Source organism: Leucoraja erinacea, chromosome 7, assembly GCF_028641065.1.
Source record: "Leucoraja erinacea ecotype New England chromosome 7, Leri_hhj_1, whole genome shotgun sequence".
NCBI lineage: Eukaryota > Metazoa > Chordata > Chondrichthyes > Rajiformes > Rajidae > Leucoraja > Leucoraja erinaceus.
In genome coordinates this window covers 48,900,843-49,024,605 of record NC_073383.1, presented here as the reverse complement: position 1 = coordinate 49,024,605, position 123,763 = coordinate 48,900,843, and the positions used below count along the sequence as shown (strand labels likewise).

Genomic DNA, 123,763 nt, shown 5'->3' with positions numbered 1-123,763 from the left:
TGTAATGGGTACAATGAGGTGCTGGAAAGTTTGGGGCTAGCTCAGGAGCCTGGGGTAAATTACTTCCAGATGGCGCCAGAGATTTAAGAAGTTTGGATTCTGGGATTTGTCTCAGAGACCCGTGCTTATTATAATCTTGAAGAACATGGGAAATATCAACTCATTGCTAGGAAATGGACACATCGCTGTCTGATTGCCCTACATTTTAGAATTTTGGACATTGTCAACCTGCATTTACCTGAATAGTATCTGGTAACTGGATCTGTGCTTTTTCGATCCAATAACTCTCTGTATAAACATTTGTAAAGATTGGACAGTTTATTTTTGTTTGTGGATTTTAAATTTCATTTAGCCGGGTTAATCTGTGGGCATGGGCACACATTGAGCCAAGCATTGGGTTACCGTTGGTATTAGAATTAGTGATTGGAATTGGAATTTGGATTACAATTAGATTGTCAGTTAGATTCAGATTCAGATTCAGATTCAGATTCAATTTTAATTGTCATTGTCAGTGTACAGTACAGAAACAACGAAATGCATTTAGCATCTCCCTTGAAGAGTGACATAGCAAACGATTTGAATAAAAAATAAATAATAAGTGTCCGGGGTGGGGGGGGGGGGGGTGATTGGCAGTCACCGAGGTACGTTGTTTAGTAGAGTGACAGCCGCCGGAAAGAAGCTGTTCCTCGACCTGCTGGTTCGGCAACGGAGAGACCTGTAGCGCCTCCCGGATGGTAGGAGGGTAAACAGTCCATGGTTGGGGTGAGAGCAGTCCTTGGCGATGCTGAGCGCCCTCCGCAGACAGCGCTTGCTTTGGACAGACTCAATGGAGGGGAGCGTGGAACCGGTGATGCGTTGGGCAATTTTCACCACCCTCTGCAGTGCCTTCCGGTCGGAGACAGAGCAGTTGCCATACCATACTGTGATGCAGTTGGTAAGGATGCTCTCGATGGTGCAGCGGTAGAAGTTCACCAGGATCTGAGGAGACAGATGGACCTTCTTCAGTCTCCTCAGGAAGAAGAGACGCTGATGAGCCTTCTTGATCAGAGTAGAGGTATTGTGGGTCCAAGAGAGGTCATCGGAGATGTTGACTCCCAGGAACCTGAAGCTAGAAACACGTTCCACCTCCGTCCCGTTAATGTGGATGGGGGTGTGCGTGCCACCTCTGGACTTCCTGAAGTCTACAATGAGCTCCTTGGTCTTCTTGGAGTTAAGGGCCAGGTTGTTGTCAGCGCACCATGCTGCTAAGTGCTGGACCTCCTCCCTGTAGGCCAGCTCATCGTTGTTGCTGATGAGGCCAATCACCGTTGTATCATCTGCATACTTGATGATGGTGTTAGTACCATGTACAGGTGTGCAGTCATAGGTGAAGAGGGAGTAGAGGAGGGGGCTCAGCACACAGCCCTGAGGAACGCCGGTGTTCAGGGTGAGGGTTGAAGAGGTGTGCTTGTCTAACCTCACAGACTGGGGTCTGTTGGTTAGAAAGTCCAGTATCCAGTTGCAGAGGGAGGGGTCGATGCCCAGGTTACCGAGTTTGGTGATCAGTTTTGATGGAATAATGGTGTTGAATGCTGAGCTGTAATCGATGAACAGCATTCTTACATAAGTGTCTCTGTTGTCAAGGTGGGAGAGGGCGGAGTGAAGTGCCGTTGAGATGGCATCCTCCGTACTCCTGTTCTTGCGGTAGGCAAACTGATAGGGATCCAGTGTGGGGGGTAGGCAGCTTTTGAGGTGTGCCAGGACCAGCCTCTCGAAGCACTTGGTGATGATGGGGGTAAGTGCAACTGGGCGGAAGTCGTTGAGGCTTGCCGCAGTGGAGTGTTTTGGCACTGGCACGATGGAGGTGGCTTTAAGGCAAGTGGGGACAACTGCTTGGGCAAGTGACAGGTTGAAGATGTCAGTCCAGACGTCTGTCAGCTGCGCAGCACAGGCACTGAGCACGCGCCCGGGGATGCCGTCAGGGCCAGCAGCCTTACGTGCATTAGTCCTACTCAGTGCCACGTACACGTCGTAGGGGGTGAGTGTGAGGGGTTGGTGATCGGCAGGTAGCACAGCCTTGATGGCTGTCTCTAGATTGTCCCTGTCGAAGCGGCCATAGAAGTGGTTAAGCTCCTCAAGGAAGGAGGCGTCGCTGGATGTGGGGGTGATGTTGGAGGGTCTGTAGTCCGTGATGGCCTCCAAGATAGGTGAGTTAGGTTTTTGGTTTAAATGAATGTAAGTGTTTCTGACTCAGTGGAGGATTATAGATGGGAATGGTGAGTGGTTGGGTCAGGTCTGGAGCAAGATCAAACTCTGGAATTAGATTAGAATCCAACTGGGATTCAGTGTTGGGATTAGTACTTGAAAAGTTTAGAGTTATAGATTAGAAACAGTATTTATTATTAGAGGTTGGGATTTGATATAGAAATGGGGGATATAGGCGAGTTTGTGCTAAAGTTGAAGTTTCAGTGTAGAGTTATGGTTAATGTTGATGGTTTATTTTAGGCAGCTACAGAAAGGCAGAAATATATTCCACTGCAATAATTAAAAGCTGTTGGGTTGAATTCCTCATGCATTCTGGATTCCTGAGTTGTACTGGAATGTTTGGTCTTAATTTATTTTCCACACTATTAGTCCACCATCAATGTGATGAAAATAGTGAGAGAGTTCACATCATATATTTGACCACAGTGGGCACCTTGACCAAACCTAATTGTCACCTTGGTTGTCCTCCACCAGCGCCTTGCTTCAGAGATCGCTGAAGTATAAGCCAATCATACATATTGTGGATTTCGGCGTCCAGGATCACTCTAAAGTGATTCCACTTCTGTAATTAGTTTAGTTTAGATTTAGTTTAGAAAAACGGTGCAGAAACAGGCCCTTCGGTCCACTGAGTCCGCGCCCACCAGCGATCCCCGCACCCTACAAACCTGTACATCTTTAGAGTGTGGGAGGAAACTGGATCATCCGGGGGAAACCCACGTGGTCCCGGGGAGAACGGACAAACTCCGTATGGACAGTGCCCATCAAAATCGAACCCAGGTCCTGGCGCTGTGAGGCAGTGACTCTACCGTTGTGCCACTGTGCTGTTCACACTTAATGTATGACACATGAAAGTTTAGAGATACTTTAGAATGAGAGTCCAGATAAGTGAAATTCTTGAGAGCTCCAGTTCCTTCCCTGACCACCCACATAATTGAGATTAGAACAAGTATGATCTTCCTGGTTTTTAACCCTAAACTAATACAGCACACTTCCATGAGAAACAAGGCTGAAAACCAACACCAAACCAACAACATTGAAACACTGCCAGAACCTCCAATCTGTACCTTGAAAAGGAGTGCTGTCGTGTCCACTTGCTAAATCTATTACATTTAAGAGACACAAACATCACACAGAAGCTGCACTGAAATCGCCAGATCAAATTGTTCTCCTGCTTCCTGTTTTTACTGGTGCAGCAACTAACAGGAGCTGGAAAAGCATTGAGCTTTCTCTATGGCTTGTAGCATTCTGGATTTTTTCCACTTAGGTCACACAAAACAATAATTTCTGGGCATTGTTCCAGTGTGCTTTCTTACAGACTTGAAGAAAGAATTCAGCAGTTCATTGCACAATACTGGACATTCCTCTCACTTTTTTCATGTCAAAGATCCAGCTTTGGGCACTCCTATGGGCCCCAGATATGCCTACTTTTCTGTTGGTTTACATTGAACACTCGCTCCGTGTTCCAAACATACCCTGGCATCATTCTTCAACTCTTTCTCTGCCTCATCAATGACTGCATCGGTGCTGCCTCTTGTACCCATGCGGAACCTGGTGATTTAATCAACTTTACTACTAACTTTTACCCAGCTCTCCAGTTGACTTGGACTGTATCTGACATCTCTCTCCTCTTTTTCAAAATCTCTGAATCTATCACAGGGGACAGACTATGTACGGACGTCTGCTGCAAATCCACTGACTCCCAAAGTTACCTTGACAACTTCTCCCAAACTGCCTCTTGCAAGGATGCCTCACTTACTCTCAATTTCTCTGCTACATCTACTGCCAAGATAAGGTTTTCCATTCATTGACATCTGAGATGTCCCCTTCTTCATTGAACATGGTTTCCACCCTTCTGTTGTGGATGGATCCCTCTCCTGTGTCTCCTCAGTGTCCTGTAGTTCGGCTCTCACTCCTCCCCCCCAGTCAGAATGATAGATTTCCCCTGTTCCTCACCATTCACCCCACCATCCTCCGCTTCCAATGCAATATTCTCCAACATTTACACCATGTTCAATATGATCTCAGCACCAGTGATTTCTTCCTTTCCCCACCCCCTTACGTTTTCTTCAGGATCACTTAGTCTGCAGCTCCTTGGTTCACTCATCTCCCACCCAACCCGCCATGCCCAGATTCTATCCCTTGCAACCACAGACACCCTGCTCCTGTCCTCTCCTCCATACACAAATCTCCATACACAAATCTCACTTACATCCAGGGGACCCACTGGAACAAAGGGTCACAGTTTAAGGATAAGGGGAAAATCTTTTAGGACCGAGATGAGAAAAACATTTTTCACACAGACAGTGGTGAATCTCTGGAATTCTCTGCCACAGAAGGTAGTTGAGTCCAGTTAATTGGCTATATTTAAGAGGGAGTTAGATGTGGCCCTTTTGGCTAAAGGTATCAGGGGGTATGGAGAGAAGGCAGGTACAGGATACTGAGTTGGATGATCAGCCATGATCATATTGAATGGCGGTGCAGGCGCGAAGGGCCGAATGGCCTACTCCTGCACCTATTTTCTATGTTTCTATCCCAGGAGCCCTTCCAGTGGAGTCCGAGGTTCATATGCATCACTGCATTCAATGCTCCAAATGTGATCTCCTTTACATTGGTGAGACCAAGCACAGGTTAGCCAACAGTTTGGCCGAACACTTGCGATCTGTCCATTAAGGCCTGCCGCATCTTCCTGCTACTAATCATTTTAATTCCCCTTCCCATTGCCACACTGACCTTTCTGTCCTTGGTCTCCTCATGTAGATCACTGCTGTGATGCACATGCAAACATAAGGAACAGCACCTCATACACCACTTGGGTGGCAACAGTATGAGCATTGAATTCTCCAATTCCAAATAATATCCCTCTAACCCCCTCTCCTTCCCATGCCCACCATTATCATAGTGTGCACACATTTCTACCACCATCTCTCATCCTCTCAGACACCCTGCTCCTGCCCTCTCCTCCATACACAAATCTTCCAACACCGAGTCACCTAATGCCCCTTCATCCCTCCTCTTTACCTTCCCTGTTGTTCCCTTCAACCTCAATCCCGCCCTCTGGCCACATTTCGCTCTTCTTATCTGACAGCCTTATGTCTCCTTTTATGATCTTGTCTTTGTCACCTACTCCATCCATCTACGTCAAACCCTGCTCCCCTGTTTCCATCCATCATTTGCCAGGTGTTGCCCTTTCTCCACCTCTCTTTTCAAGCTTTCTCCCCCTTTCTCCATCAGTGTGAAGAAGGGTCCCAACACAAAACATTGTCTGTCCATTCACCCCCACTGATGCTGCCTGACCCATTGAGATCCGCCAGATGTTTGTGTGTTGCCTCCCAATGAGGTGTGAAAGAGGTAAATGGTTCAGGGGTCCGATAGTAAAAGAGAAGCAGCAGTTCTTACATTTGGATGTCTGAGATTTCAAGCTCCTGTATCTTCTCCCAGAATTGAATGGCCAGGATGACGGCATGCTTAATGATACTACCAGCCTTCTTTTCACAATACACCATGAAGATAGATGGATGGAAGAATAGACGAACCTGTAATAAACTGGACTGTGTTCACCACTCTCTGCAGATTCAGAGATCCTGTGCTTCTCTGACTGGTTCAGTAAACACGTGGTTCAGGTTCAGAACGTGTGTGATGGATTGGACTGCATTTATCACTCTGTGCAGGTTCAGGTGGTCAAGTACCGAGCAGTTGCCATACTCGGCCTGACATGCACATCCTGTGAGAATACCTTCTATAGCATCTGTGGATGTTTGAGAGAATCATTGTGGATATGCTAATTCTTCTCCGATGCCTAACAAAGTAAATATGCTGATGCGCTTTCTTCTTCACTGCATCAGTGTGAAGGGGTCAGATCTGAAGAAGGATCTCGACTAGAAACGTCACGCATTCCTTCTCTCCAGAGATGCTGCTTGTCCCGCTGAGTTACTCCAGCTTTTTGTGTCTATCCTCAGTTTATGTAACTGCTGATATAGATGTTTAGGAACTTGTAACTATCAACCATCTCCACAGCAGGTCCAATACTCACTTCCTTAGGCCAACAACCAACTCGTTCACCCGTTGATGTTAAGGGCTAGGTTATTATCCCAGCACCACAACACTGAGTTCTCAATCCCTTTCCTGTACGTTTTCTCATTATTGTTGTAGATTGGGCTAACGACAGTGGTATTAAGTGGTAAAACTGAAAAAGGGTCTTTACCCGAGACGTCGCCTATTCCTTCGCTCCATAGATGCTGCCTCAACCACACTAAGTTTCTCCAGCATTTTTGTCTACTTTAGATTTTTCCAGCATCTGCAGTTCTTTCTTAAACAGTGGCATTATCAGTGAGTTTAAAGATGGAATTGGTGATTTTGAGCACCCCAATCTATTTCAGATTCACTTGTTGAAGAATGAGTCTTGCCTGGAGACGAAGAGAACTCTGGCCCTCTTCTTTAAATAGCTCACCCGGACGGCAGTCAGCAGTCTTATTTTATGTGGCACTGAAGTAGCACAGGTCGAAGTAATGAAGTAGGTTTTGAGAAAGTGTTGCTAAAAGAGAGGGGTAGCTAAAGAAACAGAGAAGTTTAGATAAGGATTGTTTTAGCTTTATAAATTGGAAGCTAAATGCACCATTAAAATGGGGAATGCACAAAAGGTCAAAATTGCAGGATTCGAGACATCTTCGGAACTGGGGAAAGCTTGTAGAGGTTAGCAGAGGTGAGGGCATGCAAAATCTGAAAGCAAGTGTGTGTATCTTAAAATTGGGGATTTGTTGCACTTGAAACCCATAGAGGTTACTAAGCACAGAGACCACATAGCTTTTACATTTATACAAGTTGTAGGTACATCTAATATTACCTTACTTGCTTGATTACAGTTTTGGAAATACTTACAGCATGTAAAATTTCTGAAGGGAACCTGGAAAGGTAAGGTTTGTTTTTCGAAGAGATGGAGTATACCCTTTCGAAAAACAAACATGATTTTTGTGCATTTCCTAGTACCTGTATTGTGAGTTTTACAATAATTCCATTCTTGGAGCAAACATAATAAATCTGAAAGAGTGGTATTTAAAGTGTGGAATAAATTTCAATTCACAATTGATCATTGTACCATTGGACAAATATAGCTGGTAATAGGTTCAGGGGGTCAAAGGCAGGCAAATGGAATAGCTTAGTCGGCATGGATGAGTTGGACTAAAGGGCCACGTTGTGCTGAATGACACTTTGACTTTATAATGTAGGTAGTATTGTCCAAATAAATATCCAGTAAAAAAAATTGGTGTGATAAAAAAAATGGTAGAGCCACCTTCTCGCGACTCTAGCTACCTGACTTCAACTCTAGACTTAGGTGCTGTCTGCGTGGAGTTTTCATGTTCTCTCTATGAGCCGAATTTGGGCCGAAGGACCTGTTTCCACACTGTATAACTCTATGGCCCAAACTTACAAAAATGAAACACTGGGTCTTCCAAAACATCTAAGTATTATTTCAGTAAATAGAGCTCTATTAATTTTTAAGAACAAAATGCAAAACAACTTGGCTGTTCACTCCCTCCAATGATGCTGCCTGAGTTGCAGAGGTCCTCCCTCCAGCACTTTGTATTTTGATCAAGGTTCTAGCTTATGCAGTCTCATGTGTATGCAAAACATCTTGCAATTATGGAACAACCTTAATAAAGTAAAATGACCCAAAGCACTTTGCAGAAGTGAATATCCACTTATTTAACACTGAGTAGATTTTTTTGACAGACAATTAAAAGTTTGATCATAGTCGTAGGTTTTAAAGAACAATCTAAAGAATGAGAATGAAGTAGAAGGATGTCTGAGGGAATTCCGGAGTTCAGAACCTTGGCAGCTGAAGGCAGAGTTCCCAAATTTTGAGTAATCAATGATGTAGCAGCCAGAATTTGAAAAAAAACTCTGAGATCTTGGACGTTCATTTGGTTGAATAAGGACAGAAACAGGCCAAAAAATGTTACCACCACAAAAACAACAAACACTGGCTAAGTTATAACTGGTTCAATGCAGTACTGGTTTCTGAGAAAGTTGGAGTGAATTTTCAGAGCCCAAAGCTCCACTCATGCTGTTCTCTTAAAACAAGCTTCAAGAACATCAACGTGCACAGGCATTAATTAGTATCAACGACCCTCACATGCTCATTATATCTGGAATTACTAATGCCAAGCAAATCCATACACTTCTTCCCTGTTAATAATGCAGATCACATTCCTAAATTAGTTTATAATATGACCAAACTGTGAGTATTAAAATAGTGTGAGATTTATGGTCACAAAGACTGCAAACCCCTTTCGACAAGTGTTTATTTTTAAGAGCAACATTAATCAAGAAAGATGATTTGCCTGATACTGAGGTAGACTGGTCTATGAAAAGCAGGATTGCCAGCAATATATTTTCTCCTGATTTTAAACAAGGAATGTATCATTATCAGTTAACATTCCACTATGGATGGGATATTCTTAGCAGCAGGGAGCCTTTGTACACTGGTTTTGCTCAACTTTGAAGGGATTGTCAGCTACTCAGCCTAGACTGCTCTGTGTTCCATGTATAGGAAAGGACTGCAGTCTACCTGTGTTCTGTGTACTCAGGGTACACATCAATAAAGCTGTGCTGTGTGTGTGGAGCACTATGAGCAGGTGCATGACCCCAAGAATACGTATCCACTGCAAGGCAAACTTATGCAAATTGCACAAGCATGAAAATGATGTGAAGCAAAAAACAAACTGCTGGAAGAAACATAGAAAATAGGTGCAGGAGAAGGCCATTTGGCCCTTCGAGCCAGCACCAATGGTCAACAGATCAAGCAGCATCTGCGGGGGGAAAGGAATTATCAATGTTTCGCGTAGAAACACTGCTTCAGGACTGAGACTGGAGAAGGAAGATAGCAGTATAGTCAAATCAAGTCACATTTATTTATATAGCACATTTAAAAAACAATTCTCATTGGCCAAAGTGCTTTACATTTGTTATAAGAATAGTATAAACAAACAAACTACATACATATATACATATAGCCCTCGCTCAGTGGACGTCAGGAAAGCCTTGGGAGTATAGATAAGATTTTAGTCTTGACTTAAAGGAGTCGATGGAGGGGGCAGTTCTGATGGGAAGGGGGATGCTGTTCCACAGTCTAGGAGCTGCAACCGCAAAGGCGCGGTCATCCGTAAGCTTATGCCTAGACCGCGGGATATTCAGCAGCCCCAAGTCGGCCGATCTGAGGGACCCTGCATCGCCCCAATTTCCCCCTCTTCAATGTGAATGATCTGTCCTCAACAGAGGCTTTATCATTGTACCTCTATGCCCACACCTTATGGAGCTCCATATTGTTGAGCACTTCTTCCTTCACCTTAAGCCTCTTTTCTTAGACAAATAGTCCTCGCCCCCAGACCCTTTTCCCGTCACCAACATTTGTGCTCCTCAACTCCCTCTGCCAGCCATCTTCTCTCTCTTGACCTTTTCATCTCCAACTGCTGCTGTGACATTGACTGCCTTGACTTCTCCACTCCCCTGACCCATTCCAATCTCACCCTCTGAACGTGCAGCCCTCTGCTTATTAAGTACCAATCCCAATGTTGTCATTAAACCTACAGACAAGGGAGATGCCGTTGTAGTCTAGCAGACTGACTACTATTGTGCTGAGACCAGATGTTAGCTTTTAGACACGTCCCCATACCTACTGCATGACCACTGATGAACACGGGGCCACCGCATCGCATGCCAACACTGATCTTATCATGTCTGGTGGTCACCCCTCTGCACCCTCCAATTTTATAGTTCCCCAACTCCACATGGCCTGCTTCTATCTCCTCCACAACATCCACAAGCAGGACTTCCCTGGTAGACCCATTGATTCTGCCTGTTCCTGTACTACCAAATTAATCTCCAAATACCTTCCCTGTTGTCTGACCGGTAAGTTCCTCCAGCAGTTTGTGTCTTGCTCATTATTCTAACATCTGCAGTTCCTTAGGTCTCCTCCTTGATTCTATCTTGCCTGCCATTGTCCAGTCCCTTCCAACCTCCATCCGAGACATCTCACACGCTTTTCACCACTTCGATAACTTGCATTCCTAGGCACCCATTGCCTCATCTTTACCATGGACGTCCATTTCCTCGCCTAATGGAAATGCCCCAGCTATGCCTGTCTTTTTGTTGGTTACGTCGAACACTCCTCCTTACAAATACACCCCAACACCATTCCCATACTCTTTCCCTGCTACATCAATGAATGCATTGGGGCTGCTTCCTGTACCCATGCAGAGTTCATTAATTTCTTCAGCTTTACTATTAACTTCCACCCTGTCCATTCACTTGGACTACTTCTGACAAGTCTCTCCCCTTCCTCGATTCTCTCTGTTCCATCACAGGGGACAGACTGTTGATTGATATCAGTCCAAAGAAGGGTCCAAACTCAAAATGCTACCTGTCCATTTTCTCCACAGAATTTGCCTGATTTGCTGAGCTCCTCCAGCACTTTGTTGTTTTGTTGCTGATGGAGACAGGTGGGGGATAAAGATGGAGATAGAAGTTGGAGATAAATGGTCAGTACGGACACTAAGACAGTCACCACTGGTATCTTATGAGTAAGGAAAGTGATAATGGGAAACATTTAAGGGAGAAATGAAGGACATGTGGATGGAACCAGGTGGAGGAGGTATTCAGGTGGATGAAGAGCATGAGTGGTAGATGGATGGAACCAGGAGGGGGGAAAGCTATAAAAATGGGTGATGGAGGGCTGAATGGGGATTACAGGTAAGGGGACAAAATTGGAAAGACTAGAGATAAATTGGGAGGGGAACAAAGGCAGAATGGGTTACCTGAAGTTGGAAAATTAATTGTTTGAAAATTCAAACATAAAATGGCCTGGTACATATGTAAATAAACTGGAACAAGATTTACATACACCTCACCGATTCTCCATGCATCTTTTGCTCCAATGTAAAACCATTTTTTTTTTTGGCTTTATTACACATTAACTCCTGCCTCTGAGTCAAAGCTGTGAGTTCAAGTCCCAAATTCTGAGACAGAAACATGGTACGGCACCAGAAGAGAGTTACACTGTCAGAGGTCCCACCTTTCGTTCACCATTACCCCAGTGCTATCTGCTCATTCCTGCCACCTTTTCTGACAATGTCATGGTTTAATCATTTCCTCCCTTGTTTTCAAATGCATCCAAAGTATTGACCTATCCCTGCATCAGAGGTCATAGAGAAGGTGCTGAAAAATGTCCCCCCTGAGGTGGAAGATAGTCATAGATTGATACAGTGTGGAAACAGGCCCCTCAGCCCAACAAGCCCACACTGGCCAACATATCCCAGCTACACTAGTCCCACCTGCCTGTGTTTGGTCCATATCCCTCCAAATTTGTCCTATCCATGTACCTGTCTAACTGTTTCTTAAATGTTGGGATAGTCCCGGTCTCCACTACCTACTCTGGCAGCTTGCTCCATACACCCACCACCCTTTGTGTGAAAAGGTTACCCCTTCTTAAATCTTTTCCCCTTCACCTTGAACCTATGTCCTCTGGTCCACGATTCCCCTATTCTAGGCAAGAGATTCTGTGCATCTACCCGATTTATTCCTCTCATAGAAACATAGAAATTAGGTGCAGGAGTAGGCCATTCGGCCCTTCGAGCCTGCACCACCATTCAATATGATCATGGCTGATCATTCAACTCAGTATCCCGTACCTGCCTTCTCTCCATACCCTCTGATCCCCTTAGCTACAAGGGCCACATCTAACTCCCTCTTAAATATAGCCAATGAACTGGCCTCAACTACCCTCTGTGGCAGAGAGTTCCAGAGATTCACCACTCTGTGTGTGAAAAAAGTTGTTCTCATCTCGGTTTTAAAGGATTTCCCCCTTATCCTTAAGCTGTGACCCCTTGTCCTGGACTTCCCCAACATCCTGGCACATCATGATCCTATACACTTCTATAAGATCACCGCTCTTGCTCTTGTGCTCCAAGGAATAGAGACCCAGCATACTCAACCTCTCACTATAGCTCAGACCCTCTCGTCCTGGCAACATCCTCGTAAATCTTCTCTGAACCCTTTCAAGATGGGTGGGGAGCCGAGGCAGAGCTTCCTATGGTCACCACATCCAGCTCTGCTGGAGACATTGTTTTCTCGTTCAAGCGACTATCCACCAGGATTCCTACAAACCATATGTGACATGCAAAGTGGATGTAAAATGTAGTCTTATCTTGTTTGTACAAATTTTGGATCATGGCTCCAGCAATTTGTATCTATCTCTGGTATAAACCAGCATCGGCAGTTCTTTGTTACTACCAATACCAATTTGTTTGACATGGATATGTTTGTATGAAGGGACTATTTCTATGCTGCACTGCTCTCTCTAGCCCTGAGGCAGGGTATCCAAACTTCTTCACCCAGAACGTTGCGAATCTATGGAGTTTAGCTGCCACAGACTGCAATGGAGGCCAATTCACTGGATGTTTTCAAGAGGGAGTTAGATTTAGCTGGGCTAAAGAAATCAAGGGATATGGGGAAAAAGCAGGAACGGGGTACTGATTTTAGATGATCAGCCATGATCATATTGAATGGCATTTTAGATGATCAGCTCGGTGCTGGCTCGAAGAGCCGAAAGGTCTACTCCTGCACCTATTTTTCTATGTTTCTAAATGTGGGCCGTCTCTTTGCCCGCACAAATGAACTCGATCTGCTGAATTCCCCAGATTGTTTCTTGTTGTCGACCCCAGCATCTCCAGTCTCTGGTGTCTCCAGGGTGCTGCGTGGAGGACTGACTGAACAAACTCCACTGCCGAGCACGACACTCTGCACCAAAGATCCTAGAGGAACGTCACGTACTACACGCCAGCCCATTGTATTTCGGAAGAGTGGTCGATCTTGTTCCTCTAGGATCTTTGCTCTGCACTTCCCTGACCCACCGGAGGACGGCGCGCGCTCCAGGCGGTGCTCGGTTTGGGAGCGCGCGTGTCGGCCGCGCGCCGGCGGCGGGAGCGCGCTGTCGTCCGCGCGCAGGAGAAGCTTCGGCTCATTGTGCGGAGACGGAGCTGGCGGGTCGGAGCGAGTCTGGAGGATCCGGCGCATCGTGAGTTCGTGGCCCCGGGAAGGAGAGGAGGGGGAGAGGAGCAAAAAGAGGGGCGATGGGTGGGAAGAGAGGGGATAAGGGGACAAGTGGGAGGATAGAGGGGGGCGATAGTGAGGGAAGAGGGATGAGACGAGAGGAACAAAAGAGGGGGTGAGGAGAGGAGGTGGTTCGGGAGAGCAAGGTGGGTGGGGGGGGGAGAATGGGGCAGAAGGAGGGGAGAGCTGTGGGGAGCAGATGGACAGGGGCTGAGGGAGAGGAGATGGGGCGAGGGAGAGAAGAAGAGGAGATGGGGCGAGGGAGAGAAGAAGAGGAGATGGGGCGAGGGAGAGAAGAAGAGGGGGTAAGGGAGAGGGGATGGGTGAAGGAGGAGATGGAGTTATGGGAGGGAGAGTCCGGTGAGAGGGAGGAGTGGTGCAGTAAAGAATTGGAGACTGGAAGACAGTAGTGGAGGGGCATATGATAGGGGAGTGGATGAGGAGTGGAGAATCACACGGCATGGAAACAGGCCCTCAGCCCAACTTGTCCATGCCGACCAACATGTCCCAACTGCGCTAGTCCTATTTGCCTGCGTTTGATCGATGTCCATCTAAACCTTTCCTATCCATGTACCTGTCTGCATGTCTTTTAATTGTTGTTATAGTATCTTCTTCAACTGCCTCCTCTGACAGCTTGTTCTATATATCCACCACCCTCGGAGTGAAAAGCTGCCCCTCATGTTCATATTAAATCTTGCCTCTCTCACATTAAACTTGTCCTCTTGTTTTTGATTCTCCTACCCTGATCTCCTATAAGATCACCTTTCAGTCTTGGATGCTTGAAGGAATAAGGGGACAAGTGGGAGGAAACCAAGAACCTTTCTCTGGAGCGCAGAAGGTTAAGGGGGGACTTGATAGAGGTCTTTAAAATGATGAAAGGGATAGACCGAGTTGATGTGGACAAGCTTTTCCCTTTGAGAATAGGGAAGATTCAAACAAGAGGACATGACTTCAGAATTAAGGGACAGAAGTTTAGGGGTAATATGAGGGGGAACTTCTTTACTCAGAGAGTGGTAGCGGTGTGGAATGAGCTTCCAGTGGAAGTGGTGGAGGCAGGTTCATTGGTATAATTTAAAAATAAATTGGATAGGCATATGGATGAGAAGGGAATGGAGGGTTATGGTATGAGTGCAGGCAGGTGGGACTAAGGGGGAAAAAAATTTTGTTCGGCACGGACTTGTAGGGCCGTGATGGCCTGTTTCCGTGCTGTAATTGTTATATGGAATATAGCCCTAGCCTGCCCAACCTCTCCCTGTAGCTCAGACCCTCATGTCATGGCAACATCCTCGTAAATCTTTGCACTCTTTCCAGCTTAACAAAATCCTTCCTGTAGCAGGGTGACTTAAACGGAACACAGTGCCCAAAGTGTGGCCTTGCCCATGTCTCGTACAACTGTAACATAACATCCCAACTTTTTTACACAATACCCTAATTGGATGAAGGCTAATGTACCAAAAGTCTTCTTGATCATCCTATCTACCTGTGACACCACTTTCAGGAAACTATTAACCTGCATCCATAGATATCTCTGTTCTACAAACTGCTCAGGGCCCTACCATTCAATGTGAAGGTCCTACCCTGGTTTGATTATCCAATTTGCAACACCTCACGCTTTGCTGCATTAAACTCCATGAGCCATTCCTGATCGGCTTGCCCAGCTGTATTTTTTCATAACTATCTTCACTATATATAATACCTCCCACTTTAGTGTCACTAGCATACTTAGTGGAGGGTGTGTGGGGGAGAGAGTGGTGGGGAGAGCGAGAGAGACGGAGATGTATACCCAGGAGAGTGACTTTAGGCGCAGTCTGGGAGTGATCCGGGATGATTCAGAAGATAAAGAAATTAGCAAGGAGTGCGTGTTGTCAGGTTGCAGTGAGCTTGTACTGTTCAGAGGGAAGGATTCAAATTAGTTTATTAACATATATACATCATAGTTTACATGTAGTGCACAAAATAAACAGTATATGTGGTAATGGTGGCTCCGCTAATAACTACATTGATGAGTGCAAAACAGCAGAGTTGTGCATGATTGTAGTGTCATCTGATTGCAAAAGTAGTGCCCCCCCCCCCCCCCCCCCCCCCCACCCCCCCCCCCCCCCCCCCCCCCCCCCCCCAAAAAAAGTACAATAACAGAATAACTGAACAAAATTGTGTTGAGAGTAAAAGTATGGCAGTACCTCTGGAAAGGGGGTGTGAGAGAGGTAATTGTTTCAGAATATCAATAACAGAGGGGAAGAACTGCTCTTAAGACTGGACATCTGGGCTTTCAAGCTCCTGCATCTTCTCCCAGAAGTTAGAAGAGAGAAATGGGTTTGAGGTTAGTATTGGGGTAAATGTTGTGATTGATGAGGAGGATATTGATGGATGGGGAGTGTAGAAGATGGCAACAGAAGTGAGGATGAGATATGGGCTGAAACAGTGGGAGAGAGCATGGGAATGGCCATTTGAGAGAGCTGATGGTCGGAGATAGAGAGAGGTTTGTCAGAGAATGGAAATGAAAAAGGGCAGTGTCAAGACTTAAGAGAGAGTTAGGCGGGTGGGTGGAAGTCAGGAGAGAAGGTGGGGGATCTGTTTTGTAATGTGCTAGACACAGATTATGTCATTAGGATCTTTCCACCCAGGAGAAGTGTAGGTGCTCCCTGGAGAGAAGGTCAATGTCATGCGTAAATAAGAACTAGCGTATCACTAATACAGCAAACGTCCCTAATGGGCGCAGTCTGTGTGTTCCTTATCTGGTCAATATTTATGTTAGTCTTTCCTTTTTTGTTTAGAGATGCGAGCAATCAAGTAAAATTAGCCAATTTTTAGCAGGTTCATTTATTTTCACTAACATTGGAACAGTATCTGTGTCTAATACAGTGTGATGTTGAAGTAGTTCTGTGTAAATTCAGCATTTTAGTGGCTTACCAGCTTAATGTTACAAATGAATTATTTTACAACTGAGAAGCCCTGGAATTTAGTTTGTCCATACTCAAGTTAGTTGTGATAAATCATTTTTTCATGATCAAATGTGATTGTTAATGCACTGCACTGACACATTTATTCCTGGCCAGGGTGCTGTTCCGATGTGTCTAATTGGCAAATAAATTATAGAGGTTGACAGCCTACGCTGTGCTGAAAGACAGAGCTACCTGCTGCTGTTTACATTTCAATTGTGAAACTTAATTAGTCTGAATTGTTACACCCAATTTACCTTGTTGTATTGCAACACTTTCAATCAATCTTGAGAGCTTAATGTAGATCGGTCACATTTACCGTACATTGACCCTCTACACATTGGGAGTTGGGGTAAACAGTAATAGCAACTGCTTTTGCTACTTCAATACACCCACAACTAAGACTCCACTTATTCCATGGCAGCCCTGGTGTTCCATGCCTTAAACCCCTGTCCCACGGTACAAGTTCATTCCAAGAGTTCTCCCAAGTTTGCCCTGATTCGAACTCGGAGATTTATGGTAATGGCCAATCGTCGGTACTCGGGGTTCTCGTGGACATTTTTCATCATGTTGAAAAATCTTCATGAGTCTTCCTGTGCTTACCTGCCGTTAGCGAATCTTCCAGAGCACCTGCCGTTAGCGCTAAGAGACGCCCCCGAGCTCCGACGTACCCATGCGTACCGACGTACACGTTCGTTCTCCGTGCTTACCACGCTTGATTTTTTTTAAACTTGGGAGAGCTCTTGGAATGAACTCGTACCATGGGACAGGGCTATTAATGTTTTCTTGACCTTCTCTAACTTTGCCGGTGGTCAAGGGATCAAAGTGGTATTTGCAGAATTTTTACTACCTTGACTGACATTCTGAGTAGGGATTGGCAACTGTGGCAGGGTGCGATAAATCACTTTAAACTGTCCAAAGATGATTGGTTTATAGAGCCACAGTTAAACAGCATGAAGGCAGGCCCTTCGTCCCAACTCATCCATGCTGACCAAGTTACTTAACTGAGCTAGTGCCATTTGCATTTGCCTGGCTCAGATCCCTCCAGACCCTTTTCGATCCATGTACTTGTCCGAGTGCCTTTTAAATGTCCTAATTGTTAGTTGGGACACTTTCATTATGTTTGGAGTTTTACAGCAGTTGCCGCATGCTATTGCTGATGTCTATTTTCCCTGGCTAATTTCCAGTAGTGATTTGAATGTTTTGTATGTGTGTTTTGGCATAGAATTTTAACTAAGGGAGCACCTCGATTATGCCTTAAATGCTATGTAAAAGCAGTTTGCAGCTTACAAGGACGAAGCTTGAGAGGTCTTGACATTATTCTTTTTCTGGTTAAAGATAATTCTTCTGATTAACAATTTTACTTATTCTTCCCCCACACCCCCACACTACCGAACCATCCATTTTATTCTACTACCCTAAGTGCAAATGGGCGAAAGAAACAAAGATATTTGGTCTCCATTTTATCTTCAGTCATTGTGGAACTTTTCTGTATTGTTATTCTCCCAGCTGGTGGTTGAAATAACATAACGGAGTTTTCATTTCCTGGGGAAAATTGGTCTGGTACAATTAGAAACAGGAATGTGGGCCTTTCAGGCCTCCGAGTCTGTTCACTGTTCAATCAAGTTCTTGCTGAGCTCTGATGTCGCCCCATGTGCCTGCGGTTGTCCCTCGATGCTTAGTACCTTTAGTCGCCAACTATTTTACCATTCTCATATTTGGAATTATTGCTGTACATAACATTTGGCAAATGCACAATAATATGGTGACACCAAACTTCCACCACATTTTATGTTAACCTTTTCATTCCTGTCTGAATGGATTCTAATGTTACACCATTCCTATTACTAAACTCCCCAACTAGTGTAAATAGCTTAACCCCTTCAATCTTTCTAGTTTCCATTAACATTTCCAAATTTCCATCAAATCACTATTTGACCTTCCAAATCCCACGAAACGTGAGCACAGTTTGTAGTCTCTTTTTGTAATTTAACCATTAGACATGAATATTTATTTATTTTCAGTATATTTGCTGCCTCTGCCAAGGCCAGCATTTATTGAAAAGGAGGTGCGAGTGAGCTGCCTTCTTGAACCTCTGTAGTCATAAGAAGACTCATGAAGATTCAAACAGCTGTATTGCATGGAAACAAACCCTTTGGTCCAACTCATCCATGCCGACCATGTTGCCTAATCAAGTTAGTTCTGCTTGTCCTCACCTGACCCATTTCATTCTAACCTTTTCTTTCCAAGTATTTATTTTCATGTCTTTTAAATGTTATTATTGTGTCCGCTTCAAATGGCAGCTCATTCCCTATACCTACTATTCTCCATGTAGAAAGAATTGTTCCTTTGTTTCCTTTTTAAATCTTTTCCCTCTCACCTTAAACCTGAGACTCCCATCCCTGGGTGGAAATATTCCGACAGTGCTGTTTTGGAGCAAGTTCCAGGTTCAGAACCAACGACGATGAATAGTCAGTGGTATTTTCAAGTGAGGGTTGTGAGTGATTTGGAAGGGAGCCAATAAGTGGTTATGCTCCCTTGTTTCTTGTTGGTGGAGCCAGGGCTTGTGAGGTTCTATCAGAGTAGCCTGGGCGAGTTACAAGCAGCATATTGAGGAGTTGCAGTCTCTGTAAACACAGTGTGGAGAATGAATGTTTGGGGTGGTGGATGGGGTAGTGCAATTATCTTTCACTCTAAAACAGTCGTAACTGAATTATCAGCACAATCCTAACTAGGGTTTTGAATAATAACAAAATATTAAAGTTCCATAGTTTTGGTGAAATCCCTTGAGGTTCAGAAATTAATATAACAGCTAATGCCTAAAATACTCTTCCCTGTTGCTCTACCCCTCTGTCTTGAGCCTGTGTTTCATTAGTGACCATCTCAGGGATAAATCTACTGACAAGTCAGTGAGGCATGATCTGTTTAAGATGGAACCCCAAGGAACTATGCACAATCATATTTTGGCACGTAAATTTGTGCTGTGCTTTTTTTCCCAACCTTGTTTATCTTTGAGGTGTGACACAAATTAAAAATATTCAGGTGTTGATTAACCAGGACTTTTTTGCAACTGTCACATTGCCTCCTTGGTTTTGTAATCTTCTATATGTAAACATTAATGTTTTGATTATTTTCTAAAGCTGTCCATGATATTTTAACAATCAACATGTTTGGGTTCCAAGGTCTCCTTGAATCTTCACCTTTTACCATCTTTATTGTGATTTATAAAATCCATTTGGCCCAAAGTTTAAAATAAACTTGCTGATATTGAAACCCATGAGTTATGGTTTCTCCCTCTCTCTTAAAAATTACTATATCTATGTTTCCTTAGCATTTTATAATTCTAAGAAAATAAATAATCGCAAATCTGACTTTGCACTCTGCCTCTGGTTTAAACCAATACCTAAAGAGTTTACAGCGGCAAGCTGCTGCTTCTGTTCCCAGCTCTAAGTCAGCTTGTTGGCCAGAGGTCTGAGAAGCGATATGTTGAGAGGTTTTGTTCATAACATTGTTGCCATTCATGTCACCCCCTTCCTTGGGTTGAGGAGTTTCGCTGCTGGGCTCAGCCACTCAGTCCAGCAGCAAAAGAACTGTGGACTGTAGTTCTGCATTGCCCGTTCTTCTTGTGTCAGGGATAAAATAAACCACCCTCATTCTGTACCATCTCATGGAATGGATGAGCATCAGATGAGGAAGGTCTCGTCTTGGTTGTGGTGGCCTCAGCAGAATAATGCTCTTGAGAACTGTTGTGTTAGCAGGTCCAGGACTTTCAAGAGGAAGTAGGGGTGAGAATGAAAGCTATCTACTTCTGCTTATTGTGCCGTTCCCTTGCAACATATTGGTTTTGCCTTCCATACAACAATGACAGCAGGGCAGCAACTTTCTGCATCCTATCTTTGGCTGCCTTGGGCGAGTTGGTAAACTGTACCTGTACAGTTCATGTCAGCATGGCTCCAGATACCTTTCTCTGTGAGATCCTGCCTTCCAGTTCTTCTTGGCGGAAACCATGTAATGGATGTATTTACTCCAGTGCCTTGTGACGCCCACCAGGCTCACCCGCTGTCAGGACCATCATCGTTTGCTCATGTATTTTTCCACATGGAGCAGTAAAAGACTGACCAAAGGAAAGGGGGGGGGAGGGGGGGGCTGGGGGGAGAATTAATGGAAGGAGGGGCTGAAGAGATTTGGATCGCAGGGCAAGAGAGGGAATGTAAAGAAAAGAACATGCTTGCTTCTTTAGCTCATCTCAATTCATTTATTTGGCATTTATTGTTTTGCCTTACTTATTAATCAATCATCACCCCTCCTTCCCCTCTACCCTCTACCATCTTTGCTATAGTTTTGGTGTTCCTCAGGGATAGGTGCTGGGGCCACTGCTTTTTATCATCTATATTCAACCTCTTGGCAATATTCTCCGTCATTTTGGAATCAATTGTCACTGCTACGCCGATGATACACAACTTTAACTCTCCACAAAACCAAACACCTCCCTTCCCCCAACTGCCCTCACCACCTGTCTTCAAGCTATCAGCAACTGGATGTCACTCAACCTTCTAAAACTCAATGGAAATAAAACAGAAATCATGCTAATTGGCTCAAAGTCCACACTCTCCAAAACCCACCCGTTCACCATTTCAGTTGATGGCTCACCCATACCCACCTCCTCCCATGCCAAAAGTCTCGGCGTCATTCTGGACAGTACACTTTCCTTTGGCCTCCACATCAACAATGTCACACGCTCTGCATACTTTCATCTCCGCAACATCTCCAGACTCCGCCCCTCCCTCTCCAAAGACAATACAAAAGTCCTCATCCACGCTCTGGTCACATCCCGCATCGATTACTGCAACGCCCTCCTCACTTGCACCTCCAATAAACGTTTTCATTGCCTCCAATGCATTCAGAACTCTGCAGCCCGGATCATCACCCGCACCAGATCATCGGACCACATCACACCCATCCTTACTCAGCTCCACTGGCTCCCTGTGCACCACCAGATTAACTACAAGATTTTACTGCTGACCTTCAAAGCCCTCCACCACCTTGCTCCCCAATACCTCTCTGACCTGCTGCTACCATACACTCCTTCCCGGTCACTTCGTTCCTCCTCAGCTGCAATTTTAACTGTCCCCACATTTAGACTCAGCACCATGGGTGCCAGAGCCTTCAGCTGCTCTGCCCCATGTCTCTGGAACACTCTCCCACCTCCCATCCGTCACCTGGACACTATCGATCAATTCGAATCACAACTCAAAACACACCTGTTTAGATTAGCATACCCGACATAACTTCCACCATGTTCACCCTGATTTTAATGACTTAAAATGTTTTGTGTATTTTTTTTTGTTTTTGTTTTTTTGTTTTTAATCAACTTGATTTTAATATTGATAAACGTATTGTGATTTTATGTCCTGTAAGGTGTCCTTGGTGTCCAGAAAGGCACCAACAAATAAAATGCATTATTATTATTATTATAGTTTTGTAAGGCAGCCAATTTAAATCATGAAATGGTCAATTTGAGGTATGTGTGTGTTTTTCTCTCAGTCCAAACAATCTGGTCTCTGGTTACCTTACACCTCTGTGAGAGTGCACTCAAAGCTCTTGCTTTCAAAACTACAGTAGCTGGGTGAGTAATAGTCAGACGACTTTACAAGAGTTCACTCTTGGACATCTTCCGTTCCTCAGAAGTGAAGGGGAAGCAAATCATCCTCAGCCCTGAGGGACTGCGGTGATGGGATGGGAACTTTCCTGAAGCAGTGATGGGAACTTTCCTCATTTTTACCTCTCTTGTCCAAAGAGCAAAAATCAAAGTGCTGCAGGAACTCGGTTGATCAGGCAGCGTTTGGGGAAGGCATGGACAGGCACTGTTTCAAGTTGGAACCCTTCTAGAGCAAACTTTAGGACTATTCTTTCCAAAACTATGATTTTAAATTATGCTGATCGTGACCATAAATAAATAGGCCATCTGCCAAAATTGTGTATGTTGGATCATGGGATGTACTGTAAAGCTTTGAGCAATGTCCATAGATTCATAGATACATAGACAATGGGTGCAGGAGTAGGCCATTTGGCCCTTCGAACCAGCACATCCATTCAATGTATTCATGGCTGATCATCCACAATCAGTACCCCGTTCCTGCCTTCTCCCCATACTCCTTGATTCCGCTAGCCCCAAGAGCTCTATGTAACTCTCTTTGAATGCATCCAGTGAATTGGCCTCCACTGCCTTCTGAGGCAGAGAATTCCACAAATTCACAACTCTCTGTGTGAAAACGTTTTTCCTCATCTCGGTTCTAATTGGCCGACCCCTTATTCTTAAACTGTGGGCCCTGGTTCTTGACTCCCCCAACGTCAGGAACATGTTTCCTGCGTCTACATCCCCTCTCATGCTACTAAATTCCAGTGAATACAATCCCATTCTTTCATCATATGACAATTAACTTTGTGCACCTATGCTACACTCCCTCAATAGCAAGAATGTCTTTCCTCAAATTAGGAAACCAAAACTGCACACAATACTCCAGGTGTGGTCTCACCAGCGCTTGTTCAACTACAGAAGGACCACTTTGCTCCTATACTCAACTCCTCTTGTTATGAAAGCCACCATGCCATTAGCTTTCTTCACTGCCTGTTGTACCTGGACAAAGCTGCCAAGTAGTATGGATTTTCCGGATTTTGTACAGAAATGCGATAAGAATACGGATGTACGGATTTGCTTTGTAAAATATGGATTTTTTTAAAATCGGTCAATCTCCGCTCTCCTTCACCTGCCGCTCTGCTGCCGAGTAGGACCGGGTCTTGGCGATCTTTCTAAACTGTCTTTCCCTGTCACATATTCCGCCTGGGTTGCTTGCGTCCGGATAGCATGAGCGTTGAATTCTCCCAGTTTTGCTAGCCCTTGCTGTCTCCTCCCCTTCCTTAACCCTCAAGCTGTCTCCTCCCGTCCCCCCGCCCTCGGGCAGCTCCGCCTCCCTTTTTCCTTCCTTCTCTCCCCCCCACCCCCCATCAATCTGAAGAAGGGTTTCGGCCCGAAACGTCTCCTATTTCCTTCCCTCCATAGATGCTGCTGCACCCGCTGAGTTTCTCCAGCATTTTTGTGTACCTTTCCCTGTCACTCACCTTTCTCACGGACTTTCAACCTAATAGTCTCTTCTCTCTGCTTCTGCTTCTCCGTGCTCCGCGTTAGGCCTGCCAGTAAATTCAAATGAGCGTTTCATTTAGCTTGGTATGTTGTAGACTTTAGGTCTCCATTTCCATTTATAAAATACTGTGAGATGATCCAGAGTGTGGTTCATCTGATTATTCTCTATTCACCCATCCACTGATCAGCACTTCATGTGGACAATTGGGTAACCGTAACGCTGAATGTTTTAAATATAGTATTGCCCACGTTGGGACCCAAGATGTGGGCAAGATGTCCAGTGTTATCAAGCCCTAAGAAGAGAGTAATGCATTGAAATAAAATAATTGTTAAATATTAGTATTGAGTGTGGCATATCAGAAACATCACAACGTGGGAGTTTTAAAGAGCTGGTTTTGATGTTCATTAATGTTTTCAAACACTTGCCTTTGTTTTTTGGCTACAGAGTAAACAATTGAGCCTGTTCACTGTTGAATGTTATGCTTTGGGAAACAAGGCAAGTGGCTTGTTCTTTAAAAAAAGTTTTAGCTTGGCTGTTTCTGTTGTAGCTGGCGGTAGAGTTAATGGCCTGTCCCACTTTCACGACCTCTGCCGAGTTTGCCCTTGACATACTCGCAGCATGGTCGTCACGAAGTCGTAGGTAGGTCGTGATGCTAGTCGTAGGTACTCGTGGCATCAAGTAGGTCGGGCCGTTTTTCTAGCCTGATGAAAAATGTCCACAAGTAAAAAAGGTTGTGAATTAGGTCGTGAAAGTGGGACAGGCCCTTTAAACTTTTCAATGTATGTGTTTCATGAGGAAGCTAGCATTTCTAGAATGACCTCAGGATATCCCATAGTGTATTGCAGCTGCAATACCAGCGTTGGTTTCTGTAAGCCACAGGTAATTCTGATTTGGGTTGCTGTTTCAGAGCCAGTGGAATGGAATTACAGCATAGGATCACAGCATTTCCCATAGGTCAGATAATCAAATAGTTAAATAATCTAATATATATCCCTTCATGTATCCCTTCATTATTACCTCCTCTGCAACCACAATGGACCATTGTGGGCTCCACCATTCTTCGGTCATCGGTGCTGGCCCTGATTTGTTCTGAACCTTTTCATACCTCTAGTTTCTCTCTCCCGTGACTCTGTCTGAAGAAGGGTCTTGACCCGAAACGTCACCTATTCCTTTTCTCCAGAGATGCTGCCTGACCTGCTGAGTTACTTCAGCATTTTGTGTCTATCTTCGGTGTAAATCTACAATTCCTTCCTACACTATTGTAGTGATGTGTTTGGTAAGTGATAAATACTGACCATGATACCAGGCAATAACTACCTGCTCTTCAAATAATGCTGTGGTGCTTGTTAAATCTACCCTACATAGTATATTGGGACTGGGTTTAGCATCTCATCTACAAGGATAGGATGAATGGTGCACAGGAATATTAGTCTCCTCCTCTGTTATGCTGTGTGAACTCTCAACTGCAGTCAGTAGCATAGACAAGTTTGATTAACACAGCTTGTAAAAGTAATTGAGATTGTTAGGCAAATATGAAACCAGTATATGTACTGTCAATGCTACCTTGCTATAATTTGAAAATGTGGTGCAGGATAGTTGCGTAATGTGGATGAATATTCTACTGCTCATTAAAGCTGTTATTTGGTGGGGGGGGATTAGTGTTTTTGTGTCTGATGCTCTACCTGATGCTCCACTTCAATTCAAGCCCCGATCACTGTTTACATCAGAACGACCGGTCAGTCGTTGCATGGTAATTGGGCATTTGCATGAAGGGGTGAAGCAAGCCCAGTGTGCACTGTTGTGATAACATGCCCGGCAAATGAAACTCTTGGAAATAATTGGCTCCCTCTGTAATGACACGTTCAGATGTTTGGTTTAACTCCCTACGTCCTGTTCAGCTCACTATTGGCCCACATTGAATGACTCCTTAGCCAACAAATGGATTTTGTCAGCAATCCAGCTGAGTACTGGAAACACATTTTCAAAGTGTTATCCCAGTGTTAGCATTTCATTGGTGAAATCAAATGTACACAGCGCTGATCCTTCCAATGAAGGCTGCGTGGAAACTGTCTGGTTTGACTTCTGTCGTCCAAAAGATTTCTTTCTCCTGTTGATGTTTTCACTTCAGTTCTCTCATTATACTCAAAATATTATGTTTCAATGTTAAAGATAGTGCATAAAGCAACCCTCAGCCGTTGCAATTTAAATTGTGTTTATGCAGTTATTGAATTGATTAGTCAGAGTCGTACAGCAGAGAAATAGGCCCTTCGGCCCACCTCATCCATGCCAACCAAGACATCCCATCTAAGCTTTTCCCACCTGCTTGTGTTTGGCCCATATCCCTTTAAGCATTTCCTGTCCATGTACATGTCCAAATATTTTTAAAATGGTGTTATTGTACCTGCCTTGACTATTTCCTGCGCAGCTCGTTCCATGTATCCACCAGCCTCTGCATGAAAAATGTACCCCTCTCTTTCTTATTGAATCTTGTACCTCTCTTCTTAAACCTATATCCTTGTTTTTTTTATTCCCATACCCTGGGTAAAAGACCCTGTTGCATTCACCCTATTTTCTCCTCATGATTTTATATACCTATTAGACCAAGTGCAGTCCCGTTGGGTCTGTTCCCGCAACGCACGGTTGCGAGGAGAGGGGGCGGCCTGAGGAGTCACACGCACACTAACTAACCCTCTCACACATATACACACACGCACACACACACACACACACACAAAAACACACTAACTACCCCTCACACACATACACACACAAACCACCCCCATTGATATTATATTAAGAAGGGACGGAGGGAGGAGAGGGGTGGGGCCGCCCAGCAGCCGTCGGCCTCAGAGTGAGCCTCATCTCCATGGCCTCGCAACCTCGGTGCTTCAGACCCCGAGTACGGCGGGAGGGGTGGAGGGTGAAGTGGGCGGGCGGGCGTGATCCCAAGTGAGCCTGCGGGCCACCAGCGGGGACGGCGAAAATCAGCGGGGAAACAGCCGATCTGTGGCTTCCACCAGCGTGACAGAGCCGGTGGGGAGGGGGGGGGGGGGAGTGAAGGAGAGCCGGGTGGCAGCTGAGCGCGTGGGCGGCTCAAGGTGAGCGGGCGGTTGGAGCGGGCGGGCGTAGGAGTCCAGATGCGGGAGGCGTGGCACGAGCGTACTTGAAGGGACGGGGGGGGGGGGGGGAGTGGAGGAGAGCTGGGTGGCAGCTGAGCGGGCGGGCGTAGGAGTCCAGATGCGGGAGGCGTGGCGCGAGTGTACTTGAAGGGACGGGGGGAGTGGAGGAGAGCCAGGCTGCCAAATGAAGAGAGAGAGAGAAGCGGCTTGGATTGGTTGGCATGTGGGTATTGTGACGTCAGCAGCTGGTAAGAGCCGTTTAGATCTTAAAAATTTAGTTTTGTTTGAGTTTTGCAACTGAACCATCCTATCAACAACTAGTGAGCAATCCGGAGGAATTTTCTATCTCACTGGAGACCCTAAAACTATCTTTAATCGGACTTCTTGAAGAAGGGCCCCGAAACGTCACCCATTCCTTCTCTCCAGATATGCTACCTGTCCCGCTGAGTTTCTCCAGCATTTTATGTGTACCTCCGATTTAGACCAGCATCTGCAGTTCTTTCCCACGCATCTAATTGGACTTTACTGGACTTTAGCTTGTACTAAACTAGATTCCCGTTATCATGCATCTGTACACTGTGGACGGCTCGATTGTAATCATGAGGTCTTTCCGCTGACTGGTAACTAAAAGCTTTTCACTGTACCTTGGTACACGTGACAGTAAACTAAACAATAAATAATTTCAGTGAGCTCAGTCAGACAATAAACTAAAACTGGCACTTTAGCTGGTATGGCAAGTAGTATGTTATGTCCCTTAATTTTCTGAAGTTGCGTTCGGGTGGGAACTTTATAGTTTCTACTGCTAAGTACTGGCACTGACAAATTAGGAGGTAGAGCGCGGTGGAGAATGGTTTATTCCCCTCGGTAACCATCTTATTGAATGGCAAAGCAGCATCGAGAGGCCAAAAGAGCTCTCATGCTGCTGTTATTTTGCACTGTGTTCTCTATTGTGACCATGGGCTGAATGAAGTCTCGACCTGTGTTGCAGTTGAATTCCAAATAACAGTGGCTGGGGACGGGCGCTCACTCTTGTCCACACAGATTGGATTCGAATCAAATATTCTTACCAGTAAATGTCATTCTGCACCCCTGTCTGCATTCATAAAATGATGGAAATCTAGATTCTTATCTGAAAAATGCACTCGCTGATTAAAATTTAAAATGTACTTGCAAGCTAGGAGCTCCATCGTTGTTAATATTAAATGCTGACTGTTTGATGTATGAAGAAACTGGAATTCGCTTTTCTTTGCTATATTCATCAGGTTCGAGTAGACTTGTTTGTTTTCCTGCACTATCTTGGAACTGATCCAAAAAAATATTCTCCGTGACATATGGTCTGGTTTATGCATGATTGCTTTTATTTCATTATTCTGTAAGCTTAATACGAATGGTGCAAGGACATACAAGATTTTGGGGTGTTCAAGATAAACAGTTAATTATATTTGAATTTTGTCAAATGTTTTTTTTAAATTGAAGGCATTATGAGTGTGTTCCAACTAAATGAGACGGTTAACTTTTGGTGAGTAAAATTCTCTTCACTCTTCATGCCCTTCCAGAGCTGTAGCCCATTAAAACATGCAGATGAAATCCTAGAACCATACAGCATAGAAACGGGCTCTCCTGGCCACCTCGTCTGTGCTGACTGTGATGCTAAACAACGCTATCCCATTCACCTGCATTAGGCTCATACCCCTCCACACCTTTTCCATCTAGGTACTTATCCAAATGCCTTTTTAATATCGTAATTGTATCTGGCTTTATCACCACTTCTGGCAGTTAATTTCTTATACTACCACCCTCTGTGTGAAAAGTACCAGTTTGGTCCCTGTTAAATCTCTCTGCTCTTACATTAAACATATGCTCCTGAGTTCTGGACTCCCTTGCCCAGGGAAAATGATTCTGACTGTTGATCCTCCCTACACCTCTCATAATTTTATAAACCTCTGAGATCACTCTTATTATCACCAAATAAAGTTCATGCTAATTGTGCTAAAGACACTAACAAGGATCTGATTCTTTGTGCTATAAGAACTTTATAATTTAATAAGAAATTATTGCAACCTAATATAACTGCCAAATTGTTGTCCATTAAGTAAAGCATTTTTCCAATATTCAGAGATTATTTTTCACAGGTGGTGGGCTACCCACACACTGAATAAAGTTTTTTTTTATTCAGCTCATTTTGCACCACATTAATCTAGAACAAGTTATCTGGCAATCGTGTTCTTCATGGAAGGATTGATATTCTGTGATATGTGAACACATTTGAGCTGGAGTAGGAAGGGAAAGCGGAAATACTTTATCTGAATTATTTTAGTCAGAGTGCACAGAAACTGTCCCTTTACACCATTCTGTCAATGCTGACCATTAATCTTAGTCCATTTATCAGCACTTGGTCCTTAGCCTTCATAGAATCATAAAGTGAAGCAGCACGGAGATGGGCCCTTTGGCATAACTTGTGCATGTCAATCAAGTTGCCTAACCGAGCTAGTCTCACTAGCCTAGGCCTGGTGAAGACTCAGTCAAGTGGGACTTTCCGATCTGCCAGTATTTGCCAAAATATATTTTAAATGTTGCAATTGTACCGGCCCCCGTTACTTCCTGTGGGAATTCCTTCCACATATGTGCCATTCTTTGTGTGGGAAATGTTGCCCCTCAGGCCTTTAGAAATCTTTTCCCTTTTGCCTTAAACATGTTCTCTAGTTTTACCCTCTGGGGAAAAAAAAACTGACCATTCTCGAATTACGCCCCTTTTACCTTATCGATGATTTTATGGACCTCTTATAAAATAATCCCTCAGGTAAAAACAAAAGACTCAGACAATCCAGCTTCTCCTTATAACTCAGGCACTGTAATTTGGTTTTGCAGCTATTGAACTTGGACAAAATGCAAATGATCAGCATTTAACTCTAAATTTGAATGTTTCTAATATTCTGCATGATTCAATATAATTCTTCTACCGCACCACCATTGTTCTTGTTCATTCTTTGAAGCTTTGCATTTGGCTGGTCCAGGCACCCATCATAGGCTTTATCCACAGCATCTACCTGTATTTATGTAACGTTGTAGACTCCCCAAGCTGGCTCATATGATCAAGGCTTTTCTCTGTACCTGGGTAAAAGAGGAAGGTTTCAAAGTCTCCAAGGGTAGAAAGAGAGGCTGAGAAGAGGGGAGCAATTCTTGATCCGAGTTACTTGGCAACTGATGACACAATGGTTGATTGATTATATTCAAAGGGCCAACAATTAAGCCACATTTGGAATATTGTGTGCAGTCCTGGCCACTGCATAACTGGAAGAATGTGCAGACAATGAGAATGTGCAGGGGAGACAATTAGCTATAAGGAGAGGTTGGTAAATTTGGACTGATTTCCCTGGGACATCAGAGGTTGAGGGGCAACCTGACAGAAGTTATGAGAGGCACAGACAAGGTTGATGGTCAGAGTCTGTTTGCCAGGATGGAAATGTCAAATTCTAGAGGGCATATGTTCAAAGGGAGAGGAGAAAAGTTTAAAGGAGAATTGTTAGGCGAGTTTTTTTGCATAGATGGTGGTATGTATCTGGAATGTACTGTCTGCAGAGGTGGCAAAGCTACAGATAATAGCATATGCACAGGCAGGGAATGGTGGGATATAGATCCTAGGCAGGCAGATGGGATTAATTTGGCGTTATGGTCAACACATGCATCGTGGGCTGAAGGACCTATTTCGGTGCTGTGCTGATCTATGTTTCATATTCTGTATCAGAGCCAAATGATTGAGAACAACTGGATTTAGACAACTTGCCCAAGTAATAAAATTAACAAAACCTGCTCGACACAGCTTTAACAAAGTGAATATCTATGGAGCTGATGCACTACGATGCTGAGAACTATATTCTGCACTCTGTATCTTCATATCTACTCTATCCATTGTACTTGAATTTGACATGATTATATTATATATTATTTGCTCTGATTGGATAGCATACAAAACAAAGCTTTTCATTGTGCCTTGGTACACATGACAATAACAAAACCTAAACCTAAAATGAGTGGAAGAATAATAGATGTGCAAAGAGGTGATTTACCTTTGTGAATGAACATCTTTCTTGCCAGGAGCTCTATCGATCAGAGCTCGAGCTTTACAAAGTGACAGCTGGCTTTGATGGTTTTATTGCTTGCAGAAAGTTTGAAATAGGTTGAGAGTATTGGAACACTCCTGAGCACAATGCAGCCCCCTACAGGCAGACATTTCTGACAGGTGGAATTTAATTGGAATGGAGGCGGTATCACAATTAGCTTTCAAAGAGTCGTTTCTTAAAATAAAGGATTGTAATTTTGAGCAGTGGGTGTTCTATCCCTCAGCTAACTGAACATATCCTTGCTGATGGCTTATCTACCTGGGGACATGAGCATTTGTCAATTACCAGAGACTGGATAGATTTCGACGAGCCCTAGGTATGACTTGCAAGCCACCTGGTTGAATATAAGTAATGGCTCAGTCAATGAATGCATCAATCGAGTAACGCAGGTCAAGATGACATGTTGGAGTCCTTGGGCAAGATTTATTTGGCAATCTGTCAGATATTCACAGGGAAATAAAGTAGATCAGGGCAGTTTTTGAGGTCTTTAGTTTCACACTAAAGAACAGATGCAGGGAATTGGATTTGACAATGAGATTTATGTCTTTGGGTTCACTTGCTGGCTAGAGTGGCTGCAGTAAGTGGTCTTTTGGGAACTCAACAATAGCAGATACAGGAGAGGTGTATTTTGAATCTGGCACTTGAATATTTTGAAAAATTAGCAGTCGATGGATGTTTGACAGGCAAGGGATGGAATGAAAACAGGTTAGCGTTAAATGTAGCCACCAGTTTTTCCCACACTGTAGATCTACCAACCATCGTTACAAGCAGTATAATCTTTCAAGCCCCACATCACAGTCTTTTCCACTGAGCGTGCTATTGCAGATGAAGTACTTCATGCAGAACTATTACTGCACCTACGTTCTGGAAGTTCACAGGCAGTTTTTTTACAACAGCAACAAAAATATTAGAGAATGTCCTTTGCTCAAAAGCGCAAACATTCCAAAGGTCAAAAACTACATTCATGACAGTTGGCCATGGTGGATTATTATTGATAGAAGTAACCGAGCTGCCAAAAGTATTGAAAAGAGTTCACCAAGTCACTGAAGGATTCGTTTTCCATCTAAGTAACATGCATTCTCCAAATGAAGACTGACCTTTGCCCTTACGAGAATCATGCAACCATGTCAGAGCTAACCTACCTTCAATTTTAGTTAATTGATGTGCTATTTTGCACTTGCTTTGATCTCAATGCACCTTTTGAAGATGGACATTGTATCCAATGTTAATTCCAATAATAGTTCACTGTGATCCTTCTACTTAACGTGAGGTTCAAGGTCAATTTCTGGGACGGGGGTGGTGTCACAAAATTAACCACAGGCTCTGCCACTTTTACATTAAAATTCAGTGGTTCGCCCTACCTTTCTTTACCATAATTTACCATAATTACTTCTTTATTCTCCCTTTACTCTTTTGCTGTTAAGATGAGTGATTTATCCTGAGAGTGGGAATGTAAGGGTGCAAATAATCTGTCCAAATTTGGAGCAGTTCCACCAACACCAATGATCGGGAAAGGATGTGGTGTGTTAGACCCATGTGTCAGCTCGGGTAAGGGTAGCCTGCCCTGGAACGAACTCAATTTTGCAAAGGCTGTGGAGAAGTATCAGTCAAGTCTGGAGGTACTATTTCAAGAGCAGTAGATGTGCAAGGGCAGAGTGGAGGCAGTGTTGGTGAAAGTAGGCAGTCTTCATGATTAGGGTCAGAAACTTGCTGTAAAAGGAAGTTGTAAATGGTTGGGTTCAGCCCTGGTCAGTGGTGCGAAGGATGGGTAAACAGCTCGCCGTGTTGAGAACAAGCACGTTTTTAAGGTAGACCAGTCATGAAGTCTGTTTAAAAAAAAGTATCCCGATGTTGAGTTTTTCATCTTTGTGGTTTGAAAATTGGGCTTTTACGGACGCTTAATTTAAAATGTACTCGTGTCACTGTGTGTATCCATCATTGAAATTTATTTAGACTTCTCATTCCTGCCTTTGTCTATGAACTGTACTTATCTGCAATATTTAAAGCTGTGTATACACCTTCAACATTCGGTTTAAATAGTGAGAGCTGTTTTGCTATCCCGATTTCCCCTCCCACTTTCAGCATAAACATTGCACACTGCTTTAATTATCACAGTGCTATTGAATATCATTTTATCATATCTATTATTATGGAGATTAGAGCCTTTTAAGTGCTTGATGACAACTCAGAGTTTACTTGTTTTCTAGGTAACAGAAACTGGAGCCATCAATGTGATGTGTAGTGTTTCACAGAGGGGCACGGATCTGATTACCGCACTGTGCGGCAGTGTGTTTTCTGTTACAGAGCGCACTCTCTCACAGTTACTAATGGTAAAGTGGGAAAGCCACCAAATGTTACAATCTGTGCAGATGGTGAAGGGTACTTTGTTCCCTTTCTACCTGGCTTTTTTTTTAAAGTTAGATCTGATTACTGTATTAGTGTACTGTATATACTGTATTAGGGTGGCACGGTAACACAGCGGTAGAGTTGCTTCCTTACAGCGCCAGACACCTGGGTTTGATCCTGACTACGGGTGCTGTCTGTATGCAGTTTGTGCATTCTCCCCGTGGGTTTTCAACGGGTGTAAACTCCGTACAGACAGCACCTGCAGTCAGGATCGAACCCACATCTCTGGTGCTGTGTGGCAGCAACTCTACTGCTGCGCCACTGTGCCTACCTGGACAATCCTTTTGGACTATCTGGACTATCTCCTCATTTGACAATCCTTTTTCCTTGATGAAACTTCTTAGCCCACTCTAAACATTATTATCTTAATAATAAACATTATTATCTTACAAGTTTAGTGTATTATCGTCACTTGCACCAATGTGCAATGAAAAACTTTGTTTGCATGGTATCCAGTCAAAGAAAGACTATATACATGATTACAATCAAGCTGCCAATAGTGCACCAATAAAGGGTACAACATTTAGTGCAAGATAAAGGCCAATTATGATCGTTCTGTGGTCTCGAATGAGGTAGATGGGTCGTCAGGACTGCACTAACTGGTTAGAGTACCATTCAGTTGTCCAATAACAGTTGAGAAGAAACTGTCCCTGAATTTGGAGGTGTGCATTTTCAAACTTCTGTATTTTCAAACGTCTTGTCTGATGAGAGATGGTAGAAGAGGGAATCACAGAGGTGAGACATCTTTGATAATGCTGGTGGTCTAGCTGTGGCAGTGTGAAGTATAAATGGAGTAGATGGTCTAGGCTACATCCACAACTCTGCAATTTCTTATGATATTGGGTGGAGCTGTTCCCAAACCAGGTTGTGAAGCATCCCGATAAAATGCTTTCTGCGGCACATCTGTAGAAGTTGGTGAGGGGTGTTGGGGACATGCCAAACTTCTTAAGCCTTCCAAGGAAGTAGTTGGTGTGCCTTCTTGGCCATGACTTTGATGTGGCTGGTCCAGAAACAATTGCTGGTGATATTTATTCCCAGGAAGTTCAAACTCTCTACTTTGGTGCCATCAATGTATCCTGGGGTGTGTGCACAGCTACACTTCCTGAAGTCATGCTGTCAATGACATGGTGTTATTGATGAGAATTCTATGAGTCAGGATCTCATTGCAGTGTAACTGAAGTATTATTCCTCTCCCAATTCCTTGAGCTGCTACTAACACAAACCAGATTCCAACCGTGTGATTTTGTAGACACAAAGAAATACAGATGCTGATTCACACCAAAAAGACACAAATTACAGGTGTAACTCAAGCAGATTAGGGAGCATTCTGGAGAACATGGATGGATAACGTTTTGAGTTGATACCCTTCTTCAGACTGATTGTGGTGGGGGGAGAAAGCTGAATAAGAGATGGGGTCAGGACAAAGTCTGGCAAGTGATAGGAGGAGAGGGGTGAGAAGGGTTTTTTTGGCAGATGGGTGAACAGAGATGAAAAAATAAAGTGTGAGATTAGGAGATACAAATAGCAGATGCATCAATTATCAACCCAGAGGAGGGAATATAGGTGCAAGGAGATGCGGTGGAAGGAGTGAGGGGGGTTGCCTGCCTTTTATTTGGCTTTGTCAAACAGTCCTTGTTCCAAACATACAATGGCATCATCCAATTTTTTATCTACTATATTGACAACTGCATCAGAGGTGCCTCCATGTGCAGAACAATGATTTCAATAACTTCCACCCTGCCAGCAAATTGACGAATTATCTCTGACACCTTTATTGATCTACCCTTGTCCCACCATTCCTCTTGCAAAGAGCTATCCCCTACTCTCAATGTCTCTGTCTCCGTCGTATCTACTCCCACGATGAAGCTTTCCATTCTAGTACATCCAAGATATCCTCTTTCATTTGTAAATGTGGTTTTCCCCCATGCTGTCAAAGATGGTTCCCTCACCCACGTTTCCTCTGTGTCCTATAGTTCTACTCTTGTGACGCCACCTCTCAGATAGAACAAGGGTAGAGTTCTCCTGGTCAACGCCTTTCACTGTACCAACCTCTGCATCTAACACATTATTCTCTACTGCCTTGAACGTGATCCCAGCACGAGTCATTCTCCCCAAAATCGCCCCATTCTCCCCAAAATCCACAAACACAACTGCCCTGGCAGACCCATTGTTTCTGCCTACTCCTGTTCCACGGAAATGATTTCCACATACCTCGACTCCATCCTATCCCCCCTGGTCCATCTCTCTCTACCTATGTCCAAGATACCTCACGTGCCCTTCGTCTCTTTAATTACTTCTGCTTTCCGAGCCCCCACTCCCTCATCTTTACTATGGACGTGCAGTCACTCTACACCTCCATCCTCCACCAGGAATGCCTTAAAGCCCTCCGTTTCTTCCTCGACCGCAGAACCATCCAATTTCCGTCTACTAACACTCTACTCTACCTAGCGGAGCTGGTCCTCACCCTCAATAACTTCTCCTTTGATTCCCCCCACTTTCTCCGTCCAAGGCATTGCCATGGGCACCCGTGGGCCCCAGCTATGCGTGCCTCTTTGTAGGTTACGCTGAACGATCCCTGTTCTAGGTGTACACTGGCTCTATCTCTGTTACATTGATATCTGCATCGGTGCTACCTCCTGCGCCCATGCAGAACTCATGGACTTCATAACTCCACCTCCAATTTTTATCCTACACTCAAATATACTTGGACCATCTCCAACACCTCCCTCCCCTTTCTCGATCCCACAGTCTCCATCACAGGAAATAGACTATTGACTGACATCTATTACAAACCCACTGACTCCCACAACTATATTGCCTACACTTCCCACCCTGCTTCCTGCAAAGACTATATTCCCTACTCCCAATTCCTTTGGCTACGCCGCATCTGCGCCCAAGATGAGGTGTTCCATACTAGGACATCCGAGATGTCCTCATTCTTTAGGGAATGGGGGTTCCTCTCTCCCATCATAGACGAGGCCCTCAGTCGTGTCTCCTCGGTACCCCGCAGCACTACCCTTGCTCCCCCTCCCCCTAGTCGCAGTAGAGACAGAAGTGCCCCTAGTCCTTACCTTCCACCCCATCAGCCGACGCATACAACACATAATCCTACGAAATTTCTGCCACCTCCAATGGGATCTCACCACTAGTCACTTTTTCCCATCTCCACCCCTTTCCGCCTTCCACAGAGACCGTTCCCTCTGCAACTCCCTGGTTAACTCATCCTTTCCCACCCAAACCACCCCTACCCTGGTACCTTCCCGTGCAACCGCAGAATAAGCACCACCTATCACTATACCTCCTCCCTCGACTCTGTCCAGGGACCCGGCACTCCTTTCAGGTTAGGCAGAGGTTCACTTGTACCTCATCCAACCTCATCGGCGAGACCAAATGCAGACCGGGCGATCGTTTCACGGAACACCTTCGCTCAGCCCACGTGAACCAACCTGATCTCCTGGTTGCTGGACACTTTAATTCTCCTTCCCATTCCTACACAGACCTCTCTGTCCTTTGACTTCTCCATTGTCTTCTTCAAATCCAGTGTTAAAACACATTTGTACTCCCTGGCTTTTGACCATGCCTGAGACTTTGCTTCTGTTTTTATTGTTTTTAATGTTTCTTTATTTTACATATCTTTTCCTACTATTTTCTTTTGATTGTTATTATTGGTGTGTATTAACTTCTTTTGTCAATGATTAGTGATGTACAGCACTTTGTTGCAACTATGATTGTTTTTAAAGTGCTCTATAGATAAAATTATTATTATTATAATTATTATTGTCAGAGTGAGGCTACATGTAAATTGGTGGAACAGCATCTCATATTTCGCTTGGGCAGCTTGCAGCCCACTGGTATGAATATTGATTTATCTCACATCAGGTAGCCCCGGCATTCTCCCTCTATCCCTCCGCCACCCAAGTTGCACTAACTTTTCATTTTCACCTTACAAACAGCTAACAATGGCCTGTTTCCTTTATCATCGTAACTTTTTTGCATATCTTTCATTCATTTTTCTTTATCTCTCCACATCATCTATATCTCTTGTTTCACTTATCCCTAACCAGTCTGAAGAAGAAGACCCGAAACGTCACTTAGTCCTTCTCTCCAGAGATGCTTCCTGTCCTGCTGAATTACTCCAGCTTTTTGTGGCTACCTTCGATTTAAACCAGCAACTACAGTTCGTTCCCACACATTAAATAAATGAATGAATGAATAAGTTTATTGGCCAAGTATTCACATACAAGGAATTTGCCTTGGTGCTCCACCCGCAAGTGACAACATGACATACAGTGACAGTTAGGAATGACACATAAACCATTTTATCCATTAAACATGTAAAATACCAGAGCTAAAGGAGGCTACATATTTTTTGGTTATTGAGCAGAGCTTGGTTATTGAGTAGAGTTTGGTTATTCGTGGAAAAAAGCTGTCTTTATGTCTGGCCGTGGCAGCTTTGACAGTCCAGAGTCGCCTTCCAGAGGGAAATGATTCAAAGACTTTGTGGCCAGTGTGAGAGGGGTCAGAGATGATCTTACCCGTTAGCTTCCTGGCCCTTGCAGTGTACAGTTCGTCAATGGAGGGAAGGTTGCAGCCAATAACCTTCTCAGCTGATCAAACAATTTGCTGCAGCCTCCGGATGTCGTGCTTGGTGGCTGAGTCAAACCATACCATGATGGAGAAGGTGAGGATAGACTCTTATAATGGCAGTATATAATTGGACCATCATTGCCTGCAGCAGATTGTGCTTCCTTAGCTACCGCAGGATGTACGTCCTCTGTTGTGCCTTTTTGACTGTGGAGTCAATGGTGGCCCCCCCATTTAAGGTCCTTGGAGATGATGGTTCCCAGGAACATAAAAGACTCCACAGGTGTGACTGTGGTGTTGTTGATGGTGAGTGTGGTGAGGGGAGGGGGAGCTCTCCTAAAGTCTACAATTAATTCCACTGTCTTAAGAGCATTGAGCTCTAGGTTGTTGTGATGGCACCAGGACGCCAGCTGTGTCACTTCCTGTCTGTAGGAAGTGACACGGGGTGTTCCAGTTGGCTTCAAGCGGTTAGGATTTGACAACCAAAATTTTTTTTTTGAAACTGTGTGCCATGCAATAATGTTCATATAATCTTTATGTGGATGAGAAAATATGGTTTAATAGTTTGTGTTATAGAGATAGAAACAGTCGGATAATATACTTATACGATTTTGCCATCAATGAAATATATCAGTGTCAGCCACCAGTCATTAGATTGGTGAGGTGGTGGAGAGTTCCTGATTTCTTTCAGAAGGTCTTTTTCTAAAACCTGTAGCTTGTAATGTAGAATTATTGACTGCAGGCCTTGTTCAGTACAGAAGCCAAAGCAGTTTTAGTCCATTCATTAGCTTGGCTGTGGTTACTAATGCCAAAGTGTTTTCTGTTACATCTTCAGTTTGATGAGCTAAGCAAATATTTTATATAAGACCTCGGTTACTAGGTAGTAGTAATAAATAAAAGTCTCATTTCATTTTATATAGCACGTGTCACATTCCATTAGGACCCCCAGTCACATTTGTTTACCATTAGGACTGACTGGTAATGCATGGAATAATTTGCATTTGTCCATAAATTGTGGTACTGTGTTTAGTGGCTAAACTGATGCATTATCATGTGATTTAACTCTTGCAGATGGTCTGATTACAGAAGAAACTATAAGGTTAATGAGGTGGTTGCCAGCCTTTAAAAACTGCTGCCAATGAACAACCCATTTATGTTCACCATTGAGACCTAATCTGAGAGAACTATGGCAGCTCAAAGAATCCGCTCCACCAACACCGGCGGGCTTCCTCGGTGTAAATCCGAAGGCACACTAATCGACGTGAGTGATTGTTTATCTGAACTCAATATCAGTGAATTCAAAGGTGAGTATTTCTATCAATTTATTAAGCAGAACAGAATGAACATGATGCTATGATTTACAGATTTGTGGAGTTATAATCCTTTTATTTGATCTTTGTTCTTTCCTTTGAAAATTTGCCAACTCTCACTCTACATTAAGCAAATCATAAGCAATTCAGCTTGATTCTAAAGGGCTTTCTTTAATCACTGAGAACATGATACCAATTTGCAACAAAGGTAGAAGTATTATATACCATTTTGGTCCATACCTGCATTATCCAATTTCTTAACAAAAGGGCACAAAGTGCTGGGGTAACTCAGCAGGTCAGGCAGCATCTCTAGAGAAATGAATAGGCAACGTTTCAGACTGAGAGGGACACTAGAGGTATGAACAAAATGGGATGGTTGGAGGATTAATGTAAATGTTGGTTATCGGCAGTCTTGGGCTGAAGGGCCTGACTCCTTGCTGTATTGTCGCTATGAGTCTATGACTCCATGAATCAGGGCTGTTAAATGTACACGGAGTTGTGTACGTTTAAAAAAAGACCATTCAAACTAAGTCCTCTCTGGAGAGAAATATGGAAGATGCAGTAAAACATTTTATAGTAGTTGGTGTGTGTAGGGTTTCTGAAAGTAAACACAGAGGAATCTGAAATGGTTTGTAACTTTATTTAAATGCACACCAAATTACCTGCAGGTATTTAAGGACATTCAGCTGAATGTTTAGTTGGATTTGAGTAGTTAAGATGTTTTTTCTGAGTGCTGTGCTAATTTAAGCTGTGGCAGAGTTATAGCCTGTTCTGCCTTGCTCCAACCTGCCAAAAGAATAACAAACTGCAGAGATGAGGAAAACTCGCATTAAGTAAATGGGAAGAATGAATTCCCTGCGGATCTGCTTACGTGCAGAAAGAGCAGCAATTGCTCAAATATCTACTGCAATGGCGCAGTTTGAATGGTCCTTTTTTAAACGTATGTCTTGTGTAGTGTGTAGAGTGGGTCAAAGTTTTATTTAAATCCAAAAAATGTGTGCTATTTTTGGATTAGCTGGTGCTCAGACTCTTGCTAAACAAGTGAATTGTTGACAGACACAGAAAGCTGGAGTAACCTAGCGGGTCAGGCAGCATCTCCAGCAACGCTGCCTGACCCGCTGAGTTACTGCAGCTTTTTGTGTCTCTCTTCGAAGTAAACTAGCATCTGCAGTTCCTTCCTACACAAGTGAATGGTTGATGATGAGTGAATAACTTCCTTCAGCAATACAAAAAAGGTCACCGGTAGGGACAGAAATCTGAAATGAGAAGGTCCTTTGGTTAAAAGTGAATCTTTTTCATTTGAACTTCACTTTCAGTGATTATTCTTTCTGATAGTTTGCTTTTGGCATCGCAGTCTATTTAGATCCTACAGAATGGTTCATTTTTCACTAGGTTAGAATAGATTCCACACTCTTTTAAAATGGCTGACGGTTGGATCATGTGTGATACGGCACCTTTTGCCTCCCTCTGTTGCTGGGATGTGTTCCCAAATCGTGTAGTTCAAAAGTGACATTTAACAGCCTTAGGCAGAGGACCCTTTGAAATGACTGGCAGCCGACTCTCAGAACAGTTGTGACTCCTTTGTGTCTTTGCTGTCATGGATGACAATGCAATCATGGTAACCTTTGCAGGAATGAAGGGACAGCATTAGGCCATTTTGCACTCCAATGTTTTACTGTTCAGCTGGATTAACTCATCCTGACTTCAATGTCCTTAACAGCCTTGCCATAAATAAACTTATTTTCCATGTCCCCCCCACCCCCACCCCACTCCTTGCCAACATTCCAAACTGAACATATAGTTTGTCTCCATTTGACCTGGATCCTCTTAACTGAAATGCTATTAGTGGTTAATCTTCTCTCCAGGTAGGATAAGCTACTCAAAACTTTTCATTAAGAAAATGTGAAACCTCCTGCTGCCTTCTGTTGATCGAGTTTGCAAGGAGAATTTTGATGCCTTTATGCATCTTCCTTTAAAGATAACACAACAGTGAACTGTCCCTTTTTTTAACTGGGTCTTTGGAGAAACGATACAGGCATTGAACAAAACTTGCCTTCTTTGACCTTTGCAGAGTTAGCAGATGTCAAAGGTACTATGGCTCCCACAGAAGTAAGCTTCAGCAAGTAATCACATTTCTTTCTGCGGTAGAAGGAATATATTGGACCCTTTCTCCATATCCTCTGAGAATATTTTTTTGCTGGGCTTTTGAGAATAAAGGACATAGGGACCTACCGATCATTTCACAAACTGCTGTTCACTTAGCAATCTTCTCTCTGATAAATGATAATAGATCATAGCAATCAGTAAACATTATAATCACAAATAACAGAAGAAAGTGGAGTTGAAAATCTGCTCCCTAATTACATTTTCAAGATCTTATCTCAGTAACTACATTAAACTGAAAAATTAGATGTAATGGAGTTTAATTATATCCCACGTTGTTGGATTAAATGAATGAAAGGGTAACATCATGGATGTGGTGATCACATGGTTTCCATTTGCACAAAATTCACTGAAAAAACAAACAAAACATGCACAATTATCAAACAATTTGGAACAAAGTTTGCTTGCAGCATTCAAAGTATACTTGAATATATTCTCTAAGTGCAATGCTTTGGTTCTCCAGGTACTGGCTGAAAGCTTTCTCAATGTATTATTGTCATATGCACATCAATAACTTTGAGAGAATGTATATGCTTGGGATATGTTTATCAATATTCCATTGTATTTAAATGTACTTTACCTCTATGTGCAAGTGTCATTGAATGTTGATGTGTTCCTAATATTAAGACCTAACCTTAATCTTGTCCCATGTAGACTAATACTCTTTCTAAATTTTGCAGTACCGTCTCCCAGTACATTGCGATTGGACACACCTACATCTTTTGGGGATGCACGAGAAGTTGTGGCTATTAAGGATTACTGTCCAACTAATTTTACCACACTCAAATTTAATAAAGGGGATGTTTTATATGTCTTAGACACATCTGGACCTGAGTGGTGGTATGCCCACAACAATACTGAAATGGGATACATTCCTGCTTCCTATGTACAGCCCGTTGGCAGAAGCCCATCTCTCCGAGACAGTGGCATGGTGGATAATATTGGTGACAGTTCTGATGAAGGTGTCAAAGAGATGGATCTACTTGGAGAATGGGGAGATATCTTTGACAAAATGTCTGCAAATACCAAACAGAACAATCCATTCTTGAACGGCTTTGCAACCTCCAACCCATTTCTCAATGGCAATCCACAGAGCCCCAGCTCCAACATTGATCAGGCTCCTAAATCAGAAGTGGACCTACTTTTGTTTGATTCATTTGCACCACTACTGGCCGGTTCCAAAACATTAACAGCAAATGGCGGAACTAATGGCGTTTTTGAGGAAGACCCATTAACTAGTTCAAAGGACGAGTTTGATCCGCTATTGAGTCGGAACAACCCATTCTTCAGAAGCAAGCGATCATACAGTATGTCAGAACTTTCTGGTCTGCAGGCCAGGTCTGCCGCACCTCCCTCGTCTGGCTTCTTCAACAACATGCAGTCTCCAGAGCCGGAACAGTTCAGGAGCCGGGAGGACTTCCGAACAGCATGGCTAAACCATAGGAAACTAGCACGTTCTTGTCACGACCTAGATTCTCTTGGACATAGTCCTGGCTGGGGTCAGACCCAGCCTATAGAGACTAACATAGTTTGTAAGCTGGACAGCAGTGGTGGAGCAGTTCAGCTTCTGGACACCAATATCAGTATTCATGTCCCTGAAGGGCACATTTCTCCAGGTGAAACTCAGCAGATTTCCATGAAGGCTCTGCTGGATCCTCCTATTGAGTTGAACAATGATAAATGTACAACCATCAGTCCTGTGGTTGAGATCAAATTAAGTAACATGGAAGTTAAAACATTCCTCACCTTGGAAATGAAAATTTCTGCCGAGCTAAAAGATAATGTGTTGAGCAAGAACGGTGCCAGCATAACCTGCTTGAGTAGTGACAGTAAAGATGGGCCCTTCTCAACAATGCCTCAGGTGTATCACTATGGTGACACAGTGCAGGTGCAGTTGGACTCTCTGGAGCCTTGCATGTATGTTGTTGTTGTGTCTCAGGCCAAGATACTGCAGTTCCCTGCCACTGTGTGGGAGTGCATTAACAAAAAACTTACCGTTGGGGTTTATGGTCCGAAGCACATCCATCCTTCCTTCAAGACAGTGGTGGCTATGTTTGGGCATGACAGCGCCCCTAAGTCCTTGCTGGTAAATGAAGTGAGTCGAGAGCTTGTGAGCGCTCCACCTGTAGCCCTGCAGTTGTGGGGCAAACACCAATTTGTGCTAACAAAACCCCAGGACCTGAAGATCAGCATACACCCGAACATTTCCAACTACGAGGTCATGTCTTCTGACCAGGTGAAGGTTGTCCGTGGATTCCAGGTGAAATTGGGCAAGGTCAGCCGCCTTATTTTCCCCATTCACTCCCGCGTCCCCGAAGAGCTTTCTGATTTCACGCTGAGGATCCAGGTCAAGGATGATCATGAGACAATAATGACACAGTTCTGTGTGAGGACACCGCAGCCGCCCCCAAAATCGGGAGTGCGAAACAGCGGGCAGAGGAGGTTCCTGAAGAAGAAAGAAGTCAGTAAGATTGTTCTTTCCCCCTTGGCTGTCACGAGTAAATACCCCATATTTCAGGATCGCCAGGTAAACAATCTCAGGTATGGGAAACTGCTGAAGACAGTCATTAGGCAAATGAAAAACTATTACCTGTTGGAGTACAAAAAAGGAGATGTGATCGCATTGCTAAGTGAAGAGAAGATTAAGTTGAAAGGCTATCTCCGCACGAAAGAGTGGTACATTGGGTTCTATCAAGGAAAGATAGGATTGGTGCATGCCAAAAATGTGTTGGTGGTTGGGAAAATTAAGCCCAGCTTCCTTCATGGGCCTGATCTCACTAGCTCTGCACTCTTGGAGCAGATTCTTCGCCCCAGCAAGTTTCTCACTTACATCTACGCTTCAGTAAGGATGACCCTGATGGAGAATATCAGCAGCTGGAGAGCGTTTGCAGACGCGCTGGGTTACAAAAGCTTGCCTCTCGCACACTTCTGCCGGACGGAGATCGACAGTGAGCCTGAACGTGTGGCATCAGTATTGGAAAAACTCAAGGAGGACTGCAATGATGTGGAGAACAAAGAAAAGAAGTCGTTTCAGAAAGAGCTGATGTCTGTAAGTACACAATAATGGATATTATCTCTACAGCATTTTTCGATTGTCCGGTTATTCTCCTTTGCAATAGACCACTGAAAAATCTCCCTTCTATGAAGAATGTTAGTTAAGCCATTCTTCATGATATGACCTGCACAAATTAGTAGGTGACAGGATAATTTGGACCAAATAAACGTGCTTTGCAATGTGCGTTTTAATGATCCCAAGAGTTGAATATGTTTCTTTTCCTATTCAAAATATCCCCAGTGGTTTAGCAGGGTAGTCCGGTAACTTTTAGCTATGAATGAACAACAGCTGTCCTGGGATCGGAAAGGATGGATGAAAGGGCCTAGGTATTTTGCCAAAAGCTTTCTTTCATTCTCTTAAGCTTTTATTTGTGTAATACAGAACAGTTGCCAAGCTAAGGTTATAAGGCTGCAGAACCATGCTTATTTATGTATGGACCACCACTGTAACAATCAATCCATGAAAGTATTTTTCTAATCAGTTTTATTTCTTAATTAACCCAAACAAAAATCCGGCCACAGAAATTGTATCACGGTTAGACCGCTCTTGAGGGCACAGCTTTAAAATGGGCAGAAATCTTGCTTGAATGTTGACATTGACAAAACTTTGGGCGGAGTATTATGTGGATGGTTATCAACACCAGCTGTGATGTGAAGGCTTTAGGAAGGGCTTAGCGAAGGGTTTATCAGAGATATTGCTGAGTTCATTGAGGTTCTGATTGAATCGATGGAGAAAAAAAAAATCCTTCTGTTAATTGCTTCGATTACCAGCAGTCAAAAATAGAAAATTATCGGCAAGAGATCCAGCATTAATCTTTTCACTTTGAGTTCCCCGGATTTAGAACTATCGACCTAAAGAGATGATAGAAGATTATCAAAGATTATAAAAGGTTAAGAAATAGTTTTAAAATATATGTGAGCACTTAAGGGGGGAGGCATGAGCCTGCAGAACTGACAAATGAAAAGCAGTGCTTTGACCTCTCCATTGTTGCCCTTTCAGAAAGTGTGCACAAGCTCAATGGTCCAAGCAACCACACTGTTCAATTGCAAGTATTTTGGTACTCAAAATAACACCGTCGTTTACAACTAAAGTGATATTTGAATACAGTGTTAACAAAAAGGGAGCCATTTCTGATAAAAATTGATCAGTATGTGATGAGTAATACCACTGAACCTAAATATAAAATCTGCTCCTGAAATTCATGACCTTGGCATTTTGAAGTGATGTCAGCCACCCTGCGACTGTGTGGGGTCGCGTGGTTGCAGTTGCTATTGGTGTTGATATTGGTTTGATTGGTTCCGAAGCTGGAGTCCAGCCTCAGGATTGATGTGGTATAAATATCCAGCTCCACATTATTCACAAAGCACCCATTTGTTACGGCACTTTTGACCCCCCCCCCCCAGTATATGTTGGTGTTGATATTGGTTTGCTGGTCAGGAAGCCTAGGTCTAGCCTCAAGATTGATGTGGTATAACTCCATGTTATTCACAAAGCATGCATTTCTTGCAGTGTTCTTGGCCCCTTCAGTATGACTACAGCAGACATGAGACCGCACTTTTGAAGATATCCATTCAGGCATCAAGCCAGATAGTGGGAATATGGTGCCAACCCCTGCTCTTTGCTGCTGTGCCTATTAGATGTGATGAAAGCCGCCACATATGATGGAAAGACCTTGGGTTACGGGAGGTGAGGGCATCTCAAAACATGGGCTGCCAGTCCTCAGCAGAATATGCACCCCTGAGCCCCTTATATTGAGCGTAGATCTCTACACCCTTCACTCCAGACCACCCAACACCAGCGCTCACACCAGGTCTTGGGGGATCATCACATCAAGAGTGGGAGTGGAGTTCAGAAGATCGGACTGGGTTCCCGGCACAGCACACAGCACAACGGGGAAGACGAGGTTTTGCACCAGGTACCTGGCACAGCAGTATATAGCAGCAATGTGTGCAGGGCATCCCACCAGACTCCTAGCACAACAGCGCTATCAATCACAAAAAAACATTGCCTGAGGAACTGGTAGTCTCTGTGGAGGGAAATGGACAGACAACATTTCAGATCGAGACCCTTCGGATTCTGAAGGCGTTAACTTCAGAACTTGTATGGAACAAGCTGCCAGAGGAGGTAGTTGAGGCTGGGACTATCCAAACATTTAAGAAACATGTACATGGATAGGACAGGTTTGGAGGGATATGGACCAAACGCAGGCAGGTGAGACGTGTAGCTGGGCCATGTTGGCCAATGTGGGCAAGTGGCCTAATTCCACACTGTATCACTCTCTGACTTTGGCAAAATTGTTTATTGTTGGTAATTATTTTCTTCTTAATTGAAGATTTATTGTTTTAGTCTGATTAGTCTCTGCACCTCTGTGTATATAATGGTTAGTCTATGCACCTTTGTGATATAATGGAGTTAGTATATGCATCTCTGTGTATATAATGTAATCCTGGCCCTTCTGGTGGCGATGTCATTGGCACACTCGATCCTGAGAGTGCTGAGGGAGATAGCAGTGTATCCATGCAGCTGCTGGTGCGAGAGATGAGTGGTTCTGCATTTCAATACTTCTTAAATCTGACAAAAAAAATGCTGGAGGAACTCAGCAGGTGAACCACAGGGATGGTTGATGGTTTGGGCCGAAACCCTCCTGAAATGTCGATCATCCCTCTACCTCTACAGATGCTGCCTGACCCACTGAATTCCTCCAGCATTGTTTTTTCTTTACTCTATTTTCTAACATCTATTGTGTCTTCTCTTTAAACCTCATGATTAGAGCAGTCTAACTTAGAGATGCAAATGTGTGGAGTCAATCCTCACTAGAAATCACACTGAAAATGTGAGCTCTTCTCAGCAGCTGGTCTGAAGGATAAAAGTGCAGATACTCATGAGCATAGGTGGTGGATAGAAGATCTCCTGCTAAGTCAGCAGTGCTCTTATGATAACAGTGGTGTACAGACAGTAGCAGCAACTGTTGATTCTGCAATCAATCCCTGTGTTTATTCTTTGAGAAATAATGTCCATTCCACTGTCCTACTCTGCTGGTCTCCTGAGGTAATATTTTATACTTGGCACGAGTCATAAAACTTGTGCAACATGAAAGTGCAAACAAATTATTAATATGTGTGACTGTCCACTGTGCCAGATTTAATGATGCATTGATTTGAAGCAGTGTAAATATCATTACTGATTTAAGATGAAGAGATTATCTTTATTAGGTGGCCATTTATCTTTATGGGGTGACAGCTAATACATCCCTACTTTAGATAAGTGCTGTTTCTCATCACACTAGCTCTGTTGCTGATGACCTCTGGTTATCAACCCACCTACCCACTGCATAACACTGCGTTTAGACATAGGCCATTCTCACGAGGCGACTTGACGCAAGAGTTAACAAGAGTTGAACCTCGTGCGATAACCGTACGGCATTCGTGGACCACCGTGGCGCTAACGGCAGGTACTCGTGTAACTTGGTGACTCGGGAGAAAATTCAAGCAAGCTTGAATTTCTCCAAGAGTGACTTGTACACTTGTGGTTGAACATTGAAACATTATATGCACGTAGTGGCCAGTGCGATATCCGTAATAACTCTTGCGTTTACCGTGGGAACTCCTGCGAACGGTGAACCCGGAAGCTGGACAGAGGGGACAAAAGGTGAGTAAAAATTGTCTTCTGTGGGATTGAAGTTAAAAAATAAAGATTTGCATCCGCATATGGACATCAACTTATTCATGAGTTATGTTAAGAAAAGAACTATAATCTTTAAATGGGATTTTACTGAAAGGTCCCACATTTTTATGGTCCGTGAGAAATTTTTCACATGTACTTCTTTGAGAGATACAGCTCGGAGTCCTCGCCGAATAGCGATCGATGCCTTTCTGAAGCAGGGTCTGGAACGCTACCAATCAATGTTCTCCAGAGACCCGTGTAAGGAGTGAACTGCACATGCTGGTTTAAACCGAAGACAGACACAAAAAGCTGGAGTAACTCAGTGAGTCAAGCGGCATCTCTGGAGAAAAATAGGTGATGTTTTGGGACGAGACACATCTTCAGACTCAATTCCGATTAGGATGTCTGAAGAAGGGTTCCGATTCGAATCGCCACCTATTATTTTTCTCCAGAGATGCTGACTTACTCCAGCTTTTTATGTTTTTCTTCCCAAATCTGACTTACCTGCTGAATTACACCAACATTTTGTGTCCTTTTGTGCGTATTAACCAACATCTGCAGTTCTTTTAGACATTACCTAACTTCAGATTTTAGAGATATAGCGCGAAAACAGGCCCTTCGGCCCACCGAGTCCGCGCCAACCACCTATTCTTATACACTCCAGGGACAATTTTACAATGTTACCAAAGCCAATTAACTTACAAACTTGTAATCTCTGGAGTGTGAGAGGAAACCGGTGCACTCGGAGAAAACCCACGCGGTCACAGGGAGAACATACAAACTCCAACCAGACTGCACCCATGGTCAGGATCAAACCCCGGTCTCTGGGGCTGTGAGGCAGGAACTCTACCACTGTGCCGCATGTAGTCAGATTTAACAAATTGCTGGTGTTGCTTCCAAAGACAGAGGCATTGATAATATTAGATCAGAATTGCATCTTTCTGCTAATAGAGTCAATTATTAGTCAATTAATAATAGAATCAATTATTGTTGGTGACATTTCACCTACGAATATCAGACTATTTTTGCAGAGGTAAGGGCCAATTAGGCCTAGCAAAAGGTATGAACAATTTTAAACATTATTTTCCGACTATTTTGTCAAATGCAAATACAGGGAGAATGATCAAAGTGCTCACATGGCTCACTCTGTTAGAAGCGTTCTGAGTTTAAATGTTCCGTGTATTCCTTCTTTTGTATAAATTGTATAAAAGTATAAATTTTTGTGTGGCCAGGGGTGCGATTGAGAACAGCTGGACGTCACGAATAACAGCGTTTCCCTGGCCATATTATGGCCCATTCCCCAACCGTAACATTAATCAAGCTCTGTCTAACTCCGCCTTCACACCATCCCCCTGTGACATGGGTTAGTCATCGCTGGGCGGGCTGTGGGCCGAATGGCCTGCTAACGGGAGCCAGAGACTGACACTGAGATCCATTGTGCAGGAAGGACCTGCGGATGCTGGTTTTTACCGAAAATAGACACAAACGCCACCTCAGATTCAGATTCAACTTTAATTGTCATTGTCAGTGTACAGTACAGAGACAACAAAATGCATTTAGCATCTCCCTGCAAGAGCGACATAGCATATGATTTGAATAAATATTTACATTAGCATATATACAGACATAGTGTTTTTCCTGTGGGAGGAGTGTCCGGGGGGGAGGGTGATTGGCAGTCACCGAGGTACGTTGTTGAGTAGAGTGACAGCCGCTGGGAAGAAGCTGTTCCTGGACCTGCTGGTAACGGAGAGACCTGTAGCGCCTCCCGGATGGTAGGAGGGTAAACAGTCCATGGTTGGGGTGAGAGCAGTCCTTGGCGATGCTGAGCGCCCTCTGCAGACAGCGCTTGCTTTGGACAGACTCAATGGAGGGGAGCGGGGAATCGGTGATGCGTTGGGCAATTTTCACCACCCTCTGCAATGCCTTCCGGTCGGAGACAGAGCAGTTGCCATACCATACTGTGATACAGTTGGTAAGGATGCTCTCGATGGTGCAGCGTAGATGTTCACCAGGATCTGAGGAGACAGATGGACCTTCTTCAGTCTCCTCAGGAAGAAGAGACGCTGGTGAGCGTTCATTTTCTCCAGATATGTTGCCTGACCCATTGAGTTACACCAACATTTTGTGTCTGTGTTCACTATGGACATTGAATTATTTAATTTTAGGTAACTTACACTCTCTCTCTCTCTCTCTCCCCCGCCCACCCCTCTCCCCCCCCCCCCCCCCCCCCCCCCCCCCCCCCCCCCCCCCCCATGCAGTAAATGTTGGTTAACCAGTCCAAGGTTTGCAATGATGGTTCCCTCTTGGGATCACACTATCCCTAGCCAACAATTGGCCTATCAGGGAACCAAATATAGACATAAAGTGCTGGAGTGACTCAGTGGGTCAGGCAGCATCTCTGGAGGAAAGGGTTAGGCGACATTTCGGGTCGGGACCCCTCTTCAAAATACCCTGCTGAGATCATCTGTTGTTGGCCCTGATTTGTCCCGGCCTTTTCTTGCTTCCAGTTCCCCCCTACAATCATTCCGAAGAAGGGTCCCGACCAAAAATGGAATCTATTCCTTTTCTCCAGAGATGCTGCTTGGCCCACTGAGTTACTCCAGCATTTTGTGTTTAACTTGCTGATTCAGACAGTTGTTGATTATCAAGGATTCTGCGCTGACTCTTTACTCTGAAACACACGTTGGAAATTTAAGCTTGGGCGCAACTGGCATCTTCCTGCAGTAAAGTCACAGCATTAGTGCAGTCATGTCTCCAAATGAGCCAATTCAACCAAGGGAGGATATTTAGTGTGTGAAAAAAAAGTGGCATCATTTGTGTCACGTGACACTTCACAGTTCACAATGTTCATTCAAGATTTAACGGGAAAGCTCGGGAGACGGACAAGTCACTCGCACAAATAACAGAAATGCCGAGTACCGTGGGAACTCTTTATCTACTATATAGTGCTAGACCACGACCACTTCACTCTGGTTACATCTTGCGTCAAGTCGCCCCGTGAGAATGGCCTATTAACCTTCTTTGATTTTAAACCCATCTGTCAAATCTCTTTTTAGTTGCCTTTGTGATTCATCTGTGGATCTAAACACACTTCTTCACCTTGCTGTTGGTAAACACAGTGTACATGATAGTGCAGACTTGTAAAATGGGACCACTTAAGGGCCTGTCCCACTTATGCGTCCTTGGCTTGCAAATTACGCGTCCTCGTGGTTGCTTGAGGCGTACGGGCACTGTATGGCCGAGCGGGGCCGTTCACACTTAGAAGCGCGGAGGGGTATGTAGTTGTGTGCAACATTGCGCGGGGCTCCGAAATTCGTGCAGTGAACAAAATCTTTGCGCGCCAACAGCCTGTCGCGGAACTGAGGGCCAAAGTGGGACAGGCCCAAGACCCTGGCGTGACACAACGTCTCACCTTCAATAGCAGCAGAAGCAGGCAAATGATCGCCAAACTCGATCTGGGGCTCACGGCCGTTGCGGTCCGGATCCGCCCCCACTTCTACTCCCAGAGAGGGGCCAAGAAAATTACAGATACACACAAAATGCAGGAGTAACTCAGTGGGACCGGCAGCATCTCGGGAGAGAAGCAATGGGTGATGTTTCGGGTCAAGACCCTTCTTTTCAGACTGAAGAAGAGTCTCGACACGAAACTTCACCCATTCCTTCTCCAGAGATGATGCCGGTCCCGCTGAGTTATTCCAGCTTTGTATCCATCTTCAAATGACGTCACGTGCTCCTGACTGCTGTGCGTACGCATGTAATTACGCCCGACCTTCTCTCGACTGTCTCGGCTCAACGCGACCAAGAGGTTGCATAATTTGCGTGCCAATTACACGTAAGTGGGACAGGCCCTTTAATTGCTGCTCGTTGCAGTTATTAGCTTACCAGCATTAATCTGTTTACAGTGGTTCTACATCAAAATAGCAAATATTGTTGTACAGTACAGTTATGAGCCTCTAAAGATGGAAAGTAAAAACTTGGGTGTGATAAGTCTGAATTTCTTTATTTGCAGCTGTTATCAAACGCTAAATATTAGCATCTGGTAGGTCTTGCTTGTCACTTTTGTGGCATTTTCCAAGCCATCTGAAGCTGTGTGGTTGATGAGACAGCAGCTTCCAAACAGAGAGGTTATGGTACTTCCGAAGTGTGTTTTTATTTACAATTCTGTTGCCAGAAGTTACATGAAAGTAAATACATGCCCTTACTTGTTCCTCGATTGTGGTGACATTGTACCACCATGTGGTGAAGGTTAGTGAGTTGTTTTTTTTGCAAAATTTTACAAAGGAGGTTCACAAAATAAATTGTATGAAAATAAAGGATTTGCAAGGTGCTAACTTTGGCAAATGTTTATTTTAATCTTCCTGGTAATCTTTTTTTTCATCTTAATCAATGATTTATTGTTTTTTTAGCCAAATCAACAGATCAAGCTCTCATCCTGGAGTCAGAGACAGTGGGAGGGTGCTGTGATTTCCTGAGTAGTTTCTAGTGCAGACTTGTAAAATGAGATGACTTCATTGCTGCTCTCTCGGATTGATTTTAAGTGACGATTCCTGCTGAATTGCGGATTTGCTTAGAGAAACAGATGGGCACATCAAAGGAGTTTAAAAATGTCCTGAAACCATCTCAGGTTATGGGGATCTATTAAATTACAGCTGGGTGTATTCATCTCCACAGCTCAATGCTGTGTTTGTAGTCTCTTGACAAGTCAATGTACTGCTGCTACCTGTATGTCAAAGGTGTGATTTAGTACAGTCCCAAAAATCTGCAGTTTCGACGAATGCAAGTATTTAATACTATTAACTGACCTCAGCAGTGCTCTTGCATGCTAGCCCTGTTAAACAAATCATATGAACACCAGTAAAGCCCTCCAGGAGCAGAGCATCGAAAATAAAAACAGGAAATACTGGAAATATTCATAGACCTCGTGAAATCAAGTAGAGCTGACTCATTACTCAAAATCTCATTACTCTAATCTACTGTTACAACAATTCAAGGATAGTTTTTGGTGTGTTGAAAAATATTATCTGTATTTACATGCAAAATATTATCCATGGGTCTCTTTGCTGCCAAATAAATGCACGGATGGAGAGATTAAACTGGAACATTGCATCTATACTGATGTGAAGTGGTTTCAAGTATCTGTAGGCCTGGCACCCTTAACTGGTAAGTAAAAAATATGGCAGACCAAAAACGTGTGATGCCCTTGTTCTGAAACCTAGGCAACTCTGTTCTTGTATTTTATAATCTATGTCGTCTTCACAAATCTTCAAGATCCAGCACGATTCAAAATACTTTTTTTGGGTGAATCGTAAGTCAAGGCACAAAGAGGGGTTGGTTTAGAAACTGCCACTGGATGTTAATAAACGAGTTCAGTTTTCTGACTGTGCATGCCCAGGGCATAGGTCACTCGCGAAAAACATTCTCGGCAGCTGAGCTGCTGCGTGTATATAGACCTGCGATTCATCCATATTCAGGATCGAGCCGGGTCCCTAGTTACGGATGGAGAGATGAAACTGGAACAGATTGAGCCGGGTCCCTCGTGCTGCAAGCGCTGTTGAATTTCTACTGGAGTTAGCAACACTATTTCTCCCTTCTCTACTGGTCCATGCAGAAATCTCAGCAGTGACAATCTAATGAATCACAGTCCGGTCCCCCTCAGCCTGGGTATGGGTTCCATTCTCACTCGGGCTGCCCTCCCGGGTTATACAGGGTTATTATATGGGGGCAAACTGCGCACCCCTCTCCTGCATAACCCCAGGAGGCAGATTTGTGAGCGGAGTCTCACTACCGTCCCTGTCTCCTCCAGTGTGTCCCATCTCTGTCCGGGGGCGGCCGGAGATGTCCGGGGTGACCCTAGACCTATGGGACACCGGCCCGGAGCAGTGGCTGCCCCAGGCTTGGAGAAGCGCTAAATCTAGCTCAACTCTGCTCCAACTCCCGAGGAACCCGTTCCCCGACAGGCCGGGGACCATCAGCTACACCTCTCACCTCAGTGATGTCAGCGAAAACCGAGCACCAGTCATCAACGGGGATACACACAAAATGCTGCAGAAACTCAGCGGGTCAGTCAACATCTCTGGAGAAGGGTCTTGACCCGAAACATCGTCTATTCCTTTTCTCTAAAGATGCTAAAGTTGGAGCAGAGTTGAGCTGGAGTTAGCACTTCTTCTCCGCTCGTCAGTCCAGGGTCACCCCGGACATCTCCAGCCTCCCCCGGACAGGGATGGAACACTCGGGAGGGGACGGGGATGGTCCAGTAGCGATTCAACCGCGCTTGCAGCGCCAGAGACCCGGGTTCGATCCTGACTACAGATGAAATGCAGGACTGTACACATGCAGCAGCTCAGCTGCTGAGAATGTCTCTCTGCCAGTCCAGTCTTTCTCCCTGTCTCACACTCCCATCTGCCCCCTCTCTCTCGCTGTTACATCCCGCTCTCCCGCTACCTAGCAACCGCAGATTAAATATATTTTTACAGATAAATTATGAATAAAGATAAGAAAATGTTTCAAACACAAGTAATATTTTCTTATTCCAGTAGCAAACACATTAAGGATTAAATGAAAATAATAAATTCTTAACTTTTTGAATCTCATAATTGCAGATTAATGAACTGAACTAGAACTGGGACTGTGTAAGTAGTGTGTGAACAGCAGAACAGGAAAGGAAGCTGTTGAGTTGACAGAATTCTATATTAATGAATTGGTAGAATAGTTAACAATTTAGACACAGTTTATATAGCCAGCACTTTGTTCGCTTTTTCTTTATCAAAAATGACCTTTGACAAATTCCATGATTCCTTGCGTTTTTCGGAATACCGAACTCGCTTATTCGAGAGGATGTTTAATTTTAAACTGAAAGCCTTTAAGGATTCCACAATATAGATCAATGAAAAGCCAAAAGCAATAGTTCACACACTTCTGTAAATTGATCAGTTTTGATCAGATTTTCACTTTATCAGAGAGAAAAGCTATTTATGGTTTAGGTAGCAGTGATTGACATGGCTGACGTCTGGCTTGTATTACAGGCATCTGCTCATTTTCCAGACGTGACTTGAAGTTAAAACTGTCAACTTGGAGTTTAAAGCTGATGGTTTAACTCTCCACTCCTGGGAATTGACCACTGATCTGGTTTAACACTCCTGTGCTTTCTTGATGGAGTGTTCCACTGCTGTGTGCACTGTCTGTGGTTTAGCTGCTCTCTCTGCACGCAGAAGGAGATTGTTTTGGGGTTTACCAAAACCAGCTTGTTATTTGTTCAATTATCTGGCAACCATTTACCAACAATAGAATGGTGACCATGCTCCACCAGTATTTAGCTAACTTTAACATACTACGGCACCCTAAAATCATAAAAGACGGAATGCATGTTGCTACTATAACATGCTCTCTGTGTCAGATTTAGCTGTTCTAGAAGCTCATAAATTTGTTCAGCAAATTTAATTCCCATCCATCCTTGCTTCACCCAACAAAACTCTGCTTTTTAATCTCTAGCAGTGAAGATTAAGACAAACTTTGATGCACTCCCTTATGTTATTTTCTAGGACTGACAATGGAACAAAAACAATTATTTATTCTGGAGAAACTTTTGCCTATGATTCAAGCAGCTTGAGCCTTTGTGGCCAGATGATCTGGGGTGACGGAGGATCTGAAGGAAATCCACATTAGGCAGAAAATGGTGTTGGGTAGACTGAGGGACTGAAGGTTGATAAATCCCCAGGGCCTAATGGTCTGCATCCCAGGGTACGTAAGGAAGTGGCTCTAGAAATTGTGGACGCATTGGTTAATTTTCCAATGTTCTATAGATTCAGGATCAGTTCCTGTGGATTGGAGGTTAGCTAATGTTGTCCCACTTTTTAAGAAAGGCGGGAGAGAGAAAACAGGGAATTATAGACCAGTTAGCCTGACATCGGTGGTGGGGAAGATGCTGGAGTCAATCATAAAAGATGAAATAGCTGCACATTTGGATAGCAGTAACAGGATCGGTCAGTCAGCATGGATTTACGAAGGGGAAATCATGCTCGACTAATCTTCTGGAATTTATTGAGGATGTAACTAGGAAAATGGACAAGGGAGAGCCTGTGGATGTAGTGTACCTGGAGTTTCAGAAAGCATTTGATAAGGTCCCACATAAGAGATTAGAGGGCAAAATTAGTGCACATGGTATTGGGGGTAGGCTACTGACATGGATAGAAAATTGGTTGGCAGACAGGAAACAAAGAGTAGGGATTAACGGGTCCCTTTCAGAATGGCAGGCAGTGGGGTACAGCAAGGCTCGGTGCTGGAACCGCAGCTATTTACAATATACATCAATGATTTAGATAAAGGGATTCAAAGCAACATTGGCAAATTTGCAGATGACAAAGCTGTGTGGCAGTGTGAATTGTGAGGAGGATGCTATGAGAATGTACGGTGACTTGGACAGGTTGGGTGAGTGGGCAGATGCAGTTTAATGTGGATAAACGTGAAGTTATCCACTTTGGTAGCAAAAACAGGAATGCAGATTATTATCTAAATGGTGTCAAGTTGGGAAAAGGGGAACAATGGGATCTGGAGGTCTTTGTTCATCAGTCATTGAAAATAAGCATTTGCTGAAGTCTGAAGAAGGGTTTCGGCCCGAAACGTTGCCTATTTCCTTCGCTCCATAGATGCTGCTGCACCCGCTGAGTTTCTCCAGCTTTTTTGTGTACCAATGAAAATAAGCATGCAGGTACAGCAGGTAGTGAAGAAAACAAATGGCAAGTTAGCCTTCATAACAAGAGGAGTTGAGTATAGGAGCAAAGAGATTCTTCTGCAGTTGTACAGGGCCTTAGTGAGACTCCACCTGGAGTACTGTGTGCAGTTATGATCCCCTAATTTGAGGAAGGACATTCTTGCTATTGAGGGAGTGCAGCGTAGGTTAATTCCTGGGATGGCAAGATTGTCATATGCTGATCGAATGGAGTGGCTGGGCTTGCATACTCTGGAATTTAGAAGGATGAGAGGGGATCTTATTGAAACGTATAAGATTATTAAGGGTTTGGACACTCTAGAGACAGGAAACATGTTCCCGATATTGGTGGGAGTCCTGAACCAGGGGCCACAGTTTAAGAATAAGGGGTAAGGTGTTTAGAAAGGAAATGAGGAAACACTTTTTCACACAGAGAGTGTGAGTCTGTGAAGTTATCTGCGTTAGAGGGTAGTGGAGGCCAGTTCACTGGATACTTTCATGAGAGAGCTTGATAGGGTTCTTAAAGATAGAGTAGTCAGGGGAGAAGGCAGGAACGGGGTACTGATTGTGGATGATCAGCCTTGAACATATTGAATGGCCGTGCTTGCCTGCACATATTGTCTATTGTTGTGATGTCTTTATTGCATCCATGCAATCGTTTGTGTCAAGGATCTGGGTCTGGCATGAATACCACAATTCCACATATGCCCGCAGAATAAGGCAAATGTTGTGCTGGGCAATGGGCTTTGTTCCCCAGGGTGGGCAGTAATTATCAGAATTATTTAGCACAGCATCCTGCAGTACCAAAGCTTATAAGGAAACAGTGCCATGAAGCATTTTATGGCTTCTACCCTGCTTGTATTGAGGAAATAGAACATTATGTCATTCACCCCTCTATGTCCACCTTTCCATCAGAGCACTGAGGACAGCCCATTTTACCTCAACTCGACTCTCCTGTCATGACCCCAGATTTCTTAAAGTACAAAATATTTCCCTCTGTCTTCTTCACTAAACTTGGCCCTGAGCTTCCATAGCCCTCCTGTGTTGAGAATGCCAGGTTTCTTTATATTCTGAGTACATATCACCTCACCTCAGTCTTGGATAGTGGGCACTTTAATTTGAAATTGTGATTCGAGGTCCACATCTACCCTGTATACTAATTAGTACATTTCAATAAAACTGCCACTCATTCTTCTATTGCCGAGAGAGTACAAAGTATTCCACACAACAAACATGAATGCCCTAGGAATCCATCTAGTGAAACTTTGCTGAACTCCCTCAATCACTGGCATATCTGTTCTTCATGGACCATAACAAACAATATATCGGGTGTAGTCCTATTTTATTGCAAATATGTCTTTATTCGTGTGCTCAATTCTTATAAGGTTGACGTTCTATTTTGATTCCTCCTAATTACTTGCGATACCTCCATGTTAACTTGTATTGATTCATGTGCAAGGACACCCAGATCTCATTGGACATCTTTGCCTTGCATGCAAAGCACTTCATTATGGTCAGTGGTAGACCTGAGCAGAAGTCATTGAAGCAAGTTACTTTATTTTTCTTGGGATCTGGAATGATTAAGGTTTTCTTGAAGCAAATGCAGGCCATAGACTGTTGTCGTGAGATGTTGAAGACATCAGCAAAGCCTGGCCAGTTGATTCGTGCACAATTTCCAAACCTGTCTAAAACTCCATCTGTATAGGAAGGAACTGCAGATGCTGGTTTACACCAAAGATAGACGCAAAATGCTGGAGTAACTCAGCGAAGGAATGGGTGATGTTTCGGATTGAGACCCTTCTTTAGACAGTCTGAAGACAGGTCACGACACGAAACGTCACCCATTCCTTCACCAGAGGTGCTGCCTGTTCGGCTGAGTTACTCCAGCATTTTATATCTAAAACTCCATCTGGACTGGCCGCTGTCCAAGTGCCGATTGATCTGATTTCTGCCACTGATATGTATATGCCAGCCAGCAAGGGATGGGGTAAACGTGCCTTAGTGGAACTTTATTTGCCTGTTAAAAATAGGCAACAAAGTTCAATGTGCAAGGCTGTCAGGCATGCCAAGAGAGAATTCCAAAACAAGCCAGCGGCTCAATTCAATCAAGTGGATGCCAGGCAACTATGTCAGGGCCTGAATACCTTCACGGGCTACAAGCCAAAATGTCACCCTTCATGGTATTCATGCCCTGCCATAGTCACTAGGCATCCACTTGATTGAATTGAGCCTTTAGCTTGTTTTGGAATTCTTTCTCGGCATCTCTGACAGCCTTGCAGAGATCATACTTGGCTCTGTTTTACAGTGTGGGATCCTCTTCCTTGAAAACTTCAGATCTGGACTTTAACAGAGGGTGAAGCTTCCTGTTCATCCAGGGTTTCTAATTAAGATAGACCTTAATTGTCTTGCGCAGAACACAGTCATCAATTCGTGATGAAATCGGAGATGACTGGCGTCAGGCTGGGTGAAGTGGTCTTGTACACGTTTCAGTCCATTGATTCAAGGTAGTCCTGAAGTAGATCCTTGCCTCCTCAGACCACTGCTGCATTACTCTCTTTGTTGGTGCATCATGCTACGATCTCTATCTGTAAGCTGGCAAAAGCAGCACCAATAGATGAAATGAAGGCAAGGAATAGATTGATAGGTATACTTAGTGGTGTAATTGTGGTCAAGGGTGTTAACCAAAGATCCTAGAGGAGCAAGATAGACCACTCCTCCGAAATCCAATGGACTGACGTGTAGTACGTGACGGAACGTCACGGCCGCCATTTTTTCCGGTATGCCACCCGCTGTGATCCAAAGCAAAGATTATAGAGCTCCGCTATAATCTTTGATCCAAAGCAAAGATACTCGAGTATCTTGTAGCGGGAACAGCCCCCTCCTTTGCGTAGTTTCCCTTGCATTGTATTGTGCAGTTTCCCTTGTATTGCTTTAACACACACTGCACAAAATTAAATTTAACGTATACATATTTCATATATTTATATGAATGTGTGTCTGTGTGTGAGAGGCAAGTTAGAGATAATTAAGTTTATTCTCATGGATCAGAAGCAATTTTGATTTAAATAATCACTATTAATTTATTTGTCTTGTAAGATGATATACATAAACCATAAAGGCAATTATATATATAATTATATAGTAATAATATATATATATGCATATATATAAATACACACATATATATACACATACATATATACACACATACATATATACACATACATACATATGCACACATACAAATACACGCATACATATGGATACGTGTATATGCATACATACACACATATAAACATATATACATACATATATACACACATATACATATACATGCATATATACACATACATGCATATATACACATACATATATATTTATACATATGATCATTTTCCAACGATCAATAGATTTACGATCAGTTCCTGTGGATTGGAGGATAGCTAATGCTATCCCACTTTTCAAGAAAGGAGCGAGAGAGAAAACGGGGAATTACAGACCAGTTAGCCTGACTTTGGTGGTGTGAAAGATGCTGGAGTCAATTATTAAAGATGTAATAATGGGGCATTTGAATAGCAGTAAAAGGATTAGTCCAAGTCAACATGGATTTATGATTTTACAATGCATTTAAGCCTCTCCCATTTTTATGAGATGCATTCCTGGAATATGTAGGAAGTTTATTGTAACCTAGTGCTACATGCCTGAACAATGGATGATATATCACTTAAATGCAATTGTTTTCAGTTGTGTGGAGAGACCTGTATATTGAAGATGCGTTTTGCCTCTAATATGTCAATTTACCTTAAATGTAGAAGAGCTTATTAAAATCTTCTTACAAAGACCATTAAGTATTTTCTTTCTATCCTCTTTTGGACCCAAGGCATAGCAGAGCTGCCAACTCTCACAAAGAGGTAAGGGAGGGAGAGATGGAAGGGAGGGAGAGAGCGAAGGGAAGGGAGGGAGATCGAGAGAAGAGAGGGGGGGAGAGAGAGAGAGAGAGAGATCGAGAGAAGATAGGGAGAGAGAGAGGAGAGAAGAGAGAGGAGAGAGAGATCGAGAGAAGAGAGGGGAGCGAGGGAGAGAGAGAGAGAGATCGAGGGAGAAGGGGACAGGGGAAGGGGGAGGGAGAAGGGGAAAAGGGGGGAGAGGGAGAAGGGGGACAGGGAGAAGGGGGAGAGGGAGAGTGGAACAATAGCACATTATAATGCGCAGCCGTCCCATTCCGACCAAAGATTATAGAGCAGAGCTCTACTAGTATCTTTGATTGCGGCCGCCGCCACCGAACCCCCCGGCCCACCATTGCACCCAAAGATGATAGAGCAGAGTTGTATAATCTTTGATTGCACCCTTCTTCACGGCGGGCTTGTGATCTTTGCTTGTGATGTCTTGACAATTCGAGGGATATAATGGGTAACAGCCGCCCATTCTCGGACTTGAATCTGAGCTCGAAAAATCTCCTGATCACTGGACCTAATGTGTCCCTCGGGCCATGTTGTGGAGACCAATTCCTTACAAGAACAAAACCAAAAACGTACAGAAGTGTTAAAATTGTCTTTATTATTATGTTAAGTAAAGATCTATTAAAAATAAGTCTAACTTTCTAATGTACCGACAAACCCAGTTTCCCAATGGCCGTTGATGGGCGAACAGAAAATAACATTTTCACGACAGAATATCGACTGAAAATAATACAAATATTTTCTCACCTTTCTTTTTTATTGGGGAACCTAAAGAATGACAGGTCGGGTCGTTTAGATTTACGATTAGAATAATTGATAGCAGAGCAGTGAGATGCAATTTAGATAAGGATGTTAAAATGAGTTCTTTTTGCCAGTCTAATTCAAGAAAACTTGATTCATACCCTTGTTGCTGGAATCGATTCTTTATTCTGACAGCGCTGGATAATTCTTTAAACCTTCCAACACAGAGTTAGAAACTCTGGGGCAGGTTGAAAGAACTACAACTTTGGCATAAATGTAACACATTATATAGGTAAAAGACAGGGATAGTACAAAAGGAGTGGCAAACTATTAACCAATCATTATGGTTTACCATACATTTAACATATTTGCATTAACCCAATTTTTTAGGAAAATAATAGATTTAATCGCAGAGCCTAATTTTCAAAATATCATAAATGGGGGGAGATTTTCAATTGTGTTATAGATCCATATTTAGATAAATCAATAAGCTAGGGAAGCGTCTTGTTTTAAAACCAAGACCTGTGAATGTTAATTTTAAATACTTAATAAAAAAATATAACATAGCTGAATCAACTAAATCCTTTCCATTGATTGACAACACGTATAGTCACATGATTTTCCCTTTTCTAGCCCCTTTACAACCTTCATCCCCTCTGTGGTTTCTTCAACCTCTTTGCTCAAAATCACTTTATTTCATTAAAGTAAAACCACAGATATAAAACTAATTCTCACAGAATACTTCTCAGAATATACACATAATATAGCAATCACACAACACATACATACAAAACATATTTTCACTTTTGGAAAAGAAAGTTATTTCTAAAACTTCCGATTTAAACAAAGTCTAATACTCACAATCGTAATTAAACACAATACACTTCACAATTAATTTCCTTACAACCACTTAGTTAAAATACAGTTACTTATGAATTACAAAGATTAAAGATGAGTTTTACCCCATTCTTACAAAGTGGTAAAGACAAAGTTCTAATCACACAATTCCCACCTCCAAGCTCACAAAGGCCATATACTTGTCACACTTGATAAATTATAATTCCTCCTTCCAAGCTCGGGTCTAGTTTCATTCTGAATTACAACCTCCTACTATCAGTGGAGGAAAGGAATGTAAGGTCTCTTTACGACCCCCCCACGAATAGCATTCCACACAGCAAATAGAAGATTACTATATGCAGACCCCAATCGTTTGGCTTAGATTAAAACAGTTACTTTCTCAGTTTTTTATACACATAAGAAATTATCCTTATACAAAGGTCACATAACCATTACCTATGCCTGATCTCTTATCCCAACATAAACACATCTAAACAGCACAAACCATCTCACAGACTAGTATCTACCCTTGGTGCCTACAATCCAACATAGACAATCATAAATTGCCTTAGATGACACAGCCAAACTCTGAGATGTGTCACAAAGGAAGAAGGATGGTGCCCATGTCATGGAGAAAGATCCCATTAACAATCTCTATTATAAACACCAACCTAAACCAACTACACCTTCTCACAGCATGATTATTGCTCCAAAGCAATAAAGAAAGATATGCCTATCCAGATCACCCTTTCCATGTTTATGATAAGCCATCTGTTCTCCTGTGTGTGTTCTTTGTTCTTTATTTCTTTGTGGAGGCATGTATTTCTGAAAGCCCCAACTCCAAACCCTTCTCTTGCAACTTAACACAAGTCAAGTTCCTTAAGAACTTATCATTTGAACAATTTTATAATATATTTCCTCAAGGACGCCATGACAATGTGGGGGAAGCCCAATAAATTGCCTCAAAAAATGGCGTCGACGATCACACACGTCATACTACGCATTTTTCGAGGAGTGGTCTATCTTGCTCCTCTAGGATCTTTGGTGTTAACATGCTGCGTAGCGCACAAGACACACTGAGGGTATTGGGGGAATACATTCCTGAAGTTAGCCTTGATTAACTGCAGTGATGAACTAGGCAGTCACAAGAGTTGATGACCGAGTATAATTCGTCAAGTGTCATCTTGGCATTGGCTTGGATTGTTTTGTAGACCTCCAATACAATGGTGGAATTGAATTTCCTCAGTAGGTAAAAAGGACAGCATTTAATGACCAGATATTCCAGGTCAGGGGAGCAGAATTGAGCCAAGAAAGTCACATCAGTGCAGAGAGAAGCATTGTTTATGAAGCAGATGTTGCCACCTTTCCCTTTGCCTGAAGATTCCACATGGTTCATACGATAGATGGAGAAACCCTCGGGTTGTGTTGCAGGGTCGGGTGAACACAGCAACCTCTTTGAAACAGCAGTCTTGCTCTGAGCTCAGTTTTGTTAAGTTTATTCTGGAGTGATTCCATCTGTTTTATCCTCACCACGAACTTAACATGTCTGATTTATTCAATCTTTCTGCATTCTCCTCACAGCACAATGAATGAATGAATGAATATGTTTATTGTCATTGCACAATACTGTGCAACGAAATTCCATTACATCTCCTCCGGTTAAAAAAATACAAACACGACAACCATTGACACATATGTACACTTATTAGTAAAATAATAAATAAGTATTTAAAAAGAATTTAAAAGAATTTGGCAGCATTTCTTGGAATTACATTTTGCTTCCCCAGTGTTCTCTGTTGGAATTAAGCTCTTTTATCGCACATGGGTAGAAACTATTTTTTAGTCTACTGGTGCGAGCCTTCAGAGACCTGAATCGCCTCCCAGAGGGTAGCAGAGTGAAAAGGTGGTTGGCAGGGTGGGATGTGTCCTGCTTGATATTTGTGGCCCGGCGCAAGCATCAGGCCCTGTATATATCATCCAAGGAGGGCAGTTGAGCGTTTGTAATGCTCTGTGCAGTTTTTATAATTCCCTGCAGCGCCCTCCTCTCAGCCACAGTACAGCTAGCAAACCACACCAGGATTCCATAGGAGAGGATACTTTCCACGGCGCATCGGTAGAAGGACAGCAGCAGCGGCTGTGAGACGTTTGCTCTCCGCAGAGACCTCAGGAAATACAGCCGCTGATGTGACTTCTTCACGAGAGTGACGGTGTTCATTTGCCATTTGAGGTCCTGGGAGATGTTTATTCCCAGGAACTTAAAGCCAGTGACTCTCTCCACCATGTCTCCTTTGATGTATAAGGGAGCAGGTTCCTCTCTCCTCTTCCTCCTGAAGTCGACGACCAGTTCTTTTGTCTTTGATGGGTTGAGTACCAGGTTGTTTTTGGTACACCAGACAGTCAGTTTTTGGACTTCATCCCTGTAGGCAGACTCGTCGTTGTTGTTTATCAGTCCCACCACAGTCGTGTCGTCCGCAAACTTGATGATCCTGTTTGTACTGTGTGTTGGTATACAGTCATAAGTGTATATTGTATACAAGATGGGACTCAGCACACAACCTTGTGGCGCTCCTGTGCCGAGTGTCAGGACTGGGGAGTAATTGGACCCCATCCTGACAGTCTGTGGGCGGTCTGTTAAAAAGTCCTTAATCCATCCGCATGTGTTTGCATTAACACCCAGATCAGACAGTTTGTCCACCATTCTGCTGTGGATGATCGTATTAAATGCAGAACTAAAATCTACAAATAACATCCTCACATATGAGCCAGGACGCTCCAGATGTGTCAGTGCAGAATGTAGAGCTATGTTGATGGCTGCCTGCCACATAACTTTGTACATCTGCAAATGTGGACATATTGCTCTGGATTCCCATATCCATACAATTGTCCAGCATTTAGAGACTTGGCAGCAATCACTGCAACACACCACCTTTACCTTTCATCCTTTACACCTCGGGTGTGCTCCACCTCATCAACTCGTTCACCCTATCCATTCTCCTAGTTACAATCTCAGAAAGTTCTAGCCATCTTTAATAAATACACGTTGACTGCACACTCCTATTAATACATTTTAAGTGCTTTGTTGTCATTTCCTCAGTAATAGATTAGAGCATTTTACCAACTATTCTCAGTGCATTAAGATAACATGCTTATTTGAAATAGTTTGTGGGATATGAATGTCCAGGTGCAAACTTGCAGTATGGAATCATCCTCTGCTGTTTATATGGAAGCACAGAGATGTAATTTTAGTAGGGACCCTTGGCACATAACACAAGTAATTATCCAGCCAATTATTTTAACTATAAGATAACTATATTTATGTTGTACTATTTTCCATGGTAACTTCATTAATTTGAGATAATTAGGACATATGTAATAACTTGAAAGCACAGATGTTTGAGATGACATATTGTTTATAAATCCACTTTCTTTTAAGGTTAACATGACCTTTCAGAAAAACATTCAACCTTCAGACCAAGAAAAGTGTTTGAAACTGAATCTTATTGCCCCATTCCATCATCTGCTTTTGGCAAATCCTAAATATACAAAAGAAGCTAAATCATTGTTGAAGCAATTTTAATGGAAATATTTGCATTTATTTCATTTTGAACTGATCATGAAGTTGACATCTAGATTTACAAACAGGCCAAATTTCACATGGATAAACTTACTGCCATCTATTATTTCCAACATTCTTGACCAAGGATTAAAGTTGAGAAGCAGGCTTTGTGTACTGAATTTCTCTTTACCCCCTGTAAGTTACAATGTACGTTTTGCTGTATAAAGTCAGGTGACTTCTGTCCATATGTAGAAAATAGCCTGAATGTTCTATGCAGGCAGTAAACAGTGAAGAAAGATTTGTATTCTCTGTGTGATCCATAGTAAGGCTTTACGTAAGCAAAGGACCACCAACAGAAAAAGGTCTGCTCCTGTAGTGTTGAGAGTAATGAGCAGTAACATAAATCCAACAGTTTGTGGCATCTAAGATGCAGCCCATTACTTGCATAGTTAATGATGAGCAAGGGAATTAAATTGTTATAAATCCACGCAAAACTATGACCAAATTCAATTGTCACTTCTCTCTACTTTAGTCAACAAAGCAATTTTAATCTACGGTGTGGGGTTTGAAGAGACATTGAACTGGAAAATAAAATAATAATCTTGTCTGGCTGCTCTCATGAATTTTCACTTGAAGTTGTTTTCACTGTGGATGATCCTGTGATCTCGGATAAATGATAAATAATGACTGTTCAACAGAGGGCTATGGTGACTGTGCCTCACATTTCTTTTTTATCTGCTACAACTCGTTCTGTCACCGCAAAACAAAGCATGATTTATTTAACTGCAGGCGTGCTGTTGCAAGTTTATCAATGCTTGTTTTCCTCACAAATGCATTGTTTTGCATTAAAGTTACAGTTCGATCAAATTGACCTTTACGAGGAATCAGATACCAATTCCTGCTGTGGTGAAAATCAAGATAATGAAGGGATTTTATTTCTTATAGTGCCCTCTATAATGTTTGGGACAAAGATCCATCATTGATTTATTTGCCACTGTACTCCACAAGTTGAGATTTGTAATAGAAAAAAATCACATGTCGTTACATTGCACATTGTCAGATTTTAATAAATGCCATTTTTATACATTTTGGTTTCACCATGTAGAAATGACAGCAGTGTTTATACATAGTCTCCCCAATTTCAGGGCACCATAATGATTGGGACACAGCAATTTCATGTAAATGAAAGAAGTCGTGTTTAGTATTTTGTTGCATATCCTTTGCATGCAATGACTGCTTGAAGTCTGCGATTCATGAACATCACCAGTTGCTGGGTGGCTTCTCTGGTGATGTGTTGCCAGGCCTGTATTGCAGCTATCTTTGACTTATGCTTGTTTTGGGGGCTAGTCCTCTTCAGCTTTCTCTTCAGCAAATAAAAAGCATGCTCAATTGGGTTCAGATCGGGTGACTTGGCCTTTCAAGAAACTACCATTTTTTTAACTTTGAAGAACTTTGGTGCTTTAGCTGTATGTTTGGGATCATTGTCTTGCTGTAGAATGAACCATCGGCCAATGAATTTTGCAGTTTTTGAACTTGAGCAGATAGGATGTGTCTATACACTTCAGAATTCATTATGCTACTACCATCGGCAGTTGTATCATCAATGAAGATAAGTGAGCCAGTTCCTTCCGAAGCCATACATGCCCAGGCCAAAACACCCCCACCACCGTGTTTCACAGATGATGTGGTATGCTTTGGATCTTGGACAGTTCCTTCTCTCCTCCATATTTTGTTCTTGCCATCACTCTGATATGTTAATCCTCGTCTCATGTGTCCACAAGACCTTTTTCCAGAACTGTGGTTGCTTTGTTAAGTAATTCTTGGCAAACTAACCTGGCCATCCTATTTTTGCGGCTAACCAGTGGTTTGCATCTTGCGGAGTAACCTCCGTATTTCTGTTCATGAAGTCATCTGCAGACAGTGGCCATTGACAAATCCACACCTGACTCCTGATGAGTGTTTCCTGATGGAGAAAAGTGCGTGACGTGTCAGTCTGAAGAAGGGTCTCGACACGAAACATCACCCATTCCTTCTCTCCAGAGATGTTGCTTGTCCCACTGAGTTACTTCAGCATTTTGTGTCTATCTTCGATTTAAACCAGCATCTGCAGTTCTTTCCTACACAATATCTGTTCAAGCACCTCTTTCTTTCCATGTTAAGCAATTCAACTTCCAGAAACAAACACTGCCTCTCACGCATTTTCCAATGTAGTTATCAAAACTTATTGAGGTTAGCTTAGTCAATGCTCAAAATGCATTGGCAATATTAGTATTTTTAGAATTATTGGCCACGAATTTTGTGACAAACTTTGCTCAAGTTGTAGTATTACGTTTTCTTCCATTAACAGCAGCTCATTCCACTGCTTCACCCAAGTTGTAAAGACAAGGTCAAAACTTTTAGGCTGCTTTCAACAAATTTAAATGAAAGAAACAGCAACACAAAGATTCCCTTTCAAATTATTCAAGACTACATACAATACAACTGAATTATACTCTGTAGAAGAGTAACAGACTCAAATTTATGGAGAATAGACAAGGAATCCAATTTAGTCATGTTACAACTGTATAAGACGTTGGTGAAATTTCGTGCTGCATTACTTAATTATAAATTAAGGAGGATCCTATGTCCAAGCTCAACAGACTTGTTTTAACATGCAACTTCCAGAGCACCACACTCATTCCACATAATAGTAAGATTAAACGAGAATTTACCAGTTTGAAGTTTGATCGTTATGCGGAGTAACGTTGAGGGAATACGTGAAGAACCCCGCCAGGACGCATGCGTGTCATTCTTCAAAGCAGCGGTGTGAAATCACAGATAACTGTAATGACTAAACATAGTAAGATTAGAGAAGAGATACCAGTTGAGTATATGATCGAGGGTGGGAGCGGAGGGCACGTATTCCCTCAACGTTACTCCTCATAAAATAACGATCAAACTTCAAACTGGTAAGTTCTCGTTTAATCTTACTATATTACTTCGGAGTCACGTGAGTGACTACGTCAAGATTTTAAAGTTCTGTGATTTCATGCCGTGGAAACGAGTCCATGCATCACATCTGCCTTGATTATGGGGAGAATAGTGTTAACATCATTAGACATCAATACGATATTGAAAAAACAACGATAGATTTATTAACACAAAATTATAGGGTCTATTTATGGGGTAAAATCATATTACAGAACTTAAAATTGTTTCTGCAAATGTTCCAGGTTCAATTACTGGTTTGTTATAAAATCGTTGGAAAGTTTTCTCTGTTGACCATCCTGCTGTCTTGAGGATTTGGTCCATAGGAACATCCAACTTCATAGCTGCCGATGTAGCTGCAGCCCTGGTGGAGTGAGATTTAAAAATGTTAGTGTCTACTCCAGCCTTTATTAGGACTTGTTTTAGCCATCTCGAGATGGGCTGGACTGTCACTTTTTTGAGTGGCTGTTTGTAGCTGATTAAACGTGCCATTTCTTTGCCTCTGATGATCTTCGTATACTCCATATATAATAGTAAGTGTGTTACAATACAGAGACGATCATCTGTCGGGTAGGCCCTGAATTCTATTTTTAGGCCTGCTGACCCCTGTCTGTTCTGTTTGACTAATTCATTGATGTGAAAAGTTAAATTTCCAGATTAAATGGTCATGTTGTCCAGCCTTAGTTTCTGTAGTGACTGGACCCTTTGTGCCGTGACCAAGGCCATCAGCATGACTGTTTTCATAGTCAGTTTCTGTAGGGACAGAGCTGTAGCTGGAGACCAGTTTCTTAACATGGTCAGTACAATGCTCACATCCCATATTTGGGAGTACCTGGTTCTTGGGGGATTAACATTAAAAATGCCCCTCATGAGTTTGGTTACCAGGGGGTGTGTCCCAACAGAATGCCGCTCTATTCCTTGCCACAGGTATGTTGACAGAGCACTTCTGGCGCAGTTGATGGCACTATAACTTAGCCCCTCATCGTAATGGAGGCTTGCCAGGAATTCCAGAACAGACGGGATGTTCATAGATCTGTGGGTGATGTTATTGTTGTGACAGTACACTTCCTATTTCTTGATGTACACCAAGTACTGTTTTTTGGTGGACTGTCTGGGCCGCTGAAATAATATCCACTGTTCGGTCCGTCAGTCGCAGGTGTAGTAGAGGTGCTTTCAAACTCTACAAATTAATAGGTTTATATAATTATGACATGGGTAACTTCCCCTTGTTATGGGATGAACCAGTAAATTAGGTCTATGATGGATGGTGATGCATGGTTCTAATACCATTTCGAGTATCACTGGGAACCATGGTTGAGTAGGCCAATCGGGTACTATCAAAATACCAGACACAGAGTCTTGCTGTATTTTCCTTAATACCCGACTGATGAGGCAGAAAGGAGGGAATGCATAAATAAACAATTTCCCCCAATGCAGCGAAAATGGATCTGTTGCCGCTGCCCCAGGGTCTGGTTCCCATGAAACATTGTTCGATAACTGGTGATTGAGCCTGGATGCGAATAGATCGATATCTGGTGTTCCATACCGTGCTGTAATTTCAGCAAATACATTTTTATCCAACATCCATTCAGTGTTTTCATTGAATTTGCGTGACCTGGTGTCTGCCACTAAATTTAGTTTACCTGGTAAGTAGGTATTGTGTTGGCCAGATTGTCACATGATGTCGATTTGTTTCCACCCATATGGTTGATGTATGCTACCACAGTGGTGTTGTCAATTTGTAGTCTAACATGCTGGTGATATAACCCAGAACAATATGACTTAAGGCCATGGAATGCACTTAACATTTCCAGGTAGTTTATGCCCAGTGTTTGTAATAATGATGCCTCCTGTGCATTCCATCTCCCTCCACTGCTGGAGATGGAATTGGTAGCACCCCAACCAAGTGCAATGGCATCAGTTTGTAGTACCATAGATGGGTTGCTGATAATGATTGGATTGGAACAATGCCTAATGTTATCTTTCCACCATTTTAGTTCCATTATGGCCTCTGTTGGTAGCTTCATTGGTCTGTCAAAATGACCACCATTAATTTTGAATGCTCGTATTTTAGCCCTCTGTAAATTTCGATAATGTAAAGGTCCGAATTGTGTGGCTGGAAACGCAGCCACTATTTTGCCAATTATTCTTGCTACCAGTCTGATGGATGGTTTAGTGATGTCAATGATTTTGCTGCAAGCCTCTATTAAGGCTGTAACCTTTTCTTTCGGCAAAGTCACTGACATGTGAACTGAGTTAATGGTGAACCCCAGATAATCCATTGTGGTTGAAGGCGTTAATCTTGTTTTTGATAAAGAGTCTCCTTACCTGCTGTTCCTGGCTTTTAAATTCTGCCGCTAAGGGGGAACGTCATTCCCCCTGCTGTGACTCGTTGCAATGCGTGTAGCGATATATGACATGCATGCGTCCTGGCGGGGTTCTTCACGTAGTCACTCACGTGACTCCAAAGTAAAATTACAATTGTATTGCCAGACTCCAACGTGTGGCAGGCAGAAAGCGGTGTCTGAGGCATGTAGATTACTCAAATGCATTTGCCAGAAGCTATTATACGTGCAGCACATAAATGTTGCACGGCGCAAGTGTTGCCGGGAAAGGTTATTGGCTGTAGAGTCAGAAAACGTTTGGAAATAGTACAAAACCTTTGCAGTTTAACATTTAGTCAGTGTGGTGTTACACAGAAAGAGGAAAGGACATCCTTGGAAACACAAGAGACTGTAGATGCTGGAAAATGTAGCAAAAATTAAATTGCTGGAGAAACTCAGCAAGTGAAGCAGCATTCGTGGAGGTTAAATTACCTCTTGGTCAGGACTGTATGAGCAATAATACCTTTCTAGTTCACATCAATGTGTGGTGTGAACTGATCACAGCCTGGGTGCCCACAACTGCAAGGCCTGGTCAAAGTAGTGGTCAGATGTAACAATAGACAATAGGCGCAGGAATATGCCATTTGGCCTTTCGAGCCAGCACCGCCATTCAATGTGATCATGGCTGATCATCCCCAATCAGTACCCCGTTCCTGCCTTCTCCCGATATCCCCTGACTCCTTTATTTTTAAGAGCCCTATCTAGCTCTCGCTTGAAAGCATCCAGAGAACCTGCATCCACCGCCCTCTGAGGCAGAGAATTCCACAGACTCACCACTCTCTGTGAGAAAAAGTGTTTCCTCATCTCCGTTCTAAATGGCTTACTCCTTATTCTTAAACTGTGGGCCCTGGTTCTGGACTCCCCCAACATCGGGAACATGTTTCCTGCTTCTAGTGTGTCCAAGCCCTTAACAATCTTGGACTGCGCTCAATGGACTCAATGTACTCAACACATGGACTGCTCTCAAAGCAAGCAAGTGCAATTAACACGTTTAATATATCTAGAGTGTGTTGAATTAATTGCAATTAATTGATAACCTTGTTCAAAATCTTGGCCCAGAATTTACAGTAGGTAGCAAAGTGATGATGCTGAATCCTGACCTCAAAAGCTGCCCACGAAGATCCAATGTGTAGGACAGAACTGCAGATGCTGGTTTAAACCGAAGATAGACACATAATGCTGGAGTAACACAGAGGGACAGGCTCTGGAGAGAAGGAATGCGTGCCGTTTCGGGTTGAGACCCTTCTTCAGAGAAGATCCAATGGTCTCTGTGCTGAGAACATTGGCTTATCAACATGTATTGTTATCAGAGCTAACTTGTTCTCATCCTAAATCATAACAGTTGCTGTTCGGAAGTGGATTGATAGTCAGGCTGGTTTTCTTGATTAGCACACATCTATAAATACACTGTTGTAGCGAGACCAGGCAGGTTGAGTGAAGTCATTTTTATTAACAAATAAAAACGAAAGAAAACCTTGTGTAATACGCATGCCTGACTGGCTAACACAACTCCTGTTGCTGGAAGGAGCGCTGACGAACTAAGTAAAAATCCCGCGAATGAAACCCCCATGGTCATGTGACCGAGCCGACCAATGACGAAGGTTCTTACCTCCCCAAACCACCACTAGATGCCGCTACAGGAACCCCCCCCCCTCCCCAGAACCAGGGGAAAGGAAACGAGTGGGAGTCTGAATGACACGGCCAGACCGAGTGGAGACAGGAGGAACTGGCACAAACGGCAGTTCAGGGCTAACAGGCGGAACAGGCACAACAGGTGGAACAGGCACAACAGGTGGAACAGGCACAACAGGTGCAACCCGTGAAAGTGGCACGGCCAGCGGATGACCTCTACGCCGGGGTTGAGCCACCACCACCGGGCTATCGACATCCAGATGGGCGGGCTTCAGGCGGGCCACCGAAACAATCTCCTCACGACCGCTGACATCCAACACAAAGGTCGCTACGCCAGGCCGCAACACCCAGAAAGGCCCTTCATAACGCCGCTGCAGCGGAGTGCGGTGCGAGCCCCTGCAAAAGAAAACAAAGAGGCAGTCCTTGAGCACCGGCGGAATATAAACAGGAGCAACCCCATGACGAGAGGTCGGGGCAGGAGCCAGACCACCCAGTTTCTCCAGTATGTGTGCCAGCACAGGTGAAGAGGGTTCCTGTGGCTCGGGCACCCGCTGTGTACACCAGCTCCGCGGAAGACGTGTCCAAATCCGCATTACGGGCTGTGTGGATCCCCAGCAACACCCAAGTCTATCCAATCCGGGCCAGTAAGCCGCCGGGGCCTTCAATGTAGACTTCGGAAGCCGATGGAACCGCTCCACCTGAGTATGGTATGCGGTGGTATGATGTAGCTGCGTTCCGTACAGCTGAGCCATGGCCGACCACAGGGTGGAGGTGAACTGGGCACCCCGGTCGGTGGAGATGTCAGCAGGCACACCAAAACGCGCCACCCAATGGACTGCGAGAGCCCGAGCCCAAGTGGCGGCGGAGGTGTCAGATAACGGAACGGCTTCAGGCCACCTCGTGAAACGGTCCACAATGGTGAGCAGGTGAGTGGCACCTCGAGACGTCGACAGAGGACCCATCAAATCAACATGAATGTGCTCGAACCTGTGAGGGGGAACCACAAAATCCTGGAGCGGCGCACGGACATGCCGCTGGATCTTGGACGTCTGACAAGGAATGCAGGCCCGAGCCCAGGCCGCAACCAGCTTGTGAAGACCATGCCAGACGAACTTGGCCGCCACCAACGCAGAAGTCACCCGGTTGGAAGGGTGGGCCAGATCGTGAATGGAGTCAAACACACCCCGCTGCCAACCTGCAGGGACGATGGGGCACGGCTGCCTGGTGGAGACATTGCACAGGACCATCGCACCTGCAGTGCCGAACGGAACATCGGCCAACAGCAACGCCGACACAGCAATCCTATAGACCGTCATCTCATCGCCATCGCGCTGTGCAGCAGCCAGCCCAGAATAGTCAATGCCCGGGGCCACGGACAGCACGACATGTACAGCAGGACAAGACAAAGCATCTGTTAGCTGGTTCAGTTTGCCCGCCACATGCCGGACATCGGTGGTGTATTCCGAGACAAACGCCAGACAAATGCCGCTGTTGTCGAGCAGACCAGGGGTCGGACACCTTTGTAAATGCAATTGTCAGGGGCTTATGATCGGTGAATGTTGTGAAGAGCCTGCCCTCTCGGAAATACTGGAAATGTCGGACTGCCAAATAAAGAGCTATGAGTTATTGGTCGAAATGGCTGTTATTCCGTTCAGGAGGGCGCAGGTGCCAGCTGAAAAAGGCTAGCGGTATCAGCGACCATCAATAAACTGCTAGAGGACCTCCCCGCCAGCAGTATCCGAAGCATCAACGGTGAGGGCGATCGGAGCAGCAGCCCACGGGACCACTAGCACGGTAGCATTGGCCCGAGCCTCCTTGGCACCATCGAAAGCGGCCACTGTTTCGGCATCCCACACGAGGTTCTGCGGCCTACTGGCCAGGCACTGGAACAAGGGCCACATGATCTGGGCCGCCACTGACACAAAACGATGTTAAAAGTTCACCATCCCTATGAACTCCTGCAACCCCTTGACGGTGAGCGGTGGAGGTAACAGCCAAATTGCTTCTACCTTGCCAGGAAAAGGCTATCGCGGTCGGCCAGAAAGATCGCTCTACGTCCGGGTTCGCGCGATTGCAGCGAATGAGCCCGAAGGTGTGGAGCAGCAGCGCCTTGAGACCGTCATACTTGCCAAAAGCGGGCGGATTCTGAAGTTAAGGCAGCAACCGGGTGGCAGTCTCCTGACTGAGCGCACCCACCACGTAGCATCCGCAACGATCTGGCGGAGTACGAACTGGGCCTCGATGTGCACGAACAACACCTGAGGCTGAACCACCCAGAAAACGGGTAGTTTAAGAGCAACCGCGTTCTGCTGGGTGGGCTGGGTGTCGAGATTCTCAGCGGCGTTCATAGCGAAACTACAAAAAACTTTCAGAGTGGCGGGGTCACTACTGTAGCAAGACGAGGCAGTTGTGAAGTAATTTTTATTAACAAATAAAAACGAATCAAAACCTTATGCAATACGAGTGCCTAACTAGCTGACACAAAACAGCTCCTGTTGCTGAGAAGAGCGCTGACGAACAAACTAAAAAGCCCGCAAACGAACGAACGACCGAGCCGACCAATGACGAGGGTTCTGACCTCCCCAAACCACCACTAGGTGTCGCCTCACTGTAATCATTCTCATTCCATAGATAAAGGTTCTTGTTGATCTGCAAGATCCTATGACTGCTATCCGTCTGGCAGGGGAACCCCATTGCTTCATTCACACTCCCACATCATCCTCGCCACCTGCAGTATTAGGCATCTATGTGTGCAGAAATGTTGGCACATGTTGTCTGCTAAGTCCAGCAGTTTCGATAAACTTGTTACAATCAAGTTAGCTTCAAATTACAAATGTAAGCGAAGCTGATTTCAACTCCAGGCAATCCTGTTTTTTTTATTTTCAAAACATTTGGGCAAGATTGTCATTCAACTTGACACTTTTTCCCTGCTCTGCCTGTCCTGCTGCTTTTCCTCCACTGCCTACCTGTCCTGGTGATTTTCCCCCTCTGCTCTCCTGTTGCCTTCATCTGCTGCAATGAGATCCTGCTGTTTCATCCCTGCCCTTCCTCCTTTAACATGGTTCAGGTTGGAACTGGTGGGGAAGGGAAACTTAAATTGGTTTGACTACACTCTCCGTGTACCAACCTTTTGCACGTTATGCAGAAAATATCTTCTGTGAAAACCATAGCTGGCATTTGTTTTAGGGCTATCTCTATTGATATTGTGCAGGTTCAGTACTTAGGATGATTTGTTTCTTCTTTTTTTTGCATTACACTGTGCCATTTTGTTATTAATCATCCCCATCACCTGAGATGCCTCCTTTCAGGTTTTTACTGATTGCCTATTTGTAGTAATTTCACCTGCAATTTTTTATTTCCTAGTTACTCTGCATCAGTCTAACAATTACGGACCATGCACTATTACCGTAAGCCATCTATATCCAGGAATTGTTATAGGAAGGAACTGCAGATGCTGGTTTAATCCAAAGATAGACACAAAATGCTGGAGTTACTCAGTGGGACAGGCAGCATCTCTGGATTGAAATAATGGGTGGCGTTTCAGGTTGAGAGGGAAGAAGGGCCTTGACCAGAAAAGTAACCCATTCCTTCTATCCAGAGAAGCTGCCCGCCCCACTGAGTTACTCCAGCATTTTGTGTCTATATCCAAGAATTGTTCAAAAAGTGATCAAAAACATTCCTCCCTAGACTTGCAAACATTGCCACAAGCAGCCTGATTTCAGAGGATAAAGTAACCTCTTGTTACAATGCTGTTGTGCATTGGAAGCAGTCATACAGCCAAGACCCAAGTTTTTTCTCTCTCACTAACTTTGAACCTTCAATGTGTTTGGTTATTCAAATCATCCAGCCTGTTTTGGTCAGTACAGACGGTGACCCAACTCTGTGTAGGGACTAACCCTGATTGTCTCTGATCCCTATAGACTGGTAATCTCTACATAGGATGTATCAGTACTCTGAACTGCGAATATTCTGAGTTTACAATTACGTTATCCGAAATATTGAATATTGTTACTTTCAGCATCATTAGACTCCGCCGTGCCATGCTTTGAAACATCGGCCTTTGTTTCAAAAGTGGGAGTTACCCTAGTCATCTACTTGAGAGGCAAGATATGTTTCCTAATTTGCACACTGCGTGTCATTCTGAGTCGTGGGTCCACAGGTGATGACATCCCTCATGAGATCAGCCCCCTGGAGATAATTTCTCATATTCCAGCCTCAGTGAACTCTTCCCTTGGAGAGAAGGGGGAGGAGTAAAATCTTCACTCAACAAACAATGAGCACGGAGCCGCACAGTCCTCTCTTTGTTTGGAATCATTCAGCCATTTCCTGTCATTCTTCTGTAGATTGGCAGCCCGGTTTATACAGGAGAACCGTGTGACCAATGAATAAACACACGGAAATTGGAGGAACAGCACCTCATATTTCGCTTGGGTAGCTTACAACCCAGCAGTATAAACGTTGATTTCTTTCATTTCAAGTAACTACTGCATTCCTCCCCTCCCCCCACTCTAGTCTTCCACTAGAAGGTTCCGCTGGTCATATCCTTGTATCCCTCTTGTTATCACACCTCCCCCCACCAACAATGGGCCATTATGGGCTCCACCCTTCTTGAGGTCATCTGTTGCCAGCTCTGATATGTTCTGGCCTTTTCTTGCCTCTAGTTTATTTACCACCGTCCCATCACCCACCCCACCCTCCCAGAAATAATTTGGGAGATAATGACCTGGTATTCGTATGTGAGGGCATGATCAAGGGGTATGTTTGAGGAGGTGGCTGAGAGCTGGCACTTTTTTTTTTTTTTTAATTTCAAAATAGACTTTATTCATGTAATAAATATATACAATACGTGAACTGTGCAAAAATTTCATCCGACATTTTCGGAGGCTATACAAATTGTTCAATACAGTGTACATTTTTCAAATTTCACAAAAATCTGTCCCCCACCTGCGCCACTCATGTGGCCCTCTGGCGTGGGATACCGTCCCTTATTTTGAGGGGCGTCTCCCCCATACCGTGCCCCACATGCCCAGCAGCAGAAGGACCCTAGACCGTGGCCCTCCCCCACCGAGCCTTGGCGTTGGCTGCGCCGAGCATCAGTGAGTCCCTCAGCACGTACTCCTGCAGTGCAGCGGGCCAGTCGGCAACATTCCCTGACGGACATCTCGCTCTGCTGGGTGGTGAACAACGCTCGGGCAGACCAAAGAGCGTCCTTCACCGAGTTGATGAACTTCCAGCAGCACTAGATGACAGTCTCTGAATGTGTACCTGGGAACAGTCCGTAAATCACAGAGTCCTCTGTGACGGAGCTTTTCGGGATAAAGAGCTGGCACCTGGCCTTTCGCATGGTAGAGGTCAGCCCACCAGACTACGACAGCACCTCCCCTGTCGGCGAGTTTAATAACAATGTTAGGATTGTTCCCAAATGTACGGTCAAGAGGTAGATGTGACCCTTTCCCACCCCTAACCCCACCTATTTTTTTTTTCTTCCTCCCCACTACTTTCCTCCCCATGGATTCACAATCCATAACTTTTCAAACCGGTCCAACACCTGCTATCTTCTCTCTCCCCGTGCCCCCCTTCTACAATTATTTTGAAGAAGGGTCTCAACCAAAATCGTCATCCATGTTCTCCAGAAATGCTGCATGACCTGCTGAGTTACTCCAGCACTTTGTGACCTTCTCTGTATTAACCAACATCGGCAGTTCTTTGTTTTTACATGTTTCTCTACCTTATAATGTTGCAAAATTGTCAGGGAGTATTGCTTATTCATTAACAATCAATACTTATTAAAAAAAAAAAAATTGTATAAAAGATTTTTATTGGTTTTGTTTGCAAAGTTCGATTTGGCCTTAACCTCGTAAATAAAGGGTTGCAGTTAACAGGAGTTCCAGCTTGATGTTTTTTTAAGTTGAGGGTATATTTGGTACATTGGCAGGTAGGTGCAAAACCTACTCTGTGTTACATAATTTGCATGAGTAAAAGAAAAAGACGTAATGACTCAACTAATGAAAACTGGTGCTTGTCAGGTTAATATTTTGTTACATTTTGTGGGCCCGTAAATATGTAATGTAAGTTCCAGTTAGTGACTTGAGTGAGAAATAGATCTCATTGTACAGGTCAGGGGATGGCTTTAGTGGAGGGAAACTGTAGACTACAAGTATTGGGGTGCATGTATGGAACGAACTTACAAGCCACAAATCATCATTTTGACAAAATCACCAACTGCTGATTTTACTTTATCTTGGGCTGCTCCACCTGGTGTTAGATCGAATGACCATTGATAAAGATCTGAATGATTGATAGCTTTAAGAACCTCAGCTGCTCAAGGCTTTGGCTCAAGGGCATTCAGAACAGGGTAGATTTTGATGAGACCTGACATTGCTCTATCAAATAATTACAAGTTTGGGCAGAGTGGCCCTGTTGAAAGATTGTTCTCGGTTAAAAGTCAAGGGATATGGGGAGAAGGCAGGCACGGGTTATTGATAGGGGACGATAAGCCATGATCACAATGAATGGCGTTGCTGACTCGATGGGCCGAATGGCCTCCTCCTGCACCTATTTTCTATGTTTCTAAGGTAAGGGAGCAGAGGGCATGTGTGGACAATATTAACATGGGAAGAAAATGAATTTCCTGGAGAATGAATTGCCGACGTGTAATGGGTGATGACTTTCAATTTGCTTTTGAGACGAAGGTGGGGCAGGGATTACAAGATGTAGATAACAAGTGTTTTTCCATAAATTACATGAGTCATGTAACTACCATCTGACTCATCAATGGAGGGGATGCCTTCCGAGGATTTAATCCCTGATCCTCTCCTTCGCACTCCAGAGCTCAAACACTAGAACCCACTTTAACAGTTGGTTGAAGCAATATGAAAGTGCTGCAGTCTCACAAGGTTACATCAATTGGAGAAATGTTACCAATTGCCCTTTCTGGTCTTTAAAGAGGCCACAAAAGATTCCATGATGATATCTTGTTACTTGTAGAGATGTTCTTGTTACTTTCTCAAGCAATTTTGATAAAACAGCAAAGAACAAGCTGCTACAAGAGCTCAGTGTATCAGGCAGTAATTATGGAGGCAATGTTCCGCATAGGTCCTCAAGTAGCTCGTATTTTTGGTCCAGTTTCCAATGGTATTTTATTGTCACATGCACCTAGGTACAGTGAAAATCCATTTTTTGCAAACAAGTCAGTAAAAATGGCACTGCACATTGGCATAGTGATACATAAGTACAAGAGAGTAATATAGTCGCTACACTGACAGTACACAAGGGTCATCACATTTCCAGCACCATCTTGTACCCTTCAAGTTCTAAGTTGTTGAAAATGTAGATTCCTAACTAAGTCATAAGGGCCCATTCTCCTGGTGGCTGCGCCTGGTTGGAGTTTCAGGGAACGATGTGGCCAAGCAATGTTGTTAATGTCCTTCACCGCTGCTCCTCTGCTCTGTGGCTCTGCCTCTTGGAGCAGTGCCTGAGCCAATCGAGCACCAGACCTTTAGCATGACCAGGAGACATGTTCTCAAACTTCTACAGATTAACACTCCCAGACAAGCTTGATGCCGTCTACGCCCGCTTCGAAAGGGAGAACACTGTTCCAGCGTCTGTGTCTCCATTTAACAAAGCAAACCAGTTGTTCATTCCCTCACCCTGCTGCGTGCCGGAGCTGCATGGTCTCTACATTACTACATTACATTACAACCAGCCACACCTTAGCGTTAATACTCTGTTGGCCATAAGGTCCCTCGGGACGTCTGGAGGTTGTGGAAGGGACTGCGCAGTTGCAAGTATCTTTTATAGACTCGGAGATCTTTCCCTATCTTTCCCAAGGAGATTGAGGGAATGGTTGAAAGTGTTTGAATGATGATTTCTTTGAGCGTGATGAGCCAGAGGAGCCTTTCATCTGTTTGATGATCTGATGAACTCTTCCTTTTGTTTCTAGGCCTTGTTGAAGCTGGACTGCCAGGGTCTGGTTGCCAGGCTTATTCAGGATTTCGTATTGCTCACTACTGCCGTGGAAGTGGCCTCGAGATGGCGTGAGCTAGCTGACAAACTGGCCAGAGTGTCCAAGCAGCAGATGGACGCCTATGAAGCTCCCCACAGGGACAAAAATGGAGTGGTGGAAACTGAGGTGAGGAAATTGAGCTTGACAGTGTTGGAGCAACCAGCACTCACACTGCCTAGAGTTCGACAGCATAGAAATAGGCTCTTTGGCCCATCTCTAGATTCTGTAACACGGCATTGATAGACTCACTTTTTAAAGCCGACTTTGACTTTAGTGTCTGTTGTCTGAGTGCATTTTATCCACTGTATCTTTCTTCCAATCTTACAACTTCATTCATTGTTCCTCTGGTTGATTATTGAATCTGATATGTTTTTCAAGATGTTAAATTGCCAGTATTTTGCCAGTTTGATTTAGTGACACAGTTTATAATTTCTCTACACTGTCGTAACCTATTGATCCTCAAATAACTTTTTTTCTATCTAAACAAGTCCACTAATTTAGCATGGGTTATCTTCTGAAATAGTAGTTCCATGTCAAAGTCTTCCATGTTTCCTTAACGTATGTTTACCGCGTTGTATGCAAACCAAAGCATTTCACTGTACCTTGGTACACGTGACAATAAAGTATCATTGAAAGACTATCCAAGTCTAGGTTTGACAAACACAGATATTAAGAGGCCGTCCCTTTCAATGAGAATTACCATCCAAAGAGTGTCACAGTCAGATTATGAGACCTTCCAGTTGGTGTGTTATGTCATTGTTTAAGACAGGGACAATTTAGTTCATGATGACATTCAAGTCCATTGTTAGACCTCTCCACATTTAGTAGTTTGCTTTGAAATGCAACTGCAAACACCGGTAAATGAAAGTGTCCTAAGTTATGCAGAGTCTAGAGCAAAATAATTCTGTGTCCAACGCAAACCATTCGATTTTAACAAAGGTGGTTATTTGTGAGTTAAAAAATATTAAACTGCAATTGGAGACATTGAAAGTAAAAAAGTGCTCTGAAAAGACGTTGTTCACCAACAGCATTTGCTGTTTCTCTTTGCACGGATGTCAACTGATCTTCCAAGTTACAAAACTGTGGACTGTCTGAAGAAGGGTCTCGACCCGAAACATCACCCATTCCTTCTCTCCAGAGATGTTGCCTGTCCCGTTAAGTTACTCCAGCATTTTGCGTCAACCTTCGATTTAAACCAGCATCTGCAGTTCTTTCCTACACAAAACTAGATGATTGGTGAACAGTCATGTGGTCAGTGTGCAGAACAAGATAAATATAATAAAATAACTTGTGAAAACATTGCCACTATCTCACTGAACTGAACTGAACTTTATTTATAGAGCACTTTAAAAACAACCACTGTTGCAACAAAGTGCTGTACATGACTAATCATAAACATAAAACAAAACAATAAAAACATTAAAAGACAGTAAAAACAATAAAAAAACAATAATAGAAACACTAAAACAAGAGCAAAATCTCATGCAGGGGCGAAAGCCAAGGAATAGAAAAGGGTTTTAAGACTAGCTTTGAAAATGGACAGTGAAGGGGCCTGTCTAATGTGCAAAGTAGAGTGTTCCATAATGTCGGAGCAGCAACAGAGAAGGCTCTATCCCCTCTGAGCTTCCGCTTAGACCTCGGTACCTCCAGGAGCAGCTGATTAGCTGACCTGAGGCACCGAGCAGGATCGTAGGGATGAAGCAGCTCAGATCTTTGGGATGTGGGAGGAAACCAGAGCACCCAGAAGAAATCCAGGCAATCACAGGGGGGAACGTTCAAACTTTATACAGATGACACCCGATGTCAGGATCGAACCTGGGTATCTGGCACTGTGAGACAGCAGCTCTACCATTCTGCCACCCTAATTACTCCTGAGCTTCGTGGACCATTTCAGCAACTTTGTTGCTTGTCTCCCTTATCCTCTCATCAAACTCTGCCAGCTGCTCTTTCTGATTTCAGCCGAGTGTTGAAAGCTGTACTGATCTGCATCACTTCCTCTTTGAATATCCAGATATGTAAGAGGTATATTGCATAGTTTTCCCACCTCAGGGGTGAGTTGTTTGTATGTGTTTGTGTTACAAACAATAGGCAAGGGATTTTAAATGATGCAGACAAAGAATGGGTGATGTGTACTTTTTCTCCAAAGATCATGGATCTCATGCTGGCTACAATTTTAACTAGCGTTGTTTAATGTGCTCGGTCTGCTGCTCTGTCTGATATGTATGCGTTTGACCTTCAACATTAACAATCAGGGTCATTTACTAATCCTGGACAGCTGTTGAATGATTGAACCTGTATAAGACCTGCTACAGATGGTTCTTTGTTGCTGGACTGATTACATGCTCTCTTAGCCTAAAGCCAATGTCTCGGACACAGTGAAAATAAACTGGTATTTCTGTCACGCTATTCACCACAGGTAGAGTCACACAGCACAGAAACAGGCCCTTTGGCCCAACATGTCCATGCCAACCAAAATGTAACATCACAGCTAATCCTATTTGCATTTGGCCCATATTCCTCTAAACCTATCCGAGAAACTGTCCAAATGCCTTTTAAACGTTGTTAATGTACTTGCCTCAACTACTACCTTTGGTGGCTCATTCCATATATCTTCTAACCTTTGTATGGAAAAAGTTACCCCTCAATAGTGAGAATAGTGGACAGGCTTGGATGGAGCGGAAATGGAAAGGATGTTTCCACTAGTGGGAGAGTCCAGGACTTGAGGTCATAGCCTCAGAATTAAAGGACTTTATTTTAGGAAGGAGATGAGGAGAAATCAGAGTGTGGTGAATCTGTGGAATCCTTTGCCATAGAAGGCTGTGGAGGACAAGTCAGTGGATATTTTTAAGGCAGAGATGGATAGATTCTTGATTAGTACCAGTGTCATAGGTTATGGGGAGAAGGCAGGAGAATGAGGTTAGGAGGGAGCTATAGATCAGTCATTATTAAATGGCGGAGTAGACGTGATGGGCCAAATGGCCTAATTCTACTCCTATTCCTTATGACCTCAGTTTCATATTGATTCATTTGCCTCTTGCCTATGCCCTGTAGTTCTTGATTTCTCTACCCTGAGAACAATGCTCACTCCATTCAACCTAGCTATGATTGGATACACCTCTATAAGATTACCCCTTAGCTTCCTGCACTCCATGGAATAAAGTCCTAGCAACATCCTCGTAAATCTTCTCTGTACTCTCTCCTGCTTAAATTCGGTGCAGTATTTTCTTACGGTCAATAGGATGTTTACAATTAACTTGACTTGTGAACTTGCGTAACATTAGCCAAAATTTGTAAGTGGCCTCCTCTGTTTGACCTTTGCATCCTGTCACTGATAAACAGGTTGGTCAATGAGGCAGGAATTCATCAGAGGATACAGGATGCCCCAAAATAACCACTAATCAATGAAATCCTGCTGTGCAGATGTGTAATAGCATACTTACATTGAGCAGAAACAACTTGACGCGGTGATTATTTTGACTATAGTTGTATCTGCACTTGAACCCAAAGCTCAGGATTGGACTTCAAGCTTCTCTGTGTGATATTAGGCAACCTTAGTGCCGATTTAAGGTTATGGGTATTTGGCTGTTGGGAACAGCAATGCCATGAGTATACTCGGGAAATGTTACTGTCAGTTAATGTGGGAAGTGGAGTTTCCCATAATCTTAATTAATTTTTGTTTTAATTGTGAATATCCTGATGACCTCATGAAACTACTGCACCAATAGATATTTCTACGCAAGAAGCATGAGTAGCCCATGTAGTCCCTGTACCTGTTGAATTTGTGTAAAATCTGCTCCAACCTGAACAGAAGAGCACAAGACGTTTTTTATCCCCCAGTTTTAAGTAGCTTGTGTATCTAACAAATTCTTACCCGTTGACTCAATTCATCCATACGTTATGTGTTGGAAGGAACTGCAGATGCTAGTTTAAACCAAAGATAGGCATTAAAAGCTGAAGTAACTCAGCGGATCACTTTCTCTAACTCTCAGATTGAAGAAGGATCTCGACCCTATTCCTTTTCTCCAGAGATGCCTCCTGACCCGCCGAGTTACTCCAGCTTTTTGTGTATATCTTCAATCCATACGTTAGCCTGGTTGCATCTTTCTCCAGGAGGTTTCCAAGCTGCCAATAGAAAGTTAAAAGGTTTGCAAAGGCGATCCAATGGAAATATTCTTTGTCATTTGACGGGTTGCAATGTATTTTTTTTTTAATTTTAAAAGCCCAAATCGAGTGCTGTCATAGAAAATAGCAGAACTAATTGGTTTATTCCCTTCCAGGCTATGTGGAAACCAGCCTATGACTTCCTGCTGACATGGAGCGCACAAATCGGCGACAGCTACAGAGATGTGATTCAAGAGCTGCACATGGGGCTGGATAAAATGAAGCATCCTATCACAAAACGGTGGAAGCATTTGACGGGAACCCTGATCCTGGTCCACGCTCTCGATGTCCTCAGAGCAGCAGCATTCCGTCCCTTGGATCAGGATGATGTTGCCATTTGAACGATACTTTCACCTCTTCAGTGAAGACTCAGTGAGAGCAGAGAGTAGATTTGAGTCAGTCGCCCTAATTTCTATTTAGTGCCAGCTTCAATAAACCATCCTTACAACTTAGGGGGCCTCTGATGTTGCAAAGAACCTCCATTGTCAGTTTTATGGCACTGTACTCAAACCAGTCTGGCTCCTAAGACTTTTTTTAAAGAAAAGAGCCACCTGATATTGGGAGTGAATTCTGATAGCTTGTTTTGCACAAAATCATTTGAATTTTATATAGTGAATGGGTGAATCCACCAGTGAGTTAGTAATACAGCTCCTCTCTGTTAAAAGTGGTTAGGTTCCTATAAGCACTCTTTGTTAAGCAATAATTCATATCTATGAAGGTATAGTAAACTTTTAAACTTTGTGGCAGATACCAGCTACCTTGGATGGTGAGAATAGATCAGAAGCAACGCAATACCCTTATGTAAGGATGAAGGTAACCAAGCTAATGTTGAGGAGCTCAGATAAACATCATTCCTCCAGAAGCCACTGGAGCAGGATGAATGACAGCGAGTGCTCGAGAGATTCCCACCGCCCCCCCGCCCCCGTTTTTATACAGTTTATATTATCTCAAAAACACCTCCCCATTACCCTGATCGAAAAATCATTAAATGTTGCTAGCTTTTATAGATTCACAATCACAATAATACTTTATTAGCCAAGTATGTTTTACAACATACGAAGAATTTAATTTGCCTGGTCAGTCATACAAATAAAAGGCAACGGAACACACAAAACACATTTTAACATAAACATCCATCACAGTGACTCCTCCACATTCCTCACAGTGATGGAAGATGGAAAAAGTTCGATCTCCTCCCTTTGCTCTCCCGCGGTCGGGGGTCTTGATCGGGATGATCGGGTTGACGGGATGATTTTGACTCCCGTAGCCAACCTGAGCTGTATCAGGGGGATGTCAGCTCTCCCGCGCCGGACGATCGAACCCCACGTCGGGGCTGGTTGAACCTCCAGCGACGTTGGGGCTCCCGATATCCACGGCCTCTCCCGAGACTGCGAGCTCCCGCTGTAAAGTCCGCAGGCCGTGGTTGGAGCGATCGACTCCGATGTAAGTCTACGCCCCCCGCGATGGGGCCCAAGGTCAGCTCCATCGATGGTAGGCCACAGAGCGACCGGAGAATGCGATCAGAAAATTAATCGCATCTCTGGCGTGGTAAGAAACTTTTTTTTTAAGTTTCCTCTGACCCCCACATAAAACAAACCGGAGAACATTTACACAGGCTTTTCACACACACTTAATATTAAAAAAAAGACGAAATAACAGACTGTTAGCGGGGCTGCCAATCGTGTGCTGCCCCTGCTGGTGCTTGAAAGCTAGTTTCCTTCATGCTTGAAAGCTTGTTTCCAATTGAGTTCCCTGCCCTTCATTGTTAGAAACGTTTGTTACATAAATGTTCATTAACGGGGAGAGCTGTCGTCAAAATTCTGATTAAATTGCATTAATATTTTTGAATTGAATTTTTAACAATTGTGATAGTGTAAAAAAGGCTTAAATTTCACTGCGTGATTTGCTTTCTACTAAAGAGCACTATTTTACTGGGTACTATTTTTAAATGTGTCAAAGGACTGGGTAATGCTCCAGAATTATTCTTCAGTCCACATCCTAAGAAATTTGTTGAATGTAGTTTTTAAGCTTTGTAAATACAGCAGGAGCCTTAACTACCTCAGGTACATCTAACCTTTTCCAAACCCTCCTTTCATCATGATAGCTCGACCCTTAATTGCTTCCAATGCAACAGAAGCATTTCTCTGTGGTGGGCTGCGACATTCCAAGTGTTTGCCTTAAAACTGTATTTGGAGAGCTGCAAAGGGAAATTGGACATGTCAAGACTTGCTTGCACTTTGATCTGGGAAGCTGGCCCCAGTTACTGCATACTTAAACACTGACAAACCACACTGCAGCAGTTTTTAACAAGCCAAATCCATTCTATAATGCCATCCAGATATTCATCAGTTGCCAATCAAAGGTAGTGATTTTTACACTAAAAAAATGTAGATTGATTGAAGGTGCAGATGATTGGAAAGTGTGGGTGGGGGGGGTTGCAGACAAAGAACTCAGCACGCATGTAGGTTGACCATGTTCTCAGAATGCAGCAGTCCAGGATCAACAGTGGGTGTCCAACCTGTGCACAAACTTCTACTGGTGGAGGATTCCAGCTGAAAGAAACAAAAATATTTTAATTTATCAACTTATTACTGAAAATCATAACCTCAATGGGTTTCCCACTGATCCGTGCCACAGATGACTTGAAATGCATTATTTTCTCGCTCTGTTGTCTGTATGACTGCAGGCTTCGCCTTCCATTGACCACCTAATTTTTGATAAATATATATATTGAAATTTCTGTTTTGGAAGGTGCAGTTGTTTATGACTTTTAGCCATAGGCTGGATGGATAAACAAAGTCACTGATCTCAGTTGATGGAATTATTACCTTGCAATATTCTTAGTGTATAATTGGACCCTTGTGTTTTTTCTCTTCGTTAATTAGTTTGAGTTAATTATTGTAATCATTTTAAGTGAAGTATTAAAGACTGCACTAATTGGTGCCAGTGAAGCTGTCAATAATGCATGATTTAGGGGACACTTAATATTTTTCTCACTTGTTGGTACTAATTCATTCAAAACTCATTTTCCCATTTGTTGGTACTGCTTGTTGATGAGTCTTTTATAGCGTAAATCTATTATTAACAAGGCGATTTGCTTTTCTTGGATAAGGACCAAAGAGGTATCTTGGGTCTTTCGTACAATTTCTCTCCCCAGTTTTCTCTTTAGATATTTGAATTTGCATTTCAATAATCTCAGTCATCAAATATTCATTGTAATACCTCCTTGCCTTTTTATTGTCATGCTATTAGTCACTCAGACGGTGTATATTTCAAAGTTTTACACCTATTGAGAGGATATGCACAAGTGAGTCTTGTTGTGGTTGAGGTGCAGTGCTCAGTCAAGTTGAGTTGGGTGCCGGTGCTGTGGGCAAGTCGTTGTCCTGGCATCACTTGATCTTGACTATTCAGGACTTACTTTGAATAATTTGGCGATGTTGGATTAACTCTTTACCAAGCATGGAGTCCCTTCTCCACAGCAGAACGCTGCGGCATGTCTGTCTCTCAGATAGTTACCAAGTAACATCACTTTATGTGTTATTCAGGTGTAGTCTTTCGTCCAAAAAGCTATTGGTTCATAAACTATCTTAAAACATCCAATCGTTTGGCGGGTTGTAAAATTTTGCTAAAGTCTGTATCTGTTAATCTTCAAGAACTTCAACAAGAGAAAGTTCTTCACTCGTTTTCCTCTTTTCTGTCCTCCTCTCAATTCCCTGACCCTGTCCATAAAATGTCAGTATTTCCCACTCTTTTTCATCCATGCCTTAGCGAGCGATGATCGTTATTCTCAAACCGTGCTTCAGCACCAGACCTGTAGGGTCTTGATAATCTCCAATGCAGAGTTGGAGTTACTCAGGATTGCAATGTTGTCCGTGAAGCCTAGAGTGGTGCAGATAACACTTTGGTTATTCCAACTTCATCTGCACTCCTTTCCCTAAGCTCTGGAGCATGCAGATTGGAGGGTCCATGGCAGTATTGAATAAAATCAGTGACAGGGTTCCCCAGCTTGACGCCACTCGTGATGTTATTAGATTCGGTCTTGTTTTTGCCGACTGCAGCATTTGCATCCTCTGGTGATTTGAGCAGTAAACCTGTGCCCGAAAGAGTCGAAGGCTTTGGCTGGTTCCACAAAGACAATTGTAGGTTCTTTATGATTCTCTTTGGACCCTTTCATGATGTTCTGGAGGATGGTAGTGTTCTTCCTTCAGCCTTGCAATTATACTGACAGTCTTGCTCAGCCTTTTAGCCATGCTTTTGGTAAACCAAAAAGCCTCAACAGCCACGGCCTATGGTGAAGAGCCTTCAATTATCAATGGTTTTTGCCGCTTCCTCGTTCTCCATCTTGGGTGTTAGATGTTTTGAGTGTATCTGGAATGGTTTCCGCCTCAAACCACAGAATAAAGAGATTTGGGAGCAGTGTGTCCCACCAGCCAATCTAGGTCCATCCATTTTATACTATCCAATCCTAGGCGTTTGCCTCTTTGTATCCTTTCAGAGCCTTCATAATTTCCTCCATTTCAATTCTTCAACAAGAACGTTTGTAGGTTAATTGGCTTGGTAAATGTAAAAATTGTCCCTAGTGGGTGTAAGATAGTGTTATTGCGCGGGGATCGCTGATCAGCGAGGACCCGGTTGGCCGAAGGCCCTGTTTCTGCGCTGTATGTCTAAACATCTGTCCTGCCACTATAGATTTGCATTTTGCTGAGGTCCTCTTTGTTAGTGACTGTTGGCTAGAAGCATGTCTTGCATGCTAAGAGGACAATTTGATGCTTCAGATCTTCATTATTTGGAAGGATAGCCTTATTTGGCCTTTGTGATACATGTATTGCGCCTGTTTATATTTGGCCTTTTTTGCGTATCTCCTGTTGTTGTCAGTATCACTTTATGGGTTGCCCTTCCTTCTCTCACAGTTTGCATTCTGAGAGTCACTGCTGGTCCTGAAAAAGGAAGCTAATCAATGTAGTCTTCATTATGTTCTGTAGAAGATCCAATTTTTAAATCTTTTTCTTGGAATCACAGGTTGAGTTTGCTTTCATACACACCCTAATATCTGCAACATCCATTTTTATTTTGGAATGCATAATGGGTTTCCTGGAATTAAATTCAAAATGTATTTATCAGCTGGGCCCCATTCAGCCGAACACCTCCGCTCGGTCCGCAATAACCTAGCTGACCTCCCGGTGGCTCAGCACTTCAACTCCCCCTCCCACTCCGTCTCCGACCTCTCTGTCCTGGGTCTCCTCCATGGCCACAGCGAGCAGCACCGGAAATTGGAGGAACAGCACCTCATATTCCGTTTGGGGAGTCTGCACCCCGGGGGCATGAACATCGACTTCTCCCAATTCTGTTAGTCCTTGCTGTCTCCTCCCCTTCCTCAGCTCCCCTGCTGTCTCCTCCCACCCTCCAGCCTTCCGGCTACTCCTCCTTTTCCCTTTCTTGTCCCCACCCACCCCCACCCCTGATCAGTCTGAAGAAGGGTTTCGGCCCGAAACGTTGCCTATTTCCTTCGCTCCATAGATGCTGCTGCACCCGCTGAGTTTCTCCAGCTTTTCTGTGTAACCACCCATTCAGTCCAAGTTGGCCTTGAAGGCTAATGCATGCGTTGAAATGAATGACTGGCTGTTCCCCTGCATCCATTGTGGGCCATCAGTTCTCTGTGGAACTCTGGAAATGGAAACGTTGATAGCTCCTCAACTGTATTAAGTCTATCGGAATTTGTTGGCTAGTTTCTGAGGCAAAATAAGTTAGATAACAAGTTTTCTTATCTTGAATTGCTGAAGAACTATTGATAGTTGGGAGACTGCTTTCAGTCACTTTGTACATTGATGTAGATTAAATTACTCTCTTGAGCTAATTTGTTTCAGTTGTAGCTTGAACAATTCAAGCTCGTTCAACTTTTTCATGTGGATAAGGTTTAATTTGGCTTGTTGGTTTAGCTTGATTGTCTGAAGACAAAGCATTGATTTGATTAGCTAGGTAAAACAATATTCTCTTTAAAGCGCTGACACCGAATGCTTTGCATCTCAAAGATTGTAGTCAAAACATTTTAAAATTAGTGATTTGTAAAGATAGTATGTATGATGAATATGTTATGATTTATATAAATAGCACACAGCTGTTCATATTACATGATTATGATAGGGAAAGAGGTGATTTGTATCGTCCAACTCCGCTCCCTCCTCTCTGTAATGTACCAAGTGTAGAACCATGCCTTGAATCTGTATCTGTTTGACTGCACAACATTCATTGGTAAAACTCTGCAGTGTTTATCACTCGGTGAAAGTGTTGTATCCTTAAATATGTTCTCTAGCCTTTTAATATATTTGTCCTCTTGTCACTTTATGAAAATTATAAAATCTAGTATCTAAATTTCATACAGGTATTTTGTTCTGATTTTTTTAAACCCTTAATTAGAGTTAGCTGGCTTTGTAATATTTGTAAATATATTGCAAAAGTAGGTATATTTTTAAATACTTAGCATTATCTGTCGTCAAACATGTACATAGTGTTCTTTTGACAGTATTAAATGCCGTAGATGTCTGGCCCATTGACAGCTGCATGTAACTAGTAGGTAAAAAGAGCTTTGAAAGAGGTCAAGCACGCCAGCCAGTTATTAGTGAAAGATTTTTGAATTGAACTATTAGGATGTCCTCCAGGTAACCAGAAATTAACCTAACTGTGTAGTACAGAATTTAGGAATGACCTTGATTCCAGAACAGATGTGTAGTTGTAGAATGCATTGGATGCCTCTCCTCTCCCAATCCTTCCAAATTGTTCTTCTGTGCCCTGTTGTGTGTGAGCTGTTACTCTGATGGTTTTTCCATTGAAATTCACTCACAGGCAGCTTGTAAATGTATGTAAATATATTACCATCATAGCCACTTTTGGTCAATATGTGTGCATTGTTTTGTTCTGTTTTAATACTGCAGATGATGTGCAGTGTTTGAAGTTACATCAGGGTGTGTGTCTATCTCGTGATGACTGTTATGGTGCATTTGGAGTAGAATGTTGTCCAGAAGAATGGCCAGCATTCATTTGTATCAACTCAGTCCTGAATACCATGATCTTGACATGCATTCCCCACTCGTCCACATCAATTGGGTCAGACAAGTTGCGGACCTGAAAACATTCTTTTTTCAACGACATTTGCAGAAGTGCATTCACTTGTTCATCATTTGCTGCAATCTACTGGATGACAACTTAACACTAATGATAGTCTGTAGGTTTGGAACATTTTACACCCAACAACCTACCTTCTCCTGATCACTCGTGAACAGTATTCTTCTTGATGAGAGTGTGCACATGCATTTTGTAGAATGTTGTTTCATTTCATCAACACGATTTAAAGCACTCAGCAATTTCACTGCTATGCTTCACAGGACTGCTTTATTGATCAGTGTGGCAGAGGGTTATGGGGGCAGTCCTTTATGTGCAGGAGAGTTTAAATATGTGTCCATTTTAATTGGCAACCAGTGATCCGATGAGTTGGCTTGTACTTTCATTGCATTCCAGTTTTACTGTCCTAGTTACACCCATTTAATTCAGGCCTATATGCCCGAGATGTATTTAAAACAATTCTCTTTTCTATTTTTACTTAACTCTCACAGATGTCAGTAAGCAAACTTTGTTTGCCATGGGCTCTTGCTCACAAGCTTGCTTCTCACTTGTATCCTGACTCTTTTGAATGCTCGAGCACACACACACAATGTTATGTTAATTGCTATTGCTACTGTTTAACGATGTGGATCGCCTTATTTCTGTGTTTTTTTGTAAACCACTGTGCTTTCCATTGCTCTGTATTTATAAGAAAGTAATTTCTAGTTATATTGACACCTTTTGGCTGATTTTAAACATATAAATTTTTCAATAAAAACTGTTTCTTACTGCATTCCCTGTGCTTCATTGTTGCACACACCACTCATTGGATGTTACTTTTGCCAGGTCTATGAAGTTGGGTTTGTTGCTGCCGCATTCAGGGAAATTGTGAAATTACATTAAAGTAGAAGGTGACGGCACAGTGGCGCAGCGGTAGAGTTGCTGCCTTACAGCGCAAGAGACAAGGGTTCGATTCTGACCTTGAATGCTGTCTGTATGGAGTTTAACGTTCTCTTTAACGTGACCATGTGGGTTTCCCCCAGGTGCTTCAGTTACCTCCTACATTCCAATGACGTACAGGTTGTAGGTTAATTGGCTTTGGTAAAAGTTGTAAATTGACCCTGGTGTGTAAGATAATGGGATGATAACTGGTTAGTGCGCTGTATCTCTAAAGTCTAAAAAGTAGAAATTTGATTTATAATCCAATCTTCATTGTGAAATCTCAGGTAACTTTGCAACAATTATGTATTTAACCAGACATCACATTTACAATAGAGACACGAGAAACTAGTAATTTAGAGTAAAAACAAATTGCTGATGGAACTTGATGACATTGGCAGCATCTTTGGAGGCAGCGGGATTGTTGAAATGTTGGTCAAGACCCTGGATCAGGACTGGATGATTTTGCTTCACTTGCTGAGTTCCTCCATTATTTTGTTTTGTGAATCATATTTGAGAACATTGTGTGATGCAAGACCTTAGAACCATCAAGGAGATTAATATGCTGCGGGAAGGGAGAATGGCAGCCTTTGTCAAGGAACTTTGTCATGGTGTTTTGATTTTCAGAAGCAATGATGCAAAGACTGAATCCTTTTGCCAGAGAAATTTACTGCGGTTTAACGATGATTATATAATTGATTTAATTAATACTACTGATAGAGGAAGATGTCCAAAAGTTAGGAATGCAAAAGTATTAGATTAACATGTTGAAGTATCACTGTACATTTATGTTGCACTAATGCACAAAAATAATAAAGATTCAGCTCCCAAGTCAGTGTAACATCTGACATTTTAATGAAATCTAGAATTGGTTTTGAAAGGGATTGAAAAATATACTCTTATTTATTTCAAGCTAAAAACATTAGTTCCACATTTGAATGCATTAATGTGGTCGGTGCAAAGAATGACCACTAATGTCTCCATTGGATAAGTGGAATTGCTCTTAAGCAGGTCGCCTGACTTTTAGTTGATTAAATTCTTAGATTTGTGAATGTAAGGTAAAAGCCCAATGTTGATACATTGAGCAGAGATGGAGTCATATGGCTATATAGGACAGAAGCATTCCTTTCAGCCTTCTTTGTCCATGCCACCCAAGATGGCATACTATTTTAGTCCCATTTCACCATAGTCCTCTATGTGTTTGAATATCTTTTAAAAATTATAATTGCATCCACTAATATAGCAGGTCATTCCAGAGACAGACTACCCTCAAATAAAAGGTTGCCCCTGAGGTCCCTCTTAAATGAAGAGGGACCTCAAGAAGAGCCTTCAATCCATCAAAATGAAATCAATTTTCATGCTCTTCAACTCACATACTGCCTTAAACTTTCCACCATCAATCGGCAGCTGTGGAGTCCTTGTGACCCAATGCATTTATCATCCTGCCATTTAACATGATAATCCTGATCTGTGATCAGCCTCGTTGTACCCACCTTGACCTCGTATCCTTTAACATCTCAAGTTAACGTAAAACTATCAGTCTCAGTGTTATGCCCCCGTCCCACTTAGGAAACCTGAACGGAAACCTCTGGAGACTTTGAGCCCCACCCAAGGTTTCCGTGCGGTTGCCGGAGGTTGCAGGTGGTTGCCGGAGGTTGCAGGTAGGGAGACTGACAAAAATCTCCGGGAACCGCACGGAAACCTTGGGTGGGGCACGAAGCCTCTAGAGGTTTCCGTTCAGGTTTCCTAAGTGGGACAGGGGCATTAGGAAATCACACTTTACACTTAAGAAATCTATCAAGGGAGTCACAGGAAAGTCAGATGCATTACCCTGCCATTTCCTCAGAGCTGTGATCAATTATCCTTGGACCCAACCCTGCACAATACAAATCTATCTCCACTCCTCGTGTGTTAGCACATTCAAAGGTCTCAATATTTCCAAACCTCACACATTCCTGTCATTGAAGACTCACCCCACCACACCTTTTGGTTTTTGACTTGCAAGTTGCATTATGAAAATCATCACCCTTTCAAAGCCTCAATTCCAGAAAATCAGTGTTTGGCTGATTTTGACTTCAGATAAGAGGCTTTTAGATAGACGTGACCATATGCAGAAATGAAGGGGTATGGATAATGTGCAGCCAGAAGGGATTACCTTAATTTGGTATTGTACTTGGCACGGACATGGTGGGCAGAAGGGCCTATTCTTGTGCTTTACTGTTCAATATGTTCTCCTGAATGTTGATTCAGCCAAGGTAAATTAATTTACATTGAAGGTGAACTCGGATAAATACTATTAAAATAAGTAATCTTATCAATTTTACTTCCAAGAATCAGTTGGCAATTTGGCTACAACCGTGACTAAATTTCAAAAACCTTTATATACACTGAGCTATTGACAAAATCCAAACAAGCCTTTCTTATTTGCTAAAATGCTTTCTCGCCTCACATTGCAAGTTTGGTTATCTTGTGAAGTCATGGAGGATGCATCCCCTTCACGGGATTATCCAATCTGTGTCACCAGCAGAGAGAAAGGTGTAATATCTTATACTATTTCCTACTTTAATGTGTCTAACCACAATATGGAAAGTCTCCAGTGATGTACAAGTGTAAAAAATGCTGCAGAATACCGGTGGAAAGGGCAAAATTCATAGGGTTTGGTCTCTCGGTTGCTAACTATTTTAACTCCCCATCTCATTCCATACCAATATTTCTGTCCTGGGCCTCCTCCATTGCCAGAATGAGGCCATACCCTAACTGGAGGAACAGCACCTCATATTCCACTGAGGTAATATGAACCTTGAATTTTCCAATTTTAGGTAGCTAACCTACAAACAACTTCCCACCATCCTGCCCAACATTTTTACCTTCCCCTCTTCTCAGTGCCCCGCCTGGATTTGCACCTATTTCACCCCTTCCATTTCCCCCTCACCTCTTCCACCTATATTCCTTCCTCTGGCGTCACGAATCTCACCTGAACAATCCTTATCTCACACCTTTTGTCTTTTCATCTCTGGCGTTTGTCCAACAATCTGTAAATCAAATCCCGACACTCCACTCACCTGTATCCACCTATCACCAGGCTTTGTCTTGCACCCCCCCCCCCCTTCACCCCCAGCTTTCTTCATCCCCATCACAATCAACCTGAATAAGGGTCCAAACATTAATGTCACTTATTCATATTCTCCAGAGATGCTGCCTAGCCCACCAACACAGCCCAGCATTTTGTGACTTTGTTTTTGTAAATCAGCATCTGCAGTTCCATGTGTCTCCAGGGGTGATGGTGGTCTGACTGTATTTAACCTAGTCTAAAGGGACTAGTGGTTGCGATGGGCAGTCTTGCAGGAATGAACTGAGCAGAGCGAAAATACAGCAGATATGATCACTTGAGGGCATGGAATTCTCAGCAGCTTCTTTATTCAGAAATATAAAGCACGTTTATCAAGCATGCGTCAGAGAAAAAATTAATATATTCTACCAGCACCAATTATTCATTTTGTCGGCAGCAACAGGATTTCCAACAGGATCTAGACGAGTTGGGAAGGTGTGCCAAGACATGACAAATCGAATTTAAATGTCAAGTGTGACGTGTTGGTACATCAAACCATGGCAGAACTTGCATAATAAATCATAGTCATTGAAACATAGAGAATAGTGAAAGGCTTGGATAGAGTGGATGTGGAGAGGATGTTTCCACTAGTGGAGAGTCTAGGACTAGAGGTCATAGCATCAGAATTAAAGGATGTTCTTTTAGGAAGGAGATGAGGAGTAATTTCTTTAGTCAGAGGGCGGTGAATCTGTGGAATGTTTTGCCACAGAAGGCTGTGGAGACCAAGACAGTGGATATTTTTAAGGCAGATATAGATAGATTCTTGATTAGTACAGGTGTCAGATTATGGGGAGAAACTAGAAGAATGGAGTTAGGAGGGAGAGATAGATCAGCCATGATTGAATGGTGGGGTAGTCTTGATGGGCCAAATGGCCTAATTCTACTCTTATTCCTTATGAGCCTTGGAGAGTTGTAAAACTTACTGGCAGCCTTTTCACCCGCAGCGTAGTCCTAATCTGGAATGAGCTGCCAGAAGAAGCAATAGAAGTGGATACAATTACTTTTAGAACAGAACAGAACACATAGATCAGCACAGCAATGGGCCCTTCGACCTGTAATAGACAATAGACTATAGGTGCACGAGTAGGCCATTTGGCCATTTAAGCCAGCACCACCGTTCAATGTGATCATGGCTGATCATCCCCAATCAGTACCCTGTTCCTTCCTTCTCCCCATATCCCCATGGCTCCGCTATTTTTAAGAGCCCTATCTAGCTCCCTCTTGAAAGCATCCAGAGAACCTGCCTCCACTGCCCCCTGAGGCAGAGAATTCCACAGATTCACCACTCTGTAAGAAAAAGCGTTTCCTCGTCTCCATTCTAAATGGCTTACTCATTATTCTTAAACTGTGGCCCCTGGTTCTGGACTCCCCCAACATCGGGAACATGTTTCCTTCCTCTAGCGTGTCCAAGCCCTTAACAATCTTATATGTTTCGATGAGATACCCTCTCATCCTTCTAAACTCCAGAGTGTACAAGCCCAGCTGCTCCATTCTCTCAGCATATGACAGTCCCGCCATCCTGGGAATTAACCTTGTAAACCTACACTACACTCCCTCAATAGCAAGAATGTCCTTTCTCAAATTAGGGGACCAAAACTGCATAAAATACTCCAGGCGTGGTCTCACTAGGGCTCTGTACAACTGCAGAAGGACCTCTTTGCTCCTATATTTGATTCCTCTTGTTATAAAGGCCAACATGCCATTCATTTTCTTCACTGCCTGCTGTACCTGCATGCTTACTTTCATAGACTGATGTACAAGGACCCCCAGATCCCGTTGTACTTCTCCTTTTCCCAACGACGCCATTTAGATAGTAATCTGCCTTCCTGTTTTTGCTACCAAAGTGGATAACCTCGCATTTATCCGCATTAAACTTCATCTGGCATGCATCTGCCCCAACCTGTCCAAGTCACTCAACATTCTCATAACATCCTCCTCACAGTTCACACTGCCACCCAGCTTTGTGTCATCTGCAAATTTGCTAACGTTTCTTTGAATCCCTTCATCCAAATCATTGATGTATATTGTAAATAGCTGCGGTCCCAGCACCGAGCCTTGCAGTACCCCACTAGTCACTGCCTGCCATTCTGAAAGAGACCCGTTAATCCCTACTCTTTGTTTCCTACTCAATGTTAGTGCCAAGCATGATGCCAGGATAACTGGATCTCATCTGCCTGTACATGATCCATATCCTTTTATTCCTTGCATTTCCATGCACCATTATCATATCTGCTTCCAGCACCACCCCTGCCTCTCATAATTTTATATAAAATTAAAATACATTTGGACAAATACAGGGATAGGAAAGGTTTAGAGGGATATGTGCCCAATGGTAAATGGGACTAGCCCAATATGCCAACTTGGTCGGCATGGACAAGATGGGCTGGAAGGTCTGTTTTCATAGTGTTGTGAAGCTCTGTGACTATAACATTGAAATTACCCAGAAATTACCCTCCCTGGTTGCATATCAAACTAGCTTTGAAATATGTTGCTACTCCTCCATTAACTGTGAGTAAGAAACCTGGAGGAGTGAGGACCTAACCTGGGAAGAACCTTCAATCAGATCGTAGCAGTTCACAAGAAAGTGCCTCCCTTCCACATCCTGTAGCACAGCAGGTGAGGAAAACAAGACCGTGGCCTTGTATGTGAGTGACCAGCCAAAATTAAATTAAAACATTTGGATCAGTAGGTACACGTTATCGGTGTGATGTGAATCTGAGTTCCGCTAACAGCACCTGTGACTGGCCATAATATTTCTCGTTCAACTTGCTCTTCAACAAGGTTCAAGGCAGTGAAGAAAGCTAATGGAATGTTGGCCATCACAAGAGGATTTCAGTATAGGAGTAGAGAGGTTCTTCTGCAGTTGTATAGGGCTCTGGTAAGACCACATCTGGAGTATTGTGTACAGTTTTGGTCTCCTAATTTGAGGAAAGACATCCTTGTGATTGAGGCAGTGCAGCATAGATTCACAAGATTGATCCCTGAGATGGCGGGAATGTCATATGAGGAAAGATTGAAAAGACTGGGCTTGTCGTCACTGGAGTTTAGAAGGATGAGGGGGATCTTATAGAAACATATACAATTATAAAAGGACTGGACAAGCTAGATGCAGGAAAAATATTCCCAATGTTGGGTGAGTCCAGAACCAGGGGCCACAGTCTTAGAATAAAGGGGAGGCCATTTAAGACTGAGGTGAGAAAAAACATTTTCACCCAGAGAGTTGTGAATTTGTGGAATTCCCTGCCACAGAGGGTTGTGGAGGCCAAATCACTGGATGGATTTAAGAGAGAGTTAGATAGAGCTCTAGGGGTTAGTGGAATCAAGGGATATGGGGAGAAGGCAGGCACGGGTTATTGATTGGGGATAATTAGCCATGACCACAATGAATGATGGTGCTAGCTCGAAGGTACGAATGGCTTCCTGCACCAATTTTCTATGTTTCTATGCTTCAGGACTATTTTCCTTTCCCTTGGATCTAATGTTTGATGTGGTGAAAACCTTCACGTAAGTACATAAGTATAAGTATGTATCCTTTATTGTCATTAGACCTTTCGGTCTGAACGAATTTCGTGCCTTGCAGTAATACATATAATAAAATAACAAAAACATCTGGGGAGCAAGAGGGTAACCGGGGCAAGAGTGGATCCCTTCAGGAACATGAAAGAGTGTAGGAAGGAATTGCAGATACTGGTTTAAACCGATGATAGACACAAAAAGCTGAAGTAACTTAGCGGGACAGGCAGCATCTCTGGAGAGAAGGAATGGGTGACGTTTCAGGTCGAGACCCTTCTTCAGACATGAAAGATACTGACTTCTGGAATGGGTATGAGATAATCTGGAGCGGTCAGTTTTCAGGAGGAGCAGGTATTGAATATCACGGGAAACATATGGGCTGATAAATCCCATGGGCCGAATGAAATCTATTCTAGGTTGCTAGTGTTTTTCTTTGTTTATTAGTCACAGGTGAAGAACCAGAAGAACGGAGGATAGCTAAAGTTTTTCTTTATTTATGATTGGGATAAGTTTTGTGATAAGAAATTAATGGAGAAAATCTGAAGGGATAGGATTTATGTACATTTGGAAGGATGAGGCCTGATCAGGGACAGTCTGCATGGCTTTGTGTAGGGAAGTCCTGTCTCACTACTTTGAGGTTTTTTGAGGGGATAACTAAGAAGATTGATGAACACAAAGTGTTAGACATCATCTATAGTGGTATGGGTATTGGTTCATTAGTGGCACATGCACCGAGATACAGTGAACAACTTTTGTTTGCATGCTATCCAGTTAAATAATACTGTACACAAGTACAATTAATCCATGCACAAGTACAACAGGTAATGCAAAGAAAAAAATACCAGGGTGAAGAATATAGTGTAACAGCATTGTAGCATTACAGCTACAGAGACAAAGTGTAAAGCCACAATGAGGTAGAATGGAAAATTGGGACTAATGGGAGAACAATTCAATTGTCTGTTATGGATTTCGTAAAATTATGAAAGGCATAAATAAGGTAGACAGTCATAATCTTTTCCCCAGCGTGGGAATGTCAATGAGTAGAGAACATAGCTTTGCTGTCCGATGGGGAAAGGTTAATGAGGACCTGCGGGGCAACTTTATTTCGCTGGGAATTAGCTGTCAAGAGTGGAGGTGGAAGTAGATATGATATGGGCATTTTAGGGGCTTTTAAATACCACTCAAATATGCAGAGAATGGAGTGATATGGATTACATGTGAGCTGCGGGCATTATAGACTATAGGTCCTATTCCTGAATTATACCGTTCTTTGGTTCTTTTAATTATGTAGTAAGGTATTTGCCATATTCCCACATGGTAGATTGATGAAGACGATTAAAACAAATGGGACCCTAGTTAAGCCGCCAAATTGGAAACTAAAATTGGTTTGGTGGTAGGAGACAAAGAGCAATGGTCAAATGAGGAACAGCACCTCATATTTCGCTTGGGTATCTTACACCCCAGTGGTATGAACATTGACTTCTCTAACTTCAAATAACCCTTGCTTTCCCTCTCTCTCCATCCCCTCCCCCTTCCCAGTTCTCCCACCAGTCTTACTGCCTCCGACTACATTCTATCTTTGTTCTGCCCGCTCCCCTGACATCAGTCAGAAGAAGAATCTTGAGCTGAAACGTCCCCCATTCCTTCTCTCTAGAGATGCTGCCTGTCCCGCTTAGTTACTCCAGCATTTGTGTCTAACTAATGGTCAAATGATGCTCTTCTGAAATCTGTGACCAGTGGTGTACCAAAGGGAGATGGGCACAAAATGCTTGAATAAGTCAGCGGGACAGGAATTATCTCTGGAGAGAAGGAATGGGTGGCGTTTTGGATCGAGACCCTTCTTCAGACTGCCATAGGGATCCCTGTTCCATAAGGATCTTTGCTGTTTGTGACATATATTAATGATTTAGATGTGATGTTGGTGGTATGAATAGTAAGTTTACAGATGATAAGAAAATTGTTAGTGTTGCAGATAGTGGGGAATGTTGTCTAACAGCAGGATATGGAGCAGAAGGAAAGTCTGGCAGAGTGTTGGCAGATATAATTTAATCCCAACATGTGCAGGTGAAGCATTTTGGGAAGTCAAATAGAGATAGGACATACACAGCAAATAGGAGGGTGCATATGAATGTTGATGACAGAAGGAACCAGGAGCTCAGGGTCATAGGTCTCTGAAAATGTCAATACTGCTGGATATGGTGGTAACAAAAGCATATGGCACGCTCACCTTCGTAGGTCAGGGTAGAGAACATTAAAGTTGGGATATAAAGTTACAACTTTACAAAACACTGGTTAGACAGTACTTGGAGTATCGTGTATTGTTCTGGTCACCACACCATAGGAAGGTAGTGGCTGAGGGTGCAGAGGGGATTCACCAGGATGTTGCCTGAATTGGAACTTTTAATTTTGAAGAGATTTTATTGGATGAATGTGTTTCCTGAAGTGAAGGAGACTGATTGGTGACCTGAGAAATGTATATAAGGTTATCTTCCTCTTCTTCTTGCGTATGGTGTGCACAGCCTAAAGTTGTAGGGAAACTTGTTCTATTTGATCTTATTTGATTGTGCACACCATGTTGATTGCATTCGTCGAAACAGGGCAGATTTTTTTCTCACAGTTGGGCTATCAAAGACAAAGGGAAGTAGACCTGAAGTGTAAAGAAGGAGTTTTAAGGATGTAAGGGGAAGATTTCTTACACAAATGTCGACTGATATGTGTATCTGCTGCCTGAAGGGGTGGTGGAACTGCATAAAATCACTATATTTAAGAGATATTTTGATAGATGAAGAGGCAAGATCTTGCACATTATGATCCTAGTGCGGGGAAATGGGATTAGTGTAGATGGGCGTTAAGGCCAGTATTAATGTGAAGGGCCTATTTCTATGTTGAACATCTGTGTGACTCTGACAATAAACGTGAACCTACCAGAGAATACTCCGCTTCTCTTCGAATGTGGGATATTTCCTATTTGTCAGAGGGAGCACATTGAACTCCGATTTGCTGCTTTATCTGAAGCGTGGCACCTTTGAACATGCAGGGCTTCCTCAGTACCACAGGTACAAATCTGCCCGGAGTTTGTGTCTAATGTATGGCACTGTGACCAACTAGTAATGGGCTCCGAACTCCTGTGGATTGAATTTACCATTCCACGGTGTGGAAACTAGTGTGGAATGTAATATCGTCAGCAGTGTATTATAGCACTGGATAGGGAGCGAGGAGCCTTTTGGGACTCCAGTGAGTCCCTGAAATGTTCAAAGAGCAGTGAGCACAATGGCCCTGCATGTATGATATTTTACTTCGGAATCACGTGAGTGACTACGTGAAGACCCCGCCAGCACGCGTGCGCGACATAGCATCTCACACAGTGCAACAGCGACGGGCGGGGGTGGAGCGTTCCCGCAGCAAAATTGAAACGGACCTACAAGGTAAGGAAAATTATATTGAAGTTGTATTCTTCCCCTTGATGTGCTTTATGTTACAGCACGTTGGACAAGGGGAAGAAAAAACGGACACCTGGACCGCAGGCTGCGGGGAACCAGGTAGGTCCCGGCAGCCGACAACCATGGACGACCAGCGACTCCAGGACCGCAGGCTGCGGGGAACTAGGGAAAGTTCCGGCAGCCGACAGCCATGGGCAAACAGCGGCACCAGGACCGCAAGCTGCGGGGAACCAGGAAGATCATACTCATCTGAGTCCGGCCGAAGGGGCGCGCTGCCCGAGTGCAGCAGAGGTCCGCCCGTGACTTGCTCCGGGAGATGGAGCAAGCTCACTATGGGAGTCTTCGCACTCCCACAACAGCACCTTATCGAGGGCTGTAAAACAATGCATCTCCCTCGACAGAGGAGAGCATTGTGGACCAGGGCTGGGCTGGTCCTGAAGAAGGGGACGTGGCTGAAGAAAATGGCAGTGTGCAGCGGGTGCAGAATCCTAAGGAGCTACTGGGAGTGATCACCAAAATTATGGATCAATGAAAAGTACCATTACAGACCAAGCTGGCGGCCAAGCTGCAGAGGAACCTGTACTTCCTTTGCAGGAACCTGTACATCCTCTGCAGGAACAGGCAACAAAATTACGGAGAAGTATAGGCCTCCTGTGAAATTTACTTTGTTAAAAATGCCTGCAGCAAACAATGCGATCCGGGGGTACAGTGGAACTGGCACAAAAACCCAGGAGGTCAAACTACAGAAGATTTTAAAACATCTGACAGCGGGCATATCATTGGTTGCTCGCCCAGACGATGGTACATCAGCTGCAACACAACCAGGGGGGAAACTTGTTTAAACAAGTAAAAAAGCTCGACGAAGAGTTTAAAGCCATCAGGCTCATAACAGCATCATCAGCAACGACAGCACCCCTATGCACCCACCAGCAGGTATTAACACCAGGACGCTGGTGAAAGCATGAGGGCCGCGCAGCACCATGAAGGTCCTTTTTTAGGCCAAGGCCCAGAGCGACCCTCATGGAAAACGTGCCAACCCCGCACTCCGGCGCCTCTTCCACAGAAGAGGCAGAAATTGAAGAAAGGGACGTACCACCGGCAACCAGGGAGGTAGGTGGATCTGGTTCCTTCCAGAACACAAAGGTGTACGACCTGTACTAACGGGGAATATTACACTTGTTTTGGGAGACATGGAGGGATCATTGTCGATACCTAAAATTTAACTGGATGGGGCAACAATGGCAGAGTATAGCGTTGCCTAATGGGCTAACTTCAGCACCAAGACTATTCACCAAGATATTAAAACTGACCTTGGCAATATTAGAAACAAAAACATATTGTCATGGCATATCTTGATGATATATCAATTGTGGGGAAAAAACCCTGGATCTAGCTAAATCAGCAGTTTTAGCTACCAAACATTGGGTGAAACTCTGGGGTCATCTCCATCCAGATAAATCTAAGTTGACGGCATCCACAACTGGACTTTCTGGGATTTACAATTAATGTTATCCATATGTCTGTAACATTGCCAAAGAGTAAAGCAGACTTGGTGGAAGCCTACAACAAAATTAATTATTACAAAATAAACCATCTATTAGACAGAAGACAAGGGTAATTGGAAAACTAGGAGCAGCATTTCCAGCTACTCAGTTTGGGCCTTGCATCATTAAAGCTCAATAAGGGCAAAAGTGCAAGAGCAAAAACACCTTGCAGGTCACTTTGATCGACCTATGCAGTTACCAGCCAAAGCAATTCAGCGTTATAATGATGAAAGGGAATACTTGGCATAGTTCCAACCCATCATTATTAGTAACCATCATTACTAAAACACACTGGTGTTGGGTGCGTTTTATGGGCTAAAAGCCTACAGTTCACAATGCACCATCTGCATGTCCGCCTACAAATTGATAATATCACAGTGGTGGCATATATTAATCATATGGGAGAAAAGATCGATATCATGTGTCATTCTGGCCAATATACTTGGCTATGGTATGTTAACATACATATTTGGCTACCAGATAAGCTCAATACTGAGCCGCACACCAGGTCATGAAAATTCAATGACAGCACCGAATGGCTGTTGGACCACAAAAAAGTTGCTGATATTACCAAAAGAGGGACACCAGATATCGATCTATTTGCATCTAGACCCAATCACCAGTTACTAACATATGCCACTTGGGGCAGCAGCAATGGACGTTACTCACTGAATGGGGAATAATTGTTTACAATGTTTTTTCCCTCCTACCTCATCAGTCGGATCCCAAGCAAAAACACATATGGACTCAGCATCAGGTGTCTTGAAAGTACCTGATTGGCCTACACAGCCATGGATCCCTGTGGTCTCGGACATACTCTTAACCATAGTCCACCATGCTAGATCCGGGCTGGCGGACAGGACCGTGAGCATAATCACGGTGGCCTATCAAGAATCAACAAAGACTGGTGAAGCGTATAATACAGCTACAGCCACCAACGTCCTGGGAATTCCTATCCAGCATTCATGTAGATGAAGGACTGAGCTGCAGTACTATAATTATGCTGGAGTGCCCTGTCAGCTTGCTGGTGGCAAGCGCCATGACAACTCTCCATGGGATCTCACCCTCTAGTTGCCAAACTTATGAGGATTATTATAACACTAACCCTCCTAGAGTGAGGTACTCCCAGATCTGGGACGTCAGTGTTGTACTAACATTGCTAGGGGCACCAGCAATGTCCCTGTCCCTGGGGGGGAAAACTGACATTTAAAACAGTATGCTGATAGTACTGGTCTCAGCTCTAGGGGTCCAGTTTCTACATTAACTGAGACTGGGATAAATGATGGCATCTCCAGAAAAGATAACTTCGCATTTTAGAGCTTGTTAAACAAGATAGACCAGGAACATCAGGACAAAATTTGGAATTCCAGGTATACCCATCTGACACCCGACTATGTGTAATGACACACCTTCAATTATACCTTAAGACTACTAAACTTAAGAGGAAGTAAATTGGCACTATGGGCAGCCATAAACAGCCTAATGGCCGGTTATCAGCACTAACCATCGCTAGATGACTCGGACAGGTTGGGGAGCAGCTGGGGTGGATACTGACATCTTAAATTTCTATCCACAAGGGCAACAGCAACACCGGCAGCTAGAGACAAGGAAATGCCTATGGACCATATCCTGGCAACAGCAGGATGGTCTAGAGAAAGACCTTCCAATTCTTTATAACAGATCCACCGACGATGCGGTCTCCCAGGTCTTGCACACCGCTCTCTCCCATCTGGACAGCCAGAAGGGGGGCTACGTGAGGATGCTGTTCATAGACTACAGTTCAGCCTTCAACACGATAGTCCCCACCAGACTGGCCGGGAAGCTAATGGAATTGAGGCTCAACACCTCCCTGTGTGCCTGGGTCCTGGACTTTCTCACCGCCAGGCCCCAGGTAGTCAAGATGGGAGGGAATACATCGAAGTCCCTCACCCTGAGCACAGGATCGCCCCAGGGTTGCGTCCTCAGCCCCCTATTATACTCCCTGTACACACATGACTGTGTGGCTAGGTTCAGCTCCAACTCATTAATTAAGTTTGCTGATGACACTGTGGTGGTGGGCCTGATCTCAGACAACGATGAGAAGGCCTACCGGGAGGAGGTGGCTGATCTAGCACTCTGGTGCCAGGATAACAGCCTCCTCTTGAACATCAAAAAAACGAAGGAGCTGATCATGGACTTTAGGAGGGCACATCATCCGAGGACGTACACTCCATTGAGGATAAATGGGGATCCTGTGGATAGGGTGAGCTGTTTTAAATATCTGGGAGTCCACATCTCCGAGGATATGACATGGGCATCACACGCCTCAGCACTCGTGAGTAAGGCAAGGCAGCGCCTTTACCACCTCAGGCAATTGAGGAAATTCAGAGTGTCTCCGAGGATCCTCCAGTGCTTCTACGCAGCGGCGGTGGAAAGCATCTTGTCTGGGAACGTTACCATCTGGTTTGGGAATTGCTCTGCCAAGGACAAGAAGGCTCTGCAGAGTAGTGCGTTCGGCCGAACGCACTATGGGAACTTCACTTGCCCCCCTGCAGGAACTATACATCAGGAGATGCAACTCCAGAGCCAACAATATCATGAGAGACCCCTTCAACCCCTGCAACGGACTGTTCCAGCTGCTACGGTCAGGCAAACGCCTCCATTGCCATGCGGTGAGAACGGAGAGGTTGAGAAGGAGTTTCTTCCAAGATGCCATTCGGACTGTAAACGCCTATCTCACCAGGGACTAACTCTACTGAATGTTTTTCCTTCCATTATTTATTATGTAAAAGAATATGTGTGTTATGATTGTGTTTATAGTTTGTTAGGTTGTTTGGATGTTTGTCTTTTGCACAAAAGTCCGCGAGCATTGCCACTTTCATTTCACTGCACATCTCGTATGTGTATGTGACAAATAAACTTGACTTGACTTGACTTGACTTGACTTGATAACCAAACCTGTGGTGTTGCAGAATCAAGTTTGAATTCTGCAATATATTTAGCCCTAGGTAGGATTATTTTGTTAAAATAAATTGTCTGAATAGGATACATGTCTGAATACAATAACATACTTCCTCCCTTGAATGACTTCGGCAGTGAGTGAAGCATGGACTGTTCCATGGCTTGAAATCACAGCTTTAAAATCTTCACATAGTCACTCACGTGACTCCGAAGTAAAATAGTAAGATTAAACGAGAACTTACCAGTTTGAAGTTTGATCTTTATTTTATGAGGAGTTACGATGAGGGATTACGTGCCCTCCGCTCCCGCCCTCTATTATAAAGCTCAACTGGTATATTAGTTCTTCTTATCTTACTATGTTTATTTCAATTACTATTATTGTGATTCCACACCACGCGTGCTGGCAGGATCTTCACGTAATCCGTAATCCCTCATCGTAACTCCTCATAAAATAAAGATCAAACTTCAAACTGGTAAGTTCTCGTTTAATCTTACTATTAAAACATAGAACATAGAATATGGAACAGTACAGCTCAGGAACAAGCCCTACTGCCAACAATGTCTGTGCTAAACGAAATACAAAGTTAAACTTATGTTCCCTGCCCACATGTGACCCGTATCCCTCCATCCCCTGCTTATCCATGTGCCTGTCTATGTTATTCTGCAATTCTGCACCAACCTGTTTTTGTGCTGAAGAACTCTACAACTCTAAATATAAAGCAGCAATCCTGGCAAGACTAGTGTTACTTTAAATAGACATCACCTTTCAAACTGGCGGTGTATCATTCCGGGGATTGTACCATGAATAAACAGAGGTGAAGGTGTCAACGGGGAATCTTTTACTCATCAGCATTCTTGGCTGTGATGTCAATTCTGAGTTGCATCAGAGGGGTGAGGTCGGTTGAAATGTCAGCTGCAGGGGAGTTCCTTCAACTACTGGTTGGGTGCAGTAAAGAACACGGAGGAGGTTTGCAACATAGCATTTAACAAGCTTTGCAAAGATAGCATTGCTTCAGAGGGTTGTATGTGAACCAATTATTCTAAAGAGGTGTAACTGATCTATATCTCGCTGTATCCTTTGACAGATTTCTTCACTGGTCACAGCTCCAATTATGGTGGTGTCTGCAAACTTACTAACCAACCCATCTGCATTTACTGAGGGTATGTCAATGTGACTAGCCCAGATCATCACACAAACCAACCTCCCTTCCATTGACTCAATCTACACGTCACGCTGCCTTGGCAAGGCCGCCAGCCTAATCAAGGACGAGTCTCACCTTGGTCACTCCCACTTCTCCCCTCTCCCATCAGGTAAGAGGTACAGAAGTTTGAAAATGCACACCTTCAGATTCAGGGACAGTTTCTTCCCAACTGTTTTCAGGCAACTGATCCATCCTATCGCCTACTAGAGAACATTCCTGACCAGAAGTGCCGAATGGCCTATTCCGGCACCTATTGTCTATGTTTCTACCTATTGGAGACCTTTGAACTATTTTAAATCGGTATTTACTGGACTTTATCTTGCACTAAACGTTATTCCCTTTATCGTGTATCTCTACACTATGGACAGCTTGTAAGTAAGTTGGTCAGAAATGAATAGGTCACTATGCAGGAAAATCAGTTACCCAGGGTTCTGAATCCAAGTCACAATTTGGTGGCATTTTGTAAGTAAGGACTTCAGAAACATATAGATTTCAGATGCATCAAAATTAGTTCTCTTCTCTCAGTGGGTGGTGGATCTTTGGAATTCTCAGTCCCACCAAGGGTGGTGAAGGACAGATGACCAAATATATTTAAACATAGAATTTTAGAACATAGAACAGTACAACACTGGAACAGGCCATTTGGTCCATAGTGTCTATGCCGTACATGATGTCAAGTGAAACTAATCGCCTCTGCTTACATTTGATTCAAACCCCTCCGTTCCATGTACAACACGTTGTGTACAGCTATCGAAAAGCCTTTTAAATTCCACTGTCGTATCTGCTCCCATCACCACTTTGCAGCATTTTGCATATAGCCACCCTCTAATCTAGGTAGCATTCTGGTAAAACTCCTCTGCACCATTGCCAAAGCCACCGTATCCTTCCTGAAATGGGTCAACCAGAACTGCACAGAATATTCCAAATGCAGCCTAACGAAAGTTTTATAAAGTTGCAATATGACTTTGTGACTCTTATACTCAATGCCCCAACGAATGAGGGCAAGCATATCATTTGCCCTCTTTACCACTCTATCTATTTGTCTTGCCACTTTCAGAGAACAATGGACTTGAATTCCAAGATCCCTCTGTGTATCAGTGTTGTTAAGGGTCTTGCCATTCACTGTATACTTTCCCGTCACATTCGACATCCCAAAGTACAACACCTCACACTTCCCAGATTAAACTTTGTCTGCCATTTCTCCGCCCATACCTGTAACCCATCTATATCCCGCTGTATCCTTTGACAGATTTCTGCACTGTTCATAAATCCAATCTTTGAGTCGTCCGCAAACTAACTAACTAACACATCTACATTCACTTCCAAGTCATTGATATAAATCATAAGCGAAAGAGGGCCCAGCACTGATCCCTATGGATCTTGAAGGTGGAGATATTTGATTGAGGAATGGAGAGTTGTGGGAAACTGGCACAGGAGAGGAGTTGTCATGATCATGATGATATTGAATAATGGGGCAGGTTTGAAGGCCATGGTGGCCTACTCCTGCTCCTATTTCCTTATAGCTCTCTCAGCTATGCCGAGGTATGGTTCAATTCAGTGACTTGTGATTTATAGCAGGAAACTGGAAACTAACATTGTTCACAGTAACCTTCTGCATCACTGCTGAAGAAGTGTTCAGAGCACCGACTGATAACAACTTGCTTTGCCAATGCAGCGATAAATGTGGGAACCAACATAATCGTTATTTAGGCAGATCACTCGGTCCTGGGGCTGCGGTGAATTGGCAGAAACCCAATTGATTGATTTTAAAGATTGTTTCAACTTGTTTGCATGCTTTATAAGGTCAAATGGATTATTTTCACCTTTGATTTTTGCCCAATATTCTTTAGTGAATTTACATAACATTACATGAATCACTAAACAGAAAGTGTCAGATTTTATCTAGTAAACCCCGGTTAATCCGCTACTGCATGTCATCACTCACGAATATAACAGGATCAGATAAAGTTTTCTAGCATTGTAATTCTGCCTCCTTCACATAACTATTTCTATTTTCCACTGCTTTGATGCAATGCATTGTTCTGAGGCATTCCAACGGAGCAGGAACTGAGGTAAGCAGACAACTGGGTCATACCAGTGTGGGCAGCATTTGCTTATTTAGTCACTTGAGCCAACTGCCTGAGGAGCGCTGGTATGGGAGACCACCTGGGACCTTTGAGTGTGGTGGGATGTTGGCAGCCAGTCTGACAGTAGTTGAGAACTGAAGGAGTGCAGAGATCTCAGGTATGGGTAACTCTCGATGGTGGCCGGTTAAACATAAAGCATAAACACAGAACACCACACCACAGCAACAGGCCCTTTGACCCTCAATGTTTTTGCTGAATATTGTACCAAATTAAACTAATTTCCTCTGCATGCAGTTGATCCATATCACTCCATTCCCTGCATATCCATGCAGCTATTAAATGCCCCTCTATGGTATCTGCTACCACCACCACGCCTGGTGGTGCGATCCGGGGACTATTACTCTGTGTAATAACCTTGCTCCACACACCTCCTTTAAAACATTTGCCTCAGACCTTAAAAACTATGCGTCTGGTCTTTGATCTAATGAAAAAGGTCAAACCCTTATGAAAAGGACTCACTACCTCATGAAAAGGTTCTGACTGTCTACCCTATCTATAGGCTGTGGGCCGAGGAGCTTTTTTGTTCAAGTTTGTGACCTAACTAACGGAACTACCTGAATTTTTAACATATTGTGTAAAAATATTATATAAATCATACCTGAAACTTGTCAAGACCAAAGCCTGCACATTTTTTTTTAAATATGAGGAAAAAATCCAATTTTCAGGGTAGTAATTGCCCAATCAATGCACTTTTGACATTGAGGTCGGATGCAAATTGACCAATCCCGCACTTTGTTGTATGGTCGCTAGGCAGCGAGGACCCTGGGATCATGGCTGCCTCCTCATTACATCAATAGCAATAAGAAGGTTTCCAAGGAATAAAGGTAATGCTCACCTTGTTGATCATTTTGTTTTTCAATTGATTTATCTTTATAAAGTTATGATGTAAACTGTTAAATAAAAATGATGAATAACAAATGTAGAGCAAGGGTTAGCGGTTGGGTCAGGGGTTGGTCGGTCAATCGGTCAGTCAGTCTGTCGGTCGAGCTTGTCGGTAGGCAGATGGATGCTGTGGAGGATCGGTCGGGCTATCGAGCCCTCTGGCCGCCAGTGGGTGGTGAGAGTAGCCGGGCCGCCGGTGGGTCGTGACGGCCCACTGGCGGCCTTTCTCTGATGAGATGACCAGAACTGATCTAAATACCTCAAGTGCAGCCTAATCGAAGTTTAATAAAGCTCCAAAATGACTTCCCGACTCTTATACTCAATGCTTCAACTAATGAAGGCAAGCATAGAAAAGGGGTCTCAAATAGAAAAGGGAAGTGAGACCTGTTGCCTATGGTAAATTCTCAGTAGATCAGTCAGCAGTGATAGAGCAAGGAACAGAGAGGATGGAGCGAGCTGTTGTAGCAGAGATTAGGAAGCGTGTCGACTGGTGTGGAATGAGAAGTGCGGGTGGAGAGGGTGGTTTTTAGGAGGAAGTGGAGAGAGGTGCAGCTGCGGGAAGGGTGGAGACAGGCGAGTGGAAAGAACTGGCTGCAGCAGGGTGGAGATCAAAAGAGACTGATTGACGTAGGTGCTGGGTGTTGACTAACAATGATAATGTTATTTGTCACGGGGAAAAGACAGGAGAATGGGGGTGAGTGGAAACATCTATTAACCATGATTGAATGGCAGAGCAGACTCAATGGGACGAATGGCCTAATTCTGCTCCTATGTCTTGTGGTCTTATTTGCAGAGCCACCACCCGCTGTTTGTTTGCTTTATACAGTGTGGTGGAAGCCAAAAACCATACATTAAATTGTACCAAGAAAAAATTGCGGTGCGGCAGAAGTCCGTGCATATATATATTTTGCTGTTCCATTATTCTCGTGTTCGCTCTTCTGATGAGATGCTAACTGCATTTCATTGTCTCTGTACTGTACACTGCACAATGACAATAAAGATTGAATCTGAATCTGAATCTGAATCCTTCTGCGCACTCTTCCTCTAGAGCTGGTTTCTTTAGGTGCTTCAACATAGACATAGTGTCTTAATTTGCAAGAAAAAATAATCTGTAAATTCAAGACTATATGAGCTGAACTAGTTCTACTGCAAGTTTGATAAACAGAAACTTAGCCCTGGTACCCACCCCCCCCCCCTCCCCCCCCTCCCCAACCAACACTTCACATCTACTTAAATCCTGACTCCAGTCCACAAAGACTGGGCCCTTTCCCACCCACCCTTCTCCTATCACCACTCAACACCCACTTACAGCATAACTGCAATAGAAAAAAATATACAAATATATCTGAATAAATAAAGTAATTCACCCTTCATTCACCCCTCTACTATCATTCGCCCCAAAATAATTTCACCAGGTTAAGAAACACTGGATGCACATCCATTTCTCCCTTTCACCTTCCCCCTCCCATCCTCTTTCACTTACGTTCCTTCCTTTGTCCACACCCTTTCTATTCTTATCACCTTATCTTGCACGTTTTGTCTTTTCATCTCTGGCCTTTGTCCAACCATCTGCCATTCAAAAACCCTGCTCACCATCTATCCAGCTACCACCTATCATTTGTCCCATTCCCACCTCCTTTCATACTTCCTCCACCCTACTACAGTGAGTCTGAAGAAGTGTCCCAACCCGAAATGTTGCTTATCCATGTTCTCCTGAGATGCTGTCTGAACCACTGAGTTACTCCAGCAAATCAATGTAGTATTACAACTTGAATTGATACACAAAATGCTGGAGTAACTCAGCGGGACAGGCAGCATCTCTGGATTGAAGGAATGGGTGACCCTCCAGATGGGTGTCAACCTGAAACATCATTCATTCCTTCTACCCAGAGATGCTGCCTGACCCGCTGAGTTACTCCAGCATTTTGTGTCTATCTTCGGTGTAAACCAACATTTACAGTTCCTTCCTACACATGTACAATTATTTGGGCTGGTGAATGTGAATCAGGATTGTCTTTGAGTCGAAGTTTGACACAAAAAGCTGGAGTAATTCCGCGGGACAGGCAGCATCTCTAGAGCGAAGGAATCAGTGACATTTCGGGTTGAGATCCTTCTTCAGACAGTTTAGTGATAAGGGAAATGAGAGATATAGATGGTGATGTGGAGAGATAAAGAACAATGAATGAAGGATATGCAAAAAGGTAATGATAATAAAGGAAACACTCCATCGTAAGCTGTTTGTAGGGTGAACATGAGAAGGTAGTGTGACTTGGGTGGCGGAGGGATAGAGAGAGAGGGAATGCCAGGACTACCTGAAGGAAGAGAAATCAATATTCATATCAATGGGCTGAAAGCTGCACAAGTGAATTATGAGATGCTGTTCACCCAATTTGCGTTTAGCCCCACTCTGACAATGGAGGAGTCCGACGATGAGAAAGGTCTGTGTAGAATGGGAAGCAGAAATAAAGTGTCCAGCAACCGGGAGATGAGGTAGGTTCAGGTGGGCTGAGCAAAGGTGTTCTGTGAAACAATCACCCAGTCTGCGTTTGGTCTCGCCAATGTATAAGAGTCCACAGTCTTTCAGTTGTTTCCTTTCACTCTAACACTATGCAAGTGAACACTTGAAGATTGGCTCCACTTGCGCGAGGTCTTGGAACGTTGCCACCATCAGTCAGTCAAACCAAAACACCAGAGAAAGGCGATGCGTCAAAGAGGTGAAGACGAAAAATATACATAGATAAGAAAAGGGCATTATTTGAGAAAAATAAAACACTTTGCAACTAGTGAGTGACATGTCATTATCTTAACATTTCTGTTCTCAGAATGTGGGTGGTGCTGTAGTGTTATGCGTAAGCCTCTTCCTGTGTGTGTGGCTGTAAGGAGTAGATTGTGCACAATTCCTAAACAAAACAAGAACACATTGCTCTCAGATATTGAAGAAGAGTGCGCTCTGGTGGAAGAAATTAGTAGGTGCTCACACCTGACCATGAAAGAGACTTCACAGGAACATCAACCTTTTTTTGTGTTCAAGAAGGAACTGCAGATGCTGGAAAATCGAAGATACACAAAAATGCTGGAGAAACTTAGCGGGTGCAGCAGCATCTATGGATCGAAGGAAATAAGTAACGTTTCGGGCCGAAACCCTTCTTCAGACTGATAGGGGTGGCGGGGAGAAGGAAGGAAAAAGGAGGAGGAGGATCCCGAGGGCTGGGGGATGGGAGGAGACAGCCCGAGGGCTGAGGAAGGGGAGGAGACAGCAAGGGCTAACAAAATTGGGAGAATTCAATGTTCATGCCTGTAGGAAGCAAACTCCCCAAGCAGAACCCTTTTTTTTGTGTTGTTACTGGATCGACAAGCCAGAGACTTGAACTACCGATTACAGTGATCCAAGTTCAAATCCCACTACAGCAGCTGAGGAATTTATATTCAGTTAACTGTATTGTAGATGGTTTATGCATGCAACCTATAATGTAGCTACCTCAATACCACTAACCACGCCTTGGTCATCTCAGTATAACTGTGATATCTTCCCCTTGCTCCTCCCTTGGTTCCAGTACGTTTGAAGACTAGATGCAGTCAGTACTGGGACGTGCTTCACATGTGCCTTTATTAAATACTCAGTAAAGTTACAGTGTGTCAGCCTTGACTTCTTTACATGGTGTCAGCAAGTTAAACGCGCGTCTCCTGTTTATCGGGTTTTATTTGCTCCTAGTTATACTAGTGTTTAATTCACTCTTTGCCATGGCATTCTCGTGCCGCAAGCCCTCTCCCCTTGTCTTTGACGCTGACATTGCGGAGTGATGGGCTACAACCACTTCATCAACATCGTGCACCGAAACGACCCTGATGCGGTCAAAGCCTCACTCCTGCTGAACCTTGCCGGTCCCGATGCTATGAAACGAGCTCAGACTTTCACCTACAATCCAGCGGTCCTGGATGACAACAACCAGGTCGTCGAGCCGGCGGAGTCTGCCAACGACCCGGTATGTCTCTTACGCAAGTTTGCGGAGATTTGTGACTTGCCCTCCAACCATATATTGGAGCGGGCTAGATTCTTTACAAGGAAACAGCAGCCTGATGAGCCTGTTGAATATTTTATTGCTGACCTGCGCTACCTTGCTCAGCGGTGCCGTTTTGAGAACATGTGTGATCAGCTCACTAGAGATATTTTGGTCACCGGCATGCTAGATCAGAAGTTACGAGCAGAGCTGCTGCGAAAACCGGATCTCACCCTGACTGAAGCTATGCATGCATGCAGACTAGCTGAGGTGGTTGCCCCGCTACATGGGCAGAGGGGATCCGACAATCGGGCTATTAATCTGACTGGTGTTGCTATGCCCCGTCGCAAGCAAGACAACGTTCGCCCTGCACCGCGGCTGACTTATGCCGCTCGGGTCCCGCTTGTCAAGAAGTGCCCCAACTGCAATTACGTCCACTCTATGCAGTCGCAGTGTCCAGCATTTGGTAAAGCTTGTAATTTCTGTAGGAAGATGAACCATTTCTCAGCTGCCTGTCGCTCCCGTGGGAACGTTCCTCTAGCTCCCAGACAAGTTTTAAACAACCTACAACAAGTTGATAACGAATTTGGTTCCCAGTCTTCTGTCGACACTGCCCTCGACTCTGAGCCCAGAATTTCCATGGGAGATGCCAGTGTTTATTCTCTCCTTCATAATCAATCTCGCCTCCCCGATCCTTCTGTACTAGTCACTGTCAACAACAAATCCTTCACTGCTACGCTAGACACGGGGGCGAAGGTGAATGTTATGTCAACATCCCTGTTCAGGAAGATTAGAATTAATGAGCTGTTAACTGCTGATGGCTCCACGTTGCGTGCTTATGGGGGAGAGGAGCTGAAACCCGTGGGGAGGGCCACCTTCCACTGTGTGCTGTAGAAATCTTCGTGAGACCTGTCGTTCTTCATTCTTGACTGTGACTGTGTGATTCTGTTGAGCAATCAGACATGTCAGGATCTCGGGCTGGTGTCCTTTGACCGTACTGTCCACGAAGTGTGGGTGATGCTGAATCCACTCTCCGAGTACCCTGACCTGTTCGATGATGAACTGGGTAAGCTGCCCCTTGTGTACAAGATCGCAACTGACCCGTCAGTTGTACCAGTGGTCCGGGCTCCACACAGGGTGTCGTTTGCCATGAAGGGCAAGGTCGAAGCAATGCTTAAGAACATGGTTGCCATGGGAGTGCTTGAAGCTGTCAGCGAACCACCATGGTCGCCACCATGAAGAAGGGTAAGAACGAGATACGGGTGTGCATCAACCCCCAAAGACTTAAATCTAGCAATAAGGTCCTCATTATCCCATGAGGACTGTAGAAGACGTTGCTGCCCAGGTCGGTCAGGCCACGGTGTTCTCTGTCCTTGATGCCAGGAGCTCATTCTGGCAAATACCTTTAGACAAACACTCCTCAGACTTAACCACTTTTGGCACCCCCTTCGGAAGATTCAAATTTTTGCGGATGCCGTTCGGCATCAACTCTGCTAGCGAAGTGTTTCAACGCTCCATGGAGCAACTGTTTGCTGGCCTGCCGTGTGCCATTATCGTGGATGACATCCTGGTTTACGGGAAAGATGCTGCTGAGCATGACCACAACCTCCGACGAATTCTAGACCGCGCTCGCCAGATCAACTTAAAACTCAACCCGTCAAAGTGCAAGTTCCGTGTAGCTGAAGTATCCTATGTTGGCCACATCTTCAAAGCCCACGGGCTGAAACCTGATCCGCAGAAGACCAACGCTATCTCCGAGATGCCTGCCCCGACCGACGTGACCAGCCTGCAGCGATTCCTGGGCATGGTCAACTACTTGGGAAATTTCATCCCCGACCTCAGCGCACCCCTGAGGCAACTGACGAAAAAATACATTGCCTGGTCCTGGTTTCCCCAACACCAGCAAGCTTTCGACTTCCTCAAAACAAAGCTGATCAGCACACGGACTCTCACGTTTTTCGATCTGCAACGTCCGATTGTAGTTACGTGTGATGCTTCCCGCTTCGGACTCGGTGCTGCCTGCCTGCAACTCCATGATGACGGCTCGCTGCAGCCCATTTCTTATGCCTCGCGTACCATGACAGACACTGAGCAGCGCTATGCACAAATCGAGAAGGAGCTTCTTGCGGTTGTATTCGCCTGCTCCAAGTTCAAGGACTTCCTTTTCGGTACCAGGTTCACCTTCGAGACGGATCATCAACCCTTGGTGACCATCCTCAATAAGCCTATCCACATCGCTCCAGCCAGACTCCAGCGCATGATGTTACAGCTCCAGCGGTTCGACTTTCTGATCGTGTACAAGAGGGGCACCGAGATGCATGTGGCCGACGCGCTGTCCTGGGCCCCCCGCTCCTCCTGTGACAGGCACTCCTACGAGCAGGAGGATCTGCAGGTACTCAATGTCAACTTTGTTCCCTCCAAGCAGCTGCAGTGCCTGGTTGAGCACACTGCCAACGACCCCGACCTGCAACAGCTCGCAGCTGTCATCCAGCGGGGGTGGCCCAGCAGACGCACCTCACTGCCTGCGGGTGCCCACCCTTTCTTTCTGGTCCGCGACGAACTGGTGCTCCGGGACGGTATCATCATCAAGGGTCACAAGGTGGTCATCCCTGCCTCCCTATACGACTTGTACTACAACACTGCCCACATGGGGCATCCCGGAGCCGATGCCACCGTCTCACATGCCCAAGAACAATACTATTGGCCCGACATGGCCAAGTACATTAAAGCCCGCGTAGCCTCCTGTCCTGATTGCAACACCCTGGCTCCACATCAGCAGCGCCAGCCACTTCTGCAGCAGCCTGCGCCTGCTATGCCCTGGATCTCGCTGGCTGCTGACATATTCGAATGGCGAGACAAGCACTACCTGGTGTTGGTTGATTCAAATTCCAACTGGTTCGAGGTGGACCTTCTCCCTGCTATCACCTCTGAAATGGTTATCAGTAAGCTGCGCAGCCACTTTGCTACCTTCGGGTCCCTGGTCCGCTTACAGACCGACAACGGCCGTCAGTTCACCAGCGCAGACTTCCAGGCTTTCGCTGTGAAGTGGAACTTCACTCACTATACCAGCAGCCCCGAATACCCGCAGAGCAACGGCCTGGCCGAGTGAGCTGTCCGCAGTGCCAAGAATTTGCTCGAGCAGTCTCGTCTTTCCAATGGTGACTTCTACCTGGGTCTACTCAACCTTCGCAACATCTCACGGGACCCTACCATGCGATCCCCTGCCCAGCGTCTAATGTCCCGCATGCTTCGCCCACCGATGCCGATCGCCCAACAGTCCCTGGTGCCCAAGGTCCTCCAGCCTGCCGCCATCCAGCAACGGATTGCTCACAAGCATGAGGTACAGCGCCGCTCTCACGATAAGTCCTGCCGCCCGCTCTCACCACTACTGCCTGGCCAGGTCGTCCGCATGCAGACAGCCACCGGATTCTCCCGACTCGCAACCGTTGTTGGTGTGGACGATTCCCCGAGATCTTACCTGGTGGACTTTGATGGAACTGTCTACCGTCGGAGCCGCCAGCACCTGTTGGCCGTTAACGAGCCGCAGCCTCCTCCTGCGGATCCTTACGCTCCTCCGTTGCGCTTCAAGCCTGTCATAACTAATTACCCCACAGCTCCCTGCATGCCCCGGTCAGTTCGCTTGCCGCGTTCTCCTCCTTCTGTGCTTCCTGGTTTCGGGCAGATGATTTCCTCCCCTGCTCGTTCTCCTTCTCCTCCTTCTCCCCCGTCTCCTCCTCCTGGATCACCCGTGCCGGCTGGGTCACCTCCTGCATTCCCGGTTGGGTCTCCGCCTGCTTCCTCCTTCCCGGCTGCTGCTGCTCCGCCTCCTCTTCTATCTGGTGGGGAGGGTGATGGTGCTATACGCACACGCTCGGGTCGGGTTGTCAAACCTCCTGTCCGCTACGGTGATTTCGCTTAAATTTGCATGTGTTGTATAATCACACTGCCACTGTTATAACTTCAATTTTAGATTTCTAAGGGAAAGGATGTAGATGGTTTATGCATGCAACCTATAATGTAGCTACCTCAATACCACTAACCACGCCTTGGTCATCTCAGTATAACTGTGGTATCTTCCCCTTGCTCCTTCCTTGGTTCCAGTACGCCTGAAGACTAGATGCAGTCAGTACTGGGACGTGCTTCACATATGCCTTTATTAAATACTCAGTAAAGTTACAATGTTTCAGACTTGACTTCTTTACATGTATGGTATGGAAAAAGGAGCTTCAGTCTGGATGCCTCTGTAATCAGTCGTGTGCCATCAAAAAACTGAACATTCCCTCCAAATCACTGCAATTGCTGGAAACCTGAACTAAAAACAGGAAATGCTCAAAATATGCATCGTGTGGCAGCATCTGTGATGATATAAACATTTTTGACATAAAAGCCTATACTGTCACAGAGAAATAAATCTGGCATCTCTAAAAAGTCAAAAAAAATGTGGCAGTAACTCAGCGGGTTAGGCCTGGAGAACGTGGATAGATGACATTTTGGTTTGGGATTCTTCCTCAGACTGATTGCAGGGGTGGGGAGAAATTAAGATAGAATAGTGAAGGGGCAGGACAAAGCATGGCAGGTCATGGGTGAACACAGGTGATGGGGGGTGTTGGTAGGCAGATGGTTGTCCTGTTTAGTTTAGCATTTTGTGTCTTTCCTTGGTAAACCAGTATCCGCAATTCCTTGTTTCTACAATCTGTCATCTTTCCCTGGTTTGACCGATACGTGACTCCTCGCTCATGTATTTGGCCCCATGAAATGGACAAATAACCCATTCAGTTCAACCTGTAATGAGGGATGGGAGTAATTACTCATATCCCAGAAATGAATTGAGATGAAGACATTTGGGAATGCATCTGATATGCCTTCTGTATTTATATAATTCTGAAAATTCATATAAATTCTATGGTCAATAATAATGAAGTGGTTGATATATCATAGCAATCAATGTCTATTAATCGTACTTGGGTGTATACAAGTACATTCCAGAGCTCTAGCATCCATGTAAAGAATCATCTTGTCTTCCCAACAATTTGAAACGTAGCAGATGCTCTGCTTCAGTGCTTCTGCTTTGATTTAGTGCATCAAAGTGTGGCCTCGTAACCCAGAGTTTAGATAAATTCTCGTTTCCCAAGTGCTTTAATTTATGATGTCTTTGAAAGGAATGTACAATGATTTCTACATAAAGAATGTATGTGTTCATTCTAAGATTTTCTTAAAACCTTATTGTTGCCTTCCTAAACATTGCGATATTTAAGAATTTGTCTGTGCCCTCAAGGTACTATTATGTTGCAAAAACATCATGGCCAATCTGGTGAAAATAACATGAATTATTTTTTTCTGGCTACTTTCATTCTCAACACAGAATTACAGAGATTCCCCTCTGTGATCTCATCCGCAACTTTAATTCAGCTCATGCACAGGTAATCCACGCCGACCAACGACCTCCACACACAAACATTATTCTAAACACAACAGGGACAATTTACAATTTTACCAAGCCAACAAACCTTACAAACCTGTATGTCTTTGGAGTGTGGGAGGGAACCAGAGATCATGGCGAAAACCCACATGGTCACGGTGAGAGCGTACAAACTCAATACAGATAGCACCTCTAGTCAGGATCAAACTCGGGTCTCTGGCGCTGTAAGACAGCAACTCTACTGCTGCGCCACCCTGACTATTTATTGGCTCATCAGTCACAATGGATGGATTTGTAGCAATATCCTTGGACATGGTAACTTACTGGTAATGTTGTGGCAGTATAAGTTCCTCCCTCTCGAAGTTGGCAGATTAGGTTGAAAGAAACAAGAGTAAATCACTGCTTCACCTGGAATGATTGTTTGTGGTCAATGGTGATCTCATGGACTTTGAATGTTACATAAGGTCTTCTCTTGTTAGCGATGCTCAGTTCCTGGCAATAAGAACCTTGGATGGGCTGGGAGCTCAATATGCCAGGATATAGATGCTATAGATGTGATTGAGAAGAGGTAAGAGAAGAGGTGTCGTGGGGGGGGGGGGGGGGGGGGTTGCCTTTTTGATCAGTGGTCATAACTTCAGTGCTCAGAGATCACATTCTTGGAGGATCATCCAGTGAGGCTATGTGGTTAGAACCTCGAAATTAGGAAGGGTATGATCACTTTGATGGGACTGTATTATAGTCCTTCCAATAGTCAGTATGAATTGTAGGAGGAGATATTTAGTGCGAAGAATTGTAGGAGAAGATATGTAGGAGAGATTACGGATCGCTGTAATAATATTAGGGTGGACTCAGTCGGAGACTTCAACTTCCCTTATATAACTGGGTCATCCATAGTGTAAATGACATTCGCTGGGTGGAATTTGTTAAATGGTTCGATGAAAACTTCCTAAACAAAATATGGAGGGCCCTATAAAAGAGGGTATAACTCTTCGGGTATCTCCTCTTGTGACTAAAATGTCTGTGGGAGAGCATTTTGGAACTAGTGACCATAATTCTAATAGTTATAAAGTTGTTATGGAGAAGGATAGGATTATCCCACAAGTTAACGTCCTAAATTGGGGCAAGGCTAATTTGAAGGCATTTGTGAGAACGTAGTTGGAGTCAGAGAGAGTCATACAACATGGAAACGGGCCCTTTAGTCCAACTTGTCCATGTTGACCAATGTGCCCCATCTATGCTAGTCCCACCTGCCCGCTCTTGGCCCACATCCCTCTAAACCCTTCACAAACAATGTATTTTAAATGTTGTTCCAGTACCTGCCTCCACTCCCTCCTCTGGACCCACCACTCTCTGTGTGAAAAGTTGCCGCTCAGGTTGCTATTAAATCGTTCCCATCTCACCTTAAATCTATCTCGTTCTTGATTCCACAACTCTGGCTAACAGACTGCATTTACTCTATCTATTCCCCTCATGATTTATACACCATATCTTCCCTCAGCATCCTGCGCTCCAAAGAATAAAGTTCTGGCCTGTTCAACTTCTTCCTACAGCATAGGCCCCCGAGTTCTGGCAAGATCCTGGTAAATCTTCTCTTCACATTTTCCAGTTTAATTACATCCTTCCTATAGTAGGGTGAGCAAAACTGGAAACAATACTCCAAAAACCGCCTACCTATATTAGCAATGTTACAAAATTTGGAGATTTAAAAAATCAAGTCTACAATTTATCCCATCAGATAAAGCATAAAAATAAGTTTAATTGACACCTAATTCACTTTCATATCTTCAGTATTAAAAATGCTATGGCCATTTTCATACACACGGAAATCAGCATCTTGTTCCCTATTGCTTTTCCATTGTCTTAACACAAAAGCTGTGATCGAGGACAGTCAAAAGCCCATAACATTCGTAAAAATTAAGAGAACTGAATGAAATTTTCAGTTATTATAGGTTGAAGCATTCTGAAACAAATATAAAACATCTTACTTGGATGACCTGAAATTAAACCATATAATTAGTTAATTACCTAATTGCAATTAATTACAAAATTGACCGTTGTGACGAAAATAGTAATAAACACCCAGACTGCCTTGAAAATTCAAAAATGTGATATTCTCAAGATCAGAACTTTAATATTATTATATAAAATGCTGTAAGTCTGTAACAGATAGGTAAATAAATTACAATTTAGAGTCTATAGATCCAAGTATCTTGGAAACAGATCAGTTGCTCGCTGGGATCGCCGGCATAGCGCCTATGTCATCATGACTCTCCGATTGTAACCAACAAGCACATTCTGTACACCTTGTTCGTGCCTTGGAGTTTTGCCACTTTGCAGAGTAAACTACAAGAGGCAGAGCTCCAGAAACGATCCACGCAGTGACAGCAGACCACTCAAGCCCTACTACTTTCCATTAAGAATGTCCTGTAGATTCAATTTCTTAAGACAAAGGATGGGCATTGTTTCAGCCCGCCTAAGTATCCACGATCCTACAAACTGAGGGAGCCATTTACACGGAATAAACATGATTTTTTAAATGCTCACTGTCATGGATTTATATGCCAGATGGAAGGAATTTGGTCCCTTTGTTCCTATAAATTCAGTTCCAGACGAAACTGTGATGTCTCCACCCGTCCCAAAATTATTTATTTTGCACAATACATGTGATGATCTAACTGTTGTGACTATTTAGTTTAAAAATAATGATCATGGAGAGAGAATAACACAAAATATAGACAAT

At 43.8% G+C, this 123,763-nt stretch overlaps 1 protein-coding gene across 3 annotated transcripts; it reads left to right on the top strand.

Moving 5' to 3' along the window:
- Positions 1 to 13,160: 13,160 nt before the first annotated feature.
- Positions 13,161 to 89,930, top strand: LOC129698980 (SH3 domain-binding protein 4-like). 3 transcript variants are annotated; one of them, XM_055638522.1, is made up of 5 exons: positions 13,161 to 13,312; positions 38,730 to 38,962; positions 41,812 to 44,180; positions 80,572 to 80,760; positions 84,912 to 89,930. In XM_055638522.1, exons 2-5 carry the CDS (start codon positions 38,845 to 38,847, stop codon positions 85,134 to 85,136), a joined length of 2,901 nt encoding a protein of 966 aa, XP_055494497.1. In that variant the 5' UTR covers positions 13,161 to 13,312; positions 38,730 to 38,844; the 3' UTR covers positions 85,137 to 89,930. The 3 variants fall into 3 exon arrangements, with proteins under 3 accessions (XP_055494497.1, XP_055494498.1, XP_055494499.1); XM_055638523.1 differs by lacking the exon at positions 13,161 to 13,312 and adding an exon at positions 18,464 to 18,481; XM_055638524.1 differs by lacking the exon at positions 13,161 to 13,312 and adding an exon at positions 37,738 to 37,755.
- The last annotated feature ends 33,833 nt before the right edge of the window (positions 89,931 to 123,763 follow it).

Coding starts and splice junctions, on each gene's coding strand:
- LOC129698980 (XM_055638522.1), top strand. CDS start 38,845: ATGGCAGCTCAAAGAATCCGCTCCACCAACACCGGCGGGCTTCCTCGG. Junction 44,181..80,571: donor TTCAGAAAGAGCTGATGTCT/GTAAGTACACAA, acceptor TTTTGTTTCTAG/GCCTTGTTGAAGCTGGACTG. Junction 80,761..84,911: donor ATGGAGTGGTGGAAACTGAG/GTGAGGAAATTG, acceptor ATTCCCTTCCAG/GCTATGTGGAAACCAGCCTA.